This window comes from Pelophylax lessonae, assembly GCF_965119305.1.
Source record: "Pelophylax lessonae genome assembly, chromosome: 4".
NCBI classification, from domain to species: Eukaryota; Metazoa; Chordata; class Amphibia; order Anura; family Ranidae; genus Pelophylax; species Pelophylax lessonae.
Window position 1 is genome coordinate 393923080 of NC_138771.1, and position 144179 is coordinate 394067258.

Sequence of the window (144179 nt, forward strand, 5' to 3'; positions counted from 1 at the left end):
CCATGTTGGCTATTTTTTGGGGCCTTTTATGGCCGACACTTACTTCTGTATCCAGTGAATGCCTAATGTACCTTCAGCCAAAGAATACTACGTTCTTAGCTGTCAATTAAACCCATGTGGGCTAATTTTTGGGGTTATACAGGCCATCACTTACTTCTGTACCCTGTGAATGCCTAATATACCTTCAGCCACCAAATACTACGTTCTTAGCTGTCAGGTAAACCCATGTGGGCTAATTTTTGGGGCCTTTTACGGCCGACACTTACTTCTGTATCCTGTGAATGAAAAAATAATTTATTCCAAATGACTGTATTTTTGTATTTTAGAGTCTTAAAAAGACAGTTTTAGTCAAGATAGCTGCATTTTGCTCTCCAATGGCATGAAAATGTTTTTGGTCGAAATGACTCTATTTTGGTCTCCATGTTTTTTAAAAGCCTTTTTTAGTCAAAATAACTGCATTTGGTTACCAAAGGTCTGAAAAAATTTTTTAGTCAAAATTACTATATTTTTGTCTTTTAGAGTCTTAAAAAGCCGGTTTTAGACAAGATTACTGTATTTTGTCTCCAATGGTCTGAAAAAAAATTTTTGGGGTCAAAATGACTGTATTTTGGTCTCCAAGTATCTTAAAAGTCCTTAGATCTTTGGTGTGAAAATACAAAAATAATGGTGAAGAGTTCAAATTATTTAATTTACCGTTCATGTTATTTATTCAGTGTAATGTTTATACTCAATAAATATTAAAAAAAATTCAGACCTTTGGTGATTAAATGCAAAAAAAAAATGCTTTTTAGACACTTGGAGACCAAAATAGAGTCATTTTGACCCAAACAAATGTTTCAGGCGATTGGTTACCAAATGCAATTATCTTGTCCAAAGCCGGCTTTTTAAGACTCTTATAGACGAAAATACAGTCATTTTGACTACATTTTTATTTCAGACCTTTGGTGACCAAATGCAGTTTTGTTTTTACTAAAAAGGGCTTTTTAGACACTTGGAGACCAAAATAGAGTAATTTTGTCCAAAAAACTGTTTTCAGATCACTGGTTATGAAATGCAATTATCTTGTCTAAAACCGGCTTTTTAACCACTTAAGCCCCGGAGGATTTGACTGCTAAAGGACCAGGGTTTTTTTTGCGATTTTTTACTGCGTGACTTTAACGGACAATTGTGCGGTCGTGCGAGGCTGTACCTAAACGAATTTGACGTCCTTTTTTTCCCACAAACAGAGCTTTCTTTTGGTGGTATTTGATCACCTGTGCGATTTTTTGATCACGCGCTATAAACAAAAAAAGAGCGTAAATTTTGCAAAAATAACAATATTTTTCACATTTTTTTTATATGAAATTCCCCAAAAAAAAAGTAAAAATCAAAATTTTTTAACATTTTTCGGCCAATTTGTTTTATGCTACCTATGTTTGGTAAAAAAAATCGCAAAAAGCGTATTTTGATTGGTTTTCGCAAAAGTTATCGCGTTTACTAACAAAGGGAAAGATTTTTGTCATTTTTGGTGTTTTTTTTTTTAACGCGTAATGGCGGCGATCTGCGATTTTTTTTTCGCTACTGCGACATTGCGGCGGACAGATCGGACCCTTGACTGACATTTTTGACACTTTTGGGGGTACCAGTGACATTACTGCAGTAGTCAGTGCTATACATATGCACTGTTACTGCAAAAATGACACTGGCAGGGAAGGGGTTAACTTTATTGGACAGGGAGGGGTTAAGTGTGTCCTAGGGGCGTGATTCTAACTTTGTAGGGACATTCCTATTGGTGTAAAAGCAAAGATCAACCGTTCTACATAGTAGAACGGACAGATCTTCACTTTTACACAGGGAGAACTGACAGGCAGCTTGTTTACACAAGCTGCTCTGTCTTTCTCCCTTCACAGGAGCGATCGCAGTGTGACTGGCGGACATCGAGTCCGCCGGTCACACGCACTGACTTGTCTGTGAACGAGCCACGGCGGGCGCGCGCCTCGGCGGGCGCGCGCCCGCCCGCGATAGGCTCGCAAGTCAGTGACAGGCGAGTGACGTACCGATACGTCACTCTGCCTGGCCGGGGCTGACCGCCGCAGTATATAGTCGTGCGGCGGTCGGCAACCGGTTAAGACTCTAAAAGACAAAAATACAGTCATTTTGGCTAAAAAAGTTTTTCAGACATTTGGTGACCAAATGCAGTTATTTTGACTAAAAAAGGCTTTTAAGACACTTGGAGACCAAAATAGAGTCATTTTGACCAAAACAAATGTTTCAGGCGATTGGTTAACAAATGCAATTATCTTGTCCAAAACTGGCTTTTTAAGACTCTAATAGACGAAAATACAATCATTTTGACTAAATTTTTTTCAGACCTTTGGTGACCAAATGCAGTTATTTTGACTAAAAAGGGCTTTTTAGACACTTGGAGACCAAAATAGAGTCATTTTGACCAAAAAATGTTTTCAAATCACTGGTAACGAAATGCAATTATCTTGTCTAAAACCGGCATTTTAAGACTCTAAAAGACAAAAATACAGTCATTTTGGCTAAAAAAGTCTTTCAGACCTTTGGTGACCAAATGCAGTTATTTTGACTAAAAAAAGGCTTTTAGACACTTGGAGACCAAAATAGAGTCATTTTGACCCAAACAAATGTTTCAGGCGGTTGGTTACCAAATACAATTATCTTGTCCAAAACCGGCTTTTTAAGACTCTAACAGACGAAAATACAATCATTTTGACTACATTTTTTTTCAGACCTTTGGTGACCAAATGCAGTTATTTTGACTAAAAAAGGCTTTTTAGACACTTGGAGACCAAAATAGAGTCATTTTGACCAAAAAAAATTTTTTTGGTCAAAATGTCTAAAACCGGCTTTTTAAGACTCTAAAAGACAAAAATACAGTCATTTTGGCTAAAAAGTTTTTCAGACCTTTGGTGACCAAATGCAGTTATTTTGACAAAAAAAGGCTTTTTAGACACTTGGAGACCAAAATAGAGTAATTTTGACCCAAACAAATGTTTCAGGCGATTGGTTACCAAATACAGTTATCTTGTCCAAAACCGGCTTTTTAAGACTCAGACGAAAATACAATCATTTTGACTAAATTTTTTTTCAGACTTTCGGTGACCAAATGCAGTTATTTTGACTAAAAAAGGCTTTTTAGACTTTCGAGACCAAAATAGAATCATTTTGACCAAAAAAATGTTTTCAGATCACTGCATACGAAATGCAATTATCTTGTCTAAAACCGGCTTTTTAAGACTCTAATAGACAAAAATACAGTCATTTTGGCTAAAAAAAAAACGTTTTTCAAACCTTTGGTGACCAAACGTAGTTATTTTGACTAAAAAGGTCTTTTTAGACACTTGGAGACCTAAATAGAGTCATTTTGACCAAAAACATTTTTTCAGGCCATTGGTTACCAAATAACGTTTATCTTGTCTAAAAGCAGTGTTTTAAGACTCTAAAAGACATAAAATACAGTCATTTTGGCTAAATAAAGGTTTTCAGACCTTTGGTGACAAAATGCATTTATTTTGACTATAATAAGCTTTTAAGACACTTGGAGATCAAAATAGAGTCATTTTGACCAAAAAATGTTTTCAGATCACTGGTAACGAAATGCAATTATCCTGTCTAAAAGCGGTGTTTTAAGACTCTAAAAGACAAAAATACAGTCATTTTGGCTAAAAAAGGTTTTCAGACCTTTGGTGACAAAATGCATTTATTTTGACTAAAATAAGCTTTTTAGACACTTGGAGACCAAAAAAGAGTAATTTTGACCCAAACAAATGTTTCATGCGATTGGTTACCAAATGCAATTATCTTGTCCAAAACCGGCTTTTTAAGACTCTAATAGACGAAAATACAATCATTTAAACTACATTTTTTTCAGACCTTTGGTGACCAAATACAGTTATTTTGCCTAAAAGGGGCTTTTTAGACACTTGGAGACCAAAATAGAGTCATTTTGACCAAAAAAATGTTTTCAGATCACTGGTTACGAAATGCAATTATCTTGTCTAAAACCGGCTTTTTAAGACTCTAAAAGACAAAAATACAGTCATTTTGGCTAAAAAAGTTTTTCAGACCTTTGTTGACCAAATGCAGATATTTTTACTAAAAAGGCTTTTTATACACTTGGAGACCAAAATAGAGTCATTTTGACCCAAACAAATGTTTTAGGCGATTGGTTACCAAATGCAATTATCTTGTCAAAAACCGGCTTTTTAAGACTCTAATAGACGAAAATACAATCATTTAAATTACATTTTTTTCCAGACCTTTGGTTACCAAATAGAGATATTTTGACCAAAAGTGTCTTTTTAGACACTTGAAGACTAAAATAGAGTCATTTTGACCAAAAAATGTTTTCAGATCACTGGTATCGAAATGCAATTATCTTGTCTAAAACCGGCTTTTTAAAACTCTAAAAGACAAAAATAGTCATTTTGGCTAAAAAAGTTTTCGACTCTATTTTAGTCTCCAAGTGTCTAAAAAGCCTTTTTTTGTCAAAATAACTGCATTTGGTCACCAAAGGTCTGAAAAACTTTTTAGCCAAAATGACTGTATTTTTGTCTTTTAGAGTCTTAAAAAGCCGGTTTTAGACATTTTGACCAAAAAAATTTTTTTTGGTCAAAATGACTCTATTTTGGTCTCCAAGTGTCTAAAAAGCCTTTTTTAGTCAAACTAACTGTATTTGGTCACCAAAGGTATGAAAAAAATAATGTAGTCAAAATGATTGTATTTTCGTCCGTTGGAGTCTAAAAAGCCAGTTTTGGACAAGATAATTGTATTTGGTAACCAATCGCCTGAAACATTTGTTTCGGTTCAAACTGACTCTATTTTGGTCTCCAAGTGTCTAAAAAGCCTATTTTAGTCAAAATAAATGCATTTGGTCACCAAAGGTCTGAAATTTTTTTTAGCCAAAATGACTGTATTTTTGTCTTTTAGAGTCTTAAAAAGCCGGTTTTAGACAAGATAATTGCATTTCGTTACCAGTGATTTTAAAACATTTTTTGGTCAAAATAACTCTATTTTGATCTCCAAGTGTCTAAAAAGACCCTTTTGGTCAAAATATCTGTATTTGGTCACCAAAGGTCTGGAAAAAAATGTAGTTTAAATGATTGTATTTTCGTCTATTAGAGTCTTAAAAAGCCGGTTTTTGACAAGATAATTGCATTTGGTAACCAATCGCATGAAACATTTGTTTGGGTCAAAATTACTCTATTGTGGTCTCCAAGTGTCTAAAAAGCTTATTTTAGTCAAAATAAATGCATTTTGTCACCAAAGGTCTGAAAACCTTTTTTTAGCCAAAATGACTGTATTTTTGTCTTTTAGAGTCTTATAACACCGCTTTTAGACAGGATAATTGCATTTCGTTACCAGTGATCTGAAAACATTTTTTGGTCAAAATGACTCTATTTTGATCTCCAAGTGTCTTAAAAGCTTATTTTAGTCAAAATAAATGCATTTTGTCACCAAAGGTCTGAAAACCTTTATTTAGCCAAAATGACTGTATTTTTTGTCTTTTAGAGTCTTAAAACACTGCTTTTAGACAAGATAAATGTTATTTGGTAACCAATGGCCTGAAAAAATGTTTTTGGTCAAAATGACTCTATTTAGGTCTCCAAGTGTCTAAAAAGCCCTTTTTAGTCAAAATAACTACGTTTGGTCACCAAAGGTTTGAAAAACTTTTTTTAGCCAAAATGACTGTATTTTTGTCTATTAGAGTCTTAAAAAGCTGGTTTTAGACAAGATAATTGCATTTCGTATGCAGTGATCTGAAAACATTTTTTTGGTCAAAATGATTCTATTTTGGTCTCCAAGTGTCTAAAAAGCCTATTTTAGTCAAAATAAATGCATTTGGTCAACAAAGGTCTGAAAAACTTTTTTTAGCCAAAATGACTGTATTTTTGTCTTTAAGAGCCTTAAAAAGCCGGTTTTAGACAAGATAATTGCATTTCGTTACCAGTGATCTGAAAACATTTTTTTGGTCAAAATGACTCTATTTTGGTCTCCATGTGTGTAAAAAGCCCTTTTTAGCCAAAATAACTGCATTTAAACACCAAAGGTCTGAAAAAAATTTAGTCAAAATGATTGTATTTTCGTCTATTAGAGTCTTAAAAAGCCAGTTTTGGACAAGATAATTGCATTTGTTAACCAATCGCCTGAAACATTTGTTTGGGTCAAAATGACTCTCTTTTGGTCTCCAAGTGTCTTAAAAGCCCTTTTTAGTCAAAATAACTACGTTTGGTCACCAAAGGTCTGAAAAACTTTTTTAGCCAAAATGACTGTATTTTTGTCTTTTAGAGTCTTAAAAAGCCGGTTTTAGACAAGATAATTGCATTTTGTAACCAACGATCTGAAAACATTTTTTTGGTCAAAATGACTCTATTTAGGTCTCCAAGTGTGTAAAAAGCTCTTTTTAGTCAAAATAACTACGTTTGGTCACCAAAGGTCTGAAAAACTTTTTTAGTCAAAATGACTGTATTTTCGTCTACTAGAGTCTTAAAAAGCCGGTCTTGGACAAGATAATTGCATTTGGTAACCAACCGCCTGAAACATTTGTTTGGGTCAAAATGACTCTATTTTGGTCTCCAAGTGTCTAAAAAGCATTTATTTTTTTGCATTTAATCACCAAAGGTCTGAATTTTTTTTAATATTTATTGAGTATAAACAGTACACTGAATAAATAACATGAACAGTAGACATAATCAGTTACAGAACCAGTGTTCAGAAAAATACAAATATATAAAGGATATAACAGCAACAGTACAGGAAAACGTCATCCATAAACCATTGCATTCAGGTGAAAATTACAGCCAAGTAAACAAACCTGAGCATGTGCCCCTGTGCATAAGAGAAGGATAAATAAAAACATACAGTTAATCCCTCCCAATAGTAATAGGACCATGAACATCTAGCAATATAGCACACACCTCTGTAAAGTAGCAAAAACCCACCTGAAGTACTAAGTGCAAAGGAGAAGGGAAGGGAAACAAGGAAAACAGTGGCAGAAAATTTAAAGGTTGGGGGAGGGGGGAAAGGAAGGGAGGACTCTGCACGCTAGACCTTCTCAAGAAATGCTACCCTATCCAATGAGCAGCCGATCCATAACCAACTGGGGGGAGCCAAGGCCGGGTCATCCAACCAAGGTTGCCATAACGAGGCAAATTTCTTGTGAGCATTTCGATGCTGGTATGGCTTTTCCCTGATTAAAGAGGCATTGACCTGTGTTATCCACTGGCCCCTGCTCGGCACCCTGGAGGCGATCCAAAATCGATGATCGATGAGAGGCAAAGATCCCACGTCTGCCCATCCATCTGTACCCTGTGAATGCCTAATATACCTTCAGCCACCAAATACTACGTTCTTAGCTGTCAGGTAAACCCATGTGGGCTAATTTTTGGGGCCTTTTACGGCCGACACTTACCTATGGACAACCCCCTGGACAACAGAGGACAGCCTAGTGGCCAGTATCTTAGCTAGAATTTTAACATCCGTTGTGAGTAGAGATATGGGCCTTTAGGAATCCGCCAAAAGCGGATCCTTGCCGGGCTTCAGCAGGAAAACAACTATAGCTTCGGACATAGAGGCAGGAAGGTGGCTGTTAGGGATACAAGAGGTAGCCTGATGGCAGAGGAAGGCCCCATGTGTGCCAGAGGGCGGTGCTTAGACGGGAACCCCCAAGGTAAGTGACACAGGCTAACCTGAGGTGCGGAATCTAAGTATCCACCGGTTTTCACCAGAGCCTCTAGTGGTGAGGATGGATTTTGCTGCGTGTGGATACCAGGTCGCAGTCCTCAGGGTCACCCCACCAAGGGAGAAGCCGGTCAAGATCCGAAGGCAGATAAGCAGACAAGGGAGATCCGAGAGAATGGTCAAACAAGCTGGGGGTCAGGACGGGCAGCAGGTCAACAAGGTCAGGAACAAGCCAAAGGTCAAAATGGATATCAAACAGGTAACAGGAAGCAGGCTTCAGGAACACAGGAAGAGCTGCAGACAAGTCAGCAAAGACACAGTGCTTCTGAGCTGTTTAAATAAGGCAGCCTCTTTGCCAATTACTGCAATTAGTCTGCTCTAGGTTAACCCTTTAGATTGCAGATTCATGACAGCACATCAGTGTGCTCAGGAAGCATATCAGTGCCACCCCATCAGTGCCACCCCATCAGTGCCACCCCATCAGTGTCTCCTCATCAGTGCCTGTGAGTGTGGCGTCATCAGTGCTCTTTAGTGCAGGAAAAAACGTATCCATTTACAAAATTTTATAACCTAAACAAAAAACTTTTTTTTTTTTCAAACTTTTCGGTATTTTTTTATTTGTGCACCAAAAAAGAAAAAACCTGGTGGTGATCAAATACCACCAAAAGAAAGCTCTATTTGTGGGGAAAAAATGACACAAATTTGGTTTAGGTACAGTGTTGCATGACCGCACAATTGTCATTCAAAATGCAACAGCGCTAAAAGCTGAAAATTGGTCTGGGAAGGAAGGGGGTTTAAGTGCCCAGTATTGAGGTGGTTAAAGACTCTAAAAGACAAAAATACAGTCATTTTGACTAAAAAAATTTGTCAGACCTTTGGTGACTAAATGCAGTTATTTTGACTAAAGAAGGCTTTTTGGACACTTGGAAACCAAAATAGAGTCATTTTGACCAAAAAATATTTTCAGGCCAGTGGAGACTTAATGGCCAGTTTTAGACAAATCTTGTCTAAAACCGGCTTTTTAAGGCTCTAAAAGACAAAAATACAGTCATTTTGACTAGATTTCTTTTTCAGACCTTTGGTGACCAAATGTCGTTATTTTGACTAAAAAAGGCTTTTTAGAAACTTGGAGAACAAAATAGAGTCATTTTAACCAAAAACAATTTTTCAGGCCATTGGAGCCCAAATAAAGTTATCTTGTCTAAAACCGGCTTTTTAAGGCTCTAAAAGACAAAATATACAGTAATTTTGACTAAATATTTTTTTCTGACCTTTGGTGACCAAATGCAGTTATTTTGACTAAAAAAAGGCTTTTTAGACACTTGGAGACCAAAATAGAGTCATTTTGACCAAAGAAATTTTTTCAGGCCATTGGAGCCCAAATGGCCGGTTTTAGACAAATCGTGTCTAAAACCGGCTTTTTAAGGCTCTTTAAAGACAAAAATACCGTCATTTTGACTAAAAAAAATTTAGACCTTTGGTTGACCATATGCCGTTATTGTGACTAAAAAGGCTTTTTAGACACTTCGAGACCAAAATCGAGTCATTTTGACCAAAAAAATTTCAGGCCATTGGATCCCAAATAAAGTTATCTTGTCTAAAACCGGCCTTTTAAGGCTCTAGAAGACAAAAATAGAGTAATTTTGACAAAAAAATTTTCAGACCTTTGGTGACCAAATGCAGTTTTTCTGACTACAAAAGGCTTTTAAGACACTTGGAGACCAAAATAGAGTCATTTTGACCAAAAAATATTTTTCAGGCCATTGGAGCCAAATGTCTAAAATCTTGTCTAAAACCGGCTTTTTAAGGCTCTACAAGACATAAATGTAGTCATTTTGACTAAAAAAAATTTCAGAAGTTTGGTGACCAAATGCAGTTATTTTGACTAAAAAATGATTTTTAGACACTTGAATACCAAAATAGAGTCATTTTGACCAAAACATTTTTTCAGGCCATTGGAGCCCAAATTGCAGATTTTAGACAAATCTTGTCTAAACCCAGCTTTTTAAGGCTCTTATAAGACAAAAATACCGTCATTTTGACTAAAAAAAATTTAGACCTTTGGTTGACCATATGCCGTTATTGTGACTAAAAAGGCTTTTTAGACACTTCGAGACCAAAATCGAGTCATTTTGACCAAAAAAATTTCAGGCCATTGGATCCCAAATAAAGTTATCTTGTCTAAAACCGGCTTTTTAAGGCTCTAGAAGACAAAAATAGAGTAATTTTGACAAAAAAATTTTCAGACCTTTGGTGACCAAATGCAGTTTTTCTGACTACAAAAGGCTTTTAAGACACTTGGAGACCAAATCAGAGTCATTTTGACCAAAAACATTTTCAGGCCATTGGAGAGCAAAATGCAGCTATCTTGACTAAAACCGGCTTTTTAAGGCTCTAAAATACAAAAATACAGTCATTTTGACTAAAATTGTTTTTCATACCTTTGGTGACCAAATGCAGTTATTTTGAATAAAATGGACTTTTAAGATACTTGGAGACCAAAATACAGTCATTTTGACCCCAAAAAATTTTTTTCAGACCATTGGAGACAAAATACAGTAATCTTTTCTAAAACCGGCTTTTTAAGACTCTAAAAGACAAAAATATAGTAATTTTGACTAAAAAATTTTTTCAGACCTTTGGTAACTAAATGCAGTTATTTTGACTAAAAAAGGCTTTTAAAAAACTTGGAGACCAAAATAGAGTCATTTTGACCAAAAAATATTTTTCAGGCCATTGGAGCCAAATGTCTAAAATCTTGTCTAAAACCGGCTTTTTAAGGCTCTACAAGACATAAATGTAGTCATTTTGACTAAAAAAAATTTCAGAAGTTTGGTGACCAAATGCAGTTATTTTGACTAAAAAATGATTTTTAGACACTTGAATACCAAAATAGAGTCATTTTGACCAAAACATTTTTTCAGGCCATTGGAGCCCAAATTGCAGATTTTAGACAAATCTTGTCTAAACCCAGCTTTTTAAGGCTCTAAAAGACAAAAATACAGTCATTTTGACAAAAATTTTTTTTAGACCTTTGGTGACCAAATGCAGTTATTTTGACTAAAAAAGGCTTTTAACCACTTGCCGACCGCCGCACGACTATCTACGGTGGCGGTCAGCCCCTCACAGGCAAAGTGACGTAGGTCTACGTCGCTCGCCTGTGAGGGTTTAGGGAGCAAGCGCGCGCCGCCGGAGGCGCGCTCCCGCTCCCGCGTGGTCACGGACCCCCCCGCGCGTGTGACCGGTGGACCCGATCGCCGCCGGCCACTCTGCGATCGGCGGGGGAGAGGGAGAAAGTCAGGCAGCTTGTGTAAACAAGCTGCCTGTCATTCTCCTCTCTGTATGAGAGCTGATCACATGGATCTACTATGTAGATCCATTGATCACTCTGCATACAGTTGAAGCCACAGCCAATCACAGTTAGAATCACGCCCCTAGGGACACACACAGCCCCTCACTCTCAAATAAAGTTAACCCCTTCACTACCAGTGTATTTTTACAGTAACAGTGCATATATATAGCACTGATTACTGTAGAAATGTCACTGGTAACCCCAAAAGTGTCAAAAATGTCAGTCAAGGGTCCGATCTTTCCGCCGCAATGTCGCAGTACCGCAAAAAAAATCGCAGATCGCCGCCATTACGCATTAAAAAAAAAAACAACAAAAATGACAAAAATCTTTCCCTTTGTTAGTAAACGCAATAACTTTTGCGCAAACCAATCAAAATACGCTTTTTGCGATTTTTTTTACCAAACATAGGTAGCATAAAACAAATTGGCTGAAAATATTAAAAAAATTTGATTTTTACATTTTTTGGGGGGGGAATTTCATATAAAAAAAAGGGAAAAATATTGCTATTTTTGCAAAATTTACGCTCTTTTTTTGTTTATAGCGCGTGATCAAAAAATCGCACAGGTGATCAAATACCACCAAAAGAAAGCTCTGTTTGTGGGAAAAAAAGGACGCCAAATTCGTTTAGGTACAGCGTCGCACGACCGCGCAATTGTCCGTTAAAGTCACGCAGTGCCGAATCGCAAAATACCCTCTGGTCGTTTAGCAGCCAAATCCTCCGGGGCTTAAGTGGTTAAGACACTTGGAGACCAAATCAGAGTCATTTTGACCAAAAACATTTTCAGGCCATTGGAGAGCAAAATTCAGCTATCTTGACTAAAACCGACTTTTTAAGACTCTAAAATACAAAAATACAGTCATTTTGACTAAAATTGTTTTTCATACCTTTGGTGACCAAATGCAGTTATTTTGACTAAAATAGACTTTTTAGACACTTGGAGACCAAAATACAGTCATTTAGACCCAAAAAAATTTCAGACCATTGGAGACAAAATACAGTAATCTTGTCTAAAACCGGCTTTTTAAGACTCTAAAAGACAAAAATATAGTAATTTTGACTAAAAAAATTTTCAGACCTTTGGTGACCAAATGCAGTTATTTTGACTAAAAAAGGCTTTTAAGACACTTGGAGACCAAATCAGAGTCATTTTGACCAAAAACATTTTCAGGCCATTGGAGAGCAAAATGCAGCTATCTTGACTAAAACCGGCTTTTTAAGGCTCTAAAATACAAAAATACAGTCATTTTGACTAAAATTGTTTTTCATACCTTTGGTGACCAAATGCAGTTATTTTGAATAAAATGGACTTTTAAGATACTTGGAGACCAAAATACAGTCATTTTGACCCCAAAAAAATTTTTTCAGACCATTGGAGACAAAATACAGTAATCTTTTCTAAAACCGGCTTTTTAAGACTCTGAAAGACAAAAATATAGTAATTTTGACTAAAAAAATTTTTCAGACCTTTGGTAACTAAATGCAGTTATTTTGACTAAAAAAGGCTTTTAAAAAACTTGGAGACCAAAATAGAGTAATTTTGACCAAAAACATTTTCAGGCCATTGGAGAGCAAAATGCAGCTATCTTGACTAAAACTGTCTTTTTAAGACTTTAAAATACAAAAATACAGTCATTTGGAATAAATTATTTTTTCATTCACAGGATACAGAAGTAAGTGTCGGCCGTAAAAGGCCCCAAAAATTAGCCCACATGGGTTTACCTGACAGCTAAGAACGTAGTATTTAATGGCTGAAGGTATATTAGGCATTCACAGGGTACAGAAGTAAGTGATGGCCTGTATAACCCCAAAAATTAGCCCACATGGGTTTAATTGACAGCTAAGAACGTAGTATTCTTTGGCTGAAGGTACATTAGGCATTCACTGGATACAGAAGTAAGTGTCGGCCATAAAAGGCCCCAAAAAATAGCCAACATGGGTTTACCTGACAGCTAAGAATGTAGTATTCTGTGGCTGAAGGTACATCAGGCATTTACAGGATAAAGAAGTAAGTGTCGGCCATAAAAGGCCCCAAAAATGAACCCAAACGGGTTTACCTGACAGCTAAGAAAGTAGTATTCTGTGGCTGAAGGTACATTAGGCATTCACTGGATAAAGAGGTAAGTGTCGGCCATAAAAGGCCCCAAAAATAGCCCACATCAGTTTACCTGACAACTAAGAACGTAGTATTTGGTGGCTGGAGGTACATTAGGCATTCACACAGTATACAGAAGTAAGTGTCGGCCTGTATAGGCCCCAAAAATTAGCTCACATGGTTTTAACTGACAGCAAAGAACATAGTATTTAATGGCTGGAGGTACATTAGGCATTCACACAGTATACACAAGTAAGTGTCGGCCTCTATAAGCCCCAAAAATTAGCTCACATGGGTTTAACTGACAGCAAAGAACGTAGTATTTAATGGCTGGAGGTACATTAGGCATTCACATGATACAGAAGTAAGTGTCGGACTGTATAGGCCCCAAAAATGAGCTCACATGGGTTTAACTGACAGCAAAGAACGTAGTGTATTTGATGGCTGGAGGTACATTAGGCATTCACACAGTATACAAAAGTAAGTGTCGGCCTGTATAGGCCCCAAAATTATCTCACATGGGTTTAACTGACAGCAAAGAACGTAGTATATTTGATGGCTGGAGGTACATTAGGCATTCACACGGTATACAGAAGAAAGGGTCGGCCTGTATAGGCCCCAAAAAATAGCTCACATGGGTTTAACTGACAGCAAAGAATGTAGTATTTGATGGCTAGAGGTATATTAGGCATTCACACAGTATACAGAAGTAAGTGTCGGCATGTATAGACCCCAAAAATGAGCTCACATGGGTTTAACTGACAGTTAAGAATGTAGTATTTGGTGGCTGAAGGTACATTAGGCATTCACAGGATATAGAAGTAAGTGTCGGCCTGTATAGTCCCCAAAAATTAGCCCACATGGGTTTTACTGACAGCTAAGAACATAGTATTCTGTAGCTGAAGGTACATTAGGCATTCAAACAGTATACAGAAGTAAGTGTCGGCCTGTATGGGCCCCAAAAATTAGCTCACATGGGTTTAACTGACAGCAAAGAACGTAGTATTTGATGGCTAGAGGTACATTAGGCATTCAAAGGATACAGAAGTAAGTGTCAGCCTGTATAGGCCCCAAAAATTAGCTCACATGGGTTTATCTGACACTCACCTTCAGCCACTGAATACTACGTTCTTAGCTGTCAGTTAAACCCATGTGGGCTAATTTTTGGGGCCCATACAGGCCGACACTTACTTCTGTAATCTTACTATTTTTAAGAATGGCTCTGACCTTTTTACAAAGACATATTCTAAAAGTACAGACAGGAATAGTTATATTCCAACTAGTAGTGGTCATCATCCGCAATGGATTTCGGCCATTCCAAAGAGCCAAATGCTAAGAATAAAAAGGAATTGTAATAAAGAAAGTGATTTCAAAGAGCAGTCTGAGGTTTTAATCAATAGATTTGAGGAAAAGGGATACAGAAGAAAACAGCTAGATAAAGTGAAAAAACAAGTTAGGAAAGAACTATTGGCTGACAAACCCAAAAATAATAAAAAAAACTTTTGATATTGCATTTTGCACTGAATTTAATCAACAATACAGATCCATAGAGAAAAGTATAAGGAAACATTGGAACATTTTATTAAGGGACCCAATTTTTAAACAAATGTTGCCGAATAAACCTAAGTTCATCTATAGAAGGCCTCCTATTTTGAAAGATAGAATTGTTAAGAGCATTCCAGATCCCCCAAAGAAATTGGTAACCTTTTTGGATAGAACAGGTTTTTATAAATGTGGCAGGTGTGTAGCCTGCAAGACATGTCGCATAGACAAAAGGAGAAGCATTAAGCACTTTGAATCTTGGTCAACAAAGAAGAAATATGAGATTAACCAATTTATTAATTGCAGGAATACACATGTGACATACTTATTACAATGTGAGTGCGGCCTACAATATGTGGGCCGCACCACGAGAGAATTAAGAATACGGTTAAGGGAGCATATAAGTAACATAAAGAAAGGATTCCGCAAACATAGCCTTTCCAACCACTTCAGACTATACCATAATAAGGACCCTCGGAAGATGACCTTTTGCGGTATAGATAGGATCATTCCGCATTGGAGAGGGACACATTTAAAAAGGGCAGTGTCTCAAAACGAAACATGGTGGATTCAACAGTTAAAAACTATGGTCCCTGCAGGTCTTAATGTAGAATTGGATATTAATTGTTTTATTAATAATTTTTAATTTTAAGATTTTTTAATAGGACAAAAATTGGGATATTGTGTAGCGAATTATTATGTAGTTTTTAGCCTTTTTTAGTATAATTAGGCATATAGAAAGATTTGAGAAAAGTATATATTTTTTAATAACTTTTTTAATTATTTAATAATTTTCTAATGTATTTGATATGGAATTGTAGTATAACATAATGATATTTACAGTATATATATATAGGTCTTCTCAGGGAAACTTGATATAGGCTTATAAAAGTTATCTTGAATTTCGGGAAAAAATTTGCATAGTGGTCATACAATAATTGATTTAATATATGTGGATGTATTGAGTATTTTTATTGATATTAAATTTTATTTTATTTTATTTTCTATTCATATTTGTAAGGTGTATTGTATGTAAAGGGGCACCGTAATTAGAATGCCTCCGTGTTTAAAAGTTTTGACACTTATTAATTAAGAGCAGTAATCAAATATGAGCAGTAAGGTTTAATAAGGTGGTGTACAGGAAGTACAATAGGATTAGGAGTCCCAATATGGCGGCCGCTATGATATTTCTACATGACATTGGGTGTTCCAAGATGGCGGCGGGATTTCCAGTTCCGCCGCCGAATGCTAATAATAAGTCACGGCGGGATTGGTCTGCAATGGGGCAGCGTGGGGTGGCCCCATGGCTATACGCTTCTGGAGTCGGATGGGTGTGCTCCGTGAGCTGAATGAAGCTAAAATCGGACCGTTACGAGGAACAGGAAGTGCGTCATCGGCTTACCCCGATATGACGACATCACTTCCGGTTCCGGTATATGGGGAGATTGTGAGTCCCAACATGGCGGAGCCACTTCCGGTTCCGCCATTGGAATACTATACTGCCCATACTAGCTTTCAACCCACAATTTTTAGGAATATATTATACTGCACCAGATGATATTAAAGCGATTAACAAGAGCTTATAATGTGGGGATAAATTGTTGCAGATATTAATGAGAAGGCATAGTAGGATGATGTTGAACAGGAAGTTCACCACCATAGGAATCACAAAATGGCGGCATTCCACTTCCGGTTCCTCTAAGGTGTCAGCAATTATGTAATTTTGTTACCTTATAAATATAGTACGTATCCGCAGCGGACTAGCTTTTGTTAACGCTCTGTGTGAGGAGCGAAACGCGTCAAGCCGTTCGTCCGAGTACGTACTATGCTTGAATACATCCACCTTCTGAGTTACGGGGACACGGGGAGTAAGTACAGTCGTTTGGATTGGCAACCCGTGGGATGACTTTTAGGCGCTTGAACCTTTGCCATATTGTAAGTGTATCTTGTATTGTGTGCATCGAATAAAGTAGTTACATACTTCACGATGCCAGCATCTCTTTTCTTTTTTTGAGCAAATACCTGGATGATGTGATCTACAGTAAAGCTATTTGAGTTGATGGTCCAATAAGGCTCGTCCTATCTAGGGAAATTTTTTGAAGGCGGTGTAATATTTGGCTTCTGGTGAGTAGGGGTCCAGGAGGGGAGCACCTACCCATGTAGAGAGAGCACCGACACTTGTTTTATGAGCACGCAGCACTTTGGACTTATACTTTGCACAAAGACTGTCACTATTTCAGCACGTCTGTAATTGAAGGATTTTTTTCACATTTATTTGTTTCACGTGTATAAAATTTGTATTTATGTATATTTTTATATTGATTGGTATTTAAGATATAGGATTGTGTATTTTAAGTTAAGCACTAGCACTTTACACAGACTATTTATACACAATAATTATTGAGATTTATTTATTAGTTTGTTTTATTAGCAGCGCAGGTATACTTTTGCACTATACACTTTATGAAGGTACATCACCTTTTATACCAGCAGCAGCCCACTATACAGTGGTATCAGTATAATTATAATCCTCAGCGCTAGCCTTTAATCCTTATTGTCCCACAGTACGTCGTGCCCAGCCGCCACTACTTTTCCAGGCAAGCCATCCCTTCCCTGCACAACCAAGTGGGGGAAAAAATCAGGTGTGCACTGCGCAATGCCATCTGTGCCAAGGTCCACCTAACTACCGATACGTGGACCAGTAAGCACGGTCAGGGGCGTTATATCTCCCTAACGGCACACTGGGTAAATGCAGTGGCGGATGGGCCTGAGGCGGATAGCAATTTGGCGCATGTCCTTCCACCACCGAGGATTGCAGGGCGCTTCAGTTTGCCTCCTGTTCCTAACTCATCCTACTCCGCTACCTCATCCTCTACCGCCTCCTCATCTGGACAGCGTAATACCTTCACCACCAACTTCAGCACGGCCAGGGCTAAACGACAGCAGGCAGTTTTACAACTTGCCTGTTTGGGGGACAAACCACACACCGCGCAGGAGTTGTGGAGGAGCATGGAACAGCAGACAAATGAGTGGTTGCTGCCAGCGAGCCTCAAGCCCGGCCTGGTGGTGTGCGATAATGGGCGAAATCTCATAGCAGCTCTGGGCCTAGCCGGTTTGACGCACATCCCTTGCCTGGCGCATGTGCTGAATTTGGTGGTGCAGAGGTTCCTTAAAAACTACCCCGATATGTCAGAGCTGCTGCAGAAAGTGCGGGCCGTCTGTGCGCACTTTCGGCGTTCTCACCCTGCTGCTGCTCGCCTGGCAGCGCTGCAGCGTAACTTCGGCCTTCCCGCTCACCGCCTCATATGTGACGTGCCCACAAGGTGGAACTCCACCTTGCACATGCTGCAAAGACTGTGCGAGCAGCAGCAGGCCATAGTGGAGTTTCAGCTGCAACACGCACGCGTGAGTCGCTCTGCGGAACAGCACCACTTCACCACCAATAACTGGGCCTCCATGCGAGAACTGTGTGCCTTGTTGCGCTGTTTTGAGTACTCCACCAACATGGCCAGTGGCAATGACGCCGTTCTCAGCTTAACTATCCCACTTCTATGCCTCCTTGAAAAAACAATTCGGGCGATGATGGAAGATGATGTGGCACAGGATGAGGAGGAGGAGGAGGAGGATGAAGAGGTAACATTTCAAAGGCTTTCAGGGCGGTGATTCGCAAGGGGCTCCGAGGGTGGGTTCCTGCACACACAAATGCCAGGGACACAATTGTCCAGCAGGGGCACAGTTCTGGAGGATGAGGAGGAGGAGGAGCTGGAGGAGGAGATGGAACCATGTTCACAGCAGGGTGGCACCCAGGCCAGCTCATGGCCATCACTGGTGCGTGGCTGGGGGGATACAGAGGACACGGACGATACACCTCCCACAGAGGACAGCCTTTCGTCGCCTCTGGGCAGCCTGGCACACATGAGCGATTACATGCTGCAGTGTCTCCACAACGACTGCCGAGTTGCCCACATTCTAACTTGTGCTGATTACTGGGTGGCCACGCTGCTGGATCCCCGTTACAAGGACAACGTACCGTCCTTAATTCACTCACTGGAGCGCGATCGCAAGATGCGCGAGTACAAGCGCCGCTGGTAGATGCGATGCTGCTGGCATTCCAATCTGACAGCGGGGCCACAGTGGAAGCACAAGGCAGAGGAGGAGGAGGAGGAGGTCGCCAACGCAACCAGGGCACCGCCAGCACCTCAGAAGGCAGGGTTAGCATGGCCGAAATGTGGAAAAGCTTTGCCAGCATCCACAACAAACAGCAGCACCAGCAGCTCAGATGGAACGTCTTAGCAGGAGGCAGCATTTTACCAACATGGTGGAGCAGTATGTGTGCACACGCCTACATGTAGTGAATGAGGGGTCTGCCCCCTTCAACTTCTGGGTCTCCAAATTGGGCACATGGCCTGAGCTTGCCCTTTACGCCTTGGAGGTGCTGGCGTGCCCTGCAGCCAGTGTATTATCTGAACGGGTATTTAGCACGGCTGGGGGCGTTATAACAGACAAGCGCAGCCGCCTGTCCAGAGACAATGTGGACAAGCTCACGTTCATTAAAATGAACCAGGCATGGATCCCACGGGACTTTTCCGTACCTTGTGCAGAATAGCAATGGATACCGACCTTACCCACCCATTGTTCCATTTTTGCTCTTTCTCACTCTTTTGGGGTGTACCCTCATTTAAAATTTGTGAAAAGAAGCAGTGTTGGCTACCTCGTCCTCCTCCTCAGGGCCAGATTAACGTAGGGGCTATTGGAGCTGCAGCTCCAGGCCCCTACCTTTTATATAGGCCCCGGGTTGGCCATATTCACTGTGACCGCTCTTCTGTCACTTGTAAACACAGAAGTCTGGCTTCTATGCTCGCTTCCCCAGGCAGCACCCTCAGAACCTCCCCACACAGCGCGAAGGCCTGACAAGGAGGGACAGTTGCCGATGCATGGATGTGTTTATGGGCTTCAGAGACAGCATCCCATGTTGAATTAGGCATGCATGGCTGCACCCTTCCTCCTCTGGGTGCATGCCAAGGCACGGCCCTTAAGGCCCTTCAAAATCCTCAGCACAAAGACCATGATGCTCTTAATCCGGCCCTGGTCCTCCTCCACCGCCGCTTCCACCTACACCGCCCATAGGTGTGCGCAGCCTATTGCATTAGGGTGTGCACCCCAAAGTTGAAATACACATGCATGTGTTTGCCTACATGTACATGGCCCCGATACATTACTCTCCCTGCTGGCAAAGAGAAATAGAGCAGAGCAGGTCCGAGGGAGATCTTTCCCATCTCCTCACTGGCAAACAGAGCGATAATGCTATGTGCCCTAGGTGATTAGGGTGTGCCCAGGTACACCCGGCACACCCTGTGCGCACGCCTATGACACCGCCACATCCACCACCACCTCAACCTCCCTCCTACTCCATATGGGCCTCGTCCTTCAGAGATGAAGAACATTGTTTTATTTTTCTGTTTTTTTTTTTGTTGTTTTAAGTTATTTCCCTATCCACTTGCCATGCTCTTAACTACGTTTTGCTGCCATTTGCAGCACTCTAGCCCTTTCCATTGGTGTTTTAGAGCCATTTTAGTGCCTTAAAGTTCGGGTCCCCATTGACTTCAATGGGGTTCGGTGTCCGGGAAAAGTTCGGTAAAAGTCCGGGACACGGACCCGGACTTTTTTTTAAAGTTCGGCCGAACCCGTCGAACACGGACATCTAGGTGTCCGCTCAACCCTACTCTCCAATGGCCTGAAAATGTTTTTGGTCAAAATGACTCTATTTTGGTCTCCAAGTGTCTTAAAAGCCTTTTTTAGTCAAAATAACTGCATTTGGTCACCAAAGGTCTAAAAAAATTTTAGTCAAAATGACTGTATTTTTGTCTTTTAGAGCCTTAAAAAGCTGGGTTTAGACAAGATTTGTCTAAAATCGGCAATTTGGGCTCCAATGGCCTGAAAAAATGTTTTGGTCAAAATGACTCTATTTTGGTATTCAAGTGTCTAAAAAGCCTTTTCTAGTCAAAATAACTGCATTTGGTCACCAAACGTCTGAAAAAAAATTAGTCAAAATGACTACATTTATGTCTTGTAGTGCCTTAAAAAGCCGGTTTTAGACAAGATTTTAGACATTTGGCTCCAATGGCCTTAAAAAATATTTTGGTCAAAATGACTCTATTTTGGTCTCCAAGTGTCTAAAAAGCCTTTTGTAGTAAAAAAAAAACTGCATTTGGTCACCAAAGGTCTGAAATTTTTTTTGTCAAAATTACTCCATTTTTGTCTTTTAGAGCCCTAAAAAGCCGGTTTTAGACAATATAACTGCATTTGGGCTCCAATGGCCTGGAAATTTTTTTTGGTCAAAATGACTCTATTTTGGTCTCCAAGTGTCTAAAAAGCCTTTTTTAGTCAAAATAACTGCATTTTGTCACCAAAGGTCTGAAAAACATTTTGTCAAAATTACTGTATTTTTGTCTTCTAGAGCCTTAAAAAGCCGGTTTTAGACAAGATAACTTTATTTGGGATCCAATGACCTGAAATTTTGTTTGGTCAAAATGACTCGATTTTGGTCTTGTAGTGTCTAAAAAGCCTTTTTAGTCACAATAACGGCATATGGTCAACCAAAGGTCTGAAAAAATTTTAGTCAAAATGACGGTATTTTTGTCTTTTAAGAGCCTTAAAAAGCCGGTTTTAGACACGATTTGTCTAAAACCGGCCATTTGGGCTCCAATGGCCTGAAAAAATTTCTTTAGTCAAAATGACTCTATTTTGGTCTCCAAGTGTCTAAAAAGCCTTTTTTTTAGTCAAAATAACTGCATTTGGTCACCAAAGGTCAGAAAAAAATATTTAGTCAAAATTACTGTATATTTTGTCTTTTAGAGCCTTAAAAAGCCGGTTTTAGACAAGATAACTTTATTTGGGCTCCAATATCCTGAAAAATTGTTTTTGGTTAACCACTTTAGCCCCGCTCACATGGAGGCTACTGCGGCAAAGTGCTGCGATCCCGTCCAGCGACGTAGACCTACGTCGCTGGACTCCGCCCCTTGTGGGCGGCGCTCGCGCGCCGTCAGAGGCTCGCTCCCGCTGTGTTCATTCACAGCGGGAGTCGGGCCAGGGGAGGAGCAGCGGCGATTGCCGCTGCTCTGCCCCGATCGTCGGTGATCAAGTCTGGGGATCCGCCCGCTGTGTGTAAACACAGCGGGCGGATCTCCATAGTGACAGGGACTGACAGATCGGAGTGTTCAGCATAGCTGGACATCCGATCTGTCCTTCTGTCACACAGTCACCTCCCCCCCCACACGTCAGTAAGCACCAGGCATACATTAACCCCTCCCTCTCCAATAAAATTAACCCCTTCCCTGCCAGTGTCATTTTTACAGTAACAGTGCATATATATAGCACTGATTACTGTAGAAATATCACTGGTACCCCCAAAAGTGTCAAAAATGTCAGTCAAGGGTCCGGTCTGTCCGCCGCAATGTTGCAGTCCCGCAAAAAAAATCGCAGATCACCGCCATTACGGGTTTAAAAAAAAAACACCAAAAATGACAGAAATCTTTCCCTTAGTTAGTAAACGCAATAACTTTTGCGCAAACCAATCAAAATACGCTTATTGCGATTTTTTTTACTAAACATAGGTAGCATAAAACAAATTGGCCAAAAATTTAAAAAAATATTAGATTTTTACATTTTTTTGGGGAGGGAATTTCATATAAAAAAATGTGAAAAATATTGTTATTTTTTCAAAATAAACGCTCTTTTTTTGTTTATAGCGCAAAAAGTATAAATCGCACAGGTGATCAAATACCACCAAAAGAAAGCTCTGTTTGTGGGAAAAAAAGGACGTAAATTTCGTTTGGGTACGGCGTCGCACGACCGCGCAATTGTCAGTTAAAGTTGCACAGCGCCGAATCGCAAAAAGTGGCCTGGACGGAAGACAGCAAAATCCTCCGGTGGTAAAGTGGTTAAAATGACTCTATTTTGTTCTCCAAGTTTCTAAAAAGCCTTTTTTAGTCAAAATAATGGCATTTGGTCACCAAAGGTCTGAAAAAGAAATCTAGTCAAAATGACTGTATTTTTGTCTTTTAGAGCCTTAAAAAGCAGGTTTTAGACAAGATTTGTCTAAAACCGGCCATTTAGTCTCCACTGGCCTGAAAATATTTTTTGGTCAAAATGACTCTATTTTGGTCTCCAAGTGTCTAAAAAGCCTTCTTTAGTCAAAATAACTGCATTTAGTCACCAAAGGTCTGACAAAATTTTTTAGTCAAAATGACTGTATTTTTGTCTTTTAGAGTCTTTAACCACCTCAATACTGGGCACTTAAACCCCCTTCCTTCCCAGACCGATTTTCAGCTTTTAGCACTGTTGCATTTTGAATGACAATTGCGCGGTCATGCAACACTGTACCTAAACCAAATTTGTGTCATTTTTTCCCCACAAATAGAGCTTTCTTTTGGTGGTATTTGATCACCGCCAGGTTTTTTCTTTTTTGGTGCACAAATAAAAAATGACCGAAAAGTTTGAAAAAAAAAAAGTTTTTTGTTTAGGTTATAAAATTTTGTAAATGGATACATTTTTTCCTGCACTGATGACGCCGCACTGGCAGGCACTGATGAGGAGACACTGATGGGGTGGCACTGATGGAGTGGCACTGATGGGGTGGCACTGATATGCAGCACTGATGGGCACTGATAGGTAGCACTGATATGCAGCACTGATGGGCACTGATATGTGGCACTGATAGATAGCACTGATATGCAGCATTGGTGGGCACTGCTAGGCAGCGCTGATGGGCACTGATATTCAGCATTGATGGGGACTGATCGGCGGCACTGATGGGCACTGATGGGCACTGATAGGCGGCACTGATGGGCACTGATAGGTGGCACTGAGGGGCGGGACTGATCGGCACTGATGAGGGGCACTGATGGGCACTGATAGGCAGCACTGGTGGGCAATAATGGGCACTGGTGGGCGGCACTGATAGATGGCAATAATGGGCACTGGTGGGCAGCACTGATAGATGGCATTGGTGGGCAGCACTGATAGGGGGGCACCACTGGCAGGCTCTCTGAGCCCCGTTTGCCATCCCTGGTGGCCATGGTGGGCATCCCTGGTGGTCATGGGTGGGCATCCCTGGTGGCTCTAGTGGCACCCCCTCCCCCAGGGCTGCACTGGTAATCTGATTACCAGCACAGACCCCCCCTGTGATCAGTGAGTAATCAGAAATACTCACTGATCATTCCGGCTGCAGAATAGATCCTCTCCTCTTCTCCTCACTGACAGCATCTGTCAGGAGGAGAAGAGATCTAAGCCGTTACAACGGCTGTATTGACATTACATGACGGCTGTGATTGGACACAGCCATCATGTGATCAGGAGGGCCAATCACAGGGCCCTCCTGCCGAGTCTTGTTGCTCTGTGTCCTCTCCTTCTGAAGGACGTTCCGGAACGTCCATTCAGAAGGACGAGACTCCCGCCCGGCCATATATCTACAATGGCCCAGTTGTAAGGTGGTTAAAAGCCGGTTTTAGACAAGATAACTGCATTTGGTCCCCAATGGTCTGAAATTTTTTTGTCAAAATGAATGTATTTAGTATTCTGTGGCTGAAGGTACATTAGGCATTCACAGGATACAGAAGTAAGTGTCGGCCATAAAAGTCCCCAAAAATTAGCCTGACAGCTAAAAACGTAGTATTTGGTGGCTGAAGGTACATTAGGCATTTACAGGGTACATTAGTAAGTGTTGGCCTGTATCGGCCCCAAAAATTAGCCCACATGGGTTTAACTGACAGCTAAGAACGTAGTATTCAGTGGCTGAAGGTGAGTGTCAGATAAACCCATGTGAGCTAATTTTTGGGGCCTATACAGGCTGACACTTACTTCTGTATCCTTTGAATGCCTAATGTACCTCTAGCCATCAAATACTACGTTCTTTGCTGTCAGTTAAACCCATGTGAGCTAATTTTTGGGGCCCATACAGGCCGACACTTACTTCTGTATACTGTTTGAATGCCTAATGTACCTTCAGCTACAGAATACTATGTTCTTAGCTGTCAGTAAAACCCATGTGGGCTAATTTTTGGGGACTATACAGGCCGACACTTACTTCTATATCCTGTGAATGCCTAATGTACCTTCAGCCACCAAATACTACATTCTTAACTGTCAGTTAAACCCATGTGAGCTCATTTTTGGGGTCTATACATGCCGACACTTACTTCTGTATACTCTGTGAATGCCTAATATACCTCTAGCCATCAAATACTACATTCTTTGCTGTCAGTTAAACCCATGTGAGCTATTTTTTGGGGCCTATACAGGCCGACCCTTTCTTCTGTATACCGTGTGAATGCCTAATGTACCTCCAGCCATCAAATATACTACGTTCTTTGCTGTCAGTTAAACCCATGTGAGATAATTTTGGGGCCTATACAGGCCGACACTTACTTTTGTATACTGTGTGAATGCCTAATGTACCTCCAGCCATCAAATACACTACGTTCTTTGCTGTCAGTTAAACCCATGTGAGCTCATTTTTGGGGCCTATACAGTCCGACACTTACTTCTGTATCATGTGAATGCCTAATGTACCTCCAGCCATTAAATACTACGTTCTTTGCTGTCAGTTAAACCCATGTGAGCTAATTTTTGGGGCTTATAGAGGCCGACACTTACTTGTGTATACTGTGTGAATGCCTAATGTACCTCCAGCCATTAAATACTATGTTCTTTGCTGTCAGTTAAAACCATGTGAGCTAATTTTTGGGGCCTATACAGGCCGACACTTACTTCTGTATACTGTGTGAATGCCTAATGTACCTCCAGCCACCAAATACTACGTTCTTAGTTGTCAGGTAAACTGATGTGGGCTATTTTTTGGGGCCTTTTATGGCCGACACTTACCTCTTTATCCAGTGAATGCCTAATGTACCTTCAGCCACAGAATACTACTTTCTTAGCTGTCAGGTAAACCCGTTTGGGTTCATTTTTGGGGCCTTTTATGGCCGACACTTACTTCTTTATCCTGTAAATGCCTGATGTACCTTCAGCCACAGAATACTACATTCTTAGCTTTCAGGTAAACCCATGTTGGCTATTTTTTGGGGCCTTTTATGGCCGACACTTACTTCTGTATCCAGTGAATGCCTAATGTACCTTCAGCCAAAGAATACTACGTTCTTAGCTGTCAATTAAACCCATGTGGGCTAATTTTTGGGGTTATACAGGCCATCACTTACTTCTGTACCCTGTGAATGCCTAATATACCTTCAGCCACCAAATACTACATTCTTAGCTGTCAGGTAAACCCATGTGGGCTAATTTTTGGGGCCTTTTACGGCCGACACTTACTTCTGTATCCTGTGAATGAAAAAATAATTTATTCCAAATGACTGTATTTTTGTATTTTAAAGTCTTAAAAAGACAGTTTTAGTCAAGATAGCTGCATTTTGCTCTCCAATGGCCTGAAAATGTTTTTGGTCAAAATTACTCTATTTTGGTCTCCAAGTTTTTTAAAAGCCTTTTTTAGTCAAAATAACTGCATTTGGTCACCAAAGGTCTGAAAACTTTTTTTAGTCAAAATTACTATATTTTTGTCTTTTAGAGTCTTAAAAACCTGGTTTTAGACAAGATTACTGTATTTTGTCTCCAATGGTCTGAAATTTTTTTGGGTCTAAATGACTGTATTTTGGTCTCCAAGTGTCTAAAAAGTCTATTTTAGTCAAAATAACTGCATTTGGTCACCAAAGGTATGAAAAACAATTTTAGTCAAAATGACTGTATTTTTGTATTTTAGAGTCTTAAAAAGTCGGTTTTAGTCAAGATAGCTGAATTTTGCTCTCCAATGGCCTGAAAATGTTTTTGGTCAAAATGACTCTGATTTGGTCTCCAAGTGTCTTAACCACTTAAGCCCCGGAGGATTTGGCTGCTAAACGACCAGAGGGTATTTTGCGATTCGGCACTGCGTGACTTTAACGGACAATTGCGCGGTCGTGCGACGCTGTACCTAAACGAATTTGGCGTCCTTTTTTTCCCACAAACAGAGCTTTCTTTTGGTGGTATTTGATCACCTGTGCGATTTTTTGATCACGCGCTATAAACAAAAAAAGAGCGTAAATTTTGCAAAAATAGCAATATTTTTCCCTTTTTTTTATATGAAATTCCCCCCAAAAAAAATGTAAAAATCAAAATTTTTTAATATTTTCAGCCAATTTGTTTTATGCTACCTATGTTTGGTAAAAAAAATCGCAAAAAGCGTATTTTGATTGGTTTGCGCAAAAGTTATTGCGTTTACTAACAAAGGGAAAGATTTTTGTCATTTTTGTTGTTTTTTTTTTTAACGCGTAATGGCGGCGATCTGCGATTTTTTTTGCGGTACTGCGACATTGCGGCGGAAAGATCGGACCCTTGACTGACATTTTTGACACTTTTGGGGTTACCAGTGACATTTCTACAGTAATCAGTGCTATATATATGCACTGTTACTGTAAAAATACACTGGTAGTGAAGGGGTTAACTTTATTTGAGAGGGAGGGGCTGTGTGTGTCCCTAGGGGCGTGATTCTAACTGTGATTGGCTGTGGCTTCAACTGTATGCAGAGTGATCAATGGATCTACATAGTAGATCCATGTGATCAGCTCTCATACAGAGAGGAGAATGACAGGCAGCTTGTTTACACAAGCTGCCTGACTTTCTCCCTCTCCCCCGCCGATCGCACAGTGGCCGGCGGCGATCGGGTCCACCGGTCACACGCGCGGGGGGGTCCGTGACCACGCGGGAGCGGGAGCGCGCCTCCGGCGGCGCGCGCTCGCTCCCTAAACCCTCACAGGCGAGCGACGTAGACCTACGTCACTTTGCCTGTGAGGGGCTGACCGCCGCCGTAGATAGTCGTGCGGCGGTCGGCAAGTGGTTAAAAGCCTTTTTTAGTCAAAATAACTGCATTTGGTCACCAAAGGTCTAAAAAAATTTTAGTCAAAATGACTGTATTTTTGTCTTTTAGAGCCTTAAAAAGCTGGGTTTAGACAAGATTTGTCTAAAATCTGCAATTTGGGCTCCAATGGCCTGAAAAAATGTTTTGGTCAAAATGACTCTATTTTGGTATTCAAGTGTCTAAAAATCATTTTTTAGTCAAAATAACTGCATTTGGTCACCAAACTTCTGAAATTTTTTTTAGTCAAAATGACTACATTTATGTCTTGTAGAGCCTTAAAAAGCCGGTTTTAGACAAGATTTTAGACATTTGGCTCCAATGGCCTGAAAAATATTTTTTGGTCAAAATGACTCTATTTTGGTCTCCAAGTGTCTTAAAAGCCTTTTGTAGTCAGAAAAACTGCATTTGGTCACCAAAGGTCTGAAATTTTTTTTGTCAAAATTACTCTATTTTTGTCTTCTAGAGCCTTAAAAAGCCGGTTTTAGACAAGATAACTTTATTTGGGATCCAATGGCCTGAAATTTTTTTGGTCAAAATGACTCGATTTTGGTCTCGAAGTGTCTAAAAAGCCTTTTTAGTCACAATAACGGCATATGGTCAACCAAAGGTCTAAATTTTTTTTAGTCAAAATGACGGTATTTTTGTCTTTTAAGAGCCTTAAAAAGCCGGTTTTAGACACGATTTGTCTAAAACCGGCCATTTGGGCTCCAATGGCCTGAAAAAATTTCTTTGGTCAAAATGACTCTATTTTGGTCTCCAAGTGTCTAAAAAGCCTTTTTTTAGTCAAAATAACTGCATTTGGTCACCAAAGGTCTAAAAACAAATTTAGTCAAAATGACTGTATTTTTGTCTTTTAGAGCCTTAAAAAGCTGGGTTTAGACAAGATTTGTCTAAAATCTGCAATTTGGGCTCCAATGGCCTGAAAAAATGTTTTGGTCAAAATGACTCTATTTTGGTATTCAAGTGTCTAAAAATCATTTTTTAGTCAAAATAACTGCATTTGGTCACCAAACTTCTGAAATTTTTTTTAGTCAAAATGACTACATTTATGTCTTGTAGAGCCTTAAAAAGCCGGTTTTAGACAAGATTTTAGACATTTGGCTCCAATGGCCTGAAAAATATTTTTTGGTCAAAATGACTCTATTTTGGTCTCCAAGTGTCTTAAAAGCCTTTTGTAGTCAGAAAAACTGCATTTGGTCACCAAAGGTCTGAAAATTTTTTTGTCAAAATTACTCTATTTTTGTCTTCTAGAGCCTTAAAAAGCCGGTTTTAGACAAGATAACTTTATTTGGGATCCAATGGCCTGAAATTTTTTTGGTCAAAATGACTCGATTTTGGTCTCGAAGTGTCTAAAAAGCCTTTTTAGTCACAATAACGGCATATGGTCAACCAAAGGTCTAAATTTTTTTTAGTCAAAATGACGGTATTTTTGTCTTTTAAGAGCCTTAAAAAGCCGGTTTTAGACACGATTTGTCTAAAACTGGCCATTAAGTCTCCACTGGCCTGAAAATATTTTTTGGTCAAAATGACTCTATTTTGGTTTCCAAGTGTCCAAAAAGCCTTCTTTAGTCAAAATAACTGCATTTAGTCACCAAAGGTCTGACAAATTTTTTTAGTCAAAATGACTGTATTTTTGTCTTTTAGAGTCTTTAACCACCTCAATACTGGGCACTTAAACCCCCTTCCTTCCCAGACCAATTTTCAGCTTTTAGCGCTGTTGCATTTTGAATGACAATTGTGCGGTCATGCAACACTGTACCTAAACCAAATTTGTGTCATTTTTCCCCACAAATAGAGCTTTCTTTTGGTGGTATTTGATCACCACCAGGTTTTTTCTTTTTTGGTGCACAAATAAAAAAATACCGAAAAGTTTGAAAAAAAAAAAAGTTTTTTGTTTAGGTTATAAAATTTTGTAAATGGATACGTTTTTTCCTGCACTAAAGAGCACTGATGACGCCACACTCACAGGCACTGATGAGGAGACACTGATGGGGTGGCACTGATGGGGTGGCACTGATATGCAGCACTGATGGGCACTGATAGGTAGCACTGATATGCAGCACTGATGGGCACTGATATGTGGCACTGATAGATAGCACTGATATGCAGCATTGGTGGGCACTGATAGGCAGCGCTGATGGGCACTGATAGGCAGCACTGATGGGGACTGATCGGCGGCACTGATGGGCACTGATAGGTGGCACTGATGGGCGGGACTGATCGGCACTGATGAGGGGCACTGATGGGCACTGATAGGCAGCACTGGTGGGCAATAATGGGCACTGGTGGGCGGCACTGATAGATGGCAATAATGGGCACTGGTGGGCAGCACTGATAGATGGCATTGGTGGGCAGCACTGATAGGGGGGCACCACTGGCAGGCTCTCTGAGCCCCGTTTGCCATCCCTGGTGGCCATGGTGGGCATCCCTGGTGGTCATGGGTGGGCATCCCTGGTGGCTCTAGTGGCACCCCCTCCCCCAGGGCTGCACTGGTAATCTGATTACCAGCACAGACCCCCCCTGTGATCAGTGAGTAATCAGAAATACTCACTGATCATTCCGGCTGCAGAATAGATCCTCTCCTCTTCTCCTCACTGACAGCATCTGTCAGGAGGAGAAGAGATCTAAGCCGTTACAACGGCTGTATTGACATTACATGACGGCTGTGATTGGACACAGCCATCATGTGATCAGGAGGGCCAATCACAGGGCCATCCTGCCAAGTCTTGTTGCTCTGTGTCCTCTCCTTCTGAAGGACGTTCCGGAACGTCCATTCAGAAGGACGAGACTCCCGCCCGGCCATATATCTACAATGGCCCAGTTGTAAGGTGGTTAAAAGCCGGTTTTAGACAAGATAACTGCATTTGGTCCCCAATGGTCTGAAATTTTTTTGTCAAAATGAATGTATTTAGTATTCTGTGACTGAAGGTACATTAGGCATTCACAGGATACAGAAGTAAGTGTCGGCCATAAAAGTCCCCAAAAATTAGCCTGACAGCTAAGAACGTAGTATTTGGTGGCTGAAGGTACATTAGGCATTTACAGGGTACATTAGTAAGTGTTGGCCTGTATCGGCCCCAAAAATTAGCCCACATGGGTTTAACTGACAGCTAAGAACGTAGTATTCAGTGGCTGAAGGTGAGTGTCAGATAAACCCATGTGAGCTAATTTTTGGGGCCTATACAGGCTGACACTTACTTCTGTATCCTTTGAATGCCTAATGTACCTCTAGCCATCAAATACTACGTTCTTTGCTGTCAGTTAAACCCATGTGAGCTAATTTTTGGGGCCCATACAGGCCGACACTTACTTCTGTATACTGTTTGAATGCCTAATGTACCTTCAGCTACAGAATACTATGTTCTTAGCTGTCAGTAAAACCCATGTGGGCTAATTTTTGGGGACTATACAGGCCGACACTTACTTCTATATCCTGTGAATGCCTAATGTACCTTCAGCCACCAAATACTACATTCTTAACTGTCAGTTAAACCCATGTGAGCTCATTTTTGGGGTCTATACATGCCGACACTTACTTCTGTATACTGTGTGAATGCCTAATATACCTCTAGCCATCAAATACTACATTCTTTGCTGTCAGTTAGACCCATGTGAGCTATTTTTTGGGGCCTATACAGGCCGACCCTTTCTTCTGTATACCGTGTGAATGCCTAATGTACCTCCAGCCATCAAATATACTACGTTCTTTGCTGTCAGTTAAACCCATGTGAGATAATTTTGGGGCCTATACAGGCCGACACTTACTTTTGTATACTGTGTGAATGCCTAATGTACCTCCAGCCATCAAATACACTACATTCTTTGCTGTCAGTTAAACCCATGTGAGCTCATTTTTGGGGCCTATACAGTCCGACACTTACTTCTGTATACTGTGTGAATGCCTAATGTACCTCCAGCCACCAAATACTACGTTCTTAGTTGTCAGGTAAACTGATGTGGGCTATTTTTTGGGGCCTTTTATGGCAGACACTTACCTCTTTATCCAGTGAATGCCTAATGTACCTTCAGCCACAGAATACTACTTTCTTAGCTGTCAGGTAAACCCGTTTGGGTTCATTTTTGGGGCCTTTTATGGCCGACACTTACTTCTTTATCCTGTAAATGCCTGATGTACCTTCAGCCACAGAATACTACATTCTTAGCTGTCAGGTAAACCCATGTTGGCTATTTTTTGGGGCCTTTTATGGCCGACACTTACTTCTGTATCCAGTGAATGCCTAATGTACCTTCAGCCAAAGAATACTACGTTCTTAGCTGTCAATTAAACCCATGTGGGCTAATTTTTGGGGTTATACAGGCCATCACTTACTTCTGTACCCTGTGAATGCCTAATATACCTTCAGCCACCAAATACTACGTTCTTAGCTGTCAGGTAAACCCATGTGGGCTAATTTTTGGGGCCTTTTACGGCCGACACTTACTTCTGTATCCTGTGAATGAAAAAATAATTTATTCCAAATGACTGTATTTTTGTATTTTAGAGTCTTAAAAAGACAGTTTTAGTCAAGATAGCTGCATTTTGCTCTCCAATGGCCTGAAAATGTTTTTGGTCAAAATGACTCTATTTTGGTCTCCAAGTTTTTTAAAAGCCTTTTTTAGTCAAAATAACTGCATTTGGTTACCAAAGGTCTGAAAAAAATTTTTAGTCAAAATTACTATATTTTTGTCTTTTAGAGTCTTAAAAAGCCGGTTTTAGACAAGATTACTGTATTTTGTCTCCAATGGTCTGAAAAAATTTTTTTGGGGTCAAAATGACTGTATTTTGGTCTCCAAGTATCTTAAAAGTCCATTTTATTCAAAATAACTGCATTTGGTCACCAAAGGTATGAAAAACAATTTTAGTCAAAATGACTGTATTTTTGTATTTTAGAGCCTTAAAAAGCCGGTTTTAGTCAAGATAGCTGCATTTTGCTCTCCAATGGCCTGAAAATGTTTTTGGTCAAAATGACTCTGATTTGGTCTCCAAGTGTCTTAAAAGCCTTTTTTAGTCAAAATAACTGCATCTGGTCACCAAAGGTCTGAAAATTTTTTTAGTCAAAATTACTATATTTTTGTCTTTTAGAGTCTTAAAAAGCCGGTTTTAGACAAGATTACTGTATTTTGTCTCCAATGGTCTGAAAATGTTTTTGGTCAAAATGACTCTGATTTGGTCTCCAAGTGTCTTAAAAGCCTTTTTTAGTCAAAATAACTGCATTTGGTCACCAAAGGTCTAAAAAAAATTTTAGTCAAAATGACTGTATTTTTGTCTTTTAGAGCCTTAAAAAGCTGGGTTTAGACAAGATTTGTCTAAAATCGGCAATTTGGGCTCCAATGGCCTGAAAAAATGTTTTGGTCAAAATGACTCTATTTTGGTATTCAAGTGTCTAAAAATCATTTTTTAGTCAAAATAACTGCATTTGGTCACCAAACTTCTGAAATTTTTTTTAGTCAAAATGACTACATTTATGTCTTGTAGAGCCTTAAAAAGCCGTTTTTAGACAAGATTTTAGACATTTGGCTCCAATGGCCTGAAAAATATTTTTTGGTCAAAATGACTCTATTTTGGTCTCCAAGTGTCTTAAAAGCCTTTTGTAGTCAGAAAAACTGCATTTGGTCACCAAAGGTCTGAACTTTTTTTTGTCAAAATTACTCTATTTTTGTCTTCTAGAGCCTTAAAAAGCCGGTTTTAGACAAGATAACTTTATTTGGGATCCAATGGCCTGAAATTTTTTTGGTCAAAATGACTCGATTTTGGTCTCGAAGTGTCTAAAAAGCCTTTTTAGTCACAATAACGGCATATGGTCAACCAAAGGTCTAAAATTTTTTTAGTCAAAATGACGGTATTTTTGACTTTTAAGAGCCTTAAAAAGCCGGTTTTAGACACGATTTGTCTAAAACCGGCCATTTGGGCTCCAATGGCCTGAAAAAATTTCTTTGGTCAAAATGACTCTATTTTGGTCTCCAAGTGTCTAAAAAGCCTTTTTTTAGTCAAAATAACTGCATTTGGTCACCAAAGGTCAGAAAAAAATATTTAGTCAAAATTACTGTATATTTTGTCTTTTAGAGCCTTAAAAAGCCGGTTTTAGACAAGATAACTTTATTTGGGCTCCAATGGCCTGAAAAATTGTTTTTGGTTAAAATGACTCTATTTTATTCTCCAAGTTCTAAAAAGCCTTTTTTAGTCAAAATAACGACATTTGGTCTCCAAAGGTCTGAAAAAGAAATCTAGTCAAAATGACTGTATTTTTGTCTTTTAGAGCCTTAAAAAGCCGGTTTTAGACAAGATTTGTCTAAAACTGGCCATTAAGTCTCCACTGGCCTGAAAATATTTTTTGGTCAAAATGACTCTATTTTGGTTTCCAAGTGTCCAAAAAGCCTTCTTTAGTCAAAATAATTGCATTTAGTCACCAAAGGTCTGACAAATTTTTTTAGTCAAAATGACTGTATTTTTGTCTTTTAGAGTCTTTAACCACCTCAATACTGGGCACTTAAACCCCCTTCCTTCCCAGACCAATTTTCAGCTTTTAGCGCTGTTGCATTTTGAATGACAATTGTGCGGTCATGCAACACTGTACCTAAACCAAATTTGTGTCATTTTTTCCCCACAAATAGAGCTTTCTTTTGGTGGTATTTGATCACCACCAGGTTTTTTCTTTTTTGGTGCACAAATAAAAAAATACCGAAAAGTTTGAAAAAAAAAAAGTTTTTTGTTTAGGTTATAAAATTTTGTAAATGGATACGTTTTTTCCTGCACTAAAGAGCACTGATGACGCCACACTCACAGGCACTGATGAGGAGACACTGATGGGGTGGCACTGATGGGGTGGCACTGATATGCAGCACTGATGGGCACTGATAGGTAGCACTGATATGCAGCACTGATGGGCACTGATATGTGGCACTGATAGATAGCACTGATATGCAGCATTGGTGGGCACTGATAGGCAGCGCTGATGGGCACTGATAGGCAGCACTGATGGGGACTGATCGGCGGCACTGATGGGCACTGATAGGTGGCACTGATGGGCGGGACTGATCGGCACTGATGAGGGGCACTGATGGGCACTGATAGGCAGCACTGGTGGGCAATAATGGGCACTGGTGGGCGGCACTGATAGATGGCAATAATGGGCACTGGTGGGCAGCACTGATAGATGGCATTGGTGGGCAGCACTGATAGGGGGGCACCACTGGCAGGCTCTCTGAGCCCCGTTTGCCATCCCTGGTGGCCATGGTGGGCATCCCTGGTGGTCATGGGTGGGCATCCCTGGTGGCTCTAGTGGCACCCCCTCCCCCAGGGCTGCACTGGTAATCTGATTACCAGCACAGACCCCCCCTGTGATCAGTGAGTAATCAGAAATACTCACTGATCATTCCGGCTGCAGAATAGATCCTCTCCTCTTCTCCTCACTGACAGCATCTGTCAGGAGGAGAAGAGATCTAAGCCGTTACAACGGCTGTATTGACATTACATGACGGCTGTGATTGGACACAGCCATCATGTGATCAGGAGGGACAATCACAGGGCCCTCCTGCCGAGTCTTGTTGCTCTGTGTCCTCTCCTTCTGAAGGACGTTCCGGAACTTCCATTCAGAAGGACGAGACTCCCGCCCGGCCATATATCTACAATGGCCCAGTTGTAAGGTGGTTAAAAGCCGGTTTTAGACAAGATAACTGCATTTGGTCCCCAATGGTCTGAAATGTTTTTGTCAAAATGAATGTATTTAGTATTCTGTGGCTGAAGGTACATTAGGCATTCACAGGATACAGAAGTAAGTGTCGGCCATAAAAGTCCCCAAAAATTAGCCTGACAGCTAAAAACGTAGTATTTGGTGGCTGAAGGTACATTAGGCATTTACAGGGTACATTAGTAAGTGTTGGCCTTTATCGGCCCCAAAAATTAGCCCACATGGGTTTAACTGACAGCTAAGAACGTAGTATTCAGTGGCTGAAGGTGAGTGTCAGATAAACCCATGTGAGCTAATTTTTGGGGCCTATACAGGCTGACACTTACTTCTGTATCCTTTGAATGCCTAATGTACCTCTAGCCATCAAATACTACGTTCTTTGCTGTCAGTTAAACCCATGTGAGCTAATTTTTGGGGCCCATACAGGCCGACACTTACTTCTGTATACTGTTTGAATGCCTAATGTACCTTCAGCTACAGAATACTATGTTCTTAGCTGTCAGTAAAACCCATGTGGGCTAATTTTTGGGGACTATACAGGCCGACACTTACTTCTATATCCTGTGAATGCCTAATGTACCTTCAGCCACCAAATACTACATTCTTAACTGTCAGTTAAACCCATGTGAGCTCATTTTTGGGGTCTATACATGCCGACACTTACTTCTGTATACTGTGTGAATGCCTAATATACCTCTAGCCATCAAATACTACATTCTTTGCTGTCAGTTAAACCCATGTGAGCTATTTTTTGGGGCCTATACAGGCCGACCCTTTCTTCTGTATACCGTGTGAATGCCTAATGTACCTCCAGCCATCAAATATACTACGTTCTTTGCTGTCAGTTAAACCCATGTGAGATAATTTTGGGGCCTATACAGGCCGACACTTACTTTTGTATACTGTGTGAATGCCTAATGTACCTCCAGCCATCAAATACACTACGTTCTTTGCTGTCAGTTAAACCCATGTGAGCTCATTTTTGGGGCCTATACAGTCCGACACTTACTTCTGTATCATGTGAATGCCTAATGTACCTCCAGCCATTAAATACTACGTTCTTTGCTGTCAGTTAAACCCATGTGAGCTAATTTTTGGGGCTTATAGAGGCCGACACTTACTTGTGTATACTGTGTGAATGCCTAATGTACCTCCAGCCATTAAATACTATGTTCTTTGCTGTCAGTTAAAACCATGTGAGCTAATTTTTGGGGCCTATACAGGCCGACACTTACTTCTGTATACTGTGTGAATGCCTAATGTACCTCCAGCCACCAAATACTACGTTCTTAGTTGTCAGGTAAACTGATGTGGGCTATTTTTGGGGCCTTTTATGGCCGACACTTACCTCTTTATCCAGTGAATGCCTAATGTACCTTCAGCCACAGAATACTACTTTCTTAGCTGTCAGGTAAACCCGTTTGGGTTCATTTTTGGGGCCTTTTATGGCCGACACTTACTTCTTTATCCTGTAAATGCCTGATGTACCTTCAGCCACAGAATACTACATTCTTAGCTGTCAGGTAAACCCATGTTGGCTATTTTTTGGGGCCTTTTATGGCCGACACTTACTTCTGTATCCAGTGAATGCCTAATGTACCTTCAGCCAAAGAATACTACGTTCTTAGCTGTCAATTAAACCCATGTGGGCTAATTTTTGGGGTTATACAGGCCATCACTTACTTCTGTACCCTGTGAATGCCTAATATACCTTCAGCCATTAAATACTACGTTCTTAGCTGTCAGGTAAACCCATGTGGGCTAATTTTTGGGGCCTTTTACGGCCGACACTTACTTCTGTATCCTGTGAATGAAAAAATAATTTATTCCAAATGACTGTATTTTTGTATTTTAAAGTCTTAAAAAGACAGTTTTAGTCAAGATAGCTGCATTTTGCTCTCCAATGGCCTGAAAATGTTTTTGGTCAAAATTACTCTATTTTGGTCTCCAAGTTTTTTAAAAGCCTTTTTTAGTCAAAATAACTGCATTTAGTTACCAAAGGTCTGAAAAATTTTTTTAGTCAAAATTACTATATTTTTGTCTTTCAGAGTCTTAAAAAGCCGGTTTTAGAAAAGATTACTGTATTTTGTCTCCAATGGTCTGAAAAAATTTTTTTGGGGTCAAAATGACTGTATTTTGGTCTCCAAGTATCTTAAAAGTCCATTTTATTCAAAATAACTGCATTTGGTCACCAAAGGTATGAAAAACAATTTTAGTCAAAATGACTGTATTTTTGTATTTTAGAGCCTTAAAAAGCCGGTTTTAGTCAAGATAGCTGCATTTTGCTCTCCAATGGCCTGAAAATGTTTTTGGTCAAAATGACTCTGATTTGGTCTCCAAGTGTCTTAAAAGCCTTTTTTAGTCAAAATAACTGCATTTGGTCACCAAAGGTCTGAAAATTTTTTTAGTCAAAATTACTATATTTTTGTCTTTTAGAGTCTTAAAAAGCCGGTTTTAGACAAGATTACTGTATTTTGTCTCCAATGGTCTGAAATTTTTTTGGGTCTAAATGACTGTATTTTGGTCTCCAAGTGTCTAAAAAGTCTATTTTAGTCAAAATAACTGCATTTGGTCACCAAAGGTATGAAAAACAATTTTAGTCAAAATGACTGTATTTTTGTATTTTAGAGTCTTAAAAAGTCGGTTTTAGTCAAGATAGCTGAATTTTGCTCTCCAATGGCCTGAAAATGTTTTTGGTCAAAATGACTCTGATTTGGTCTCCAAGTGTCTTAACCACTTAAGCCCCGGAGGATTTGGCTGCTAAACGACCAGAGGGTATTTTGCGATTCGGCACTGCGTGACTTTAACGGACAATTGCGCGGTCGTGCGACGCTGTACCTAAACGAATTTGGCGTCCTTTTTTTCCCACAAACAGAGCTTTCTTTTGGTGGTATTTGATCACCTGTGCGATTTTTTGATCACGCGCTATAAACAAAAAAAGAGCGTAAATTTTGCAAAAATAGCAATATTTTTCCCTTTTTTTTATATGAAATTCCCCCCCCAAAAAATGTAAAAATCAAATTTTTTTAATATTTTCAGCCAATTTGTTTTATGCTACCTATGTTTGGTAAAAAAAATCGCAAAAAGCGTATTTTGATTGGTTTGCGCAAAAGTTATTGCGTTTACTAACAAAGGGAAAGATTTTTGTCATTTTTGTTGTTTTTTTTTTTAATGCGTAATGGCGGCGATCTGCGATTTTTTTTGCGGTACTGCGACTTTGCGGCGGAAAGATCGGACCCTTGACTGACATTTTTGACACTTTTGGGGTTACCAGTGACATTTCTACAGTAATCAGTGCTATATATATGCACTGTTACTGTAAAAATACACTGGTAGTGAAGGGGTTAACTTTATTTGAGAGGGAGGGGCTGTGTGTGTCCCTAGGGGCGTGATTCTAACTGTGATTGGCTGTGGCTTCAACTGTATGCAGAGTGATCAATGGATCTACATAGTAGATCCATGTGATCAGCTCTCATACAGAGAGGAGAATGACAGGCAGCTTGTTTACACAAGCTGCCTGACTTTCTCCCTCTCCCCCGCCGATCGCACAGTGGCCGGCGGCGATCGGGTCCACCGGTCACACGCGCGGGGGGGTCCGTGACCACGCGGGAGCGGGAGCGCGCCTCCGGCGGCGCGCGCTCGCTCCCTAAACCCTCACAGGCGAGCGACGTAGACCTACGTCACTTTGCCTGTGAGGGGCTGACCGCCGCCGTAGATAGTCGTGCGGCGGTCGGCAAGTGGTTAAAAGCCTTTTTTAGTCAAAATAACTGCATTTGGTCACCAAAGGTCTAAAAAAAATTTTTGTCAAAATGACTGTATTTTTGTCTTTTAGAGCCTTAAAAAGCTGGGTTTAGACAAGATTTGTCTAAAATCTGCAATTTGGGCTCCAATGGCCTGAAAAAATGTTTTGGTCAAAATGACTCTATTTTGGTATTCAAGTGTCTAAAAATCATTTTTTAGTCAAAATAACTGCATTTGGTCACCAAACTTCTGAAATTTTTTTTAGTCAAAATGACTACATTTATGTCTTGTAGAGCCTTAAAAAGCCGGTTTTAGACAAGATTTTAGACATTTGGCTCCAATGGCCTGAAAAATATTTTTTGGTCAAAATGACTCTATTTTGGTCTCCAAGTTTTTTAAAAGCCTTTTTTAGTCAAAATAACTGCATTTAGTTACCAAAGGTCTGAAAAAATTTTTTAGTCAAAATTACTATATTTTTGTCTTTTAGAGTCTTAAAAAGCCGGTTTTAGAAAAGATTACTGTATTTTGTCTCCAATGGTCTGAAAAAAATATTTTGGGGTCAAAATGACTGTATTTTGGTCTCCAAGTATCTTAAAAGTCCATTTTATTCAAAATAACTGCATTTGGTCACCAAAGGTATGAAAAACAATTTTAGTCAAAATGACTGTATTTTTGTATTTTAGAGCCTTAAAAAGCCGGTTTTAGTCAAGATAGCCGCATTTTGCTCTCCAATGGCCTGAAAATGTTTTTGGTCAAAATGACTCTGATTTGGTCTCTAAGTGTCTTAAAAGCCTTTTGTAGTCAGAAAAACTGCATTTGGTCACCAAAGGTCTGAAAATTTTTTTGTCAAAATTACTCTATTTTTGTCTTCTAGAGCCTTAAAAAGCCGGTTTTAGACAAGATAACTTTATTTGGGATCCAATGGCCTGAAATTTTTTTGGTCAAAATGACTCGATTTTGGTCTCGAAGTGTCTAAAAAGCCTTTTTAGTCACAATAACGGCATATGGTCAACCAAAGGTCTAAATTTTTTTTAGTCAAAATGACGGTATTTTTGTCTTATAAGAGCCTTAAAAAGCTGGGTTTAGACAAGATTTGTCTAAAATCTGCAATTTGGGCTCCAATGGCCTGAAAAAATGTTTTGGTCAAAATGACTCTATTTTGGTATTCAAGTGTCTAAAAATCATTTTTTAGTCAAAATAACTGCATTTGGTCACCAAACTTCTGAAATTTTTTTTAGTCAAAATGACTACATTTATGTCTTGTAGAGCCTTAAAAAGCCGGTTTTAGACAAGATTTTAGACATTTGGCTCCAATGGCCTGAAAAATATTTTTTGGTCAAAATGACTCTCTTTTGGTCTCCAAGTGTCTTAAAAGCCTTTTGTAGTCAGAAAAACTGCATTTGGTCACCAAAGGTCTGAAAATTTTTTTGTCAAAATTACTCTATTTTTGTCTTCTAGAGCCTTAAAAGGCCGGTTTTAGACAAGATAACTTTATTTGGGATCCAATGGCCTGAAATTTTTTTGGTCAAAATGACTCGATTTTGGTCTCGAAGTGTCTAAAAAGCCTTTTTAGTCACAATAACGGCATATGGTCAACCAAAGGTCTAAATTTTTTTTAGTCAAAATGACGGTATTTTTGTCTTTTAAGAGCCTTAAAAAGCCGGTTTTAGACACGATTTGTCTAAAACCGGCCATTTGGGCTCCAATGGCCTGAAAAAATTTCTTTGGTCAAAATGACTCTATTTTGGTCTCCAAGTGTCTAAAAAGCCTTTTTTTAGTCAAAATAACTGCATTTGGTCACCAAAGGTCAGAAAAAAATATTTAGTCAAAATTACTGTATATTTTGTCTTTTAGAGCCTTAAAAAGCCGGTTTTAGACAAGATAACTTTATTTGGGCTCCAATGGCCTGAAAAATTGTTTTTGGTTAAAATGACTCTATTTTGTTCTCCAAGTTTCTAAAAAGCCTTTTTTAGTCATAATAACGACATTTGGTCACCAAAGGTCTGAAAAAGAAATCTAGTCAAAATGACTGTATTTTTGTCTTTTAGAGCCTTAAAAAGCCGGTTTTAGACAAGATTTGTCTAAAACTGGCCATAAAGTCTCCACTGGCCTGAAAATATTTTTTGGTCAAAATGACTCTATTTTGGTTTCCAAGTGTCCAAAAAGCCTTCTTTAGTCAAAATAACTGCATTTAGTCACCAAAGGTCTGACAAATTTTTTTAGTCAAAATGACTGTATTTTTGTCTTTTAGAGTCTTTAACCACCTCAATACTGGGCACTTAAACCCCCTTCCTTCCCAGACCAATTTTCAGCTTTTAGCGCTGTTGCATTTTGAATGACAATTGTGCGGTCATGCAACACTGTACCTAAACCAAATTTGTGTCATTTTTTCCCCACAAATAGAGCTTTCTTTTGGTGGTATTTGATCACCACCAGGTTTTTTCTTTTTTGGTGCACAAATAAAAAAATACCGAAAAGTTTGAAAAAAAAAAAAGTTTTTTGTTTAGGTTATAAAATTTTGTAAATGGATACGTTTTTTCCTGCACTAAAGAGCACTGATGATGCCACACTCACAGGCACTGATGAGGAGACACTGATGGGGTGGCACTGATGGGGTGGCACTGATGGGGTGGCACTGATATGCAGCACTGATGGGCACTGATAGGTAGCACTGATATGCAGCACTGATGGGCACTGATATGTGGCACTGATAGATAGCTCTGATATGCAGCATTGGTGGGCACTGATAGGCAGCGCTGATGGGCACTGATAGGCAGCACTGATGGGGACTGATCGGCGGCACTGATGGGCACTGATAGGTGGCACTGATGGGCGGGACTGATCGGCACTGATGAGGGGCACTGATGGGCACTGATAGGCAGCACTGGTGGGCAATAATGGGCACTGGTGGGCGGCACTGATAGATGGCAATAATGGGCACTGGTGGGCAGCACTGATAGATGGCATTGGTGGGCAGCACTGATAGGGGGCACCACTGGCAGGCTCTCTGAGCCCCGTTTGCCATCCCTGGTGGCCATGGTGGGCATCCCTGGTGGTCATGGGTGGGCATCCCTGGTGGCTCTAGTGGCACCCCCTCCCCCAGGGCTGCACTGATAATCTGATTACCAGCACAGACCCCCCCTGTGATCAGTGAGTAATCAGAAATACTCACTGATCATTCCGGCTGCAGAATAGATCCTCTCCTCTTCTCCTCACTGACAGCATCTGTCAGGAGGAGAAGAGATCTAAGCAACGGCTGTATTGACATTACATGACGGCTGTGATTGGACACAGCCATCATGTGATCAGGAGGGCCAATCACAGGGCCCTCCTGCCGAGTCTTGTTGCTCTGTGTCCTCTCCTTCTGAAGGACGTTCCGGAACGTCCATTCAGAAGGACGAGACTCCCGCCCGGCCATATATCTACAATGGCCCAGTTGTAAGGTGGTTAAAAGCCGGTTTTAGACAAGATAACTGCATTTGGTCCCCAATGGTCTGAAATTTTTTTGTCAAAATGAATGTATTTAGTATTCTGTGGCTGAAGGTACATTAGGCATTCACAGGATACAGAAGTAAGTGTCGGCCATAAAAGTCCCCAAAAATTAGCCTGACAGCTAAGAACGTAGTATTTGGTGGCTGAAGGTACATTAGGCATTTACAGGGTACATTAGTAAGTGTTGGCCTGTATCGGCCCCAAAAATTAGCCCACATGGGTTTAACTGACAGCTAAGAACGTAGTATTCAGTGGCTGAAGGTGAGTGTCAGATAAACCCATGTGAGCTAATTTTTGGGGCCTATACAGGCTGACACTTACTTCTGTATCCTTTGAATGCCTAATGTACCTCTAGCCATCAAATACTACGTTCTTTGCTGTCAGTTAAACCCATGTGAGCTAATTTTTGGGGCCCATACAGGCCGACACTTACTTCTGTATACTGTTTGAATGCCTAATGTACCTTCAGCTACAGAATACTATGTTCTTAGCTGTCAGTAAAACCCATGTGGGCTAATTTTTGGGGACTATACAGGCCGACACTTACTTCTATATCCTGTGAATGCCTAATGTACCTTCAGCCACCAAATACTACATTCTTAACTGTCAGTTAAACCCATGTGAGCTCATTTTTGGGGTCTATACATGCCGACACTTACTTCTGTATACTGTGTGAATGCCTAATATACCTCTAGCCATCAAATACTACATTCTTTGCTGTCAGTTAAACCCATGTGAGCTATTTTTTGGGGCCTATACAGGCCGACCCTTTCTTCTGTATACCGTGTGAATGCCTAATGTACCTCCAGCCATCAAATATACTACGTTCTTTGCTGTCAGTTAAACCCATGTGAGATAATTTTGGGGCCTATACAGGCCGACACTTACTTTTGTATACTGTGTGAATGCCTAATGTACCTCCAGCCATCAAATACACTACGTTCTTTGCTGTCAGTTAAACCCATGTGAGCTCATTTTTGGGGCCTATACAGTCCGACACTTACTTCTGTATCATGTGAATGCCTAATGTACCTCCAGCCATTAAATACTACGTTCTTTGCTGTCAGTTAAACCCATGTGAGCTAATTTTTGTGGCTTATAGAGGCCGACACTTACTTCTGTATACTGTGTGAATGCCTAATGTACCTCCAGCCACCAAATACTACGTTCTTAGTTGTCAGGTAAACTGATGTGGGCTATTTTTTGGGGCCTTTTATGGCAGACACTTACCTCTTTATCCAGTGAATGCCTAATGTACCTTCAGCCACAGAATACTACTTTCTTAGCTGTCAGGTAAACCCGTTTGGGTTCATTTTTGGGGCCTTTTATGGCCGACACTTACTTCTTTATCCTGTAAATGCCTGATGTACCTTCAGCCACAGAATACTACATTCTTAGCTGTCAGGTAAACCCATGTTGGCTATTTTTTGGGGCCTTTTATGGCCGACACTTACTTCTGTATCCAGTGAATGCCTAATGTACCTTCAGCCAAAGAATACTACGTTCTTAGCTGTCAATTAAACCCATGTGGGCTAATTTTTGGGGTTATACAGGCCATCACTTACTTCTGTACCCTGTGAATGCCTAATATACCTTCAGCCACCAAATACTACGTTCTTAGCTGTCAGGTAAACCCATGTGGGCTAATTTTTGGGGCCTTTTACGGCCGACACTTACTTCTGTATCCTGTGAATGAAAAAATAATTTATTCCAAATGACTGTATTTTTGTATTTTAGAGTCTTAAAAAGACAGTTTTAGTCAAGATAGCTGCATTTTGCTCTCCAATGGCCTGAAAATGTTTTTGGTCAAAATGACTCTATTTTGGTCTCCAAGTTTTTTAAAAGCCTTTTTTAGTCAAAATAACTGCATTTGGTTACCAAAGGTCTGAAAAAAATTTTTAGTCAAAATTACTATATTTTTGTCTTTTAGAGTCTTAAAAAGCCGGTTTTAGACAAGATTACTGTATTTTGTCTCCAATGGTCTGAAAAAATTTTTTTGGGGTCAAAATGACTGTATTTTGGTCTCCAAGTATCTTAAAAGTCCATTTTATTCAAAATAACTGCATTTGGTCACCAAAGGTATGAAAAACAATTTTAGTCAAAATGACTGTATTTTTGTATTTTAGAGCCTTAAAAAGCCGGTTTTAGTCAAGATAGCTGCATTTTGCTCTCCAATGGCCTGAAAATGTTTTTGGTCAAAATGACTCTGATTTGGTCTCCAAGTGTCTTAAAAGCCTTTTTTAGTCAAAATAACTGCATCTGGTCACCAAAGGTCTGAAAATTTTTTTAGTCAAAATTACTATATTTTTGTCTTTTAGAGTCTTAAAAAGCCGGTTTTAGACAAGATTACTGTATTTTGTCTCCAATGGTCTGAAAATGTTTTTGGTCAAAATGACTCTGATTTGGTCTCCAAGTGTCTTAAAAGCCTTTTTTAGTCAAAATAACTGCATTTGGTCACCAAAGGTCTAAAAAAAATTTTAGTCAAAATGACTGTATTTTTGTCTTTTAGAGCCTTAAAAAGCTGGGTTTAGACAAGATTTGTCTAAAATTGGCAATTTAGGCTCCAATGGCCTGAAAAAATGTTTTGGTCAAAATGACTCTATTTTGGTATTCAAGTGTCTAAAAATCATTTTTTAGTCAAAATAACTGCATTTGGTCACCAAACTTCTGAAATTTTTTTTAGTCAAAATGACTACATTTATGTCTTGTAGAGCCTTAAAAAGCCGGTTTTAGACAAGATTTTAGACATTTGGCTCCAATGGCCTGAAAAATATTTTTTGGTCAAAATGACTCTATTTTGGTCTCCAAGTGTCTTAAAAGCCTTTGTAGTCAGAAAAACTGCATTTGGTCACCAAAGGTCTGAAATTTTTTTTGTCAAAATTACTCTATTTTTGTCTTCTAGAGCCTTAAAAAGCCAGTTTTAGACAAGATAACTTTATTTGGGATCCAATGGCCTGAAATTTTTTTTGGTCAAAATGACTCGATTTTGGTCTCGAAGTGTCTAAAAAGCCTTTTTAGTCACAATAACGGCATATGGTCAACCAAAGGTCTAAAAATTTTTTAGTCAAAATGACGGTATTTTTGTCTTTTAAGAGCCTTAAAAAGCCGGTTTTAGACACGATTTGTCTAAAACCGGCCATTTGGGCTCCAATGGCCTGAAAAAATTTCTTTGGTCAAAATGACTCTATTTTGGTCTCCAAGTGTCTAAAAAGCCTTTTTTTAGTCAAAATAACTGCATTTGGTCACCAAAGGTCAGAAAAAAATATTTAGTCAAAATTACTGTATATTTTGTCTTTTAGAGCCTTAAAAAGCCGGTTTTAGACAAGATAACTTTATTTGGGCTCCAATGGCCTGAAAAATTGTTTTTGGTTAAAATGACTCTATTTTATTCTCCAAGTTCTAAAAAGCCTTTTTTAGTCAAAATAACGACATTTGGTCACCAAAGGTCTGAAAAAGAAATCTAGTCAAAATGACTGTATTTTTGTCTTTTAGAGCCTTAAAAAGCCGGTTTTAGACAAGATTTGTCTAAAACTGGCCATTAAGTCTCCACTGGCCTGAAAATATTTTTTGGTCAAAATGACTCTATTTTGGTTTCCAAGTGTCCAAAAAGCCTTCTTTAGTCAAAATAACTGCATTTAGTCACCAAAGGTCTGACAAATTTTTTTAGTCAAAATGACTGTATTTTTGTCTTTTAGAGTCTTTAACCACCTCAATACTGGGCACTTAAACCCCCTTCCTTCCCAGACCAATTTTCAGCTTTTAGCGCTGTTGCATTTTGAATGACAATTGTGCGGTCATGCAACACTGTACCTAAACCAAATTTGTGTCATTTTTTCCCCACAAATAGAGCTTTCTTTTGGTGGTATTTGATCACCACCAGGTTTTTTCTTTTTTGGTGCACAAATAAAAAAATACCGAAAAGTTTGAAAAAAAAAAGTTTTTTGTTTAGGTTATAAAATTTTGTAAATGGATACGTTTTTTCCTGCACTAAAGAGCACTGATGACGCCACACTCACAGGCACTGATGAGGAGACACTGATGGGGTGGCACTGATGGGGTGGCACTGATATGCAGCACTGATGGGCACTGATAGGTAGCACTGATATGCAGCACTGATGGGCACTGATATGTGGCACTGATAGATAGCACTGATATGCAGCATTGGTGGGCACTGATAGGCAGCGCTGATGGGCACTGATAGGCAGCACTGATGGGGACTGATCGGCGGCACTGATGGGCACTGATAGGAGGCACTGATGGGCGGGACTGATCGGCACTGATGAGGGGCACTGATGGGCACTGATAGGCAGCACTGGTGGGCAATAATGGGCACTGGTGGGCGGCACTGATAGATGGCAATAATGGGCACTGGTGGGCAGCACTGATAGATGGCATTGGTGGGCAGCACTGATAGGGGGGCACCACTGGCAGGCTCTCTGAGCCCCGTTTGCCATCCCTGGTGGCCATGGTGGGCATCCCTGGTGGTCATGGGTGGGCATCCCTGGTGGCTCTAGTGGCACCCCCTCCCCCAGGGCTGCACTGATAATCTGATTACCAGCACAGACCCCCCCTGTGATCAGTGAGTAATCAGAAATACTCACTGATCATTCCGGCTGCAGAATAGATCCTCTCCTCTTCTCCTCACTGACAGCATCTGTCAGGAGGAGAAGAGATCTAAGCCGTTACAACGGCTGTATTGACATTACATGACGGCTGTGATTGGACACAGCCATCATGTGATCAGGAGGGCCAATCACAGGGCCCTCCTGCCGAGTCTTGTTGCTCTGTGTCCTCTCCTTCTGAAGGACGTTCCGGAACGTCCATTCAGAAGGACGAGACTCCCGCCCGGCCATATATCTACAATGGCCCAGTTGTAAGGTGGTTAAAAGCCGGTTTTAGACAAGATAACTGCATTTGGTCCCCAATGGTCTGAAATTTTTTTGTCAAAATGAATGTATTTAGTATTCTGTGGCTGAAGGTACATTAGGCATTCACAGGATACAGAAGTAAGTGTCGGCCATAAAAGTCCCCAAAAATTAGCCTGACAGCTAAGAACGTAGTATTTGGTGGCTGAAGGTACATTAGGCATTTACAGGGTACATTAGTAAGTGTTGGCCTGTATCGGCCCCAAAAATTAGCCCACATGGGTTTAACTGACAGCTAAGAACGTAGTATTCAGTGGCTGAAGGTGAGTGTCAGATAAACCCATGTGAGCTAATTTTTGGGGCCTATACAGGCTGACACTTACTTCTGTATCCTTTGAATGCCTAATGTACCTCTAGCCATCAAATACTACGTTCTTTGCTGTCAGTTAAACCCATGTGAGCTAATTTTTGGGGCCCATACAGGCCGACACTTACTTCTGTATACTGTTTGAATGCCTAATGTACCTTCAGCTACAGAATACTATGTTCTTAGCTGTCAGTAAAACCCATGTGGGCTAATTTTTGGGGACTATACAGGCCGACACTTACTTCTATATCCTGTGAATGCCTAATGTACCTTCAGCCACCAAATACTACATTCTTAACTGTCAGTTAAACCCATGTGAGCTCATTTTTGGGGTCTATACATGCCGACACTTACTTCTGTATACTGTGTGAATGCCTAATATACCTCTAGCCATCAAATACTACATTCTTTGCTGTCAGTTAAACCCATGTGAGCTATTTTTTGGGGCCTATACAGGCCGACCCTTTCTTCTGTATACCGTGTGAATGCCTAATGTACCTCCAGCCATCAAATATACTACGTTCTTTGCTGTCAGTTAAACCCATGTGAGATAATTTTGGGGCCTATACAGGCCGACACTTACTTTTGTATACTGTGTGAATGCCTAATGTACCTCCAGCCATCAAATACACTACGTTCTTTGCTGTCAGTTAAACCCATGTGAGCTCATTTTTGGGGCCTATACAGTCCGACACTTACTTCTGTATCATGTGAATGCCTAATGTACCTCCAGCCATTAAATACTACGTTCTTTGCTGTCAGTTAAACCCATGTGAGCTAATTTTTGTGGCTTATAGAGGCCGACACTTACTTCTGTATACTGTGTGAATGCCTAATGTACCTCCAGCCACCAAATACTACGTTCTTAGTTGTCAGGTAAACTGATGTGGGCTATTTTTTGGGGCCTTTTATGGCAGACACTTACCTCTTTATCCAGTGAATGCCTAATGTACCTTCAGCCACAGAATACTACTTTCTTAGCTGTCAGGTAAACCCGTTTGGGTTCATTTTTGGGGCCTTTTATGGCCGACACTTACTTCTTTATCCTGTAAATGCCTGATGTACCTTCAGCCACAGAATACTACATTCTTAGCTGTCAGGTAAACCCATGTTGGCTATTTTTTGGGGCCTTTTATGGCCGACACTTACTTCTGTATCCAGTGAATGCCTAATGTACCTTCAGCCAAAGAATACTACGTTCTTAGCTGTCAATTAAACCCATGTGGGCTAATTTTTGGGGTTATACAGGCCATCACTTACTTCTGTACCCTGTGAATGCCTAATATACCTTCAGCCACCAAATACTACGTTCTTAGCTGTCAGGTAAACCCATGTGGGCTAATTTTTGGGGCCTTTTACGGCCGACACTTACTTCTGTATCCTGTGAATGAAAAAATAATTTATTCCAAATGACTGTATTTTTGTATTTTAGAGTCTTAAAAAGACAGTTTTAGTCAAGATAGCTGCATTTTGCTCTCCAATGGCCTGAAAATGTTTTTGGTCAAAATGACTCTATTTTGGTCTCCAAGTTTTTTAAAAGCCTTTTTTAGTCAAAATAACTGCATTTGGTTACCAAAGGTCTGAAAAAAATTTTTAGTCAAAATTACTATATTTTTGTCTTTTAGAGTCTTAAAAAGCCGGTTTTAGACAAGATTACTGTATTTTGTCTCCAATGGTCTGAAAAAATTTTTTTGGGGTCAAAATGACTGTATTTTGGTCTCCAAGTATCTTAAAAGTCCATTTTATTCAAAATAACTGCATTTGGTCACCAAAGGTATGAAAAACAATTTTAGTCAAAATGACTGTATTTTTGTATTTTAGAGCCTTAAAAAGCCGGTTTTAGTCAAGATAGCTGCATTTTGCTCTCCAATGGCCTGAAAATGTTTTTGGTCAAAATGACTCTGATTTGGTCTCCAAGTGTCTTAAAAGCCTTTTTTAGTCAAAATAACTGCATCTGGTCACCAAAGGTCTGAAAATTTTTTTAGTCAAAATTACTATATTTTTGTCTTTTAGAGTCTTAAAAAGCCGGTTTTAGACAAGATTACTGTATTTTGTCTCCAATGGTCTGAAAATGTTTTTGGTCAAAATGACTCTGATTTGGTCTCCAAGTGTCTTAAAAGCCTTTTTTAGTCAAAATAACTGCATTTGGTCACCAAAGGTCTAAAAAAAATTTTAGTCAAAATGACTGTATTTTTGTCTTTTAGAGCCTTAAAAAGCTGGGTTTAGACAAGATTTGTCTAAAATTGGCAATTTAGGCTCCAATGGCCTGAAAAAATGTTTTGGTCAAAATGACTCTATTTTGGTATTCAAGTGTCTAAAAATCATTTTTTAGTCAAAATAACTGCATTTGGTCACCAAACTTCTGAAATTTTTTTTAGTCAAAATGACTACATTTATGTCTTGTAGAGCCTTAAAAAGCCGGTTTTAGACAAGATTTTAGACATTTGGCTCCAATGGCCTGAAAAATATTTTTTGGTCAAAATGACTCTATTTTGGTCTCCAAGTGTCTTAAAAGCCTTTGTAGTCAGAAAAACTGCATTTGGTCACCAAAGGTCTGAAATTTTTTTTGTCAAAATTACTCTATTTTTGTCTTCTAGAGCCTTAAAAAGCCAGTTTTAGACAAGATAACTTTATTTGGGATCCAATGGCCTGAAATTTTTTTTGGTCAAAATGACTCGATTTTGGTCTCGAAGTGTCTAAAAAGCCTTTTTAGTCACAATAACGGCATATGGTCAACCAAAGGTCTAAAAAAATTTTAGTCAAAATGACGGTATTTTTGTCTTTTAAGAGCCTTAAAAAGCCGGTTTTAGACACGATTTGTCTAAAACCGGCCATTTGGGCTCCAATGGCCTGAAAAAATTTCTTTGGTCAAAATGACTCTATTTTGGTCTCCAAGTGTCTAAAAAGCCTTTTTTTAGTCAAAATAACTGCATTTGGTCACCAAAGGTCAGAAAAAAATATTTAGTCAAAATTACTGTATATTTTGTCTTTTAGAGCCTTAAAAAGCCGGTTTTAGACAAGATAACTTTATTTGGGCTCCAATGGCCTGAAAAATTGTTTTTGGTTAAAATGACTCTATTTTATTCTCCAAGTTCTAAAAAGCCTTTTTTAGTCAAAATAACGACATTTGGTCACCAAAGGTCTGAAAAAGAAATCTAGTCAAAATGACTGTATTTTTGTCTTTTAGAGCCTTAAAAAGCCGGTTTTAGACAAGATTTGTCTAAAACTGGCCATTAAGTCTCCACTGGCCTGAAAATATTTTTTGGTCAAAATGACTCTATTTTGGTTTCCAAGTGTCCAAAAAGCCTTCTTTAGTCAAAATAACTGCATTTAGTCACCAAAGGTCTGACAAATTTTTTTAGTCAAAATGACTGTATTTTTGTCTTTTAGAGTCTTTAACCACCTCAATACTGGGCACTTAAACCCCCTTCCTTCCCAGACCAATTTTCAGCTTTTAGCGCTGTTGCATTTTGAATGACAATTGTGCGGTCATGCAACACTGTACCTAAACCAAATTTGTGTCATTTTTTCCCCACAAATAGAGCTTTCTTTTGGTGGTATTTGATCACCACCAGGTTTTTTCTTTTTTGGTGCACAAATAAAAAAATACCGAAAAGTTTGAAAAAAAAAAGTTTTTTGTTTAGGTTATAAAATTTTGTAAATGGATACGTTTTTTCCTGCACTAAAGAGCACTGATGACGCCACACTCACAGGCACTGATGAGGAGACACTGATGGGGTGGCACTGATGGGGTGGCACTGATATGCAGCACTGATGGGCACTGATAGGTAGCACTGATATGCAGCACTGATGGGCACTGATATGTGGCACTGATAGATAGCACTGATATGCAGCATTGGTGGGCACTGATAGGCAGCGCTGATGGGCACTGATAGGCAGCACTGATGGGGACTGATCGGCGGCACTGATGGGCACTGATAGGTGGCACTGATGGGTGGGACTGATTGGCACTGATGAGGGGCACTGATGGGCACTGATAGGCAGCACTGGTGGGCAATAATGGGCACTGGTGGGCGGCACTGATAGATGGCAATAATGGGCACTGGTGGGCAGCACTGATAGATGGCATTGGTGGGCAGCACTGATAGGGGGGCACCACTGGCAGGCTCTCTGAGCCCCGTTTGCCATCCCTGGTGGCCATGGTGGGCATCCCTGGTGGTCATGGGTGGGCATCCCTGGTGGCTCTAGTGGCACCCCCTCCCCCCCGGGCTGCACTGGTAATCTGATTACCAGCACAGACCCCCCCTGTGATCAGTGAGTAATCAGAAATACTCACTGATCATTCCGGCTGCAGAATAGATCCTCTCCTCTTCTCCTCACTGACAGCATCTGTCAGGAGGAGAAGAGATCTAAGCCGTTACAACGGCTGTATTGACATTACATGACGGCTGTGATTGGACACAGCCATCATGTGATCAGGAGGGCCAATCACAGGGCCCTCCTGCCGAGTCTTGTTGCTCTGTGTCCTCTCCTTCTGAAGGACGTTCCGGAACGTCCATTCAGAAGGACGAGACTCCCGCCCGGCCATATATCTACAATGGCCCAGTTGTAAGGTGGTTAAAAGCCGGTTTTAGACAAGATAACTGCATTTGGTCCCCAATGGTCTGAAATTTTTTTGTCAAAATGAATGTATTTAGTATTCTGTGGCTGAAGGTACATTAGGCATTCACAGGATACAGAAGTAAGTGTCGGCCATGAAAGTCCCCAAAAATTAGCCTGACAGCTAAAAACGTAGTATTTGGTGGCTGAAGGTACATTAGGCATTTACAGGGTACATTAGTAAGTGTTGGCCTGTATCGGCCCCAAAAATTAGCCCACATGGGTTTAACTGACAGCTAAGAACGTAGTATTCAGTGGCTGAAGGTGAGTGTCAGATAAACCCATGTGAGCTAATTTTTGGGGCCTATACAGGCTGACACTTACTTCTGTATCCTTTGAATGCCTAATGTACCTCTAGCCATCAAATACTACGTTCTTTGCTGTCAGTTAAACCCATGTGAGCTAATTTTTGGGGCCCATACAGGCCGACACTTACTTCTGTATACTGTTTGAATGCCTAATGTACCTTCAGCTACAGAATACTATGTTCTTAGCTGTCAGTAAAACCCATGTGGGCTAATTTTTGGGGACTATACAGGCCGACACTTACTTCTATATCCTGTGAATGCCTAATGTACCTTCAGCCACCAAATACTACATTCTTAACTGTCAGTTAAACCCATGTGAGCTCATTTTTGGGGTCTATACATGCCGACACTTACTTCTGTATACTGTGTGAATGCCTAATATACCTCTAGCCATCAAATACTACATTCTTTGCTGTCAGTTAAACCCATGTGAGCTATTTTTTGGGGCCTATACAGGCCGACCCTTTCTTCTGTATACCGTGTGAATGCCTAATGTACCTCCAGCCATCAAATATACTACGTTCTTTGCTGTCAGTTAAACCCATGTGAGATAATTTTGGGGCCTATACAGGCCGACACTTACTTTTGTATACTGTGTGAATGCCTAATGTACCTCCAGCCATCAAATACACTACGTTCTTTGCTGTCAGTTAAACCCATGTGAGCTCATTTTTGGGGCCTATACAGTCCGACACTTACTTCTGTATCATGTGAATGCCTAATGTACCTCCAGCCATTAAATACTACGTTCTTTGCTGTCAGTTAAACCCATGTGAGCTAATTTTTGGGGCTTATAGAGGCCGACACTTACTTGTGTATACTGTGTGAATGCCTAATGTACCTCCAGCCATTAAATACTATGTTCTTTGCTGTCAGTTAAAACCATGTGAGCTAATGTTTGGGGCCTATACAGGCCGACACTTACTTCTGTATACTGTGTGAATGCCTAATGTACCTCCAGCCACCAAATACTACGTTCTTAGTTGTCAGGTAAACTGATGTGGGCTATTTTTTGGGGCCTTTTATGGCCGACACTTACCTCTTTATCCAGTGAATGCCTAATGTACCTTCAGCCACAGAATACTACTTTCTTAGCTGTCAGGTAAACCCGTTTGGGTTCATTTTTGGGGCCTTTTATGGCCGACACTTACTTCTTTATCCTGTAAATGCCTGATGTACCTTCAGCCACAGAATACTACATTCTTAGCTGTCAGGTAAACCCATGTTGGCTATTTTTTGGGGCCTTTTATGGCCGACACTTACTTCTGTATCCAGTGAATGCCTAATGTACCTTCAGCCAAAGAATACTACGTTCTTAGCTGTCAATTAAACCCATGTGGGCTAATTTTTGGGGTTATACAGGCCATCACTTACTTCTGTACCCTGTGAATGCCTAATATACCTTCAGCCACCAAATACTACGTTCTTAGCTGTCAGGTAAACCCATGTGGGCTAATTTTTGGGGCCTTTTACGGCCGACACTTACTTCTGTATCCTGTGAATGAAAAAATAATTTATTCCAAATGACTGTATTTTTGTATTTTAAAGTCTTAAAAAGACAGTTTTAGTCAAGATAGCTGCATTTTGCTCTCCAATGGCCTGAAAATGTTTTTGGTCAAAATTACTCTATTTTGGTCTCCAAGTTTTTTAAAAGCCTTTTTTAGTCAAAATAACTGCATTTAGTTACCAAAGGTCTGAAAAAATTTTTTAGTCAAAATTACTATATTTTTGTCTTTTAGAGTCTTAAAAAGCCGGTTTTAGAAAAGATTACTGTATTTTGTCTCCAATGGTCTGAAAAAATTTTTTTGGGGTCAAAATGACTGTATTTTGGTCTCCAAGTATCTTAAAAGTCCATTTTATTCAAAATAACTGCATTTGGTCACCAAAGGTATGAAAAACAATTTTAGTCAAAATGACTGTATTTTTGGATTTTAGAGCCTTAAAAAGCCGGTTTTAGTCAAGATAGCTGCATTTTGCTCTCCAATGGCCTGAAAATGTTTTTGGTCAAAATGACTCTGATTTGGTCTCCAAGTGTCTTAAAAGCCTTTTTTAGTCAAAATAACTGCATTTGGTCACCAAAGGTCTGAAAATTTTTTTAGTCAAAATTACTATATTTTTGTCTTTTAGAGTCTTAAAAAGCCGGTTTTAGACAAGATTACTGTATTTTGTCTCCAATGGTCTGAATTTTTTTTGGGTCTAAATGACTGTATTTTCGTCTCCAAGTGTCTAAAAAGTCTATTTTAGTCAAAATAACTGCATTTGGTCACCAAAGGTATGAAAAACAATTTTAGTCAAAATGACTGTATTTTTGTATTTTAGAGTCTTAAAAAGTCGGTTTTAGTCAAGATAGCTGAATTTTGCTCTCCAATGGCCTGAAAATGTTTTTGGTCAAAATGACTCTGATTTGGTCTCCAAGTGTCTTAAAAGCCTTTTTTAGTCAAAATAACTGCATTTGGTCACCAAAGGTCTAAAAAAAAATTTTGTCAAAATGACTGTATTTTTGTCTTTTAGAGCCTTAAAAAGCTGGGTTTAGACAAGATTTGTCTAAAATCTGCAATTTGGGCTCCAATGGCCTGAAAAAATGTTTTGGTCAAAATGACTCTATTTTGGTATTCAAGTGTCTAAAAATCATTTTTTAGTCAAAATAACTGCATTTGGTCACCAAACTTCTGAAATTTTTTTTAGTCAAAATGACTACATTTATGTCTTGTAGAGCCTTAAAAAGCCGGTTTTAGACAAGATTTTAGACATTTGGCTCCAATGGCCTGAAAAATATTTTTTGGTCAAAATGACTCTATTTTGGTCTCCAAGTGTCTTAAAAGCCTTTTGTAGTCAGAAAAACTGCATTTGGTCACCAAAGGTCTGAAAATTTTTTTGTCAAAATTACTCTATTTTTGTCTTCTAGAGCCTTAAAAAGCCGGTTTTAGACAAGATAACTTTATTTGGGATCCAATGGCCTGAAATTTTTTTGGTCAAAATGACTCGATTTTGGTCTCGAAGTGTCTAAAAAGCCTTTTTAGTCACAATAACGGCATATGGTCAACCAAAGGTCTAAATGTTTTTTTAGTCAAAATGACGGTATTTTTGTCTTTTAAGAGCCTTAAAAAGCCGGTTTTAGACACGATTTGTCTAAAACCGGCCATTTGGGCTCCAATGGCCTGAAAAAATTTCTTTGGTCAAAATGACTCTATTTTGGTCTCCAAGTGTCTAAAAAGCCTTTTTTTAGTCAAAATAACTGCATTTGGTCACCAAAGGTCTAAAAAAAAATTTAGTCAAAATGACTGTATTTTTGTCTTTTAGAGCCTTAAAAAGCTGGGTTTAGACAAGATTTGTCTAAAATCTGCAATTTGGGCTCCAATGGCCTGAAAAAATGTTTTGGTCAAAATGACTCTATTTTGGTATTCAAGTGTCTAAAAATCATTTTTTAGTCAAAATAACTGCATTTGGTCACCAAACTTCTGAAATTTTTTTTAGTCAAAATGACTACATTTATGTCTTGTAGAGCCTTAAAAAGCCGGTTTTAGACAAGATTTTAGACATTTGGCTCCAATGGCCTGAAAAATATTTTTTGGTCAAAATGACTCTATTTTGGTCTCCAAGTGTCTTAAAAGCCTTTTGTAGTCAGAAAAACTGCATTTGGTCACCAAAGGTCTGAAAATTTTTTTGTCAAAATTACTCTATTTTTGTCTTCTAGAGCCTTAAAAAGCCGGTTTTAGACAAGATAACTTTATTTGGGATCCAATGGCCTGAAATTTTTTTGGTCAAAATGACTCGATTTTGGTCTCGAAGTGTCTAAAAAGCCTTTTTAGTCACAATAACGGCATATGGTCAACCAAAGGTCTAAATTTTTTTTAGTCAAAATGACGGTATTTTTGTCTTTTAAGAGCCTTAAAAAGCCGGTTTTAGACACGATTTGTCTAAAACCGGCCATTTGGGCTCCAATGGCCTGAAAAAATTTCTTTGGTCAAAATGACTCTATTTTGGTCTCCAAGTGTCTAAAAAGCCTTTTTTTAGTCAAAATAACTGCATTTGGTCACCAAAGGTCTAAAAAAAAATTTAGTCAAAATGACTGTATTTTTGTCTTTTAGAGCCTTAAAAAGCTGGGTTTAGACAAGATTTGTCTAAAATCTGCAATTTGGGCTCCAATGGCCTGAAAAAATGTTTTGGTCAAAATGACTATATTTTGGTATTCAAGTGTCTAAAAATCATTTTTTAGTCAAAATAACTGCATTTGGTCACCAAACTTCTGAAATTTTTTTTAGTCAAAATGACTACATTTATGTCTTGTAGAGCCTTAAAAAGCCGGTTTTAGACAAGATTTTAGACATTTGGCTCCAATGGCCTGAAAAATATTTTTTGGTCAAAATGACTCTATTTTGGTCTCCAAGTGTCTTAAAAGCCTTTTGTAGTCAGAAAAACTGCATTTGGTCACCAAAGGTCTGAAAATTTTTTTGTCAAAATTACTCTATTTTTGTCTTCTAGAGCCTTAAAAAGCCGGTTTTAGACAAGATAACTTTATTTGGGATCCAATGGCCTGAAATTTTTTTGGTCAAAATGACTCGATTTTGGTCTCGAAGTGTCTAAAAAGCCTTTTTAGTCACAATAACGGCATATGGTCAACCAAAGGTCTAAATTTTTTTTAGTCAAAATGACGGTATTTTTGTCTTTTAAGAGCCTTAAAAAGCCGGTTTTAGACACGATTTGTCTAAAACCGGCCATTTGGGCTCCAATGGCCTGAAAAAATTTCTTTGGTCAAAATGACTCTATTTTGGTCTCCAAGTGTCTAAAAAGCCTTTTTTTAGTCAAAATAACTGCATTTGGTCACCAAAGGTCAGAAAAAAATATTTAGTCAAAATTACTGTATATTTTGTCTTTTAGAGCCTTAAAAAGCCGGTTTTAGACAAGATAACTTTATTTGGGCTCCAATGGCCTGAAAAATTGTTTTTGGTTAAAATGACTCTATTTTGTTCTCCAAGTTTCTAAAAAGCCTTTTTTAGTGAAAATAACGACATTTGGTCACCAAAGGTCTGAAAAAGAAATCTAGTCAAAATGACTGTATTTTTGTCTTTTAGAGCCTTAAAAAGCCGGTTTTAGACAAGATTTGTCTAAAACTGGCCATTAAGTCTCCACTGGCCTGAAAATATTTTTTGGTCAAAATGACTCTATTTTGGTTTCCAAGTGTCCAAAAAGCCTTCTTTAGTCAAAATAACTGCATTTAGTCACCAAAGGTCTGACAAATTTTTTTAGTCAAAATGACTGTATTTTTGTCTTTTAGAGTCTTTAACCACCTCAATACTGGGCACTTAAACCCCCTTCCTTCCCAGACCAATTTTCAGCTTTTAGCGCTGTTGCATTTTGAATGACAATTGTGCGGTCATGCAACACTGTACCTAAACCAAATTTGTGTCATTTTTTCCCCACAAATAGAGCTTTCTTTTGGTGGTATTTGATCACCACCAGGTTTTTTCATTTTTGGTGCACAAATAAAAAAATACCGAAAAGTTTGAAAAAAAAAAAAGTTTTTTGTTTAGGTTATAAAATTTTGTAAATGGATACGTTTTTTCCTGCACTAAAGAGCACTGATGACGCCACACTCACAGGCACTGATGAGGAGACACTGATGGGGTGGCACTGATGGGGTGGCACTGATGGGGTGGCACTGATATGCAGCACTGATGGGCACTGATAGGTAGCACTGATATGCAGCACTGATGGGCACTGATATGTGGCACTGATAGATAGCACTGATATGCAGCATTGGTGGGCACTGATAGGCAGCGCTGATGGGCACTGATAGGCAGCACTGATGGGGACTGATCGGCGGCACTGATGGGCACTGATAGGTGGCACTGATGGGCGGGACTGATCGGCACTGATGAGGGGCACTGATGGGCACTGATAGGCAGCACTGGTGGGCAATAATGGGCACTGGTGGGCGGCACTGATAGATGGCAATAATGGGCACTGGTGGGCAGCACTGATAGATGGCATTGGTGGGCAGCACTGATAGGGGGGCACCACTGGCAGGCTCTCTGAGCCCCGTTTGCCATCCCTGGTGGCCATGGTGGGCATCCCTGGTGGTCATGGGTGGGCATCCCTGGTGGCTCTAGTGGCATCCCCTCCCCCAGGGCTGCACTGGTAATCTGATTACCAGCACAGACCCCCCCTGTGATCAGTGAGTAATCAGAAATACTCACTGATCATTCCGGCTGCAGAATAGATCCTCTCCTCTTCTCCTCACTGACAGCATCTGTCAGGAGGAGAAGAGATCTAAGCCGTTACAACGGCTGTATTGACATTACATGACGGCTGTGATTGGACACAGCCATCATGTGATCAGGAGGGCCAATCACAGGGCCCTCCTGCCGAGTCTTGTTGCTCTGTGTCCTCTCCTTCTGAAGGACGTTCCGGAACGTCCATTCAGAAGGACGAGACTCCCGCCCGGCCATATATCTACAATGGCCCAGTTGTAAGGTGGTTAAAAGCCGGTTTTAGACAAGATAACTGCATTTGGTCCCCAATGGTCTGAAATTTTTTTTGTCAAAATGAATGTATTTAGTATTCTGTGGCTGAAGGTACATTAGGCATTCACAGGATACAGAAGTAAGTGTCAGCCATAAAAGTCCCCAAAAATTAGCCTGACAGCTAAAAACGTAGTATTTGGTGGCTGAAGGTACATTAGGCATTTACAGGGTACATTAGTAAGTGTTGGCCTGTATCGGCCCCAAAAATTAGCCCACATGGGTTTAACTGACAGCTAAGAACGTAGTATTCAGTGGCTGAAGGTGAGTGTCAGATAAACCCATGTGAGCTAATTTTTGGGGCCTATACAGGCTGACACTTACTTCTGTATCCTTTGAATGCCTAATGTACCTCTAGCCATCAAATACTACGTTCTTTGCTGTCAGTTAAACCCATGTGAGCTAATTTTTGGGGCCCATACAGGCCGACACTTACTTCTGTATACTGTTTGAATGCCTAATGTACCTTCAGCTACAGAATACTATGTTCTTAGCTGTCAGTAAAACCCATGTGGGCTAATTTTTGGGGACTATACAGGCCGACACTTACTTCTATATCCTGTGAATTCCTAATGTACCTTCAGCCACCAAATACTACATTCTTAACTGTCAGTTAAACCCATGTGAGCTCATTTTTGGGGTCTATACATGCCGACACTTACTTCTGTATACTGTGTGAATGCCTAATATACCTCTAGCCATCAAATACTACATTCTTTGCTGTCAGTTAAACCCATGTGAGCTATTTTTTGGGGCCTATACAGGCCGACCCTTTCTTCTGTATACCGTGTGAATGCCTAATGTACCTCCAGCCATCAAATATACTACGTTCTTTGCTGTCAGTTAAACCCATGTGAGATAATTTTGGGGCCTATACAGGCCGACACTTACTTTTGTATACTGTGTGAATGCCTAATGTACCTCCAGCCATCAAATACACTACGTTCTTTGCTGTCAGTTAAACCCATGTGAGCTCATTTTTGGGGCCTATACAGTCCGACACTTACTTCTGTATCATGTGAATGCCTAATGTACCTCCAGCCATTAAATACTACGTTCTTTGCTGTCAGTTAAACCCATGTGAGCTAATTTTTGGGGCTTATAGAGGCCGACACTTACTTCTGTATACTGTGTGAATGCCTAATGTACCTCCAGCCACCAAATACTACGTTCTTAGTTGTCAGGTAAACTGATGTGGGCTATTTTTTGGGGCCTTTTATGGCCGACACTTACCTCTTTATCCAGTGAATGCCTAATGTACCTTCAGCCACAGAATACTACTTTCTTAGCTGTCAGGTAAACCCGTTTGGGTTCATTTTTGGGGCCTTTTATGGCCGACACTTACTTCTTTATCCTGTAAATACCTGATGTACCTTCAGCCACAGAATACTACATTCTTAGCTGTCAGGTAAACCCATGTTGGCTATTTTTTGGGGCCTTTTATGGCCGACACTTACTTCTGTATCCAGTGAATGCCTAATGTACCTTCAGCCAAAGAATACTACGTTCTTAGCTGTCAATTAAACCCATGTGGGCTAATTTTTGGGGTTATACAGGCCATCACTTACTTCTGTACCCTGTGAATGCCTAATATTCCTTCAGCCACCAAATACTACGTTCTTAGCTGTCAGGTAAACCCATGTGGGCTAATTTTTGGGGCCTTTTACGGCCGACACTTACTTCTGTATCCTGTGAATGAAAAAATAATTTATTCCAAATGACTGTATTTTTGTATTTTAGAGTCTTAAAAAGACAGTTTTAGTCAAGATAGCTGCATTTTGCTCTCCAATGGCCTGAAAATGTTTTTGGTCAAAATGACTCTATTTTGGTCTCCAAGTTTTTTAAAAGCCTTTTTTTAGTCAAAATAACTGCATTTGGTTACCAAAGGTCTGAAAAAAATTTTTAGTCAAAATTACTATATTTTTGTCTTTTAGAGTCTTAAAAAGCCGGTTTTAGACAAGATTACTGTATTTTGTCTCCAATGGTCTGAAAAAAAATTTTTGGGGTCAAAATGACTGTATTTTGGTCTCCAAGTATCTTAAAAGTCCATTTTATTCAAAATAACTGCATTTGGTCACCAAAGGTATGAAAAACAATTTTAGTCAAAATGACTGTATTTTTGTATTTTAGAGCCTTAAAAAGCCGGTTTTAGTCAAGATAGCTGCATTTTGCTCTCCAATGGCCTGAAAATGTTTTTGGTCAAAATGACTCTGATTTGGTCTCCAAGTGTCTTAAAAGCCTTTTTTAGTCAAAATAACTGCATCTGGTCACCAAAGGTCTGAAAATTTTTTTAGTCAAAATTACTATATTTTTGTCTTTTAGAGTCTTAAAAAGCCGGTTTTAGACAAGATTACTGTATTTTGTCTCCAATGGTCTGAAATTTTTTTGGGGGGTCTAAATGACTGTATTTTGGTCTCCAAGTGTCTAAAAAGTCTATTTATTAAAAATAACTGCATTTGGTCACCAAAGGTATGAAAAACAATTTTAGTCAAAATGACTGTATTTTTGTATTTTAGAGTCTTAAAAAGCCGGTTTTAGTCAAGATAGCTGAATTTTGCTCTCCAATGGCCTGAAAATGTTTTTGGTCAAAATGACTCTGATTTGGTCTCCAAGTGTCTTAAAAGCCTTTTTTAGTCAAAATAACTGCATTTGGTCACCAAAGGTCTAAAAAAAATTTTAGTCAAAATGACTGTATTTTTGTCTTTTAGAGCCTTAAAAAGCTGGGTTTAGACAAGATTTGTCTAAAATCGGCAATTTGGGCTCCAATGGCCTGAAAAAATGTTTTGGTCAAAATGACTCTATTTTGGTATTCAAGTGTCTAAAAATCATTTTTTAGTCAAAATAACTGCATTTGGTCACCAAACTTCTGAAATGTTTTTTAGTCAAAATGACTACATTTATGTCTTGTAGAGCCTTAAAAAGCCGGTTTTAGACAAGATTTTAGACATTTGGCTCCAATGGCCTGAAAAATATTTTTTGGTCAAAATGACTCTATTTTGGTCTCCAAGTGTCTTAAAAGCCTTTTGTAGTCAGAAAAACTGCATTTGGTCACCAAAGGTCTGAAATTTTTTTTGTCAAAATTACTCTATTTTTGTCTTCTAGAGCCTTAAAAAGCCGGTTTTAGACAAGATAACTTTATTTGGGATCCAATGGCCTGAAATTTTTTTTGGTCAAAATGACTCGATTTTGGTCTCGAAGTGTCTAAAAAGCCTTTTTAGTCACAATAACGGCATATGGTCAACCAAAGGTCTAAATTTTTTTAGTCAAAATGACGGTATTTTTGTCTTTTAAGAGCCTTAAAAAGCCGGTTTTAGACACGATTTGTCTAAAACCGGCCATTTGGGCTCCAATGGCCTGAAAAAATTTCTTTGGTCAAAATGACTCTATTTTGGTCTCCAAGTGTCTAAAAAGCCTTTTTTTAGTCAAAATAACTGCATTTGGTCACCAAAGGTCAGAAAAAAATATTTAGTCAAAATTACTGTATATTTTGTCTTTTAGAGCCTTAAAAAGCCGGTTTTAGACAAGATAACTTTATTTGGGCTCCAATGGCCTGAAAAATTGTTTTTGGTTAAAATGACTCTATTTTATTCTCCAAGTTCTAAAAAGCTTTTTTTAGTCAAAATAACGACATTTGGTCACCAAAGGTCTGAAAAAGAAATCTAGTCAAAATGACTGTATTTTTGTCTTTTAGAGCCTTAAAAAGCCGGTTTTAGACAAGATTTGTCTAAAACTGGCCATTAAGTCTCCACTGGCCTGAAAATATTTTTTGGTCAAAATGACTCTATTTTGGTTTCCAAGTGTCCAAAAAGCCTTCTTTAGTCAAAATAACTGCATTTAGTCACCAAAGGTCTGACAAATTTTTTTAGTCAAAATGACTGTATTTTTGTCTTTTAGAGTCTTTAACCACCTCAATACTGGGCACTTAAACCCCCTTCCTTCCCAGACCAATTTTCAGCTTTTAGCGCTGTTGCATTTTGAATGACAATTGTGCGGTCATGCAACACTGTACCTAAACCAAATTTGTGTCATTTTTTCCCCACAAATAGAGCTTTCTTTTGGTGGTATTTGATCACCACCAGGTTTTTTCTTTTTTGGTGCACAAATAAAAAAATACCGAAAAGTTTGAAAAAAAAAAGTTTTTTGTTTAGGTTATAAAATTTTGTAAATGGATACGTTTTTTCCTGCACTAAAGAGCACTGATGACGCCACACTCACAGGCACTGATGAGGAGACACTGATGGGGTGGCACTGATGGGGTGGCACTGATATGCAGCACTGATGGGCACTGATAGGTAGCACTGATATGCAGCACTGATGGGCACTGATATGTGGCACTGATAGATAGCACTGATATGCAGCATTGGTGGGCACTGATAGGCAGCGCTGATGGGCACTGATAGGCAGCACTGATGGGGACTGATCGGCGGCACTGATGGGCACTGATAGGTGGCACTGATGGGCGGGACTGATCGGCACTGATGAGGGGCACTGATGGGCACTGATAGGCAGCACTGGTGGTCAATAATGGGCACTGGTGGGCGGCACTGATAGATGGCAATAATGGGCACTGGTGGGCAGCACTGATAGATGGCATTGGTGGGCAGCACTGATAGGGGGGCACCACTGGCAGGCTCTCTGAGCCCCGTTTGCCATCCCTGGTGGCCATGGTGGGCATCCCTGGTGGTCATGGGTGGGCATCCCTGGTGGCTCTAGTGGCACCCCCTCCCCCAGGGCTGCACTGGTAATCTGATTACCAGCACAGACCCCCCCTGTGATCAGTGAGTAATCAGAAATACTCACTGATCATTCCGGCTGCAGAATAGATCCTCTCCTCTTCTCCTCACTGACAGCATCTGTCAGGAGGAGAAGAGATCTAAGCCGTTACAACGGCTGTATTGACATTACATGACGGCTGTGATTGGACACAGCCATCATGTGATCAGGAGGGACAATCACAGGGCCCTCCTGCCGAGTCTTGTTGCTCTGTGTCCTCTCCTTCTGAAGGACGTTCCGGAACTTCCATTCAGAAGGACGAGACTCCCGCCCGGCCATATATCTACAATGGCCCAGTTGTAAGGTGGTTAAAAGCCGGTTTTAGACAAGATAACTGCATTTGGTCCCCAATGGTCTGAAATTTTTTTGTCAAAATGAATTTATTTAGAATTCTGTGGCTGAAGGTACATTAGGCATTCACAGGATACAGAAGTAAGTGTCGGCCATAAAAGTCCCCAAAAATTAGCCTGACAGCTAAAAACGTAGTATTAGGTGGCTGAAGGTACATTAGGCATTTACAGGGTACATTAGTAAGTGTTGGCCTGTATCGGCCCCAAAAATTAGCCCACATGGGTTTAACTGACAGCTAAGAACGTAGTATTCAGTGGCTGAAGGTGAGTGTCAGATAAACCCATGTGAGCTAATTTTTGGGGCCTATACAGGCTGACACTTACTTCTGTATCCTTTGAATGCCTAATGTACCTCTAGCCATCAAATACTACGTTCTTTGCTGTCAGTTAAACCCATGTGAGCTAATTTTTGGGGCCCATACAGGCCGACACTTACTTCTGTATACTGTTTGAATGCCTAATGTACCTTCAGCTACAGAATACTATGTTCTTAGCTGTCAGTAAAACCCATGTGGGCTAATTTTTGGGGACTATACTTGCCGACACTTACTTCTATATCCTGTGAATGCCTAATGTACCTTCAGCCACCAAATACTACATTCTTAACTGTCAGTTAAACCCATGTGAGCTCATTTTTGGGGTCTATACATGCCGACACTTACTTCTGTATACTGTGTGAATGCCTAATATACCTCTAGCCATCAAATACTACATTCTTTGCTGTCAGTTAAACCCATGTGAGCTATTTTTTGGGGCCTATACAGGCCGACACTTCTGTATCATGTGAATGCCTAATGTACCTCCAGCCATTAAATACTACGTTCTTTGCTGTCAGTTAAACCCATGTGAGCTAATTTTTGGGGCTTATAGAGGCCGACACTTACTTGTGTATACTGTGTGAATGCCTAATGTACCTCCAGCCATTAAATACTATGTTCTTTGCTGTCAGTTAAAACCATGTGAGCTAATGTTTGGGGCCTATACAGGCCGACACTTACTTCTGTATACTGTGTGAATGCCTAATGTACCTCCAGCCACCAAATACTACGTTCTTAGTTGTCAGGTAAACTGATGTGGGCTATTTTTTGGGGCCTTTTATGGCCGACACTTACCTCTTTATCCAGTGAATGCCTAATGTACCTTCAGCCACAGAATACTACTTTCTTAGCTGTCAGGTAAACCCGTTTGGGTTCATTTTTGGGGCCTTTTATGGCCGACACTTACTTCTTTATCCTGTAAATACCTGATGTACCTTCAGCCACAGAATACTACATTCTTAGCTGTCAGGTAAACCCATGTTGGCTATTTTTTGGGGCCTTTTATGGCCGACACTTACTTCTGTATCCAGTGAATGCCTAATGTACCTTCAGCCAAAGAATACTACGTTCTTAGCTGTCAATTAAACCCATGTGGGCTAATTTTTGGGGTTATACAGGCCATCACTTACTTCTGTACCCTGTGAATGCCTAATATACCTTCAGCCACCAAATACTACGTTCTTAGCTGTCAGGTAAACCCATGTGGGCTAATTTTTGGGGCCTTTTACGGCCGACACTTACTTCTGTATCCTGTGAATGAAAAAATAATTTATTCCAAATGACTGTATTTTTGTATTTTAGAGTCTTAAAAAGACAGTTTTAGTCAAGATAGCTGCATTTTGCTCTCCAATGGCCTGAAAATGTTTTTGGTCAAAATGACTCTATTTTGGTCTCCAAGTTTTTTAAAAGCCTTTTTTAGTCAAAATAACTGCATTTAGTTACCAAAGGTCTGAAAAAATTTTTTAGTCAAAATTACTATATTTTTGTCTTTTAGAGTCTTAAAAAGCCGGTTTTAGAAAAGATTACTGTATTTTGTCTCCAATGGTCTGAAAAAAATTTTTTGGGGTCAAAATGACTGTATTTTGGTCTCCAAGTATCTTAAAAGTCCATTTTATTCAAAATAACTGCATTTGGTCACCAAAGGTATGAAAAACAATTTTAGTCAAAATGACTGTATTTTTGTATTTTAGAGCCTTAAAAAGCCGGTTTTAGTCAAGATAGCTGCATTTTGCTCTCCAATGGCCTGAAAATGTTTTTGGTCAAAATGACTCTGATTTGGTCTCCAAGTGTCTTAAAAGCCTTTTTTAGTCAAAATAACTGCATTTGGTCACCAAAGGTCTGAAAATTTTTTTAGTCAAAATTACTATATTTTTGTCTTTTAGAGTCTTAAAAAGCCGGTTTTAGACAAGATTACTGTATTTTGTCTCCAATGGTCTGAAATTTTTTTGGGTCTAAATGACTGTATTTTGGTCTCCAAGTGTCTAAAAAGTCTATTTTAGTCAAAATAACTGCATTTGGTCACCAAAGGTATGAAAAACAATTTTAGTCAAAATTACTGTATTTTTGTATTTTAGAGTCTTAAAAAGTCGGTTTTAGTCAAGATAGCTGAATTTTGCTCTCCAATGGCCTGAAAATGTTTTTGGTCAAAATGACTCTGATTTGGTCTCCAAGTGTCTAAAAATCATTTTTTAGTCAAAATAACTGCATTTGGTCACCAAACTTCTGAAATTTTTTTAGTCAAAATGACTACATTTATGTCTTGTAGAGCCTTAAAAAGCCGGTTTTAGACAAGATTTTAGACATTTGGTCACCAAAGGTCTAAAAAAAATTTTGTCAAAATGACTGTATTTTTGTCTTTTAGAGCCTTAAAAAGCTGGGTTTAGACAAGATTTGTCTAAAATCTGCAATTTGGGCTCCAATGGCCTGAAAAAATGTTTTGGTCAAAATGACTCTATTTTGGTATTCAAGTGTCTAAAAATCATTTTTTAGTCAAAATAACTGCATTTGGTCACCAAACTTCTGAAATTTTTTTTAGTCAAAATGACTACATTTATGTCTTGTAGAGCCTTAAAAAGCCGGTTTTAGACAAGATTTTAGACATTTGGCTCCAATGGCCTGAAAAATATTTTTTGGTCAAAATGACTCTATTTTGGTCTCCAAGTGTCTTAAAAGCCTTTTGTAGTCAGAAAAACTGCATTTGGTCACCAAAGGTCTGAAAATTTTTTTGTCAAAATTACTCTATTTTTGTTTTCTAGAGCCTTAAAAAGCCAGTTTTAGACAAGATAACTTTATTTGGGATCCAATGGCCTGAAATTTTTTGGTCAAAATGACTCGATTTTGGTCTCGAAGTGTCTAAAAAGCCTTTTTAGTCACAATAACGGCATATGGTCAACCAAAGGTCTAAATTTTTTTTAGTCAAAATGACGGTATTTTTGTCTTTTAAGAGCCTTAAAAAGCCGGTTTTAGACACGATTTGTCTAAAACCGGCCATTTGGGCTCCAATGGCCTGAAAAAATTTCTTTGGTCAAAATTACTCTATTTTGGTCTCCAAGTGTCTAAAAAGCCTTTTTTTAGTCAAAATAACTGCATTTGGTCACCAAAGGTCTAAAAAAAAATTTAGTCAAAATTACTGTATTTTTGTCTTTTAGAGCCTTAAAAAGCTGGGTTTAGACAAGATTTGTCTAAAATCTGCAATTTGGGCTCCAATGGCCTGAAAAAATGTTTTGGTCAAAATGACTCTATTTTGGTATTCAAGTGTCTAAAAAATCATTTTTTAGTCAAAATAACTGCATTTGGTCACCAAACTTCTGAAATTTTTTTTAGTCAAAATGACTACATTTATGTCTTGTAGAGCCTTAAAAAGCCGGTTTTAGACAAGATTTTAGACATTTGGCTCCAATGGCCTGAAAAATATTTTTTGGTCAAAATGACTCTATTTTGGTCTCCAAGTGTCTTAAAAGCCTTTTGTAGTCAGAAAAACTGCATTTGGTCACCAAAGGTCTGAAAAGTTTTTTGTCAAAATTACTCTATTTTTGTCTTCTAGAGCCTTAAAAAGCCGGTTTTAGACAAGATAACTTTATTTGGGATCCAATGGCCTGAAATTTTTTTTGTCAAAATGACTCGATTTTGGTCTCGAAGTGTCTAAAAAGCCTTTTTAGTCACAATAACGGCATATGGTCAACCAAAGGTCTAAATTTTTTTTAGTCAAAATGACGGTATTTTTGTCTTTTAAGAGCCTTAAAAAGCCGGTTTTAGACACGATTTGTCTAAAACCGGCCATTTGGGCTCCAATGGCCTGAAAAAATTTCTTTGGTCAAAATGACTCTATTTTGGTCTCCAAGTGTCTAATAAGCCTTTTTTTAGTCAAAATAACTGCATTTGGTCACCAAAGGTCAGAAAAAAATATTTAGTCAAAATTACTGTATATTTTGTCTTTTAGAGCCTTAAAAAGCCGGTTTTAGACAAGATAACTTTATTTGGGCTCCAATGGCCTGAAAAATTGTTTTTGGTTAAAATGACTCTATTTTGTTCTCCAAGTTTCTAAAAAGCCTTTTTTAGTCAAAATAACGACATTTGGTCACCAAAGGTCTGAAAAAGAAATCTAGTCAAAATGACTGTATTTTTGTCTTTTAGAGCCTTAAAAAGCCGGTTTTAGACAAGATTTGTCTAAAACTGGCCATTAAGTCTCCACTGGCCTGAAAATATTTTTTGGTCAAAATGACTCTATTTTGGTTTCCAAGTGTCCAAAAAGCCTTGTTTAGTCAAAATAACTGCATTTAGTCACCAAAGGTCTGACAAATTTTTTTAGTCAAAATGACTGTATTTTTGTCTTTTAGAGTCTTTAACCACCTCAATACTGGGCACTTAAACCCCCTTCCTTCCCAGACCAATTTTCAGCTTTTAGCGCTGTTGCATTTTGAATGACAATTGTGCGGTCATGCAACACTGTACCTAAACCAAATTTGTGTCATTTTTTCCCCACAAATAGAGCTTTCTTTTGGTGGTATTTGATCACCACCAGGTTTTTTCTTTTTTGGTGCACAAATAAAAAAATACCGAAAAGTTTGAAAAAAAAAAAAGTTTTTTGTTTAGGTTATAAAATTTTGTAAATGGATACGTTTTTTCCTGCACTAAAGAGCACTGATGACGCCACACTCACAGGCACTGATGAGGAGACACTGATGGGGTGGCACTGATGGGGTGGCACTGATGGGGTGGCACTGATATGCAGCACTGATGGGCACTGATAGGTAGCACTGATATGCAGCACTGATGGGCACTGATATGTGGCACTGATAGATAGCACTGATATGCAGCATTGGTGGGCACTGATAGGCAGCGCTGATGGGCACTGATAGGCAGCACTGATGGGGACTGATCGGCGGCACTGATGGGCACTGATAGGTGGCACTGATGGGCGGGACTGATCGGCACTGATGAGGGGCACTGATGGGCACTGATAGGCAGCACTGGTGGGCAATAATGGGCACTGGTGGGCGGCACTGATAGATGGCAATAATGGGCACTGGTGGGCAGCACTGATAGATGGCATTGGTGGGCAGCACTGATAGGGGGGCACCACTGGCAGGCTCTCTGAGCCCCGTTTGCCATCCCTGGTGGCCATGGTGGGCATCCCTGGTGGTCATGGGTGGGCATCCCTGGTGGCTCTAGTGGCACCCCCTCCCCCAGGGCTGCACTGGTAATCTGATTACCAGCACAGACCCCCCCTGTGATCAGTGAGTAATCAGAAATACTCACTGATCATTCCGGCTGCAGAATAGATCCTCTCCTCTTCTCCTCACTGACAGCATCTGTCAGGAGGAGAAGAGATCTAAGCCGTTACAACGGCTGTATTGACATTACATGACGGCTGTGATTGGACACAGCCATCATGTGATCAGGAGGGCCAATCACAGGGCCCTCCTGCCGAGTCTTGTTGCTCTGTGTCCTCTCCTTCTGAAGGACGTTCCGGAACGTCCATTCAGAAGGACGAGACTCCCGCCCGGCCATATATCTACAATGGCCCAGTTGTAAGGTGGTTAAAAGCCGGTTTTAGACAAGATAACTGCATTTGGTCCCCAATGGTCTGAAATTTTTTTGTCAAAATGAATGTATTTAGTATTCTGTGGCTGAAGGTACATTAGGCATTCACAGGATACAGAAGTAAGTGTCGGCCATAAAAGTCCCCAAAAATTAGCCTGACAGCTAAGAACGTAGTATTTGGTGGCTGAAGGTACATTAGGCATTTACAGGGTACATTAGTAAGTGTTGGCCTGTATCGGCCCCAAAAATTAGCCCACATGGGTTTAACTGACAGCTAAGAACGTAGTATTCAGTGGCTGAAGGTGAGTGTCAGATAAACCCATGTGAGCTAATTTTTGGGGCCTATACAGGCTGACACTTACTTCTGTATCCTTTGAATGCCTAATGTACCTCTAGCCATCAAATACTACGTTCTTTGCTGTCAGTTAAACCCATGTGAGCTAATTTTTGGGGCCCATACAGGCTGACACTTACTTCTGTATACTGTTTGAATGCCTAATGTACCTTCAGCTATAGAATACTATGTTCTTAGCTGTCAGTAAAACCCATGTGGGCTAATTTTTGGGGACTATACAGGCCGACACTTACTTCTATATCCTGTGAATGCCTAATATACCTTCAGCCACCAAATACTACATTCTTAACTGTCAGTTAAACCCATGTGAGCTCATTTTTGGGGTCTATACATGCCGACACTTGCTTCTGTATACTGTGTGAATGCCTAATATACCTCTAGCCATCAAATACTACATTCTTTGCTGTCAGTTAAACCCATGTGAGCTATTTTTTGGGGCCTATACAGGCCGACCCTTTCTTCTGTATACCGTGTGAATGCCTAATGTACCTCCAGCCATCAAATATACTACGTTCTTTGCTGTCAGTTAAACCCATGTGAGATAATTTTGGGGCCTATACAGGCCGACACTTACTTTTGTATACTGTGTGAATGCCTAATGTACCTCCAGCCATCAAATACACTACGTTCTTTGCTGTCAGTTAAACCCATGTGAGCTCATTTTTGGGGCCTATACAGTCCGACACTTACTTCTGTATCATGTGAATGCCTAATGTACCTCCAGCCATTAAATACTACGTTCTTTGCTGTCAGTTAAACCCATGTGAGCTAATTTTTGGGGCTTATAGAGGCCGACACTTACTTCTGTATACTGTGTGAATGCCTAATGTACCTCCAGCCACCAAATACTACGTTCTTAGTTGTCAGGTAAACTGATGTGGGCTATTTTTTGGGGCCTTTTATGGCCGACACTTACCTCTTTATCCAGTGAATGCCTAATGTACCTTCAGCCACAGAATACTACTTTCTTAGCTGTCAGGTAAACCCGTTTGGGTTCATTTTTGGGGCCTTTTATGGCCGACACTTACTTCTTTATCCTGTAAATGCCTGATGTACCTTCAGCCACAGAATACTACATTCTTAGCTGTCAGGTAAACCCATGTTGGCTATTTTTTGGGGCCTTTTATGGCCGACACTTACTTCTGTATCCAGTGAATGCCTAATGTACCTTCAGCCAAAGAATACTACGTTCTTAGCTGTCAATTAAACCCATGTGGGCTAATTTTTGGGGTTATACAGGCCATCACTTACTTCTGTACCCTGTGAATGCCTAATATTCCTTCAGCCACCAAATACTACGTTCTTAGCTGTCAGGTAAACCCATGTGGGCTAATTTTTGGGGCCTTTTACGGCCGACACTTACTTCTGTATCCTGTGAATGAAAAAATAATTTATTCCAAATGACTGTATTTTTGTATTTTAGAGTCTTAAAAAGACAGTTTTAGTCAAGATAGCTGCATTTTGCTCTCCAATGGCCTGAAAATGTTTTTGGTCAAAATGACTCTATTTTGGTCTCCAAGTTTTTTAAAAGCCTTTTTTAGTCAAAATAACTGCATTTGGTTACCAAAGGTCTGAAAAAATTTTTTAGTCAAAATTACTATATTTTTGTCTTTTAGAGACTTAAAAAGCCGGTTTTAGACAAGATTACTGTATTTTGTCTCCAATGGTCTGAAAAAAATTTTTTGGGGTCAAAATGACTGTATTTTGGTCTCCAAGTATCTTAAAAGTCCATTTTATTCAAAATAACTGCATTTGGTCACCAAAGGTATGAAAAACAATTTTAGTCAAAATGACTGTATTTTTGTATTTTAGAGCCTTAAAAAGCCGGTTTTAGTCAAGATAGCTGCATTTTGCTCTCCAATGGCCTGAAAATGTTTTTGGTCAAAATGACTCTGATTTGGTCTCCAAGTGTCTTAAAAGCCTTTTTTAGTCAAAATAACTGCATCTGGTCACCAAAGGTCTGAAAATTTTTTTAGTCAAAATTACTATATTTTTGTCTTTTAGAGTCTTAAAAAGCCGGTTTTAGACAAGATTACTGTATTTTGTCTCCAATGGTCTGAAATTTTTTTGGGTCTAAATGACTGTATTTTGGTCTCCAAGTGTCTAAAAAGTCTATTTTAGTCAAAATAACTGCATTTGGTCACCAAAGGTATGAAAAACAATTTTAGTCAAAATGACTGTATTTTTGTATTTTAGAGTCTTAAAAAGCCGGTTTTAGTCAAGATAGCTGAATTTTGCTCTCCAATGGCCTGAAAATGTTTTTGGTCAAAATGACTCTGATTTGGTCTCCAAGTGTCTTAAAAGCCTTTTTTAGTCAAAATAACTGCATTTGGTCACCAAAGGTCTAAAAAAAATTTTAGTCAAAATGACTGTATTTTTGTCTTTTAGAGCCTTAAAAAGCTGGGTTTAGACAAGATTTGTCTAAAATCGGCAATTTGGGCTCCAATGGCCTGAAAAAATGTTTTGGTCAAAATGACTCTATTTTGGTATTCAAGTGTCTAAAAATCATTTTTTAGTCAAAATAACTGCATTTGGTCACCAAACTTCTGAAATTTTTTTTAGTCAAAATGACTACATTTATGTCTTGTAGAGCCTTAAAAAGCCGGTTTTAGACAAGATTTTAGACATTTGGCTCCAATGGCCTGAAAAATATTTTTTGGTCAAAATGACTCTATTTTGGTCTCCAAGTGTCTTAAAAGCCTTTTGTAGTCAGAAAAACTGCATTTGGTCACCAAAGGTCTGAAATTTTTTTTGTCAAAATTACTCTATTTTTGTCTTCTAGAGCCTTAAAAAGCCGGTTTTAGACAAGATAACTTTATTTGGGATCCAATGGCCTGAAATTTTTTTTGGTCAAAATGACTCGATTTTGGTCTCGAAGTGTCTAAAAAGCCTTTTTAGTCACAATAACGGCATATGGTCAACCAAAGGTCTAAAAATTTTTTAGTCAAAATGACGGTATTTTTGTCTTTTAAGAGCCTTAAAAAGCCGGTTTTAGACACGATTTGTCTAAAACCGGCCATTTGGGCTCCAATGGTCTGAAAAAATTTCTTTGGTCAAAATGACTCTATTTTGGTCTCCAAGTGTCTAAAAAGCCTTTTTTTTGTCAAAATAACTGCATTTGGTCACCAAAGGTCAGAAAAAAATATTTAGTCAAAATTACTGTATATTTTGTCTTTTAGAGCCTTAACCGCTTGCCGACTGCGCACAGTATATTTACTGCGGCAGTCGGCCCCGGCCAGGCAGAGTGACGTAGGTCTACGTCGCTCGCCTGTCACTCCTTCCAGAGCCAATAGCGGGCGGGCGCGCGCCCGCCGAGGTGCGCGCCCGCCTCGGCTCGTTCACGGAGGAGTGCGGGAGTGTGACTTTCAGACCCGATGTCCGCCGGTCACACTACGATCGCCGCTACAGCGGGAGAAAGACAGAGCGGCTTGTGTAAACAAGCCACCTGTCAGTTCTCCCTGTGTAAAAGTGAAGATCAAACAGTTCTACTATGTAGAACTGTTGATCTTTGTTTTTACACTAGTAGACCTATCCCTACACAGTTAGAATCACGCCCCTAGGACACACTTAACCCCTCCCTGTCCAATACTGTTAACCCCTTCCCTGCCAGTGTCATTTTTGCAGTAACAGTGCATATATATAGCACTGATTACTGCAGTAATGTCACTGGTACCCCCAAAAGTGTCAAAAATGTCAGTCAAGGGTCCGATCTGTCCGCCGCAATGTCGCAGTACCGCAAAAAAAATCGCAGATCGCCGCCATTACTCGTTAAAAAAAAAAACACCAAAAATGACAAAAATCTTTCCCTTTGTTAGTAAACGCAATAACTTTTGCGCAAACCAATCAAAATACGCTTTTTGCGATTTTTTTTACCAAACATAGGTAGCGTAAAACAAATTGGCCGAAAATTTTAAAAAATTTTGATTTTTACATTTTTTTTGGGGGAATTTCATATAAAAAAAAGTGAAAAATATTGTTGTTTTTGCAAAAATTACGCTCTTTTTTTGTTTATAGCGCGTGATCAAAAAATCGCACAGGTGATCAAATACCACCAAAAGAAAGCTCTGTTTGTGGGAAAAAAAAGGACGTGAAATTCGTTTAGGTACAGCGTTGCACGACCGCGCGATTGTCCGTTAAAGTCACGCAGTAAAAAATCGCAAAATAACCCCTGGTCTTTTAGCAGGAAAATCCTCCGGTGGTAAAGTGGCTAAAAAGCCGGTTTTAGACAAGATAACTTTATTTGGGCTCCAATGGCCTGAAAAATTGTTTTTGGTTAAAATGACTCTATTTTATTCTCCAAGTTCTAAAAAGCCTTTTTTAGTCAAAATAACGACATTTGGTCACCAAAGGTCTGAAAAAGAAATCTAGTCAAAATGACTGTATTTTTGTCTTTTAGAGCCTTAAAAAGCCGGTTTTAGACAAGATTTGTCTAAAACTGGCCATTAAGTCTCCACTGGCCTGAAAATATTTTTTGGTCAAAATGACTCTATTTTGGTTTCCAAGTGTCCAAAAAGCCTTCTTTAGTCAAAATAACTGCATTTAGTCACCAAAGGTCTGACAAATTTTTTTAGTCAAAATGACTGTATTTTTGTCTTTTAGAGTCTTTAACCACCTCAATACTGGGCACTTAAACCCCCTTCCTTCCCAGACCAATTTTCAGCTTTTAGCGCTGTTGCATTTTGAATGACAATTGTGCGGTCATGCAACACTGTACCTAAACCAAATTTGTGTCATTTTTTCCCCACAAATAGAGCTTTCTTTTGGTGGTATTTGATCACCACCAGGTTTTTTCTTTTTTGGTGCACAAATAAAAAAATACCGAAAAGTTTGAAAAAAAAAAGTTTTTTGTTTAGGTTATAAAATTTTGTAAATGGATACGTTTTTTCCTGCACTAAAGAGCACTGATGACGCCACACTCACAGGCACTGATGAGGAGACACTGATGGGGTGGCACTGATGGGGTGGCACTGATATGCAGCACTGATGGGCACTGATAGGTAGCACTGATATGCAGCACTGATGGGCACTGATATGTGGCACTGATAGATAGCACTGATATGCAGCATTGGTGGGCACTGATAGGCAGCGCTGATGGGCACTGATAGGCAGCACTGATGGGGACTGATCGGCGGCACTGATGGGCACTGATAGGTGGCACTGATGGGCGGGACTGATCGGCACTGATGAGGGGCACTGATGGGCACTGATAGGCAGCACTGGTGGGCAATAATGGGCACTGGTGGGCGGCACTGATAGATGGCAATAATGGGCACTGGTGGGCAGCACTGATAGATGGCATTGGTGGGCAGCACTGATAGGGGGGCACCACTGGCAGGCTCTCTGAGCCCCGTTTGCCATCCCTGGTGGCCATGGTGGGCATCCCTGGTGGTCATGGGTGGGCATCCCTGGTGGCTCTAGTGGCACCCCCTCCCCCAGGGCTGCACTGGTAATCTGATTACCAGCACAGACCCCCCCTGTGATCAGTGAGTAATCAGAAATACTCACTGATCATTCCGGCTGCAGAATAGATCCTCTCCTCTTCTCCTCACTGACAGCATCTGTCAGGAGGAGAAGAGATCTAAGCCGTTACAACGGCTGTATTGACATTACATGACGGCTGTGATTGGACACAGCCATCATGTGATCAGGAGGGCCAATCACAGGGCCCTCCTGCCGAGTCTTGTTGCTCTGTGTCCTCTCCTTCTGAAGGACGTTCCGGAACTTCCATTCAGAAGGACGAGACTCCCGCCCGGCCATATATCTACAATGGCCCAGTTGTAAGGTGGTTAAAAGCCGGTTTTAGACAAGATAACTGCATTTGGTCCCCAATGGTCTGAAATTTTTTTGTCAAAATGAATGTATTTAGTATTCTGTGGCTGAAGGTACATTAGGCATTCACAGGATACAGAAGTAAGTGTCGGCCATAAAAGTCCCCAAAAATTAGCCTGACAGCTAAAAACTTAGTATTTGGTGGCTGAAGGTACATTAGGCATTTACAGGGTACATTAGTAAGTGTTGGCCTGTATCGGCCCCAAAAATTAGCCCACATGGGTTTAACTGACAGCTAAGAACGTAGTATTCAGTGGCTGAAGGTGAGTGTCAGATAAACCCATGTGAGCTAATTTTTGGGGCCTATACAGGCTGACACTTACTTCTGTATCCTTTGAATGCCTAATGTACCTCTAGCCATCAAATACTACGTTCTTTGCTGTCAGTTAAACCCATGTGAGCTAATTTTTGGGGCCCATACAGGCCGACACTTACTTCTGTATACTGTTTGAATGCCTAATGTACCTTCAGCTACAGAATACTATGTTCTTAGCTGTCAGTAAAACCCATGTGGGCTAATTTTTGGGGACTATACAGGCCGACACTTACTTCTATATCCTGTGAATGCCTAATGTACCTTCAGCCACCAAATACTACATTCTTAACTGTCAGTTAAACCCATGTGAGCTCATTTTTGGGGTCTATACATGCCGACACTTACTTCTGTATACTGTGTGAATGCCTAATATACCTCTAGCCATCAAATACTACATTCTTTGCTGTCAGTTAAACCCATGTGAGCTATTTTTTGGGGCCTATACAGGCCGACCCTTTCTTCTGTATACCGTGTGAATGCCTAATGTACCTCCAGCCATCAAATATACTACGTTCTTTGCTGTCAGTTAAACCCATGTGAGATAATTTTGGGGCCTATACAGGCCGACACTTACTTTTGTATACTGTGTGAATGCCTAATGTACCTCCAGCCATCAAATACACTACGTTCTTTGCTGTCAGTTAAACCCATGTGAGCTCATTTTTGGGGCCTATACAGTCCGACACTTCTGTATCATGTGAATGCCTAATGTACCTCCAGCCATTAAATACTACGTTCTTTGCTGTCAGTTAAACCCATGTGAGCTAATTTTTGGGGCTTATAGAGGCCGACACTTACTTGTGTATACTGTGTGAATGCCTAATGTACCTCCAGCCATTAAATACTATGTTCTTTGCTGTCAGTTAAAACCATGTGAGCTAATGTTTGGGGCCTATACAGGCCGACACTTACTTCTGTATACTGTGTGAATGCCTAATGTACCTCCAGCCACCAAATACTACGTTCTTAGTTGTCAGGTAAACTGATGTGGGCTATTTTTTGGGGCCTTTTATGGCCGACACTTACCTCTTTATCCAGTGAATGCCTAATGTACCTTCAGCCACAGAATACTACTTTCTTAGCTGTCAGGTAAACCCGTTTGGGTTCATTTTTGGGGCCTTTTATGGCCGACACTTACTTCTTTATCCTGTAAATACCTGATGTACCTTCAGCCACAGAATACTACATTCTTAGCTGTCAGGTAAACCCATGTTGGCTATTTTTTGGGGCCTTTTATGGCCGACACTTACTTCTGTATCCAGTGAATGCCTAATGTACCTTCAGCCAAAGAATACTACGTTCTTAGCTGTCAATTAAACCCATGTGGGCTAATTTTTGGGGTTATACAGGCCATCACTTACTTCTGTACCCTGTGAATGCCTAATATACCTTCAGCCACCAAATACTACGTTCTTAGCTGTCAGGTAAACCCATGTGGGCTAATTTTTGGGGCCTTTTACGGCCGACACTTACTTCTGTATCCTGTGAATGAAAAAATAATTTATTCCAAATGACTGTATTTTTGTATTTTAGAGTCTTAAAAAGACAGTTTTAGTCAAGATAGCTGCATTTTGCTCTCCAATGGCCTGAAAATGTTTTTGGTCAAAATGACTCTATTTTGGTCTCCATGTTTTTTAAAAGCCTTTTTTAGTCAAAATAACTGCATTTGGTTACCAAAGGTCTGAAAAATTTTTTTAGTCAAAATTACTATATTTTTGTCTTTTAGAGTCTTAAAAAGCCGGTTTTAGAAAAGATTACTGTATTTTGTCTCCAATGGTCTGAAAAAAATTTTTTGGGGTCAAAATGACTGTATTTTGGTCTCCAAGTATCTTAAAAGTCCATTTTATTCAAAATAACTGCATTTGGTCACCAAAGGTATTAAAAACAATTTTAGTCAAAATGACTGTATTTTTGTATTTTAGAGCCTTAAAAAGCCGGTTTTAGTCAAGATAGCTGCATTTTGCTCTCCAATGGCCTGAAAATGTTTTTGGTCAAAATGACTCTGATTTGGTCTCCAAGTGTCTTAAAAGCCTTTTTTAGTCAAAATAACTGCATTTGGTCACCAAAGGTCTGAAAATTTTTTTAGTCAAAATTACTATATTTTTGTCTTTTAGAGTCTTAAAAAGCCGGTTTTAGACAAGATTACTGTATTTTGTCTCCAATGGTCTGAAAAAAATTTTTTGGGGTCAAAATGACTGTATTTTGGTCTCCAAGTATCTTAAAAGTCCATTTTATTCAAAATAACTGCATTTGGTCACCAAAGGTATGAAAAACAATTTTAGTCAAAATGACTGTATTTTTGTATTTTAGAGCCTTAAAAAGCCGGTTTTAGTCAAGATAGCTGCATTTTGCTCTCCAATGGCCTGAAAATGTTTTTGGTCAAAATGACTCTGATTTGGTCTCCAAGTGTCTTAAAAGCCTTTTTTAGTCAAAATAACTGCATTTGGTCACCAAAGGTCTGAAAATTTTTTAGTCAAAATTACTATATTTTTGTCTTTTAGAGTCTTAAAAAGCCGGTTTTAGACAAGATTACTGTATTTTGTCTCCAATGGTCTGAAATTTTTTTGGGTCTAAATGACTGTATTTTGGTCTCCAAGTGTCTAAAAAGTCTATTTTAGTCAAAATAACTGCATTTGGTCACCAAAGGTATGAAAAACAATTTTAGTCAAAATGACTGTATTTTTGTATTTTAGAGTCTTAAAAAGCCGGTTTTAGTCAAGATAGCTGAATTTTGCTCTCCAATGGCCTGAAAATGTTTTTGGTCAAAATGACTCTGATTTGGTCTCCAAGTGTCTTAAAAGCCTTTTTTAGTCAAAATAACTGCATTTGGTCACCAAAGGTCTAAAAAAAATTTTAGTCAAAATGACTGAATTTTTGTCTTTTAGAGCCTTAAAAAGCTGGGTTTAGACAAGATTTGTCTAAAATCGGCAATTTTGGCTCCAATGGCCTGAAAAAATGTTTTGGTCAAAATGACTCTATTTTGGTATTCAAGTGTCTAAAAATCATTTTTTAGTCAAAATAACTGCATTTGGTCACCAAACTTCTGAAAATTTTTTTTAGTCAAAATGACTACATTTATGTCTTGTAGAGCCTTAAAAAGCCGGTTTTAGACAAGATTTTAGACATTTGGCTCCAATGGCCTGAAAAATATTTTTTGGTCAAAATGACTCTATTTTGGTCTCCAAGTGTCTTAAAAGCCTTTTGTAGTCAGAAAAACTGCATTTGGTCACCAAAGGTCTGAAAATTTTTTTGTCAAAATTACTCTATTTTTGTCTTCTAGAGCCTTAAAAAGCCGGTTTTAGACAAGATAACTTTATTTGGGATCCAATGGCCTGAAATTTTTTTTGGTCAAAATGACTCGATTTTGGTCTCGAAGTGTCTAAAAAGCCTTTTTAGTCACAATAACGGCATATGGTCAAATAAAGGTCTAAATTTTTTTTAGTCAAAATGACGGTATTTTTGTCTTTTAAGAGCCTTAAAAAGCCGGTTTTAGACACGATTTGTCTAAAACCGGCCATTTGGGCTCCAATGGCCTGAAAAAATTTCTTTGGTCAAAATGACTCTATTTTGGTCTCCAAGTGTCTAAAAAGCCTTTTTTTAGTCAAAATAACTGCATTTGGTCACCAAAGGTCAGAAAAAAATATTTAGTCAAAATTACTGTATATTTTGTCTTTTAGAGCCTTAAAAAGCCGGTTTTAGACAAGATAACTTTATTTGGGCTCCAATGGCCTGAAAAATTGTTTTTGGTTAAAATGACTCTATTTTATTCTCCAAGTTCTAAAAAGCCTTTTTTAGTCAAAATAACGACATTTGGTCACCAAAGGTCTGAAAAAGAAATCTAGTCAAAATGACTGTATTTTTGTCTTTTAGAGCCTTAAAAAGCCGGTTTTAGACAAGATTTGTCTAAAACTGGCCATTAAGTCTCCACTGGCCTGAAAATATTTTTTGGTCAAAATGACTCTATTTTGGTTTCCAAGTGTCCAAAAAGCCTTCTTTAGTCAAAATAACTGCATTTAGTCACCAAAGGTCTGACAAATTTTTTTAGTCAAAATGACTGTATTTTTGTCTTTTAGAGTCTTTAACCACCTCAATACTGGGCACTTAAACCCCCTTCCTTCCCAGACCAATTTTCAGCTTTTAGCGCTGTTGCATTTGAATGACAATTGTGCGGTCATGCAACACTGTACCTAAACCAAATTTGTGTCATTTTTTCCCCACAAATAGAGCTTTCTTTTGGTGGTATTTGATCACCACCAGGTTTTTTCTTTTTTGGTGCACAAATAAAAAAATACCGAAAAGTTTGAAAAAAAAAAGTTTTTTGTTTAGGTTATAAAATTTTGTAAATGGATACGTTTTTTCCTGCACTAAAGAGCACTGATGATGCCACACTCACAGGCACTGATGAGGAGACACTGATGGGGTGGCACTGATGGGGTGGCACTGATATGCAGCACTGATGGGCACTGATAGGTAGCACTGATATGCAGCACTGATGGGCACTGATATGTGGCACTGATAGATAGCACTGATATGCAGCATTGGTGGGCACTGATAGGCAGCGCTGATGGGCACTGATAGGCAGCACTGATGGGGACTGATCGGCCGCACTGATGGGCACTGATAGGTGGCACTGATGGGCGGGACTGATCGGCACTGATGAGGGGCACTGATGGGCACTGATAGGCAGCACTGGTGGGCAATAATGGGCACTGGTGGGCGGCACTGATAGATGGCAATAATGGGCACTGGTGGGCAACACTGATAGATGGCATTGGTGGGCAGCACTGATAGGGGGGCACCACTGGCAGGCTCTCTGAGCCCCGTTTGCCATCCCTGGTGGCCATGGTGGGCATCCCTGGTGGTCATGGGTGGGCATCCCTGGTGGCTCTAGTGGCACCCCCTCCCCCTCGGGCTGCACTGGTAATCTGATTACCAGCACAGACCCCCCCCTGTGATCAGTGAGTAATCAGAAATACTCACTGATCATTCCGGCTGCAGAATAGATCCTCTCCTCTTCTCCTCACTGACAGCATCTGTCAGGAGGAGAAGAGATCTAAGCCGTTACAACGGCTGTATTGACATTACATGACGGCTGTGATTGGACACAGCCATCATGTGATCAGGAGGGCCAATCACAGGGCCCTCCTGCCGAGTCTTGTTGCTCTGTGTCCTCTCCTTCTGAAGGACGTTCCGGAACGTCCATTCAGAAGGACGAGACTCCCGCCCGGCCATATATCTACAATGGCCCAGTTGTAAGGTGGTTAAAAGCCGGTTTTAGACAAGATAACTGCATTTGGTCCCCAATGGTCTGAAATTTTTTTGTCAAAATGAATGTATTTAGTATTCTGTGGCTGAAGGTACATTAGGCATTCACAGGATACAGAAGTAAGTGTCGGCCATAAAAGTCCCCAAAAATTAGCCTGACAGCTAAAAACTTAGTATTTGGTGGCTGAAGGTACATTAGGCATTTACAGGGTACATTAGTAAGTGTTGGCCTGTATCGGCCCCAAAAATTAGCCCACATGGGTTTAACTGACAGCTAAGAACATAGTATTCAGTGGCTGAAGGTGAGTGTCAGATAAACCCATGTGAGCTAATTTTTGGGGCCTATACAGGCTGACACTTACTTCTGTATCCTTTGAATGCCTAATGTACCTCTAGCCATCAAATACTACGTTCTTTGCTGTCAGTTAAACGCATGTGAGCTAATTTTTGGGGCCCATACAGGCCGACACTTACTTCTGTATACTGTTTGAATGCCTAATGTACCTTCAGCTACAGAATACTATGTTCTTAGCTGTCAGTAAAACCCATGTGGGCTAATTTTTGGGGACTATACAGGCCGACACTTACTTCTATATCCTGTGAATGCCTAATGTACCTTCAGCCACCAAATACTACATTCTTAACTGTCAGTTAAACCCATGTGAGCTCATTTTTGGGGTCTATACATGCCGACACTTACTTCTGTATACTCTGTGAATGCCTAATATACCTCTAGCCATCAAATACTACATTCTTTGCTGTCAGTTAAACCCATGTGAGCTATTTTTTGGGGCCTATACAGGCCGACCCTTTCTTCTGTATACCGTGTGAATGCCTAATGTACCTCCAGCCATCAAATATACTACGTTCTTTGCTGTCAGTTAAACCCATGTGAGATAATTTTGGGGCCTATACAGGCCGACACTTACTTTTGTATACTGTGTGAATGCCTAATGTACCTCCAGCCATCAAATACACTACGTTCTTTGCTGTCAGTTAAACCCATGTGAGCTCATTTTTGGGGCCTATACAGTCCGACACTTACTTCTGTATCATGTGAATGCCTAATGTACCTCCAGCCATTAAATACTACGTTCTTTGCTGTCAGTTAAACCCATGTGAGCTAATTTTTGGGGCTTATAGAGGCCGACACTTACTTGTGTATACTGTGTGAATGCCTAATGTACCTCCAGCCATTAAATACTATGTTCTTTGCTGTCAGTTAAAACCATGTGAGCTAATGTTTGGGGCCTATACAGGCCGACACTTACTTCTGTATACTGTGTGAATGCCTAATGTACCTCCAGCCACCAAATACTACGTTCTTAGTTGTCAGGTAAACTGATGTGGGCTATTTTTTGGGGCCTTTTATGGCCGACACTTACCTCTTTATCCAGTGAATGCCTAATGTACCTTCAGCCACAGAATACTACTTTCTTAGCTGTCAGGTAAACCCGTTTGGGTTCATTTTTGGGGCCTTTTATGGCCGACACTTACTTCTTTATCCTGTAAATGCCTGATGTACCTTCAGCCACAGAATACTACATTCTTAGCTGTCAGGTAAACCCATGTTGGCTATTTTTTGGGGCCTTTTATGGCCGACACTTACTTCTGTATCCAGTGAATGCCTAATGTACCTTCAGCCAAAGAATACTACGTTCTTAGCTGTCAATTAAACCCATGTGGGCTAATTTTTGGGGTTATACAGGCCATCACTTACTTCTGTACCCTGTGAATGCCTAATATACCTTCAGCCACCAAATACTACGTTCTTAGCTGTCAGGTAAACCCATGTGGGCTAATTTTTGGGGCCTTTTACGGCCGACACTTACTTCTGTATCCTGTGAATGAAAAAATAATTTATTCCAAATGACTGTATTTTTGTATTTTAGAGTCTTAAAAAGACAGTTTTAGTCAAGATAGCTGCATTTTGCTCTCCAATGGCCTGAAAATGTTTTTGGTCAAAATGACTCTATTTTGGTCTCCATGTTTTTTAAAAGCCTTTTTTAGTCAAAATAACTGCATTTGGTTACCAAAGGTCTGAAAAAAATTTTTAGTCAAAATTACTATATTTTTGTCTTTTAGAGTCTTAAAAAGCCGGTTTTAGACAAGATTACTGTATTTTGTCTCCAATGGTCTGAAAAAAATTTTTTGGGGTCAAAATGACTGTATTTTGGTCTCCAAGTATCTTAAAAGTCCATTTTATTCAAAATAACTGCATTTGGTCACCAAAGGTATGAAAAACAATTTTAGTCAAAATGACTGTATTTTTGTATTTTAGAGCCTTAAAAAGCCGGTTTTAGTCAAGATAGCTGCATTTTGCTCTCCAATGGCCTGAAAATGTTTTTGGTCAAAATGACTCTGATTTGGTCTCCAAGTGTCTTAAAAGCCTTTTTTAGTCAAAATAACTGCATTTGGTCACCAAAGGTCTAAAAAAAATTTTAGTCAAAATGACTGTATTTTTGTCTTTTAGAGCCTTAAAAAGCTGGGTTTAGACAAGATTTGTCTAAAATCGGCAATTTGGGCTCCAATGGCCTGAAAAAATGTTTTGGTCAAAATGACTCTATTTTGGTATTCAAGTGTCTAAAAATCATTTTTTAGTCAAAATAACTGCATTTGGTCACCAAACTTCTGAAATTTTTTTTAGTCAAAATGACTACATTTATGTCTTGTAGAGCCTTAAAAAGCCGGTTTTAGACAAGATTTTAGACATTTGGCTCCAATGGCCTGAAAAATATTTTTTGGTCAAAATGACTCTATTTTGGTCTCCAAGTGTCTTAAAAGCCTTTTGTAGTCAGAAAAACTGCATTTGGTCACCAAAGGTCTGAAAATTGTTTTGTCAAAATTACTCTATTTTTGTCTTCTAGAGCCTTAAAAAGCCGGTTTTAGACAAGATAACTTTATTTGGGATCCAATGGCCTGAAATTTTTTTGGTCAAAATGACTCGATTTTGGTCTCGAAGTGTCTAAAAAGCCTTTTTAGTCACAATAACGGCATATGGTCAACCAAAGGTCTAAAATTTTTTTAGTCAAAATGACGGTATTTTTGTCTTTTAAGAGCCTTAAAAAGCCGGTTTTAGACACGATTTGTCTAAAACCGGCCATTTGGGCTCCAATGGCCTGAAAAAATTTCTTTGGTCAAAATGACTCTATTTTGGTCTCCAAGTGTCTAAAAAGCCTTTTTTTAGTCAAAATAACTGCATTTCGTCACCAAAGGTCAGAAAAAAATATTTAGTCAAAATTACTGTATATTTTGTCTTTTAGAGCCTTAAAAAGCCGGTTTTAGACAAGATAACTTTATTTGGGCTCCAATGGCCTGAAAAATTGTTTTTGGTTAAAATGACTCTATTTTATTCTCCAAGTTCTAAAAAGCCTTTTTCCTGTCTGTCTCCATGGCAGCCTACGTGTGGGTTAACCCCGCCTCCACTCCAAGGGTATAGGACCCCCCTCCCATAAATTTCAGCTCTCAGGTACAGCAGGTGTTCATTTTTTGTCCTCCTCCAAGGACCTACACTTCTGATGTCTTACTACGTCCAGCTTACCTTAGGATACTTTGGATGGTGTCTGCATGTCCAGAGCCCAGCCACGGGTGGGTGAGTGACATTTAAAATCCCCTGCTCTCTGCGGTCGACTGAAGCTTGATTGGCATTCTCTGACATGGGTCTGAAGATTCGCATTGCTTCCCTTCATGGCAGCGGTATTTGTTATTTATGTACACTTTGTTTGTCTCTTTTTCTATCACTGTACAATTTGTTTGTTTGGCCCAATGGCGCTGGAACGCTTCCTGCGTTCCAGCAAACCCTTCCTGCGTTCCAACAAACCCTTCCTCTTCCTCCTCTGCTTCTAGCGTCCAATCGGTAGACGCTTCGTGGTCCCGCGCATGCGCAGTGCGCCGCGAGCGAAGTCGAGGCTTGGTTCGCACATGCGCATTAGCGATCACGGCCGCATCACCGCTGACGTCATTCCGGCGGGAGATTTAAACAGCTGACGATTCCCCTGTACTTTGGGAATGTACTGTGGGCGTTGCGGCAGCTTCCCAGTGTCTCTGGATTCCTTGCTACAGGTATGTGCAATGGAGACTTGACTGCAGAGGGGGGGGGGGCGGAGGGTTGTCACCTCACAATGTATCACTGACATGGTGTCTGATATGTATTACCTTTCTTTATCAGTCTGGTTGTTTGGCCTGAAGTATGGATCCTGCGTCACCGCCCTCCTGTGGCCAGCCCTCTCACAACAGGTGGGTGTTGGCATTTTTCAGAGGGGGGGCGGGGAGGGCTTGCTGGTCCCTAGGTCATGGCTAAATCCAGTGTCTCCCCGATTTTCTCTTTTTTCCATCAGCTCTCCCAGGCCTGATTTACCACAAGAAAGAGACCCTGTCAGACCTCGTGGGAGTTCATCCTCCAGATCTAAACGCCGTGAATCTCCATCAGGGAGTAGGCAACAAGGGAGACGCTCCAATTCCTCCCCCAGACACCATACACGATACCAGAGTCACCGCACACACCAGAGAGCCTGTTGGGGTTGTGGGGCGCATGTCCCGGAGGACAAGTCCCTATGTGAGCCATGTTTTGCTCATGCAGCCGGTGAGAGGGGGCAAAAGGATCAAAGATTGGAATCTCTAGTGAAGAGAATAGTACAACAGTCCCTGAAAGATTGGGGTACAGTCCCACCACTTGGTCCCACCACATCCAGTTCTCCAGGGGAAGTGCAGGAAGATCAAGGCCCCTCTCAACCGAGTATTACTTCTGCAAAGTCATCTGACAGTGATTCGGAAGAAGAAGGGGCTGTAGGCGGCTTTGAGTTCGCCCTAGTTTCACCCCTGATCAGAGCCATTAAAGAAGCTCTCAGATGGGAGGATCCTGTGTCTCCTCAGAAAAAGCAGCGGAAGTTCTTCAAGCACCTTGGTAAGGAGCGTATCAACTTCCCTTCCCTCTCTGAATTACAAGAGGTGATTACTGAAGAATGGAGTAAAGGGGATAGTAAGTCTTCCTTATCCTCCAAACTTGGGAAATTATATCCCTTTAAACCTGAAGATGTCGCCCGTCTGGAATCTGCTCCTCTTGTGGATGCGGCAGTTACAAGATTAGCAAAGCATGTCACTTTGCCACTAGATGACGCGGTCTCTTTCAAAGACCCTTTGGATAGGAAGATAGATGTGGACCTAAAGAGGATCTTTGTGACGGCCGGCGCGGCCTGCAAACCTGTGATGGCATTAGCAACAATGTCTAAAGCCATGGAAGTCTGGGTTTCCGATATAGAATCCAAACTTGGAAGTCTCTCGGAAGAAGCCGTAGAAAGTTCCCCTATTCACGAACTCAAGCTGGCTTCAGTGTTTTTAGGAGAAGCATCTATTGATGTTCTGCGTCTTCTGTCCAGATCGATGCTATCCTCAGTAACAGCAAAGAGGGCCTTGTGGCTTCGCCCGTGGATTGCAGATCCAGCTTCTAAACAGGCATGGTGTAAGATCCCTTTTGAGGGTACTTCCCTTTTTGGAAACAAACTAGACAGCGCCATTGCCAAGGCTACTGGCGGAAAGTCAGGTTTCCTCCCGCAAGACAGACGACTATTTGGTCAGAAGAAGCCTCAACCTAGGAGGCAATACACGGAGAGATCAAGAGATGCACGCTCTTACAAGCCTAATAGAGATTTCCGAAGAAACTGGAGAGGTGGTCAATCCTCTACTCGGAGATCATCAAAAAATCCAGCGCCTGCTGGACAAGATTCCACTAAATCTTTTTGAGATTGGGCCCGTCCAGGCATGTCAGGTGGGGGCACGTCTTCTCCATTTTCAGCATGTCTGGGCGGCCTCAATCACGGACTTTTGGACCGTCAGGACGGTCTCTACAGGCCACAGATGGTCATTTCTGGCAGATCCAGTTCCAAGATTCATCTCAACTCATTTACCCTGTCTAGAAGAGAGAAGAGAAGTCTTGCTCGCCTATGTAGACGCCTTGGTGGCTCAAGGAGCGGTAGCTCCGGTTCCGGAACAAGAAAAATTTCAAGGGGTTTACTCACCCCTCTTCTTAGTCCAGAAGAAGAACGGGGCCTGGAGACCTGTTATAGATCTCACATACCTGAACAAGTTCATAAAGAACGAAAAATTCAAGATGGAAACACTCTCAACTATTCAAAGGGCAGTACTGCCGGGAGATTGGCTCGCCTCAATAGATTTAAAGGATGCGTATTTTCATGTACCTGTGGCAACCGACTTCCACAAATATCTTCGCTTCTGTGTTCGGAATCAGCATCTGCAATTCATTTGCCTACCCTTCGGCCTGTCTACCTCACCCAGAGTATTCACCAAAGTTCTTCTAGCAGTGGTAGCCTTCATAAGATTGAAAGGTATACGTCTACATCATTACTTAGACGATCTTCTGCTTCTGTCTCAAGAAAAGGATCAGTTATTGGCACACAGAGATCAGGTCATATCGACCCTCAAAGAGTTTGGCTGGCTGCTAAACCTACAAAAGAGTCAGCTGGAGCCTACTCAGCGCCTAGTCTATCTTGGTGCGCAATTCGACACCGTCGAGAATTCAATCTCTCTCCCATTAGAGAAGATACCGGTAGTGAGGGAGAGAATCCTTCCGGCTCTTTCCTCTCCTCGGCTGAAAGCCTCTCAGTGCCTCAAAATCATTGGCACCATGGTGTCCACGGCTCCAATGGTCAAATGGGCTCTCTGGCATATGAGGCCCTTCCAAAAAGGGTTCCTACAACAATGGAACACAGAAGAGAAAGATCAGTACATTCATATCTCCTCCAGCATGAGATACAGTCTTCTTTGGTGGCTGCAACGCAGGAATCTGCTCAACTGTCATTCTCTGGTTCCAGTCTCATGGACTATAATCACAACAGACGCCAGCAACTCAGGTTGGGGGGCTCATTGTCTGACAGAGATGACACAGGGGAGATGGTCTTTTCAGAGACACACTCCAGTCTCCAATATACTGGAACTCCGAGCAGCCTACCAGGGTCTTCGATCTTTCCAACACCTGCTAGAGGGGAAATCTGTAATGATTCGGATGGACAACACCACGGCAGTGTCTTATGTGAAGAGACAAGGTGGGACACGGAGTCTCTCTCTGCTACGAGAATTAGACCCGATCATGTCCTGGGCCCAGACTCACCTAGTAAACATCTCGGCAGTTTACATCCCAGGTTCACAGAATGTTCAAGCGGATTTTCTGTCCAGGGTCCAGTTGAACCACAACGAATGGTCGCTCCATGTGGAGTCGTTCAAATGGATTCTGTCGTTGGGAGTATCTCCCGAAGTCGATCTGTTCGCCTCCCCTTGCAACCACAAGTTGGAGAAGTATGTCACGAGGGGCAAGTGTCCTCAAGCTTACGGGACAGATGCACTAACCGACAGGTGGGAGTTCAGCAGGGCTTATGCCTTTCCTCCAGTACCCATCATTCTCAAATTCCTGCAAAGACTTCAAGCGGAAGGTGTGGAGATAGTGATGGTGGCGCCTTTCTGGCCGAACAGGCCATGGTTTCCGCTACTCCTACAACTGAGCTACCGGGACCCAGTCCCTCTTCCCCTCAGACCAGACTTGCTTCTTCAGGGAACATCAGTGCACCCCTGTCCTGCAATTCTCCGGTTGACGGTCTGGTTCTTGAGAGGGAAAGGTTGGAATCGCTCGGCTGCCCATCTACAGCCATTTCCACCTTGATGAATGCTAGACGACCAAGTACTAATAAAGTATACTGTAGAATCTGTGCAAGATTCATGGAGTCTGCATATCCTGAAGGTATGTCTTCCTCAGTCCCTGGGATTCAAGAAATACTAAGTTTTCTTCAGGCTGGTCTGGATATGCCCCTTTCAGTGGCAACTCTTAGAGTTCAAGTTTCGGCCTTATCAGCCTTCTCCGGGGTCATGTGGGCCCAACACCCACTAATCCAACAATTTTTCAAAGGAGCAATCAGGCTCAATCCTCAGAGAAGACCTAGGTTCCCGAAATGGGATCTACCTCTTGTCCTAAATGCCCTCTCCAAGTCGGGCATAGATTCCTCTTCTTCTATCAAGGACCTGACCATCCGAACTGTCTTCCTGGTAGCCATTACTTCGGCAAAAAGGGTCTCTGAATTAAGTTCTCTCGGATGTAAAGAACCATTCTTGACTTTTTTTCCGGATCGGGTAGTACTGATACCCAGGCTGAATTCAAATCCGAAAGTCACCTCAGTGTTTCACCAGAATCAGGAGATTGTCCTGCCTACTTTCCGTTCATCTAATGAGTCCAATCCTCATCCGTTGGATGTAGGAGAATCCTTAAAAGCCTATCTTCAAGCAACTGCACCATTCAGGCAGTCTGACAACCTCTTTGTCCTGTTCTGGGGAAAGAACAGAGGTAAACCTGCTTCATCTAGGACTATCGCTTCATGGATAGTGGCAGATATCCAACAGGCCTATAGAGCTGAGGGGCTGGCTCCTCCGGAGGCGGTGACGGCGCACTCTACAAGGAGTATCTCTACTTCCTGGGCGGCTTCGCGGCACGTGGCTCCAGATGTGATTTGCAGAGCGGCTTCGTGGTCATCAGTCAATACTTTTATGACCCACTATTGTGTAGAGCCTGCTTCTCTGTCCTCAGTTAATTTTGGTTTGACTGTTTTGTCTGCAAATAGCATGAATTAAAATTTTCTTTGCTAAAGCATTCCCACCCGTGTGGAGTGAGCTAGTTATTTCCCACACGTAGGCTGCCATGGAGACAGACAGGAAAACGGAAAATTCCTATCATACTTACCGTAATTTTCCTTTCCTGATAGTCTCCATGGCAGCCGGAGTACCCACCCTCTCGTCTTGGATTCGGCTAAGATATGGAACACCTGCTGTACCTGAGAGCTGAAATTTATGGGAGGGGGGTCCTATACCCTTGGAGTGGAGGCGGGGTTAACCCACACGTAGGCTGCCATGGAGACTATCAGGAAAGGAAAATTACGGTAAGTATGATAGGAATTTTCCGTTTTTAGTCAAAATAACGACATTTGGTCACCAAAGGTCTGAAAAAGAAATCTAGTCAAAATGACTGTATTTTTGTCTTTTAGAGCCTTAAAAAGCCGGTTTTAGACAAGATTTGTCTAAAACTGGCCATTAAGTCTCCACTGGCCTGAAAATATTTTTTGGTCAAAATGACTCTATTTTGGTTTCCAAGTGTCCAAAAAGCCTTCTTTAGTCAAAATAACTGCATTTAGTCACCAAAGGTCTGACAAATTTTTTTAGTCAAAATGACTGTATTTTTGTCTTTTAGAGTCTTTAACCACCTCAATACTGGGCACTTAAACCCCCTTCCTTCCCAGACCAATTTTCAGCTTTTAGCGCTGTTGCATTTTGAATGACAATTGTGCGGTCATGCAACACTGTACCTAAACCAAATTTGTGTCATTTTTTCCCCACAAATAGAGCTTTCTTTTGGTGGTATTTGATCACCACCAGGTTTTTTCTTTTTTGGTGCACAAATAAAAAAATACCGAAAAGTTTGAAAAAAAAGTTTTTTGTTTAGGTTATAAAATTTTGTAAATGGATACGTTTTTTCCTGCACTAAAGAGCACTGATGATGCCACACTCCTAGGCACTGATGAGGAGACACTGATGGGGTGGCACTGATGGGGTGGCACTGATATGCAGCACTGATGGGCACTGATAGGTAGCACTGATATGCAGCACTGATGGGCACTGATATGTGGCACTGATAGATAGCACTGATATGCAGCATTGGTGGGCACTGATAGGCAGCGCTGATGGGCACTGATAGGCAGCACTGATGGGGACTGATCGGCCGCACTGATGGGCACTGATAGGTGGCACTGATGGGCGGGACTGATCGGCACTGATGAGGGGCACTGATGGGCACTGATAGGCAGCACTGGTGGGCAATAATGGGCACTGGTGGGCGGCACTGATAGATGGCAATAATGGGCACTGGTGGGCAGCACTGATAGATGGCATTGGTGGGCAGCACTGATAGGGGGGCACCACTGGCAGGCTCTCTGAGCCCCGTTTGCCATCCCTGGTGGCCATGGTGGGCATCCCTGGTGGTCATGGGTGGGCATCCCTGGTGGCTCTAGTGGCACCCCCTCCCCCCCGGGCTGCACTGGTAATCTGATTACCAGCACAGACCCCCCCCTGTGATCAGTGAGTAATCAGAAATACTCACTGATCATTCCGGCTGCAGAATAGATCCTCTCCTCTTCTCCTCACTGACAGCATCTGTCAGGAGGAGAAGAGATCTAAGCCGTTACAACGGCTGTATTGACATTACATGACGGCTGTGATTGGACACAGCCATCATGTGATCAGGAGGGCCAATCACAGGGCCCTCCTGCCGAGTCTTGTTGCTCTGTGTCCTCTCCTTCTGAAGGACGTTCCGGAACGTCCATTCAGAAGGACGAGACTCCCGCCCGGCCATATATCTACAATGGCCAAGTTGTAAGGTGGTTAAAAGCCGGTTTTAGACAAGATAACTGCATTTGGTCCCCAATGGTCTGAAATTTTTTTGTCAAAATGAATGTATTTAGTATTCTGTGGCTGAAGGTACATTAGGCATTCACAGGATACAGAAGTAAGTGTCGGCCATAAAAGTCCCCAAAAATTAGCCTGACAGCTAAAAACTTAGTATTTGGTGGCTGAAGGTACATTAGGCATTTACAGGGTACATTAGTAAGTGTTGGCCTGTATCGGCCCCAAAAATTAGCCCACATGGGTTTAACTGACAGCTAAGAACGTAGTATTCAGTGGCTGAAGGTGAGTGTCAGATAAACCCATGTGAGCTAATTTTTGGGGCCTATACAGGCTGACACTTACTTCTGTATCCTTTGAATGCCTAATGTACCTCTAGCCATCAAATACTACGTTCTTTGCTGTCAGTTAAACCCATGTGAGCTAATTTTTGGGGCCCATACAGGCCGACACTTACTTCTGTATACTGTTTGAATGCCTAATGTACCTTCAGCTACAGAATACTATGTTCTTAGCTGTCAGTAAAACCCATGTGGGCTAATTTTTGGGGACTATACAGGCCGACACTTACTTCTATATCCTGTGAATGCCTAATGTACCTTCAGCCACCAAATACTACATTCTTAACTGTCAGTTAAACCCATGTGAGCTATTTTTTGGGGCCTATACAGGCCGACCCTTTCTTCTGTATACCGTGTGAATGCCTAATGTACCTCCAGCCATCAAATATACTACGTTCTTTGCTGTCAGTTAAACCCATGTGAGATAATTTTGGGGCCTATACAGGCCGACACTTACTTTTGTATACTGTGTGAATGCCTAATGTACCTCCAGCCATCAAATACACTACGTTCTTTGCTGTCAGTTAAACCCATGTGAGCTCATTTTTGGGGCCTATACAGTCCGACACTTACTTCTGTATCATGTGAATGCCTAATGTACCTCCAGCCATTAAATACTACGTTCTTTGCTGTCAGTTAAACCCATGTGAGCTAATTTTTGGGGCTTATAGAGGCCGACACTTACTTGTGTATACTGTGTGAATGCCTAATGTACCTCCAGCCATTAAATACTATGTTCTTTGCTGTCAGTTAAAACCATGTGAGCTAATGTTTGGGGCCTATACAGGCCGACACTTACTTCTGTATACTGTGTGAATGCCTAATGTACCTCCAGCCACCAAATACTACGTTCTTAGTTGTCAGGTAAACTGATGTGGGCTATTTTTTGGGGCCTTTTATGGCCGACACTTACCTCTTTATCCAGTGAATGCCTAATGTACCTTCAGCCACAGAATACTACTTTCTTAGCTGTCAGGTAAACCCGTTTGGGTTCATTTTTGGGGCCTTTTATGGCCGACACTTACTTCTTTATCCTGTAAATGCCTGATGTACCTTCAGCCACAGAATACTACATTCTTAGCTGTCAGGTAAACCCATGTTGGCTATTTTTTGGGGCCTTTTATGGCCGACACTTACTTCTGTATCCAGTGAATGCCTAATGTACCTTCAGCCAAAGAATACTACGTTCTTAGCTGTCAATTAAACCCATGTGGGCTAATTTTTGGGGCCTTTTACGGCCGACACTTACTTCTGTATCCTGTGAATGAAAAAATAATTTATTCCAAATGACTGTATTTTTGTATTTTAGAGTCTTAAAAAGACAGTTTTAGTCAAGATAGCTGCATTTTGCTCTCCAATGGCCTGAAAATGTTTTTGGTCAAAATGACTCTATTTTGGTCTCCAAGTTTTTTAAAAGCCTTTTTTAGTCAAAATAACTGCATTTGGTTACCAAAGGTCTGAAAATTTTTTTTAGTCAAAATTACTATATTTTTGTCTTTTAGAGTCTTAAAAAGCCGGTTTTAGACAAGATTACTGTATTTTGTCTCCAATGGTCTGAAAAAAATTTTTTGGGGTCAAAATGACTGTATTTTGGTCTCCAAGTATCTTAAAAGTCCATTTTATTCAAAATAACTGCATTTGGTCACTAAAGGTATGAAAAACAACTTTAGTCAAAATGACTGTATTTTTGTATTTTAGAGCCTTAAAAAGCCGGTTTTAGTCAAGATAGCTGCATTTTGCTCTCCAATGGCCTGAAAATGTTTTTGGTCAAAATGACTCTGATTTGGTCTCCAAGTGGCTTAAAAGCCTTTTTTAGTCAAAATAACTGCATTTGGTCACCAAAGGTCTGAAAATTTTTTTAGTCAAAATTACTATATTTTTGTCTTTTAGAGTCTTAAAAAGCCGGTTTTAGACAAGATTACTGTATTTTGTCTCCAATGGTCTGAAATTTTTTTGGGTCTAAATGACTGTATTTTGGTCTCCAAGTGTCTAAAAAGTCTATTTTAGTCAAAATAACTGCATTTGGTCACCAAAGGTATGAAAAACAATTTTAGTCAAAATGACTGTATTTTTGTATTTTAGAGTCTTAAAAAGCCGGTTTTAGTCAAGATAGCTGAATTTTGCTCTCCAATGGCCTGAAAATGTTTTTGGTCAAAATGACTCTGATTTGGTCTCCAAGTGTCTTAAAAGCCTTTTTTAGTCAAAATAACTGCATTTGGTCACCAAAGGTCTAAAAAAATTTTTAGTCAAAATGACTGTATTTTTGTCTTTTAGAGCCTTAAAAAGCTGGGTTTAGACAAGATTTGTCTAAAATCGGCAATTTGGGCTCCAATGGCCTGAAAAAATGTTTTGGTCAAAATGACTCTATTTTGGTATTCAAGTGTCTAAAAATCATTTTTTAGTCAAAATAACTGCATTTGGTCACCAAACTTCTGAATTTTTTTTAGTCAAAATGACTACATTTATGTCTTGTAGAGCCTTAAAAAGCCGGTTTTAGACAAGATTTTAGACATTTGGCTCCAATGGCCTGAAAAATATTTTTTGGTCAAAATGACTCTATTTTGGTCTCCAAGTGTCTTAAAAGCCTTTTGTAGTCAGAAAAACTGCATTTGGTCACCAAAGGTCTGAAAATTTTTTTGTCAAAATTACTCTATTTTTGTCTTCTAGAGCCTTAAAAAGCCGGTTTTAGACAAGATAACTTTATTTGGGATCCAATGGCCTGAATTTTTTTTTGGTCAAAATGACTCGATTTTGGTCTCGAAGTGTCTAAAAAGCCTTTTTAGTCACAATAACGGCATATGGTCAACCAAAGGTCTAAAAAATTTTTAGTCAAAATGACGGTATTTTTGTCTTTTAAGAGCCTTAAAAAGCCGGTTTTAGACACGATTTGTCTAAAACCGGCCATTTGGGCTCCAATGGCCTGAAAAAATTTCTTTGGTCAAAATTACTCTATTTTGGTCTCCAAGTGTCTAAAAAGCCTTTTTTTAGTCAAAATAACTGCATTTGGTCACCAAAGGTCAGAAAAAAATATTTAGTCAAAATTACTGTATATTTTGTCTTTTAGAGCCTTAAAAAGCCGGTTTTAGACAAGATAACTTTATTTGGGCTCCAATGGCCTGAAAAATTGTTTTTGGTTAAAATGACTCTATTTTATTCTCCAAGTTCTAAAAAGCCTTTTTTAGTCAAAATAACGACATTTGGTCACCAAAGGTCTGAAAAAGAAATCTAGTCAAAATGACTGTATTTTTGTCTTTTAGAGCCTTAAAAAGCCGGTTTTAGACAAGATTTGTCTAAAACTGGCCATTAAGTCTCCACTGGCCTGAAAATATTTTTTGGTCAAAATGACTCTATTTTGGTTTCCAAGTGTCCAAAAAGCCTTCTTTAGTCAAAATAACTGCATTTAGTCACCAAAGGTCTGACAAATTTTTTTAGTCAAAATGACTGTATTTTTGTCTTTTAGAGTCTTTAACCACCTCAATACTGGGCACTTAAACCCCCTTCCTTCCCAGACCAATTTTCAGCTTTTAGCGCTGTTGCATTTTGAATGACAATTGTGCGGTCATGCAACACTGTACCTAAACCAAATTTGTGTCATTTTTTCCCCACAAATAGAGCTTTCTTTTGGTGGTATTTGATCACCACCAGGTTTTTTCTTTTTCGGTGCACAAATAAAAAATTACCGAAAAGTTTGAAAAAAAAAGTTTTTTGTTTAGGTTATAAAATTTTGTAAATGGATACGTTTTTTCCTGCACTAAAGAGCACTGATGACGCCACACTCACAGGCACTCATGAGGAGACACTGATGGGGTGGCACTGATGGGGTGGCACTGATATGCAGCACTGATGGGCACTGATAGGTAGCACTGATATGCAGCACTGATGGGCACTGATATGTGGCACTGATAGATAGCACTGATATGCAGCATTGGTGGGCACTGATAGGCAGCGCTGATGGGCACTGATAGGCAGCACTGATGGGGACTGATCGGCGGCACTGATGGGCACTGATAGGTGGCACTGATGGGCGGGACTGATCGGCACTGATGAGGGGCACTGATGGGCACTGATAGGCAGCACTAGTGGGCAATAATGGGCACTGGTGGGCGGCACTGATAGATGGCAATAATGGGCACTGGTGGGCAGCATTGATAGATGGCATTGGTGGGCAGCACTGATGGGGGGCACCACTGGCAGGCTCTCTGAGCCCCGTTTGCCATCCCTGGTGGCCATGGTGGGCATCCCTGGTGGTCATGGGTGGGCATCCCTGGTGGCTCTAGTGGCACCCCCTCCCCCAGGGCTGAACTGGTAATCTGATTACCAGCACAGACCCCCCCTGTGATCAGTGAGTAATCAGAAATACTCACTGATCATTCCGGCTGCAGAATAGATCCTCTCCTCTTCTCCTCACTGACAGCATCTGTCAGGAGGAGAAGAGATCTAAGCCGTTACAACGGCTGTATTGACATTACATGACGGCTGTGATTGGACACAGCCATCATGTGATCAGGAGGGACAATCACAGGGCCCTCCTGCCGAGTCTTGTTGCTCTGTGTCCTCTCCTTCTGAAGGACGTTCCGGAACTTCCATTCAGAAGGACGAGACTCCCGCCCGGCCATATATCTACAATGGCCCAGTTGTAAGGTGGTTAAAAGCCGGTTTTAGACAAGATAACTGCATTTGGTCCCCAATGGTCTGAAATTTTTTTGTCAAAATGAATGTATTTAGTATTCTGTGGCTGAAGGTACATTAGGCATTCACAGGATACAGAAGTAAGTGTCGGCCATAAAAGTCCCCAAAAATTAGCCTGACAGCTAAAAACGTAGTATTTGGTGGCTGAAGGTACATTAGGCATTTACAGGGTACATTAGTAAGTGTTGGCCTGTATCGGCCCCAAAAATTAGCCCACATGGGTTTAACTGACAGCTAAGAATGTAGTATTCAGTGGCTGAAGGTGAGTGTCAGATAAACCCATGTGAGCTAATTTTTGGGGCCTATACAGGCTGACACTTACTTCTGTATCCTTTGAATGCCTAATGTACCTCTAGCCATCAAATACTACGTTCTTTGCTGTCAGTTAAACCCATGTGAGCTAATTTGTGGGGCCCATACAGGCCGACACTTACTTCTGTATACTGTTTGAATGCCTAATGTACCTTCAGCTACAGAATACTATGTTCTTAGCTGTCAGTAAAACCCATGTGGGCTAATTTTTGGGGACTATACAGGCCGACACTTACTTCTATATCCTGTGAATGCCTAATGTACCTTCAGCCACCAAATACTACATTCTTAACTGTCAGTTAAACCCATGTGAGCTCATTTTTGGGGTCTATACATGCCGACACTTACTTCTGTATACTGTGTGAATGCCTAATATACCTCTAGCCATCAAATACTACATTCTTTGCTGTCAGTTAAACCCATGTGAGCTATTTTTTGGGGCCTATACAGGCCGACCCTTTCTTCTGTATACCGTGTGAATGCCTAATGTACCTCCAGCCATCAAATATACTACGTTCTTTGCTGTCAGTTAAACCCATGTGAGATAATTTTGGGGCCTATACAGGCTGACACTTACTTTTGTATACTGTGTGAATGCCTAATGTACCTCCAGCCATCAAATACACTACGTTCTTTGCTGTCAGTTAAACCCATGTGAGCTCATTTTTGGGGCCTATACAGTCCGACACTTACTTCTGTATCATGTGAATGCCTAATGTACCTCCAGCCATTAAATACTACGTTCTTTGCTGTCAGTTAAACCCATGTGAGCTAATTTTTGGGGCTTATAGAGGCCGACACTTACTTGTGTATACTGTGTGAATGCCTAATGTACCTCCAGCCATTAAATACTATGTTCTTTGCTGTCAGTTAAAACCATGTGAGCTAATGTTTGGGGCCTATACAGGCCGACACTTACTTCTGTATACTGTGTGAATGCCTAATGTACCTCCAGCCACCAAATACTACGTTCTTAGTTGTCAGGTAAACTGATGTGGGCTATTTTTTGGGGCCTTTTATGGCCGACACTTACCTCTTTATCCAGTGAATGCCTAATGTACCTTCAGCCACAGAATACTACTTTCTTAGCTGTCAGGTAAACCCGTTTGGGTTCATTTTTGGGGCCTTTTATGGCCGACACTTACTTCTTTATCCTGTAAGTGCCTGATGTACCTTCAGCCACAGAATACTACATTCTTAGCTGTCAGGTAAACCCATGTTGGCTATTTTTTGGGGCCTTTTATGGCCGACACTTACTTCTGTATCCAGTGAATGCCTAATGTACCTTCAGCCAAAGAATACTACGTTCTTAGCTGTCAATTAAACCCATGTGGGCTAATTTTTGGGGCCTTTTACGGCCGACACTTACTTCTGTATCCTGTGAATGAAAAAATAATTTATTCCAAATGACTGTATTTTTGTATTTTAGAGTCTTAAAAAGACAGTTTTAGTCAAGATAGCTGCATTTTGCTCTCCAATGGCCTGAAAATGTTTTTGGTCAAAATGACTCTATTTTGGTCTCCAAGTTTTTTAAAAGCCTTTTTTAGTCAAAATAACTGCATTTGGTTACCAAAGGTCTGAAAAAATTTTTTAGTCAAAATTACTATATTTTTGTCTTTTAGAGTCTTAAAAAGCCGGTTTTAGACAAGATTACTGTATTTTGTCTCCAATGGTCTGAAAAACATTTTTTGGGGTCAAAATGACTGTATTTTGGTCTCCAAGTATCTTAAAAGTCCATTTTATTCAAAATAACTGCATTTGGTCACCAAAGGTATGAAAAACAATTTTAGTCAAAATGACTGTATTTTTGTATTTTAGAGTCTTAAAAAGTCGGTTTTAGTCAAGATAGCTGAATTTTGCTCTCCAATGGCCTGAAAATGTTTTTGGTCAAAATGACTCTGATTTGGTCTCCAAGTGTCTTAAAAGCCTTTTTTAGTCAAAATAACTGCATTTGGTCACCAAAGGTCTAAAAAGAATTTTAGTCAAAATGACTGTATTTTTGTCTTTTAGAGCCTTAAAAAGCTGGGTTTAGACAAGATTTGTCTAAAATCGGCAATTTGGGCTCCAATGGCCTGAAAAAATGTTTTGCTCAAAATGACTCTATTTTGGTATTCAAGTGTCTAAAAATCATTTTTTAGTCAAAATAACTGCATTTGGTCACCAAACTTCTGAAATTTTTTTTAGTCAAAATGACTACATTTATGTCTTGTAGAGCCTTAAAAAGCCGGTTTTAGACAAGATTTTAGACATTTGGCTCCAATGGCCTGAAAAATATTTTTTGGTCAAAATGACTCTATTTTGGTCTCCAAGTGTCTTAAAAGCCTTTTGTAGTCAGAAAAACTGCATTTGGTCACCAAAGGTCTGAAAATTTTTTTGTCAAAATTACTCTATTTTTGTCTTCTAGAGCCTTAAAAAGCCGGTTTTAGACAAGATAACTTTATTTGGGATCCAATGGCCTGAAATTTTTTTGGTCAAAATGACTCGATTTTGGTCTCGAAGTGTCTAAAAAGCCTTTTTAGTCACAATAACGGCATATGGTCAACCAAAGGTCTAAAATTTTTTTAGTCAAAATGACGGTATTTTTGTCTTTTAAGAGCCTTAAAAAGCCGGTTTTAGACACGATTTGTCTAAAACCGGCCATTTGGGCTCCAATGGCCTGAAAAAATTTCTTTGGTCAAAATGACTCTATTTTGGTCTCCAAGTGTCCAAAAAGCCTTTTTTTAGTCAAAATAACTGCATTTGGTCACCAAAGGTGAGAAAAAAATATTTAGTCAAAATTACTGTATATTTTGTCTTTTAGAGCCTTAAAAGCCGGTTTTAGACAAGATAACTTTATTTGGGCTCCAATGGCCTGAAAAATTGTTTTTGGTTAAAATGACTCTATTTTGTTCTCCAAGTTTCTAAAAAGCCTTTTTTAGTCAAAATAACGACATTTGGTCACCAAAGGTCTGAAAAAGAAATCTAGTCAAAATGACTGTATTTTTGTCTTTTAGAGCCTTAAAAAGCCGGTTTTAGACAAGATTTGTCTAAAACTGGCCATTAAGTCTCCACTGGCCTGAAAATATTTTTTGGTCAAAATGACTCTATTTTGGTTTCCAAGTGTCCAAAAAGCCTTCTTTAGTCAAAATAACTGCATTTAGTCACCAAAGGTCTGACAAATTTTTTTAGTCAAAATGACTGTATTTTTGTCTTTTAGAGTCTTTAACCACCTCAATACTGGGCACTTAAACCCCCTTCCTTCCCAGACCAATTTTCAGCTTTTAGCGCTGTTGCATTTTGAATGACAATTGTGCGGTCATGCAACACTGTACCTAAACCAAATTTGTGTCATTTTTTCCCCACAAATAGAGCTTTCTTTTGGTGGTATTTGATCACCACCAGGTTTTTTCTTTTTTGGTGCACAAATAAAAAAATACCGAAAAGTTTGAAAAAAAAAAAGTTTTTTGTTTAGGTTATAAAATTTTGTAAATGGATACGTTTTTTCCTGCACTAAAGAGCACTGATGACGCCACACTCATAGGCACTGATGAGGAGACACTGATGGGGTGGCACTGATGGGGTGGCACTGATATGCAGCACTGATGGGCACTGATAGGTAGCACTGATATGCAGCACTGATGGGCACTGATATGTGGCACTGATAGATAGCACTGATATGCAGCATTGGTGGGCACTGATAGGCAGCGCTGATGGGCACTGATAGGCAGCACTGATGGGGACTGATCGGCGGCACTGATGGGCACTGATAGGTGGCACTGATGGGTGGGACTGATCGGCACTGATGAGGGGCACTGATGGGCACTGATAGGCAGCACTGGTGGGCAATAATGGGCACTGGTGGGCGGCACTGATAGATGGCAATAATGGGCACTGGTGGGCAGCACTGATAGATGGCATTGGTGGGCAGCACTGATAGGGGGGCACCACTGGCAGGCTCTCTGAGCCCCGTTTGCCATCCCTGGTGGCCATGGTGGGCATCCCTGGTGGTCATGGGTGGGCATCCCTGGTGGCTCTAGTGGCACCCCCTCCCCCCCGGGCTGCACTGGTAATCTGATTACCAGCACAGACCCCCCCTGTGATCAGTGAGTAATCAGAAATACTCACTGATCATTCCGGCTGCAGAATAGATCCTCTCCTCTTCTCCTCACTGACAGCATCTGTCAGGAGGAGAAGAGATCTAAGCCGTTACAACGGCTGTATTGACATTACATGACGGCTGTGATTGGACACAGCCATCATGTGATCAGGAGGGCCAATCACAGGGCCCTCCTGCTGAGTCTTGTTGCTCTGTGTCCTCTCCTTCTGAAGGACGTTCCGGAACGTCCATTCAGAAGGACGAGACTCCCGCCCGGCCATATATCTACAATGGCCCAGTTGTAAGGTGGTTAAAAGCCGGTTTTAGACAAGATAACTGCATTTGGTCCCCAATGGTCTGAAATTTTTTTGTCAAAATGAATGTATTTAGTATTCTGTGGCTGAAGGTACATTAGGCATTCACAGGATACAGAAGTAAGTGTCGGCCATAAAAGTCCCCAAAAATTAGCCTGACAGCTAAAAACGTAGTATTTGGTGGCTGAAGGTACATTAGGCATTTACAGGGTACATTAGTAAGTGTTGGCCTGTATCGGCCCCAAAAATTAGCCCACATGGGTTTAACTGACAGCTAAGAACGTAGTATTCAGTGGCTGAAGGTGAGTGTCAGATAAACCCATGTGAGCTAATTTTTGGGGCCTATACAGGCTGACACTTACTTCTGTATCCTTTGAATGCCTAATGTACCTCTAGCCATCAAATACTACGTTCTTTGCTGTCAGTTAAACCCATGTGAGCTAATTTTTGGGGCCCATACAGGCCGACACTTACTTCTGTATACTGTTTGAATGCCTAATGTACCTTCAGCTACAGAATACTATGTTCTTAGCTGTCAGTAAAACCCATGTGGGCTAATTTTTGGGGACTATACAGGCCGACACTTACTTCTATATCCTGTGAATGCCTAATGTACCTTCAGCCACCAAATACTACATTCTTAACTGTCAGTTAAACCCATGTGAGCTCATTTTTGGGGTCTATACATGCCGACACTTACTTCTGTATACTGTGTGAATGCCTAATATACCTCTAGCCATCAAATACTACATTCTTTGCTGTCAGTTAAACCCATGTGAGCTATTTTTTGGGGCCTATACAGGCCGACCCTTTCTTCTGTATACCGTGTGAATGCCTAATGTACCTCCAGCCATCAAATATACTACGTTCTTTGCTGTCAGTTAAACCCATGTGAGATAATTTTGGGGCCTATACAGGCCGACACTTACTTTTGTATACTGTGTGAATGCCTAATGTACCTCCAGCCATCAAATACACTACGTTCTTTGCTGTCAGTTAAACCCATGTGAGCTCATTTTTGGGGCCTATACAGTCCGACACTTACTTCTGTATCATGTGAATGCCTAATGTACCTCCAGCCATTAAATACTACGTTCTTTGCTGTCAGTTAAACCCATGTGAGCTAATTTTTGGGGCTTATAGAGGCCGACACTTACTTGTGTATACTGTGTGAATGCCTAATGTACCTCCAGCCATTAAATACTATGTTCTTTGCTGTCAGTTAAAACCATGTGAGCTAATGTTTGGGGCCTATACAGGCCGACACTTACTTCTGTATACTGTGTGAATGCCTAATGTACCTCCAGCCACAGAATACTACTTTCTTAGCTGTCAGGTAAACCCGTTTGGGTTCATTTTTGGGGCCTTTTATGGCCGACACTTACTTCTTTATCCTGTAAATGCCTGATGTACCTTCAGCCACAGAATACTACATTCTTAGCTGTCAGGTAAACCCATGTTGGCTATTTTTTGGGGCCTTTTATGGCCGACACTTACTTCTGTATCCAGTGAATGCCTAATGTACCTTCAGCCAAAGAATACTACGTTCTTAGCTGTCAATTAAACCCATGTGGGCTAATTTTTGGGGCCTTTTACGGCCGACACTTACTTCTGTATCCTGTGAATGAAAAAATAATTTATTCCAAATGACTGTATTTTTGTATTTTAGAGTCTTAAAAAGACAGTTTTAGTCAAGATAGCTGCATTTTGCTCTCCAATGGCCTGAAAATGTTTTTGGTCAAAATGACTCTATTTTGGTCTCCAAGTTTTTTAAAAGCCTTTTTTAGTCAAAATAACTGCATTTGGTTACCAAAGGTCTGAAAAAAATTTTTAGTCAAAATTACTATATTTTTGTCTTTTAGAGTCTTAAAAATCCGGTTTTAGACAAGATTACTGTATTTTGTCTCCAATGGTCTGAAAAAAATTTTTTGGGGTCAAAATGACTGTATTTTGGTCTCCAAGTATCTTAAAAGTCCATTTTATTCAAAATAACTGCATTTGGTCACTAAAGGTATGAAAAACAACTTTAGTCAAAATGACTGTATTTTTGTATTTTAGAGCCTTAAAAAGCCGGTTTTAGTCAAGATAGCTGCATTTTGCTCTCCAATGGCCTGAAAATGTTTTTGGTCAAAATGACTCTGATTTGGTCTCCAAGTGTCTTAAAAGCCTTTTTTAGTCAAAATAACTGCATTTGGTCACCAAAGGTCTGAAAATTTTTTTAGTCAAAATTACTATATTTTTGTCTTTTAGAGTCTTAAAAAGCCGGTTTTAGACAAGATTACTGTATTTTGTCTCCAATGGTCTGAAATTTTTTTGGGTCTAAATGACTGTATTTTGGTCTCCAAGTGTCTAAAAAGTCTATTTTAGTCAAAATAACTGCATTTGGTCACCAAAGGTATGAAAAACAATTTTAGTCAAAATGACTGTATTTTTGTATTTTAGAGTCTTAAAAAGCCGGTTTTAGTCAAGATAGCTGAATTTTGCTCTCCAATGGCCTGAAAATGTTTTTGGTCAAAATGACTCTGATTTGGTCTCCAAGTGTCTTAAAAGCCTTTTTTAGTCAAAATAACTGCATTTGGTCACCAAAGGTCTAAAAAAATTTTTAGTCAAAATGACTGTATTTTTGTCTTTTAGAGCCTTAAAAAGCTGGGTTTAGACAAGATTTGTCTAAAATCGGCAATTTGGGCTCCAATGGCCTGAAAAAATGTTTTGGTCAAAATGACTCTATTTTGGTATTAAAGTGTCTAAAAATCATTTTTTAGTCAAAATAACTGCATTTGGTCACCAAACTTCTGAAATTGTTTTAGTCAAAATGACTACATTTATGTCTTGTAGAGCCTTAAAAAGCCGGTTTTAGACAAGATTTTAGACATTTGGCTCCAATGGCCTGAAAAATATTTTTTGGTCAAAATGACTCTATTTTGGTCTCCAAGTGTCTTAAAAGCCTTTTGTAGTCAGAAAAACTGCATTTGGTCACCAAAGGTCTGAAAATTTTTTTGTCAAAATTACTCTATTTTTGTCTTCTAGAGCCTTAAAAAGCCGGTTTTAGACAAGATAACTTTTTTTGGGATCCAATGGCCTGAATTTTTTTTTGGTCAAAATGACTCGATTTTGGTCTCGAAGTGTCTAAAAAGCCTTTTTAGTCACAATAACGGCATATGGTCAACCAAAGGTCTAACAATTTTTTAGTCAAAATGACGGTATTTTTGTCTTTTAAGAGCCTTAAAAAGCCGGTTTTAGACACAATTTGTCTAAAACCCGCCATTTGGGCTCCAATGGCCTGAAAAAATTTCTTTGGTCAAAATGACTCTATTTTGGTCTCCAAGTGTCTAAAAAGCCTTTTTTAGTCAAAATAACTGCATTTGGTCACCAAAGGTCAGAAAAAAATATTTAGTCAAAATTACTGTATATTTTGTCTTTTAGAGCCTTAAAAAGCCGGTTTTAGACAAGATAACTTTATTTGGGCTCCAATGGCCTGAAAAATTGTTTTTAATTAAAATGACTCTATTTTGTTCTCCATGTTTCTAAAAAGCCTTTTTTAGTCAAAATAACGACATTTGGTCACCAAAGGTCTGAAAAAGAAATCTAGTCAAAATGACTGTATTTTTGTCTTTTAGAGCCTTAAAAAGCCAGTTTTAGACAAGATTTGTCTAAAACTGGCCATTAAGTCTCCACTGGCCTGAAAATATTTTTTGGTCAAAATGACTCTATTTTGGTTTCCAAGTGTCCAAAAAGCCTTCTTTAGTCAAAATAACTGCATTTAGTCACCAAAGGTCTGACAAATTTTTTTAGTCAAAATGACTGTATTTTTGTCTTTTAGAGTCTTTAACCACCTCAATACTGGGCACTTAAACCCCCTTCCTTCCCAGACCAATTTTCAGCTTTTAGCGCTGTTGCATTTTGAATGACAATTGTGCGGTCATGCAACACTGTACCTAAACCAAATTTGTGTCATTTTTTCCCCACAAATAGAGCTTTCTTTTGGTGGTATTTGATCACCACCAGGTTTTTTCTTTTTTGGTGCACAAATAAAAAAATACCGAAAAGTTTGAAAAAAAAAAAAGTTTTTTGTTTAGGTTATAAAATTTTGTAAATGGATACGTTTTTTCCTGCACTAAAGAGCACTGATGACGCCACACTCACAGGCACTGATGAGGAGACACTGATGGGGTGGCACTGATGGGGTGGCACTGATGGGGTGGCACTGATATGCAGCACTGATGGGCATTGATAGGTAGCACTGATATGCAGCACTGATGGGCACTGATATGTGGCACTGATAGATAGCACTGATATGCAGCATTGGTGGGCACTGATAGGCAGCGCTGATGGGCACTGATAGGCAGCACTGATGGGGACTGATCGGCGGCACTGATGGGCACTGATAGGTGGCACTGATGGGCGGGACTGATCGGCACTGATAAGGGGCACTGATGGGCACTGATAGGCAGCACTGGTGGGCAATAATGGGCACTGGTGGGCGGCACTGATAGATGGCAATAATGGGCACTGGTGGGCAGCACTGATAGATGGCATTGGTGGGCAGCACTGATAGGGGGGCACCACTGGCAGGCTCTCTGAGCCCCGTTTGCCATCCCTGGTGGCCATGGTGGGCATCCCTGGTGGTCATGGGTGGGCATCCCTGGTGGCTCTAGTGGCACCCCCTCCCCCCCCCGGGCTGCACTGGTAATCTGATTACCAGCACAGACCCCCCCCCTGTGATCAGTGAGTAATCAGAAATACTCACTGATCATTCCGGCTGCAGAATAGATCCTCTCCTCTTCTCCTCACTGACAGCATCTGTCAGGAGGAGAAGAGATCTAAGCCGTTACAACGGCTGTATTGACATTACATGACGGCTGTGATTGGACACAGCCATCATGTGATCAGGAGGGCCAATCACAGGGCCCTCCTGCCGAGTCTTGTTGCTCTGTGTCCTCTCCTTCTGAAGGACGTTCCGGAACGTCCATTCAGAAGGACGAGACTCCCGCCCGGCCATATATCTACAATGGCCCAGTTGTAAGGTGGTTAAAAGCCGGTTTTAGACAAGATAACTGCATTTGGTCCCCAATGGTCTGAAATTTTTTTGTCAAAATGAATGTATTTAGTATTCTGTGGCTGAAGGTACATTAGGCATTCACAGGATACAGAAGTAAGTGTCGGCCATAAAAGTCCCCAAAAATTAGCCTGACAGCTAAAAACGTAGTATTTGGTGGCTGAAGGTACATTAGGCATTTACAGGGTACATTAGTAAGTGTTGGCCTGTATCGGCCCCAAAAATTAGCCCACATGGGTTTAACTGACAGCTAAGAACGTAGTATTCAGTGGCTGAAGGTGAGTGTCAGATAAACCCATGTGAGCTAATTTTTGGGGCCTATACAGGCTGACACTTACTTCTGTATCCTTTGAATGCTTAATGTACCTCTAGCCATCAAATACTACGTTCTTTGCTGTCAGTTAAACCCATGTGAGCTAATTTTTGGGGCCCATACAGGCCGACACTTACTTCTGTATACTGTTTGAATGCCTAATGTACCTTCAGCTACAGAATACTATGTTCTTAGCTGTCAGTAAAACCCATGTGGGCTAATTTTTGGGGACTATACAGGCCGACACTTACTTCTATATCCTGTGAATGCCTAATGTACCTTCAGCCACCAAATACTACATTCTTAACTGTCAGTTAAACCCATGTGAGCTCATTTTTGGGGTCTATACATGCCGACACTTACTTCTGTATACTCTGTGAATGCCTAATATACCTCTAGCCATCAAATACTACATTCTTTGCTGTCAGTTAAACCCATGTGAGCTATTTTTTGGGGCCTATACAGGCCGACCCTTTCTTCTGTATACCGTGTGAATGCCTAATGTACCTCCAGCCATCAAATATACTACGTTCTTTGCTGTCAGTTAAACCCATGTGAGATAATTTTGGGGCCTATACAGGCCGACACTTACTTTTGTATACTGTGTGAATGCCTAATGTACCTCCAGCCATCAAATACACTACGTTCTTTGCTGTCAGTTAAACCCATGTGAGCTCATTTTTGGGGCCTATACAGTCCGACACTTACTTCTGTATCATGTGAATGCCTAATGTACCTCCAGCCATTAAATACTACGTTCTTTGCTGTCAGTTAAACCCATGTGAGCTAATTTTTGGGGCTTATAGAGGCCGACACTTACTTGTGTATACTGTGTGAATGCCTAATGTACCTCCAGCCATTAAATACTATGTTCTTTGCTGTCAGTTAAAACCATGTGAGCTAATGTTTGGGGCCTATACAGGCCGACACTTACTTCTGTATACTGTGTGAATGCCTAATGTACCTCCAGCCACCAAATACTACGTTCTTAGTTGTCAGGTAAACTGATGTGGGCTATTTTTTGGGGCCTTTTATGGCCGACACTTACCTCTTTAGCCAGTGAATGCCTAATGTACCTTCAGCCACAGAATACTACTTTCTTAGCTGTCAGGTAAACCCGTTTGGGTTCATTTTTGGGGCCTTTTATGGCCGACACTTACTTCTTTATCCTGCAAATGCCTGATGTACCTTCAGCCACAGAATACTACATTCTTAGCTGTCAGGTAAACCCATGTTGGCTATTTTTTGGGGCCTTTTATGGCCGACACTTACTTCTGTATCCAGTGAATGCCTAATGTACCTTCAGCCAAAGAATACTACGTTCTTAGCTGTCAATTAAACCCATGTGGGCTAATTTTTGGGGCCTTTTACGGCCGACACTTACTTCTGTATCCTGTGAATGAAAAAATAATTTATTCCAAATGACTGTATTTTTGTATTTTAGAGTCTTAAAAAGACAGTTTTAGTCAAGATAGCTGCATTTTGCTCTCCAATGGCCTGAAAATGTTTTTGGTCAAAATGACTCTATTTTGGTCTCCAAGTTTTTTAAAAGCCTTTTTTAGTCAAAATAACTGCATTTGGTTACCAAAGGTCTGAAAAAATTTTTTAGTCAAAATTACTATATTTTTGTCTTTTAGAGTCTTAAAAAGCCGGTTTTAGACAAGATTACTGTATTTTGTCTCCAATGGTCTGAAAAAAATTTTTTGGGGTCAAAATGACTGTATTTTGGTCTCCAAGTATCTTAAAAGTCCATTTTATTCAAAATAACTGCATTTGGTCACCAAAGGTATGAAAAACAATTTTAGTCAAAATGACTGTATTTTTGTATTTTAGAGCCTTAAAAAGCCGGTTTTAGTCAAGATAGCTGCATTTTGCTCTACAATGGCCTGAAAATGTTTTTGGTCAAAATGACTCTGATTTGGTCTCCAAGTGTCTTAAAAGCCTTTTTTAGTCAAAATAACTGCATTTGGTCACCAAAGGTCTGAAAATTTTTTTAGTCAAAATTACTATATTTTTGTCTTTTAGAGTCTTAAAAAGCCGGTTTTAGACAAGATTACTGTATTTTGTCTCCAATGGTCTGAAATTTTTTTGGGTCTAAATGACTGTATTTTGGTCTCCAACTGTCTAAAAAGTCTATTTTAGTCAAAATAACTGCATTTGGTCACCAAAGGTATGAAAAACAATTTTAGTCAAAATGACTGTATTTTTGTATTTTAGAGTCTTAAAAAGCCGGTTTTAGTCAAGATAGCTGAATTTTGCTCTCCAATGGCCTGAAAATGTTTTTGGTCAAAATGACTCTGATTTGGTCTCCAAGTGTCTTAAAAGCCTTTTTTAGTCAAAATAACTGCATTTGGTCACCAAAGGTCTAAAAAAATTTTTAGTCAAAATGACTGTATTTTTGTCTTTTAGAGCCTTAAAAAGCTGGGTTTAGACAAGATTTGTCTAAAATCGGCAATTTGGGCTCCAATGGCCTGAAAAAATGTTTTGGTCAAAATGACTCTATTTTGGTATTCAAGTGTCTAAAAATCATTTTTTAGTCAAAATAACTGCATTTGGTCACCAAACTTCTGAAATTTTTTTTAGTCAAAATGACTACATTTATGTCTTGTAGAGCCTTAAAAAGCCGGTTTTAGACAAGATTTTAGACATTTGGCTCCAATGGCCTGAAAAATATTTTTTGGTCAAAATGACTCTATTTTGGTCTCCAAGTGTCTTAAAAGCCTTTTGTAGTCAGAAAAACTGCATTTGGTCACCAAAGGTCTGAAATTTTTTTTGTCAAAATTACTCTATTTTTGTCTTCTAGAGCCTTAAAAAGCCGGTTTTAGACAAGATAACTTTATTTGGGATCCAATGGCCTGAAATTTTTTTTTGGTCAAAATGACTCGATTTTGGTCTCGAAGTGTCTAAAAAGCCTTTTTAGTCACAATAACGGCATATGGTCAACCAAAGGTCTAAAATTTTTTTAGTCAAAATGACGGTATTTTTGTCTTTTAAGAGCCTTAAAAAGCCGGTTTTAGACACGATTTGTCTAAAACCGGCCATTTGGGCTCCAATGGCCTGAAAAAATTTCTTTGGTCAAAATGACTCTATTTTGGTCTCCAAGTGTCTAAAAAGCCTTTTTTTAGTCAAAATAACTGCATTTGGTCACCAAAGGTCAGAAAAAAATATTTAGTCAAAATTACTGTATATTTTGTCTTTTAGAGCCTTAAAAAGCCGGTTTTAGACAAGATAACTTTATTTGGGCTCCAATGGCCTGAAAAATTGTTTTTGGTTAAAATGACTCTATTTTGTTCTCCAAGTTTCTAAAAAGCCTTTTTTAGTCAAAATAACGACATTTGGTCACCAAAGGTCTGAAAAAGAAATCTAGTCAAAATGACTGTATTTTTGTCTTTTAGAGCCTTAAAAAGCCGGTTTTAGACAAGATTTGTCTAAAACTGGCCATTAAGTCTCCACTGGCCTGAAAATATTTTTTGGTCAAAATGACTCTATTTTGGTTTCCAAGTGTCCAAAAAGCCTTCTTTAGTCAAAATAACTGCATTTAGTCACCAAAGGTCTGACAAATTTTTTTAGTCAAAATGACTGTATTTTTGTCTTTTAGAGTCTTTAACCACCTCAATACTGGGCACTTAAACCCCCTTCCTTCCCAGACCAATTTTCAGCTTTTAGCGCTGTTGCATTTTGAATGACAATTGTGCGGTCATGCAACACTGTACCTAAACCAAATTTGTGTCATTTTTTCCCCACAAATAGAGCTTTCTTTTGGTGGTATTTGATCACCACCAGGTTTTTTCTTTTTTGGTGCACAAATAAAAAAATACCGAAAAGTTTGAAAAAAAAAAAGTTTTTTGTTTAGGTTATAAAATTTTGTAAATGGATACGTTTTTTCCTGCACTAAAGAGCACTGATGACGCCACACTCACAGGCACTGATGAGGAGACACTGATGGGGTGGCACTGATGGGGTGGCACTGATGGGGTGGCACTGATATGCAGCACTGATGGGCACTGATAGGTAGCACTGATATGCAGCACTGATGGGCACTGATATGTGGCACTGATAGATAGCCCTGATATGCAGCATTGGTGGGCACTGATAGGCAGCGCTGATGGGCACTGATAGGCAGCACTGATGGGGACTGATCGGTGGCACTGATGGGCACTGATAGGTGGCACTGATGGGCGGGACTGATCGGCACTGATGAGGGGCACTGATGGGCACTGATAGGCAGCACTGGTGGGCAATAATGGGCACTGGTGGGCGGCACTGATAGATGGCAATAATGGGCACTGGTGGGCAGCACTGATAGATGGCATTGGTGGGCAGCACTGATAGGGGGGCACCACTGGCAGGCTCTCTGAGCCCCGTTTGCCATCCCTGGTGGCCATGGTGGGCATCCCTGGTGGTCATGGGTGGGCATCCCTGGTGGCTCTAGTGGCACCCCCTCCCCCAGGGCTGCACTGGTAATCTGATTACCAGCACAGACCCCCCCTGTGATCAGTGAGTAATCAGAAATACTCACTGATCATTCCGGCTGCAGAATAGATCCTCTCCTCTTCTCCTCACTGACAGCATCTGTCAGGAGGAGAAGAGATCTAAGCCGTTACAACGGCTGTATTGACATTACATGACGGCTGTGATTGGACACAGCCATCATGTGATCAGGAGGGCCAATCACAGGGCCCTCCTGCCGAGTCTTGTTGCTCTGTGTCCTCTCCTTCTGAAGGACGTTCCGGAACGTCCATTCAGAAGGACGAGACTCCCGCCCGGCCATATATCTACAATGGCCCAGTTGTAAGGTGGTTAAAAGCCGGTTTTAGACAAGATAACTGCATTTGGTCCCCAATGGTCTGAAATTTTTTTTGTCAAAATGAATGTATTTAGTATTCTGTGGCTGAAGGTACATTAGGCATTCACAGGATACAGAAGTAAGTGTCGGCCATAAAAGTCCCCAAAAATTAGCCTGACAGCTAAAAACGTAGTATTTGGTGGCTGAAGGTACATTAGGCATTTACAGGGTACATTAGTAAGTGTTGGCCTGTATCGGCCCCAAAAATTAGCCCACATGGGTTTAACTGACAGCTAAGAACGTAGTATTCAGTGGCTGAAGGTGAGTGTCAGATAAACCCATGTGAGCTAATTTTTGGGGCCTATACAGGCTGACACTTACTTCTGTATCCTTTGAATGCCTAATGTACCTCTAGCCATCAAATACTACGTTCTTTGCTGTCAGTTAAACCCATGTGAGCTAATTTTTGGGGCCCATACAGGCCGACACTTACTTCTGTATACTGTTTGAATGCCTAATGTACCTTCAGCTACAGAATACTATGTTCTTAGCTGTCAGTAAAACCCATGTGGGCTAATTTTTGGGGACTATACAGGCCGACACTTACTTCTATATCCTGTGAATGCCTAATGTACCTTCAGCCACCAAATACTACATTCTTAACTGTCAGTTAAACCCATGTGAGCTCATTTTTGGGGTCTATACATGCCGACACTTACTTCTGTATACTCTGTGAATGCCTAATATACCTCTAGCCATCAAATACTACATTCTTTGCTGTCAGTTAAACCCATGTGAGCTATTTTTTCGGGCCTATACAGGCCGACCCTTTCTTCTGTATACCGTGTGAATGCCTAATGTACCTCCAGCCATCAAATATACTACGTTCTTTGCTGTCAGTTAAACCCATGTGAGATAATTTTGGGGCCTATACAGGCCGACACTTACTTTTGTATACTGTGTGAATGCCTAATGTACCTCCAGCCATCAAATACACTACGTTCTTTGCTGTCAGTTAAACCCATGTGAGCTCATTTTTGGGGCCTATACAGTCCGACACTTACTTCTGTATCATGTGAATGCCTAATGTACCTCCAGCCATTAAATACTACGTTCTTTGCTGTCAGTTAAACCCATGTGAGCTAATTTTTGGGGCTTATAGAGGCCGACACTTACTTGTGTATACTGTGTGAATGCCTAATGTACCTCCAGCCATTAAATACTATGTTCTTTGCTGTCAGTTAAAACCATGTGAGCTAATTTTTGGGGCCTATACAGGCCGACACTTACTTCTGTATACTGTGTGAATGCCTAATGTACCTCCAGCCACCAAATACTACGTTCTTAGTTGTCAGGTAAACTGATGTGGGCTATTTTTTGGGGCCTTTTATGGCCGACACTTACCTCTTTATCCAGTGAATGCCTAATGTACCTTCAGCCACAGAATACTACTTTCTTAGCTGTCAGGTAAACCCGTTTGGGTTCATTTTTGGGGCCTTTTATGGCCGACACTTACTTCTTTATCCTGTAAATGCCTGATGTACCTTCAGCCACAGAATACTACATTCTTAGCTGTCAGGTAAACCCATGTTGGCTATTTTTTGGGGCCTTTTATGGCCGACACTTACTTCTGTATCCAGTGAATGCCTAATGTACCTTCAGCCAAAGAATACTACGTTCTTAGCTGTCAATTAAACCCATGTGGGCTAATTTTTGGGGTTATACAGGCCATCACTTACTTCTGTACCCTGTGAATGCCTAATATACCTTCAGCCACCAAATACTACGTTCTTAGCTGTCAGGTAAACCCATGTGGGCTAATTTTTGGGGCCTTTTACGGCCGACACTTACTTCTGTATCCTGTGAATGAAAAAATAATTTATTCCAAATGACTGTATTTTTGTATTTTAAAGTCTTAAAAAGACAGTTTTAGTCAAGATAGCTGCATTTTGCTCTCCAATGGCCTGAAAATGTTTTTGGTCAAAATTACTCTATTTTGGTCTCCAAGTTTTTTAAAAGCCTTTTTTAGTCAAAATAACTGCATTTAGTTACCAAAGGTCTGAAAAAATTTTTTAGTCAAAATTACTATATTTTTGTCTTTTAGAGTCTTAAAAAGCCGGTTTTAGAAAAGATTACTGTATTTTGTCTCCAATGGTCTGAAAAAAATTTTTTGGGGTCAAAATGACTGTATTTTGGTCTCCAAGTATCTTAAAAGTCCATTTTATTCAAAATAACTGCATTTGGTCACCAAAGGTATGAAAAACAATTTTAGTCAAAATGACTGTATTTTTGTATTTTAGAGCCTTAAAAAGCCGGTTTTAGTCAAGATAGCTGCATTTTGCTCTCCAATGGCCTGAAAATGTTTTTGGTCAAAATGACTCTGATTTGGTCTCCAAGTGTCTTAAAAGCCTTTTTTAGTCAAAATAACTGCATTTGGTCACCAAAGGTCTGAAAATTTTTTTAGTCAAAATTACTATATTTTTGTCTTTTAGAGTCTTAAAAAGCCGGTTTTAGACAAGATTACTGTATTTTGTCTCCAATGGTCTGAAATTTTTTTGGGTCTAAATGACTGTATTTTGGTCTCCAAGTGTCTAAAAAGTCTATTTTAGTCAAAATAACTGCATTTGGTCACCAAAGGTATGAAAAACAATTTTAGTCAAAATGACTGTATTTTTGTATTTTAGAGTCTTAAAAAGTCGGTTTTAGTCAAGATAGCTGAATTTTGCTCTCCAATGGCCTGAAAATGTTTTTGGTCAAAATGACTCTGGTTTGGTCTCCAAGTGTCTTAAAAGCCTTTTTTAGTCAAAATAACTGCATTTGGTCACCAAAGGTCTAAAAAAAAATTTTGTCAAAATTACTGTATTTTTGTCTTTTAGAGCCTTAAAAAGCTGGGTTTAGACAAGATTTGTCTAAAATCTGCAATTTGGGCTCCAATGGCCTGAAAAAATGTTTTGGTCAAAATGACTCTATTTTGGTATTCAAGTGTCTAAAAATCATTTTTTAGTCAAAATAACTGCATTTGGTCACCAAACTTCTGAAATTTTTTTTAGTCAAAATGACTACATTTATGTCTTGTAGAGCCTTAAAAAGCCGGTTTTAGACAAGATTTTAGACATTTGGCTCCAATGGCCTGAAAAATATTTTTTGGTCAAAATGACTCTATTTTGGTCTCCAAGTGTCTTAAAAGCCTTTTGTAGTCAGAAAAACTGCATTTGGTCACCAAAGGTCTGAAAATTTTTTTGTCAAAATTACTCTATTTTTGTCTTCTAGAGCCTTAAAAAGCCGGTTTTAGACAAGATAACTTTATTTGGGATCCAATGGCCTGAAATTTTTTTGGTCAAAATGACTCGATTTTGGTCTCGAAGTGTCTAAAAAGCCTTTTTAGTCACAATAACGGCATATGGTCAACCAAAGGTCTAAATTTTTTTTAGTCAAAATGACGGTATTTTTGTCTTTTAAGAGCCTTAAAAAGCCGGTTTTAGACACGATTTGTCTAAAACCGGCCATTTGGGCTCCAATGGCCTGAAAAAATTTCTTTGGTCAAAATGACTCTATTTTGGTCTCCAAGTGTCTAAAAAGCCTTTTTTTAGTCAAAATAACTGCATTTGGTCACCAAAGGTCTAAAAAAAAATTTAGTCAAAATGACTGTATTTTTGTCTTTTAGAGCCTTAAAAAGCTGGGTTTAGACAAGATTTGTCTAAAATCTGCAATTTGGGCTCCAATGGCCTGAAAAAATGTTTTGGTCAAAATGACTCTATTTTGGTATTCAAGTGTCTAAAAATCATTTTTTAGTCAAAATAACTGCATTTGGTCACCAAACTTCTGAAATTTTTTTTAGTCAAAATGACTACATTTATGTCTTGTAGAGCCTTAAAAAGCCGGTTTTAGACAAGATTTTAGACATTTGGCTCCAATGGCCTGATAATATTTTTTGGTCAAAATGACTCTATTTTGGTCTCCAAGTGTCTTAAAAGCCTTTTGTAGTCAGAAAAACTGCATTTGGTCACCAAAGGTCTGAAAATTTTTTTGTCAAAATTACTCTATTTTTGTCTTCTAGAGCCTTAAAAAGCCGGTTTTAGACAAGATAACTTTATTTGGGATCCAATGGCCTGAAATTTTTTTGGTCAAAATGACTCGATTTTGGTCTCGAAGTGTCTAAAAAGCCTTTTTAGTCACAATAACGGCATATGGTCAACCAAAGGTCTAAATTTTTTTTAGTCAAAATGACGGTATTTTTGTCTTTTAAGAGCCTTAAAAAGCCGGGTTTTAGACACGATTTGTCTAAAACCGGCCATTTGGGCTCCAATGGCCTGAAAAAATTTCTTTGGTCAAAATGACTCTATTTTGGTCTCCAAGTGTCTAAAAAGCCTTTTTTAGTCAAAATAACTGCATTTGGTCACCAAAGGTCAGAAAAAAATATTTAGTCAAAATTACTGTATATTTTGTCTTTTAGAGCCTTAAAAAGCCGGTTTTAGACAAGATAACTTTATTTGGGCTCCAATGGCCTGAAAAATTGTTTTTAATTAAAATGACTCTATTTTGTTCTCCAAGTGTCTAAAAAGCCTTTTTTTAGTCAAAATAACTGCATTTGGTCACCAAAGGTCTAAAAAAAAATTTAGTCAAAATGACTGTATTTTTGTCTTTTAGAGCCTTAAAAAGCTGGGTTTAGACAAGATTTGTCTAAAATCTGCAATTTGGGCTCCAATGGCCTGAAAAAATGTTTTGGTCAAAATGACTCTATTTTGGTATTCAAGTGTCTAAAAATCATTTTTTAGTCAAAATAACTGCATTTGGTCACCAAACTTCTGAAATTTTTTTTAGTCAAAATGACTACATTTATGTCTTGTAGAGCCTTAAAAAGCCGGTTTTAGACAAGATTTTAGACATTTGGCTCCAATGGCCTGAAAAATATTTTTTGGTCAAAATGACTCTATTTTGGTCTCCAAGTGTCTTAAAAGCCTTTTGTAGTCAGAAAAACTGCATTTGGTCACCAAAGGTCTGAAATTTTTTTTGTCAAATTTACTCTATTTTTGTCTTCTAGAGCCTTAAAAAGCCGGTTTTAGACAAGATAACTTTATTTGGGATCCAATGGCCTGAAATTTTTTTGGTCAAAATGACTCGATTTTGGTCTCGAAGTGTCTATAAAGCCTTTTTAGTCACAATAACGGCATATGGTCAACCAAAGGTCTAAATTTTTTTTAGTCAAAATGACGGTATTTTTGTCTTTTAAGAGCCTTAAAAAGCCGGTTTTAGACACGATTTGTCTAAAACCGGCCATTTGGGCTCCAATGGCCTGAAAAAATTTCTTTGGTCAAAATGACTCTATTTTGGTCTCCAAGTGTCTAAAAAGCCTTTTTTTTAGTCAAAATAACTGCATTTGGTCACCAAAGGTCAGAAAAAAATATTTAGTCAAAATTACTGTATATTTTGTCTTTTAGAGCCTTAAAAAGCCGGTTTTAGACAAGATAACTTTATTTGGGCTCCAATGGCCTGAAAAATTGTTTTTGGTTAAAATGACTCTATTTTGTTCTCCAAGTTTCTAAAAAGCCTTTTTTAGTCAAAATAACGACATTTGGTCACCAAAGGTCTGAAAAAGAAATCTAGTCAAAATGACTGTATTTTTGTCTTTTAGAGCCTTAAAAAGCCGGTTTTAGACAAGATTTGTCTAAAACTGGCCATTAAGTCTCCACTGGCCTGAAAATATTTTTTGGTCAAAATGACTCTATTTTGGTTTCCAAGTGTCCAAAAAGCCTTCTTTAGTCAAAATAACTGCATTTAGTCACCAAAGGTCTGACAAATTTTTTTAGTCAAAATGACTGTATTTTTGTCTTTTAGAGTCTTTAACCACCTCAATACTGGGCACTTAAACCCCCTTCCTTCCCAGACCAATTTTCAGCTTTTAGCGCTGTTGCATTTTGAATGACAATTGTGCGGTCATGCAACACTGTACCTAAACCAAATTTGTGTCATTTTTTCCCCACAAATAGAGCTTTCTTTTGGTGGTATTTGATCACCACCAGGTTTTTTCATTTTTGGTGCACAAATAAAAAAATACCGAAAAGTTTGAAAAAAAAAAAAGTTTTTTGTTTAGGTTATAAAATTTTGTAAATGGATACGTTTTTTCCTGCACTAAAGAGCACTGATGACGCCACACTCACAGGCACTGATGAGGAGACACTGATGGGGTGGCACTGATGGGGTGGCACTGATGGGGTGGCACTGATATGCAGCACTGATGGGCACTGATAGGTAGCACTGATATGCAGCACTGATGGGCACTGATATGTGGCACTGATAGATAGCACTGATATGCAGCATTGGTGGGCACTGATAGGCAGCGCTGATGGGCACTGATAGGCAGCACTGATGGGGACTGATCGGCGGCACTGATGGGCACTGATAGGTGGCACTGATGGGCGGGACTGATCGGCACTGATGAGGGGCACTGATGGGCACTGATAGGCAGCACTGGTGGGCAATAATGGGCACTGGTGGGCGGCACTGATAGATGGCAATAATGGGCACTGGTGGGCAGCACTGATAGATGGCATTGGTGGGCAGCACTGATAGGGGGGCACCACTGGCAGGCTCTCTGAGCCCCGTTTGCCATCCCTGGTGGCCATGGTGGGCATCCCTGGTGGTCATGGGTGGGCATCCCTGGTGGCTCTAGTGGCACCCCCTCCCCCAGGGCTGCACTGGTAATCTGATTACCAGCACAGACCCCCCTGTGATCAGTGAGTAATCAGAAATACTCACTGATCATTCCGGCTGCAGAATAGATCCTCTCCTCTTCTCCTCACTGACAGCATCTGTCAGGAGGAGAAGAGATCTAAGCCGTTACAACGGCTGTATTGACATTACATGACGGCTGTGATTGGACACAGCCATCATGTGATCAGGAGGGACAATCACAGGGCCCTCCTGCCGAGTCTTGTTGCTCTGTGTCCTCTCCTTCTGAAGGACGTTCCGGAACTTCCATTCAGAAGGACGAGACTCCCGCCTGGCCATATATCTACAATGGCCCAGTTGTAAGGTGGTTAAAAGCCGGTTTTAGACAAGATAACTGCATTTGGTCCCCAATGGTCTGAAATTTTTTTGTCAAAATGAATGTATTTAGTATTCTGTGGCTGAAGGTACATTAGGCATTCACAGGATACAGAAGTAAGTGTCGGCCATAAAAGTCCCCAAAAATTAGCCTGACAGCTAAAAACGTAGTATTTGGTGGCTGAAGGTACATTAGGCATTTACAGGGTACATTAGTAAGTGTTGGCCTGTATCGGCCCCAAAAATTAGCCCACATGGGTTTAACTGACAGCTAAGAACGTAGTATTCAGTGGCTGAAGGTGAGTGTCAGATAAACCCATGTGAGCTAATTTTTGGGGCCTATACAGGCTGACACTTACTTCTGTATCCTTTGAATGCCTAATGTACCTCTAGCCATCAAATACTACGTTCTTTGCTGTCAGTTAAACCCATGTGAGCTAATTTTTGGGGCCCATACAGGCCGACACTTACTTCTGTATACTGTTTGAATGCCTAATGTACCTTCAGCTACAGAATACTATGTTCTTAGCTGTCAGTAAAACCCATGTGGGCTAATTTTTGGGGACTATACAGGCCGACACTTACTTCTATATCCTGTGAATGCCTAATGTACCTTCAGCCACCAAATACTACATTCTTAACTGTCAGTTAAACCCATGTGAGCTCATTTTTGGGGTCTATACATGCCGACACTTACTTCTGTATACTGTGTGAATGCCTAATATATCTCTAGCCATCAAATACTACATTCTTTGCTGTCAGTTAAACCCATGTGAGCTATTTTTTGGGGCCTATACAGGCCGACCCTTTCTTCTGTATACCGTGTGAATGCCTAATGTACCTCCAGCCATCAAATATACTACGTTCTTTGCTGTCAGTTAAACCCATGTGAGATAATTTTGGGGCCTATACAGGCCGACACTTACTTTTGTATACTGTGTGAATGCCTAATGTACCTCCAGCCATCAAATACACTACGTTCTTTGCTGTCAGTTAAACCCATGTGAGCTCATTTTTGGGGCCTATACAGTCCGACACTTACTTCTGTATCATGTGAATGCCTAATGTACCTCCAGCCATTAAATACTACGTTCTTTGCTGTCAGTTAAACCCATGTGAGCTAATTTTTGGGGCTTATAGAGGCCGACACTTACTTGTGTATACTGTGTGAATGCCTAATGTACCTCCAGCCATTAAATACTATGTTCTTTGCTGTCAGTTAAAACCATGTGAGCTAATGTTTGGGGCCTATACAGGCCGACACTTACTTCTGTATACTGTGTGAATGCCTAATGTACCTCCAGCCACCAAATACTACGTTCTTAGTTGTCAGGTAAACTGATGTGGGCTATTTTTTGGGGCCTTTTATGGCCGACACTTACCTCTTTATCCAGTGAATGCCTAATGTACCTTCAGCCACAGAATACTACTTTCTTAGCTGTCAGGTAAACCTGTTTGGGTTCATTTTTGGGGCCTTTTATGGCCGACACTTACTTCTTTATCCTGTAAATACCTGATGTACCTTCAGCCACAGAATACTACATTCTTAGCTGTCAGGTAAACCCATGTTGGCTATTTTTTGGGGCCTTTTATGCCCGACACTTACTTCTGTATCCAGTGAATGCCTAATGTACCTTCAGCCAAAGAATACTACGTTCTTAGCTGTCAATTAAACCCATGTGGGCTAATTTTTGGGGTTATACAGGCCATCACTTACTTCTGTACCCTGTGAATGCCTAATATACCTTCAGCCACCAAATACTATGTTCTTAGCTGTCAGGTAAACCCATGTGGGCTAATTTTTGGGGCCTTTTACGGCCGACACTTACTTCTGTATCCTGTGAATGAAAAAATAATTTATTCCAAATGACTGTATTTTTGTATTTTAGAGTCTTAAAAAGACAGTTTTAGTCAAGATAGCTGCATTTTGCTCTCCAATGGCCTGAAAATGTTTTTGGTCAAAATGACTCTATTTTGGTCTCCAAGTTTTTTAAAAGCCTTTTTTAGTCAAAATAACTGCATTTAGTTACCAAAGGTCTGAAAAAAATTTTTAGTCAAAATTACTATATTTTTGTCTTTTAGAGTCTTAAAAAGCCGGTTTTAGAAAAGATTACTGTATTTTGTCTCCAATGGTCTGAAAAAAATTTTTTGGGGTCAAAATGACTGTATTTTGGTCTCCAAGTATCTTAAAAGTCCATTTTATTCAAAATAACTGCATTTGGTCACCAAAGGTATGAAAAACAATTTTAGTCAAAATGACTGTATTTTTGTATTTTAGAGCCTTAAAAAGCCGGTTTTTGTCAAGATAGCTGCATTTTGCTCTCCAATGGCCTGAAAATGTTTTTGGTCAAAATGACTCTGATTTGGTCTCCAAGTGTCTTAAAAGCCTTTTTTAGTCAAAATAACTGCATTTGGTCACCAAAGGTCTGAAAATTTTTTTAGTCAAAATTACTATATTTTTGTCTTTTAGAGTCTTAAAAAGCCGGTTTTAGACAAGATTACTGTATTTTGTCTCCAATGGTCTGAAATTTTTTTGGGTCTAAATGACTGTATTTTGGTCTCCAAGTGTCTAAAAAGTCTATTTTAGTCAAAATAACTGCATTTGGTCACCAAAGGTATGAAAAACAATTTTAGTCAAAATGACTGTATTTTTGTATTTTAGAGTCTTAAAAAGTCGGTTTTAGTCAAGATAGCTGAATTTTGCTCTCCAATGGCCTGAAAATGTTTTTGGTCAAAATGACTCTGATTTGGTCTCCAAGTGTCTTAAAAGCCTTTTTTAGTCAAAATAACTGCATTTGGTCACCAAAGGTCTAAAAAAAATTTTGTCAAAATGACTGTATTTTTGTCTTTTAGAGCCTTAAAAAGCTGGGTTTAGACAAGATTTGTCTAAAATCTGCAATTTGGGCTCCAATGGCCTGAAAATGTTTTTGGTCAAAATGACTCTATTTTGGTCTCCAAGTTTTTTAAAAGCCTTTTTTAGTCAAAATAACTGCATTTAGTTACCAAAGGTCTGAAAAAATTTTTTAGTCAAAATTACTATATTTTTGTCTTTTAGAGTCTTAAAAAGCCGGTTTTAGAAAAGATTACTGTATTTTGTCTCCAATGGTCTGAAAAATTTTTTTTGGGGTCAAAATGACTGTATTTTGGTCTCCAAGTATCTTAAAAGTCCATTTTATTCAAAATAACTGCATTTGGTCACCAAAGGTATGAAAAACAATTTTAGTCAAAATGACTGTATTTTTGTATTTTAGAGCCTTAAAAAGCCGGTTTTTGTCAAGATAGCTGCATTTTGCTCTCCAATGGCCTGAAAATGTTTTTGGTCAAAATGACTCTGATTTGGTCTCCAAGTGTCTTAAAAGCCTTTTTTAGTCAAAATAACTGCATTTGGTCACCAAAGGTCTGAAAATTTTTTTAGTCAAAATTACTATATTTTTGTCTTTTAGAGTCTTAAAAAGCCGGTTTTAGACAAGATTACTGTATTTTGTCTCCAATGGTCTGAAATTTTTTTGGGTCTAAATGACTGTATTTTGGTCTCCAAGTGTCTAAAAAGTCTATTTTAGTCAAAATAACTGCATTTGGTCACCAAAGGTATGAAAAACAATTTTAGTCAAAATGACTGTATTTTTGTATTTTAGAGTCTTAAAAAGTCGGTTTTAGTCAAGATAGCTGAATTTTGCTCTCCAATGGCCTGAAAATGTTTTTGGTCAAAATGACTCTGATTTGGTCTCCAAGTGTCTTAAAAGCCTTTTTTAGTCAAAATAACTGCATTTGGTCACCAAAGGTCTAAAAAAAATTTTGTCAAAATGACTGTATTTTTGTCTTTTAGAGCCTTAAAAAGCTGGGTTTAGACAAGATTTGTCTAAAATCTGCAATTTGGGCTCCAATGGCCTGAAAAAATGTTTTGGTCAAAATGACTCTATTTTGGTATTCAAGTGTCTAAAAATCATTTTTTAGTCAAAATAACTGCATTTGGTCACCAAACTTCTGAAATTTTTTTTAGTCAAAATGACTACATTTATGTCTTGTAGAGCCTTAAAAAGCCGGTTTTAGACAAGATTTTAGACATTTGGCTCCAATGGCCTGAAAAATATTTTTTGGTCAAAATGACTCTATTTTGGTCTCCAAGTGTCTTAAAAGCCTTTTGTAGTCAGAAAAACTGCATTTGGTCACCAAAGGTCTGAAAATTTTTTTGTCAAAATTACTCTATTTTTGTCTTCTAGAGCCTTAAAAAGCCAGTTTTAGACAAGATAACTTTATTTGGGATCCAATGGCCTGAAATTTTTTTGGTCAAAATGACTCGATTTTGGTCTCGAAGTGTCTAAAAAGCCTTTTTAGTCACAATAACGGCATATGGTCAACCAAAGGTCTAAATTTTTTTTAGTCAAAATGACGGTATTTTTGTCTTTTAAGAGCCTTAAAAAGCCGGTTTTAGACACGATTTGTCTAAAACCGGCCATTTGGGCTCCAATGGCCTGAAAAAATTTCTTTGGTCAAAATGACTCTATTTTGGTCTCCAAGTGTCTAAAAAGCCTTTTTTTAGTCAAAATAACTGCATTTGGTCACCAAAGGTCTAAAAAAAAATTTAGTCAAAATTACTGTATCTTTGTCTTTTAGAGCCTTAAAAAGCTGGGTTTAGACAAGATTTGTCTAAAATCTGCAATTTGGGCTCCAATGGCCTGAAAAAATGTTTTGGTCAAAATGACTCTATTTTGGTATTCAAGTGTCTAAAAATCATTTTTTAGTCAAAATAACTGCATTTGGTCACCAAACTTCTGAAATTTTTTTTAGTCAAAATGACTACATTTATGTCTTGTAGAGCCTTAAAAAGCCGGTTTTAGACAAGATTTTAGACATTTGGCTCCAATGGCCTAAAAAATATTTTTTGGTCAAAATGACTCTATTTTGGTCTCCAAGTGTCTTAAAAGCCTTTTGTAGTCAGAAAAACTGCATTTGGTCACCAAAGGTCTGAAAATTTTTTTGTCAAAATTACTCTTTTTTTGTCTTCTAGAGCCTTAAAAAGCCGGTTTTAGACAAGATAACTTTATTTGGGATCCAATGGCCTGAAATTTTTTTGGTCAAAATGACTCGATTTTGGTCTCGAAGTGTCTAAAAAGCCTTTTTAGTCACAATAACGGCATATGGTCAACCAAAGGTCTACATTTTTTTTAGTCAAAATGACGGTATTTTTGTCTTTTAAGAGCCTTAAAAAGCCGGTTTTAGACACGATTTGTCTAAAACCGGCCATTTGGGCTCCAATGGCCTGAAAAAATTTCTTTGGTCAAAATGACTCTATTTTGGTCTCCAAGTGTCTAATAAGCCTTTTTTTAGTCAAAATAACTGCATTTGGTCACCAAAGGTCAGAAAAAAATATTTAGTCAAAATTACTGTATATTTTGTCTTTTAGAGCCTTAAAAAGCCGGTTTTAGACAAGATAACTTTATTTGGGCTCCAATGGCCTGAAAAATTGTTTTTGGTTAAAATGACTCTATTTTGTTCTCCAAGTTTCTAAAAAGCCTTTTTTAGTCAAAATAACGACATTTGGTCACCAAAGGTCTGAAAAAGAAATCTAGTCAAAATGACTGTATTTTTGTCTTTTAGAGCCTTAAAAAGCCGGTTTTAGACAAGATTTGTCTAAAACTGGCCATTAAGTCTCCACTGGCCTGAAAATATTTTTTGGTCAAAATGACTCTATTTTGGTTTCCAAGTGTCCAAAAAGCCTTCTTTAGTCAAAATAACTGCATTTAGTCACCAAAGGTCTGACAAATTTTTTTAGTCAAAATGACTGTATTTTTGTCTTTTAGAGTCTTTAACCACCTCAATACTGGGCACTTAAACCCCCTTCCTTCCCAGACCAATTTTCAGCTTTTAGCGCTGTTGCATTTTGAATGACAATTGTGCGGTCATGCAACACTGTACCTAAACCAAATTTGTGTCATTTTTTCCCCACAAATAGAGCTTTCTTTTGGTGGTATTTGATCACCACCAGGTTTTTTCTTTTTTGGTGCACAAATAAAAAAATACCGAAAAGTTTGAAAAAAAAAAAAGTTTTTTGTTTAGGTTATAAAATTTTGTAAATGGATACGTTTTTTCCTGCACTAAAGAGCACTGATGACGCCACACTCACAGGCACTGATGAGGAGACACTGATGGGGTGGCACTGATGGGGTGGCACTGATGGGGTGGCACTGATATGCAGCACTGATGGGCACTGATAGGTAGCACTGATATGCAGCACTGATGGGCACTGATATGTGGCACTGATAGATAGCACTGATATGCAGCATTGGTGGGCACTGATAGGCAGCACTGATGGGCACTGATAGGCAGCACTGATGGGGACTGATCGGCGGCACTGATGGGCACTGATAGGTGGCACTGATGGGCGGGACTGATCGGCACTGATGAGGGGCACTGATGGACACTGATAGGCAGCACTGGTGGGCAATAATGGGCACTGGTGGGCGGCACTGATAGATGGCAATAATGGGCACTGGTGGGCAGCACTGATAGATGGCATTGGTGGGCAGCACTGATAGGGGGGCACCACTGGCAGGCTCTCTGAGCCCCGTTTGCCATCCCTGGTGGCCATGGTGGGCATCCCTGGTGGTCATGGGTGGGCATCCCTGGTGGCTCTAGTGGCACCCCCTCCCCCAGGGCTGCACTGGTAATCTGATTACCAGCACAGACCCCCCTGTGATCAGTGAGTAATCAGAAATACTCACTGATCATTCCGGCTGCAGAATAGATCCTCTCCTCTTCTCCTCACTGACAGCATCTGTCAGGAGGAGAAGAGATCTAAGCCGTTACAACGGCTGTATTGACATTACATGACGGCTGTGATTGGACACAGCCATCATGTGATCAGGAGGGACAATCACAGGGCCCTCCTGCCGAGTCTTGTTGCTCTGTGTCCTCTCCTTCTGAAGGACGTTCCGGAACTTCCATTCAGAAGGACGAGACTCCCGCCTGGCCATATATCTACAATGGCCCAGTTGTAAGGTGGTTAAAAGCCGGTTTTAGACAAGATAACTGCATTTGGTCCCCAATGGTCTGAAATTTTTTTGTCAAAATGAATGTATTTAGTATTCTGTGGCTGAAGGTACATTAGGCATTCACAGGATACAGAAGTAAGTGTCGGCCATAAAAGTCCCCAAAAATTAGCCTGACAGCTAAAAACGTAGTATTTGGTGGCTGAAGGTACATTAGGCATTTACAGGGTACATTAGTAAGTGTTGGCCTGTATCGGCCCCAAAAATTAGCCCACATGGGTTTAACTGACAGCTAAGAACGTAGTATTCAGTGGCTGAAGGTGAGTGTCAGATAAACCCATGTGAGCTAATTTTTGGGGCCTATACAGGCTGACACTTACTTCTGTATCCTTTGAATGCCTAATGTACCTCTAGCCATCAAATACTACGTTCTTTGCTGTCAGTTAAACCCATGTGAGCTAATTTTTGGGGCCCATACAGGCCGACACTTACTTCTGTATACTGTTTGAATGCCTAATGTACCTTCAGCTACAGAATACTATGTTCTTAGCTGTCAGTAAAACCCATGTGGGCTAATTTTTGGGGACTATACAGGCCGACACTTACTTCTATATCCTGTGAATGCCTAATGTACCTTCAGCCACCAAATACTACATTCTTAACTGTCAGTTAAACCCATGTGAGCTCATTTTTGGGGTCTATACATGCCGACACTTACTTCTGTATACTGTGTGAATGCCTAATATATCTCTAGCCATCAAATACTACATTCTTTGCTGTCAGTTAAACCCATGTGAGCTATTTTTTGGGGCCTATACAGGCCGACCCTTTCTTCTGTATACCGTGTGAATGCCTAATGTACCTCCAGCCATCAAATATACTACGTTCTTTGCTGTCAGTTAAACCCATGTGAGATAATTTTGGGGCCTATACAGGCCGACACTTACTTTTGTATACTATGTGAATGCCTAATGTACCTCCAGCCATCAAATACACTACGTTCTTTGCTGTCAGTTAAACCCATGTGAGCTCATTTTTGGGGCCTATACAGTCCGACACTTACTTCTGTATCATGTGAATGCCTAATGTACCTCCAGCCATTAAATACTACGTTCTTTGCTGTCAGTTAAACCCATGTGAGCTAATTTTTGGGGCTTATAGAGGCCGACACTTACTTGTGTATACTGTGTGAATGCCTAATGTACCTCCAGCCATTAAATACTATGTTCTTTGCTGTCAGTTAAAACCATGTGAGCTAATGTTTGGGGCCTATACAGGCCGACACTTACTTCTGTATACTGTGTGAATGCCTAATGTACCTCCAGCCACCAAATACTACGTTCTTAGTTGTCAGGTAAACTGATGTGGGCTATTTTTTGGGGCCTTTTATGGCCGACACTTACCTCTTTATCCAGTGAATGCCTAATGTACCTTCAGCCACAGAATACTACTTTCTTAGCTGTCAGGTAAACCTGTTTGGGTTCATTTTTGGGGCCTTTTATGGCCGACACTTACTTCTTTATCCTGTAAATACCTGATGTACCTTCAGCCACAGAATACTACATTCTTAGCTGTCAGGTAAACCCATGTTGGCTATTTTTTGGGGCCTTTTATGGCCGACACTTACTTCTGTATCCAGTGAATGCCTAATGTACCTTCAGCCAAAGAATACTACGTTCTTAGCTGTCAATTAAACCCATGTGGGCTAATTTTTGGGGTTATACAGGCCATCACTTACTTCTGTACCCTGTGAATGCCTAATATACCTTCAGCCACCAAATACTACGTTCTTAGCTGTCAGGTAAACCCATGTGGGCTAATTTTTGGGGCCTTTTACGGCCGACACTTACTTCTGTATCCTGTGAATGAAAAAATAATTTATTCCAAATGACTGTATTTTTGTATTTTAGAGTCTTAAAAAGACAGTTTTAGTCAAGATAGCTGCATTTTGCTCTCCAATGGCCTGAAAATGTTTTTGGTCAAAATGACTCTATTTTGGTCTCCAAGTTTTTTAAAAGCCTTTTTTAGTCAAAATAACTGCATTTAGTTACCAAAGGTCTGAAAAAATTTTTTAGTCAAAATTACTATATTTTTGTCTTTTAGAGTCTTAAAAAGCCGGTTTTAGAAAAGATTACTGTATTTTGTCTCCAATGGTCTGAAAAAAATTTTTTGGGGTCAAAATGACTGTATTTTGGTCTCCAAGTATCTTAAAAGTCCATTTTATTCAAAATAACTGCATTTGGTCACCAAAGGTATGAAAAACAATTTTAGTCAAAATGACTGTATTTTTGTATTTTAGAGCCTTAAAAAGCCGGTTTTAGTCAAGATAGCTGCATTTTGCTCTCCAATGGCCTGAAAATGTTTTTGGTCAAAATGACTCTGATTTGGTCTCCAAGTGTCTTAAAAGCCTTTTTTAGTCAAAATAACTGCATTTGGTCACCAAAGGTCTGAAAATTTTTTTAGTCAAAATTACTATATTTTTGTCTTTTAGAGTCTTAAAAAGCCGGTTTTAGACAAGATTACTGTATTTTGTCTCCAATGGTCTGAAATTTTTTTGGGTCTAAATGACTGTATTTTGGTCTCCAAGTGTCTAAAAAGTCTATTTTAGTCAAAATAACTGCATTTGGTCACCAAAGGTATGAAAAACAATTTTAGTCAAAATGACTGTATTTTTGTATTTTAGAGTCTTAAAAAGTCGGTTTTAGTCAAGATAGCTGAATTTTGCTCTCCAATGGCCTGAAAATGTTTTTGGTCAAAATGACTCTGATTTGGTCTCCAAGTGTCTTAAAAGCCTTTTTTAGTCAAAATAACTGCATTTGGTCACCAAAGGTCTAAAAAAATTTTTGTCAAAATGACTGTATTTTTGTCTTTTAGAGCCTTAAAAAGCTGGGTTTAGACAAGATTTGTCTAAAATCGGCAATTTGGGCTCCAATGGCCTGAAAAAATGTTTTGGTCAAAATGACTCTATTTTGGTATTCAAGTGTCTAAAAATCATTTTTTAGTCAAAATAACTGCATTTGGTCACCAAACTTCTGAAATTTTTTTTAGTCAAAATGACTACATTTATGTCTTGTAGAGCCTTAAAAAGCCGGTTTTAGACAAGATTTTAGACATTTGGCTCCAATGGCCTGAAAAATATTTTTTGGTCAAAATGACTCTATTTTGGTCTCCAAGTGTCTTAAAAGCCTTTTGTAGTCAGAAAAACTGCATTTGGTCACCAAAGGTCTGAAAATTTTTTTGTCAAAATTACTCTATTTTTGTCTTCTAGAGCCTTAAAAAGCCAGTTTTAGACAAGATAACTTTATTTGGGATCCAATGGCCTGAAATTTTTTTGGTCAAAATGACTCGATTTTGGTCTCGAAGTGTCTAAAAAGCCTTTTTAGTCACAATAACGGCATATGGTCAACCAAAGGTCTAAATTTTTTTTAGTCAAAATGACGGTATTTTTGTCTTTTAAGAGCCTTAAAAAGCCGGTTTTAGACACGATTTGTCTAAAACCGGCCATTTGGGCTCCAATGGCCTGAAAAAATTTCTTTGGTCAAAATGACTCTATTTTGGTCTCCAAGTGTCTAAAAAGCCTTTTTTTAGTCAAAATAACTGCATTTGGTCACCAAAGGTCTAAAAAAAAATTTAGTCAAAATTACTGTATTTTTGTCTTTTAGAGCCTTAAAAAGCTGGGTTTAGACAAGATTTGTCTAAAATCTGCAATTTGGGCTCCAATGGCCTGAAAAAATGTTTTGGTCAAAATGACTCTATTTTGGTATTCAAGTGTCTAAAAATCATTTTTTAGTCAAAATAACTGCATTTGGTCACCAAACTTCTGAAATTTTTTTTAGTCAAAATGACTACATTTATGTCTTGTAGAGCCTTAAAAAGCCGGTTTTAGACAAGATTTTAGACATTTGGCTCCAATGGCCTAAAAAATATTTTTTGGTCAAAATGACTCTATTTTGGTCTCCAAGTGTCTTAAAAGCCTTTTGTAGTCAGAAAAACTGCATTTGGTCACCAAAGGTCTGAAATTTTTTTTGTCAAAATTACTCTATTTTTGTCTTCTAGAGCCTTAAAAAGCCGGTTTTAGACAAGATAACTTTATTTGGGATCCAATGGCCTGAAATTGTTTTTTGGTCAAAATGACTCGATTTTGGTCTCGAAGTGTCTAAAAAGCCTTTTTAGTCACAATAACGGCATATGGTCAACCAAAGGTCTAAAATTTTTTTAGTCAAAATGACGGTATTTTTGTCTTTTAAGAGCCTTAAAAAGCCGGTTTTAGACACGATTTGTCTAAAACCGGCCATTTGGGCTCCAATGGCCTGAAAAAATTTCTTTGGTCAAAATGACTCTATTTTGGTCTCCAAGTGTCTAAAAAGCCTTTTTTTAGTCAAAATAACTGCATTTGGTCACCAAAGGTCAGAAAAAAATATTTAGTCAAAATTACTGTATATTTTGTCTTTTAGAGCCTTAAAAAGCCGGTTTTAGACAAGATAACTTTATTTGGGCTCCAATGGCCTGAAAAATTGTTTTTGGTTAAAATGACTCTATTTTATTCTCCAAGTTCTAAAAAGCCTTTTTTAGTCAAAATAACGACATTTGGTCACCAAAGGTCTGAAAAAGAAATCTAGTCAAAATGACTGTATTTTTGTCTTTTAGAGCCTTAAAAAGCCGGTTTTAGACAAGATTTGTCTAAAACTGGCCATTAAGTCTCCACTGGCCTGAAAATATTTTTTGGTCAAAATGACTCTATTTTGGTTTCCAAGTGTCCAAAAAGCCTTCTTTAGTCAAAATAACTGCATTTAGTCACCAAAGGTCTGACAAATTTTTTTAGTCAAAATGACTGTATTTTTGTCTTTTAGAGTCTTTAACCACCTCAATACTGGGCACTTAAACCCCCTTCCTTCCCAGACCAATTTTCAGCTTTTAGCGCTGTTGCATTTTGAATGACAATTGTGCGGTCATGCAACACTGTACCTAAACCAAATTTGTGTCATTTTTTCCCCACAAATAGAGCTTTCTTTTGGTGGTATTTGATCACCACCAGGTTTTTTCTTTTTTGGTGCACAAATAAAAAAATACCGAAAAGTTTGAAAAAAAAAAGTTTTTTGTTTAGGTTATAAAATTTTGTAAATGGATACGTTTTTTCCTGCACTAAAGAGCACTGATGACGCCACACTCACAGGCACTGATGAGGAGACACTGATGGGGTGGCACTGATGGGGTGGCACTGATATGCAGCACTGATGGGCACTGATAGGTAGCACTGATATGCAGCACTGATGGGCACTGATATGTGGCACTGATAGATAGCACTGATATGCAGCATTGGTGGGCACTGATAGGCAGCGCTGATGGGCACTGATAGGCAGCACTGATGGGGACTGATCGGCGGCACTGATGGGCACTGATAGGAGGCACTGATGGGCGGGACTGATCGGCACTGATGAGGGGCACTGATGGGCACTGATAGGCAGCACTGGTGGGCAATAATGGGCACTGGTGGGCGGCACTGATAGATGGCAATAATGGGCACTGGTGGGCAGCACTGATAGATGGCATTGGTGGGCAGCACTGATAGGGGGGCACCACTGGCAGGCTCTCTGAGCCCCGTTTGCCATCCCTGGTGGCCATGGTGGGCATCCCTGGTGGTCATGGGTGGGCATCCCTGGTGGCTCTAGTGGCACCCCCTCCCCCAGGGCTGCACTGGTAATCTGATTACCAGCACAGACCCCCCCTGTGATCAGTGAGTAATCAGAAATACTCACTGATCATTCCGGCTGCAGAATAGATCCTCTCCTCTTCTCCTCACTGACAGCATCTGTCAGGAGGAGAAGAGATCTAAGCCGTTACAATGGCTGTATTGACATTACATGACGGCTGTGATTGGACACAGCCATCATGTGATCAGGAGGGCCAATCACAGGGCCCTCCTGCCGAGTCTTGTTGCTCTGTGTCCTCTCCTTCTGAAGGACGTTCCGGAACTTCCATTCAGAAGGACGAGACTCCCGCCCGGCCATATATCTACAATGGCCCAGTTGTAAGGTGGTTAAAAGCCGGTTTTAGACAAGATAACTGCATTTGGTCCCCAATGGTCTGAAATTTTTTTGTCAAAATGAATGTATTTAGTATTCTGTGGCTGAAGGTACATTAGGCATTCACAGGATACAGAAGTAAGTGTCGGCCATAAAAGTCCCCAAAAATTAGCCTGACAGCTAAAAACGTAGTATTTGGTGGCTGAAGGTACATTAGGCATTTACAGGGTACATTAGTAAGTGTTGGCCTGTATCGGCCCCAAAACTTAGCCCACATGGGTTTAACTGACAGCTAAGAACGTAGTATTCAGTGGCTGAAGGTGAGTGTCAGATAAACCCATGTGAGCTAATTTTTGGGGCCTATACAGGCTGACACTTACTTCTGTATCCTTTGAATGCCTAATGTACCTCTAGCCATCAAATACTACGTTCTTTGCTGTCAGTTAAACCCATGTGAGCTAATTTTTGGGGCCCATACAGGCCGACACTTACTTCTGTATACTGTTTGAATGCCTAATGTACCTTCAGCTACAGAATACTATGTTCTTAGCTGTCAGTAAAACCCATGTGGGCTAATTTTTGGGGACTATACAGGCCGACACTTACTTCTATATCCTGTGAATGCCTAATGTACCTTCAGCCACCAAATACTACATTCTTAACTGTCAGTTAAACCCATGTGAGCTCATTTTTGGGGTCTATACATGCCGACACTTACTTCTGTATACTGTGTGAATGCCTAATATACCTCTAGCCATCAAATACTACATTCTTTGCTGTCAGTTAAACCCATGTGAGCTATTTTTTGGGGCCTATACAGGCCGACCCTTTCTTCTGTATACCGTGTGAATGCCTAATGTACCTCCAGCCATCAAATATACTACGTTCTTTGCTGTCAGTTAAACCCATGTGAGATAATTTTGGGGCCTATACAGGCCGACACTTACTTTTGTATACTGTGTGAATGCCTAATGTACCTCCAGCCATCAAATACACTACGTTCTTTGCTGTCAGTTAAACCCATGTGAGCTCATTTTTGGGGCCTATACAGTCCGACACTTACTTCTGTATCATGTGAATGCCTAATGTACCTCCAGCCATTAAATACTACGTTCTTTGCTGTCAGTTAAACCCATGTGAGCTAATTTTTGGGGCTTATAGAGGCCGACACTTACTTGTGTATACTGTGTGAATGCCTAATGTACCTCCAGCCATTAAATACTATGTTCTTTGCTGTCAGTTAAAACCATGTGAGCTAATGTTTGGGGCCTATACAGGCCGACACTTACTTCTGTATACTGTGTGAATGCCTAATGTACCTCCAGCCACCAAATACTACGTTCTTAGTTGTCAGGTAAACTGATGTGGGCTATTTTTTGGGGCCTTTTATGGCCGACACTTACCTCTTTATCCAGTGAATGCCTAATGTACCTTCAGCCACAGAATACTACTTTCTTAGCTGTCAGGTAAACCTGTTTGGGTTCATTTTTGGGGCCTTTTATGGCCGACACTTACTTCTTTATCCTGTAAATACCTGATGTACCTTCAGCCACAGAATACTACATTCTTAGCTGTCAGGTAAACCCATGTTGGCTATTTTTTGGGGCCTTTTATGGCCGACACTTACTTCTGTATCCAGTGAATGCCTAATGTACCTTCAGCCAAAGAATACTACGTTCTTAGCTGTCAATTAAACCCATGTGGGCTAATTTTTGGGGTTATACAGGCCATCACTTACTTCTGTACCCTGTGAATGCCTAATATACCTTCAGCCACCAAATACTACGTTCTTAGCTGTCAGGTAAACCCATGTGGGCTAATTTTTGGGGCCTTTTACGGCCGACACTTACTTCTGTATCCTGTGAATGAAAAAATAATTTATTCCAAATGACTGTATTTTTGTATTTTAGAGTCTTAAAAAGACAGTTTTAGTCAAGATAGCTGCATTTTGCTCTCCAATGGCCTGAAAATGTTTTTGGTCAAAATGACTCTATTTTGGTCTCCAAGTTTTTTAAAAGCCTTTTTTAGTCAAAATAACTGCATTTAGTTACCAAAGGTCTGAAAAAATTTTTTAGTCAAAATTACTATATTTTTGTCTTTTAGAGTCTTAAAAAGCCGGTTTTAGAAAAGATTACTGTATTTTGTCTCCAATGGTCTGAAAAAAATTTTTTGGGGTCAAAATGACTGTATTTTGGTCTCCAAGTATCTTAAAAGTCCATTTTATTCAAAATAACTGCATTTGGTCACCAAAGGTATGAAAAACAATTTTAGTCAAAATGACTGTTTTTTTGTATTTTAGAGCCTTAAAAAGCCGGTTTTAGTCAAGATAGCTGCATTTTGCTCTCCAATGGCCTGAAAATGTTTTTGGTCAAAATGACTCTGATTTGGTCTCCAAGTGTCTTAAAAGCCTTTTTTAGTCAAAATAACTGCATTTGGTCACCAAAGGTCTGAAAATTTTTTTAGTCAAAATTACTATATTTTTGTCTTTTAGAGTCTTAAAAAGCCGGTTTTAGACAAGATTACTGTATTTTGTCTCCAATGGTCTGAAATTTTTTTGGGTCTAAATGACTGTATTTTGGTCTCCAAGTGTCTAAAAAGTCTATTTTAGTCAAAATAACTGCATTTGGTCACCAAAGGTATGAAAAACAATTTTAGTCAAAATGACTGTATTTTTGTATTTTAGAGTCTTAAAAAGTCGGTTTTAGTCAAGATAGCTGAATTTTGCTCTCCAATGGCCTGAAAATGTTTTTGGTCAAAATGACTCTGATTTGGTCTCCAAGTGTCTTAAAAGCCTTTTTTAGTCAAAATAACTGCATTTGGTCACCAAAGGTCTAAAAAAAATTTTGTCAAAATGACTGTATTTTTGTCTTTTAGAGCCTTAAAAAGCTGGGTTTAGACAAGATTTGTCTAAAATCTGCAATTTGGGCTCCAATGGCCTGAAAAAATGTTTTGGTCAAAATGACTCTATTTTGGTATTCAAGTGTCTAAAAATCATTTTTTAGTCAAAATAACTGCATTTGGTCACCAAACTTCTGAAATTTTTTTTAGTCAAAATGACTACATTTATGTCTTGTAGAGCCTTAAAAAGCCGGTTTTAGACAAGATTTTAGACATTTGGCTCCAATGGCCTGAAAAATATTTTTTGGTCAAAATGACTCTATTTTGGTCTCCAAGTGTCTTAAAAGCCTTTTGTAGTCAGAAAAACTGCATTTGGTCACCAAAGGTCTGAAAATTTTTTTGTCAAAATTACTCTATTTTTGTCTTCTAGAGCCTTAAAAAGCCAGTTTTAGACAAGATAACTTTATTTGGGATCCAATGGCCTGAAATTTTTTTGGTCAAAATGACTCGATTTTGGTCTCGAAGTGTCTAAAAAGCCTTTTTAGTCACAATAACGGCATATGGTCAACCAAAGGTCTAAATTTTTTTTAGTCAAAATGACGGTATTTTTGTCTTTTAAGAGCCTTAAAAAGCCGGTTTTAGACACGATTTGTCTAAAACCGGCCATTTGGGCTCCAATGGCCTGAAAAAATTTCTTTGGTCAAAATGACTCTATTTTGGTCTCCAAGTGTCTAATAAGCCTTTTTTTAGTCAAAATAACTGCATTTGGTCACCAAAGGTCAGAAAAAAATATTTAGTCAAAATTACTGTATATTTTGTCTTTTAGAGCCTTAAAAAGCCGGTTTTAGACAAGATAACTTTATTTGGGCTCCAATGGCCTGAAAAATTGTTTTTGGTTAAAATGACTCTATTTTGTTCTCCAAGTTTCTAAAAAGCCTTTTTTAGTCAAAATAACGACATTTGGTCACCAAAGGTCTGAAAAAGAAATCTAGTCAAAATGACTGTATTTTTGTCTTTTAGAGCCTTAAAAAGCCGGTTTTAGACAAGATTTGTCTAAAACTGGCCATTAAGTCTCCACTGGCCTGAAAATATTTTTTGGTCAAAATGACTCTATTTTGGTTTCCAAGTGTCCAAAAAGCCTTCTTTAGTCAAAATAACTGCATTTAGTCACCAAAGGTCTGACAAATTTTTTTAGTCAAAATGACTGTATTTTTGTCTTTTAGAGTCTTTAACCACCTCAATACTGGGCACTTAAACCCCCTTCCTTCCCAGACCAATTTTCAGCTTTTAGCGCTGTTGCATTTTGAATGACAATTGTGCGGTCATGCAACACTGTACCTAAACCAAATTTGTGTCATTTTTTCCCCACAAATAGAGCTTTCTTTTGGTGGTATTTGATCACCACCAGGTTTTTTCTTTTTTGGTGCACAAATAAAAAAATACCGAAAAGTTTGAAAAAAAAAAAAGTTTTTTGTTTAGGTTATAAAATTTTGTAAATGGATACGTTTTTTCCTGCACTAAAGAGCACTGATGACGCCACACTCACAGGCACTGATGAGGAGACACTGATGGGGTGGCACTGATGGGGTGGCACTGATGGGGTGGCACTGATATGCAGCACTGATGGGCACTGATAGGTAGCACTGATATGCAGCACTGATGGGCACTGATATGTGGCACTGATAGATAGCACTGATATGCAGCATTGGTGGGCACTGATAGGCAGCGCTGATGGGCACTGATAGGCAGCACTGATGGGGACTGATCGGCGGCACTGATGGGCACTGATAGGTGGCACTGATGGGCGGGACTGATCGGCACTGATGAGGGGCACTGATGGGCACTGATAGGCAGCACTGGTGGGCAATAATGGGCACTGGTGGGCGGCACTGATAGATGGCAATAATGGGCACTGGTGGGCAGCACTGATAGATGGCATTGGTGGGCAGCACTGATAGGGGGGCACCACTGGCAGGCTCTCTGAGCCCCGTTTGCCATCCCTGGTGGCCATGGTGGGCATCCCTGGTGGTCATGGGTGGGCATCCCTGGTGGCTCTAGTGGCACCCCCTCCCCCAGGGCTGCACTGGTAATCTGATTACCAGCACAGACCCCCCTGTGATCAGTGAGTAATCAGAAATACTCACTGATCATTCCGGCTGCAGAATAGATCCTCTCCTCTTCTCCTCACTGACAGCATCTGTCAGGAGGAGAAGAGATCTAAGCCGTTACAACGGCTGTATTGACATTACATGACGGCTGTGATTGGACACAGCCATCATGTGATCAGGAGGGACAATCACAGGGCCCTCCTGCCGAGTCTTGTTGCTCTGTGTCCTCTCCTTCTGAAGGACGTTCCGGAACTTCCATTCAGAAGGACGAGACTCCCGCCTGGCCATATATCTACAATGGCCCAGTTGTAAGGTGGTTAAAAGCCGGTTTTAGACAAGATAACTGCATTTGGTCCCCAATGGTCTGAAATTTTTTTGTCAAAATGAATGTATTTAGTATTCTGTGGCTGAAGGTACATTAGGCATTCACAGGATACAGAAGTAAGTGTCGGCCATAAAAGTCCCCAAAAATTAGCCTGACAGCTAAAAACGTAGTATTTGGTGGCTGAAGGTACATTAGGCATTTACAGGGTACATTAGTAAGTGTTGGCCTGTATCGGCCCCAAAAATTAGCCCACATGGGTTTAACTGACAGCTAAGAACGTAGTATTCAGTGGCTGAAGGTGAGTGTCAGATAAACCCATGTGAGCTAATTTTTGGGGCCTATACAGGCTGACACTTACTTCTGTATCCTTTGAATGCCTAATGTACCTCTAGCCATCAAATACTACGTTCTTTGCTGTCAGTTAAACCCATGTGAGCTAATTTTTGGGGCCCATACAGGCCGACACTTACTTCTGTATACTGTTTGAATGCCTAATGTACCTTCAGCTACAGAATACTATGTTCTTAGCTGTCAGTAAAACCCATGTGGGCTAATTTTTGGGGACTATACAGGCCGACACTTACTTCTATATCCTGTGAATGCCTAATGTACCTTCAGCCACCAAATACTACATTCTTAACTGTCAGTTAAACCCATGTGAGCTCATTTTTGGGGTCTATACATGCCGACACTTACTTCTGTATACTGTGTGAATGCCTAATATATCTCTAGCCATCAAATACTACATTCTTTGCTGTCAGTTAAACCCATGTGAGCTATTTTTTGGGGCCTATACAGGCCGACCCTTTCTTCTGTATACCGTGTGAATGCCTAATGTACCTCCAGCCATCAAATATACTACGTTCTTTGCTGTCAGTTAAACCCATGTGAGATAATTTTGGGGCCTATACAGGCCGACACTTACTTTTGTATACTGTGTGAATGCCTAATGTACCTCCAGCCATCAAATACACTACGTTCTTTGCTGTCAGTTAAACCCATGTGAGCTCATTTTTGGGGCCTATACAGTCCGACACTTACTTCTGTATCATGTGAATGCCTAATGTACCTCCAGCCATTAAATACTACGTTCTTTTCTGTCAGTTAAACCCATGTGAGCTAATTTTTGGGGCTTATAGAGGCCGACACTTACTTGTGTATACTGTGTGAATGCCTAATGTACCTCCAGCCATTAAATACTATGTTCTTTGCTGTCAGTTAAAACCATGTGAGCTAATGTTTGGGGCCTATACAGGCCGACACTTACTTCTGTATACTGTGTGAATGCCTAATGTACCTCCAGCCACCAAATACTACGTTCTTAGTTGTCAGGTAAACTGATGTGGGCTATTTTTTGGGGCCTTTTATGGCCGACACTTACCTCTTTATCCAGTGAATGCCTAATGTACCTTCAGCCACAGAATACTACTTTCTTAGCTGTCAGGTAAACCTGTTTGGGTTCATTTTTGGGGCCTTTTATGGCCGACACTTACTTCTTTATCCTGTAAATACCTGATGTACCTTCAGCCACAGAATACTACATTCTTAGCTGTCAGGTAAACCCATGTTGGCTATTTTTTGGGGCCTTTTATGGCCGACACTTACTTCTGTATCCAGTGAATGCCTAATGTACCTTCAGCCAAAGAATACTACGTTCTTAGCTGTCAATTAAACCCATGTGGGCTAATTTTTGGGGTTATACAGGCCATCACTTACTTCTGTACCCTGTGAATGCCTAATATACCTTCAGCCACCAAATACTACGTTCTTAGCTGTCAGGTAAACCCATGTGGGCTAATTTTTGGGGCCTTTTACGGCCGACACTTACTTCTGTATCCTGTGAATGAAAAAATAATTTATTCCAAATGACTGTATTTTTGTATTTTAGAGTCTTAAAAAGACAGTTTTAGTCAAGATAGCTGCATTTTGCTCTCCAATGGCCTGAAAATGTTTTTGGTCAAAATGACTCTATTTTGGTCTCCAAGTTTTTTAAAAGCCTTTTTTAGTCAAAATAACTGCATTTAGTTACCAAAGGTCTGAAAAAATTTTTTAGTCAAAATTACTATATTTTTGTCTTTTAGAGTCTTAAAAAGCCGGTTTTAGAAAAGATTACTGTATTTTGTCTCCAATGGTCTGAAAAAAATTTTTTGGGGTCAAAATGACTGTATTTTGGTCTCCAAGTATCTTAAAAGTCCATTTTATTCAAAATAACTGCATTTGGTCACCAAAGGTATGAAAAACAATTTTAGTCAAAATGACTGTATTTTTGTATTTTAGAGCCTTAAAAAGCCGGTTTTAGTCAAGATAGCTGCATTTTGCTCTCCAATGGCCTGAAAATGTTTTTGGTCAAAATGACTCTGATTTGGTCTCCAAGTGTCTTAAAAGCCTTTTTTAGTCAAAATAACTGCATTTGGTCACCAAAGGTCTGAAAATTTTTTTAGTCAAAATTACTATATTTTTGTCTTTTAGAGTCTTAAAAAGCCGGTTTTAGACAAGATTACTGTATTTTGTCTCCAATGGTCTGAAATTTTTTTGGGTCTAAATGACTGTATTTTGGTCTCCAAGTGTCTAAAAAGTCTATTTTAGTCAAAATAACTGCATTTGGTCACCAAAGGTATGAAAAACAATTTTAGTCAAAATGACTGTATTTTTGTATTTTAGAGTCTTAAAAAGTCGGTTTTAGTCAAGATAGCTGAATTTTGCTCTCCAATGGCCTGAAAATGTTTTTGGTCAAAATGACTCTGATTTGGTCTCCAAGTGTCTTAAAAGCCTTTTTTAGTCAAAATAACTGCATTTGGTCACCAAAGGTCTAAAAAAAATTTTGTCAAAATGACTGTATTTTTGTCTTTTAGAGCCTTAAAAAGCTGGGTTTAGACAAGATTTGTCTAAAATCTGCAATTTGGGCTCCAATGGCCTGAAAAAATGTTTTGGTCAAAATGACTCTATTTTGGTATTCAAGTGTCTAAAAATCATTTTTTAGTCAAAATAACTGCATTTGGTCACCAAACTTCTGAAATTTTTTTTAGTCAAAATGACTACATTTATGTCTTGTAGAGCCTTAAAAAGCCGGTTTTAGACAAGATTTTAGACATTTGGCTCCAATGGCCTGAAAAATATTTTTTGGTCAAAATGACTCTATTTTGGTCTCCAAGTGTCTTAAAAGCCTTTTGTAGTCAGAAAAACTGCATTTGGTCACCAAAGGTCTGAAAATTTTTTTGTCAAAATTACTCTATTTTTGTCTTCTAGAGCCTTAAAAAGCCAGTTTTAGACAAGATAACTTTATTTGGGATCCAATGGCCTGAAATTTTTTTGGTCAAAATGACTCGATTTTGGTCTCGAAGTGTCTAAAAAGCCTTTTTAGTCACAATAACGGCATATGGTCAACCAAAGGTCTAAATTTTTTTTAGTCAAAATGACGGTATTTTTGTCTTTTAAGAGCCTTAAAAAGCCGGTTTTAGACACGATTTGTCTAAAACCGGCCATTTGGGCTCCAATGGCCTGAAAAAATTTCTTTGGTCAAAATGACTCTATTTTGGTCTCCAAGTGTCTAAAAAGCCTTTTTTTAGTCAAAATAACTGCATTTGGTCACCAAAGGTCTAAAAAAAATTTAGTCAAAATTACTGTATTTTTGTCTTTTAGAGCCTTAAAAAGCTGGGTTTAGACAAGATTTGTCTAAAATCTGCAATTTGGGCTCCAATGGCCTGAAAAAATGTTTTGGTCAAAATGACTCTATTTTGGTATTCAAGTGTCTAAAAATCATTTTTTAGTCAAAATAACTGCATTTGGTCACCAAACTTCTGAAATTTTTTTTAGTCAAAATGACTACATTTATGTCTTGTAGAGCCTTAAAAAGCCGGTTTTAGACAAGATTTTAGACATTTGGCTCCAATGGCCTAAAAAATATTTTTTGGTCAAAATGACTCTATTTTGGTCTCCAAGTGTCTTAAAAGCCTTTTGTAGTCAGAAAAACTGCATTTGGTCACCAAAGGTCTGAAATTTTTTTTGTCAAAATTACTCTATTTTTGTCTTCTAGAGCCTTAAAAAGCCGGTTTTAGACAAGATAACTTTATTTGGGATCCAATGGCCTGAAATTTTTTTGGTCAAAATGACTCGATTTTGGTCTCGAAGTGTCTAAAAAGCCTTTTTAGTCACAATAACGGCATATGGTCAACCAAAGGTCTAAATTTTTTTTAGTCAAAATGACGGTATTTTTGTCTTTTAAGAGCCTTAAAAAGCCGGTTTTAGACACGATTTGTCTAAAACCGGCCATTTGGGCTCCAATGGCCTGAAAAAATTTCTTTGGTCAAAATGACTCTATTTTGGTCTCCAAGTGTCTAATAAGCCTTTTTTTAGTCAAAATAACTGCATTTGGTCACCAAAGGTCAGAAAAAAATATTTAGTCAAAATTACTGTATATTTTGTCTTTTAGAGCCTTAAAAAGCCGGTTTTAGACAAGATTTGTCTAAAACTGGCCATTAAGTCTCCACTGGCCTGAAAATATTTTTTGGTCAAAATGACTCTATTTTGGTTTCCAAGTGTCCAAAAAGCCTTCTTTAGTCAAAATAACTGCATTTAGTCACCAAAGGTCTGACAAATTTTTTTAGTCAAAATGACTGTATTTTTGTCTTTTAGAGTCTTTAACCACCTCAATACTGGGCACTTAAACCCCCTTCCTTCCCAGACCAATTTTCAGCTTTTAGCGCTGTTGCATTTTGAATGACAATTGTGCGGTCATGCAACACTGTACCTAAACCAAATTTGTGTCATTTTTTCCCCACAAATAGAGCTTTCTTTTGGTGGTATTTGATCACCACCAGGTTTTTTCTTTTTTGGTGCACAAATAAAAAAATACCGAAAAGTTTGAAAAAAAAAAAAGTTTTTTGTTTAGGTTATAAAATTTTGTAAATGGATACGTTTTTTCCTGCACTAAAGAGCACTGATGACGCCACACTCACAGGCACTGATGAGGAGACACTGATGGGGTGGCACTGATGGGGTGGCACTGATGGGGTGGCACTGATATGCAGCACTGATGGGCACTGATAGGTAGCACTGATATGCAGCACTGATGGGCACTGATATGTGGCACTGATAGATAGCACTGATATGCAGCATTGGTGGGCACTGATAGGCAGCGCTGATGGGCACTGATAGGCAGCACTGATGGGGACTGATCGGCGGCACTGATGGGCACTGATAGGTGGCACTGATGGGCGGGACTGATCGGCACTGATGAGGGGCACTGATGGGCACTGACAGGCAGCACTGGTGGGCAATAATGGGCACTGGTGGGCGGCACTGATAGATGGCAATAATGGGCACTGGTGGGCAGCACTGATAGATGGCATTGGTGGGCAGCACTGATAGGGGGGCACCACTGGCAGGCTCTCTGAGCCCCGTTTGCCATCCCTGGTGGCCATGGTGGGCATCCCTGGTGGTCATGGGTGGGCATCCCTGGTGGCTCTAGTGGCACCCCCTCCCCCAGGGCTGCACTGGTAATCTGATTACCAGCACAGACCCCCCCTGTGATCAGTGAGTAATCAGAAATACTCACTGATCATTCCGGCTGCAGAATAGATCCTCTCCTCTTCTCCTCACTGACAGCATCTGTCAGGAGGAGAAGAGATCTAAGCCGTTACAATGGCTGTATTGACATTACATGACGGCTGTGATTGGACACAGCCATCATGTGATCAGGAGGGCCAATCACAGGGCCCTCCTGCCGAGTCTTGTTGCTCTGTGTCCTCTCCTTCTGAAGGACGTTCCGGAACGTCCATTCAGAAGGACGAGACTCCCGCCCGGCCATATATCTACAATGGCCCAGTTGTAAGGTGGTTAAAAGCCGGTTTTAGACAAGATAACTACATTTGGTCCCCAATGGTCTGAAATTTTTTTGTCAAAATGAATGTATTTAGTATTCTGTGGCTGAAGGTACATTAGGCATTCACAGGATACAGAAGTAAGTGTCGGCCATAAAAGTCCCCAAAAATTAGCCTGACAGCTAAGAACGTAGTATTTGGTGGCTGAAGGTACATTAGGCATTTACAGGGTACATTAGTAAGTGTTGGCCTGTATCGGCCCCAAAAATTAGCCCACATGGGTTTAACTGACAGCTAAGAACGTAGTATTCAGTGGCTGAAGGTGAGTGTCAGATAAACCCATGTGAGCTAATTTTTGGGGCCTATACAGGCTGACACTTACTTCTGTATCCTTTGAATGCCTAATGTACCTCTAGCCATCAAATACTACGTTCTTTGCTGTCAGTTAAACCCATGTGAGCTAATTTTTGGGGCCCATACAGGCTGACACTTACTTCTGTATACTGTTTGAATGCCTAATGTACCTTCAGCTACAGAATACTATGTTCTTAGCTGTCAGTAAAACCCATGTGGGCTAATTTTTGGGGACTATACAGGCCGACACTTACTTCTATATCCTGTGAATGCCTAATATACCTTCAGCCACCAAATACTACATTCTTAACTGTCAGTTAAACCCATGTGAGCTCATTTTTGGGGTCTATACATGCCGACACTTACTTCTGTATACTGTGTGAATGCCTAATATACCTCTAGCCATCAAATAC